General features: G+C 40.8%; 2 protein-coding genes across 2 annotated transcripts; one reads left to right on the top strand and one right to left on the bottom strand.

Moving 5' to 3' along the window:
• Positions 1-9,922: 9,922 nt before the first annotated feature.
• Positions 9,923-14,493, bottom strand: c17h1orf52 (chromosome 17 C1orf52 homolog). Its single transcript, XM_085138876.1, has 3 exons — positions 14,068-14,493; positions 12,291-12,501; positions 9,923-11,629 (listed from the first exon to the last, which is right to left on the bottom strand). The coding sequence occupies exons 1-3, from the start codon at positions 14,362-14,364 to the stop codon at positions 11,475-11,477; spliced, it is 663 nt and encodes a 220-aa protein (XP_084995002.1). The 5' UTR covers positions 14,365-14,493; the 3' UTR covers positions 9,923-11,474.
• Positions 14,494-41,844: 27,351 nt separating this feature from the next.
• Positions 41,845-129,120, top strand: col24a1 (collagen type XXIV alpha 1). The gene is made up of 60 exons (XM_085138859.1): positions 41,845-42,442; positions 49,835-49,902; positions 55,684-57,053; positions 62,940-62,993; positions 66,464-66,517; positions 71,379-71,432; positions 73,667-73,720; positions 76,419-76,463; positions 77,008-77,061; positions 77,236-77,280; positions 80,369-80,422; positions 80,980-81,024; positions 81,852-81,905; positions 82,210-82,254; positions 87,135-87,188; positions 87,300-87,344; positions 87,694-87,747; positions 87,920-87,973; positions 89,037-89,090; positions 91,500-91,553; positions 91,639-91,692; positions 93,135-93,179; positions 93,376-93,429; positions 93,842-93,886; positions 96,967-97,020; positions 98,003-98,056; positions 99,379-99,432; positions 99,946-99,999; positions 101,871-101,924; positions 102,027-102,071; positions 102,776-102,820; positions 105,670-105,723; positions 106,379-106,432; positions 106,547-106,600; positions 106,761-106,814; positions 108,500-108,553; positions 108,927-109,034; positions 109,499-109,552; positions 109,739-109,846; positions 110,309-110,362; positions 110,912-110,965; positions 111,107-111,163; positions 113,509-113,562; positions 114,165-114,218; positions 114,778-114,831; positions 116,003-116,056; positions 116,726-116,833; positions 119,019-119,126; positions 119,257-119,364; positions 121,754-121,807; positions 121,919-121,981; positions 122,226-122,279; positions 122,491-122,526; positions 123,437-123,472; positions 124,716-124,742; positions 125,556-125,621; positions 125,728-125,896; positions 125,977-126,086; positions 127,053-127,283; positions 127,663-129,120. Exons 1-60 carry the CDS (start codon positions 42,390-42,392, stop codon positions 127,807-127,809), a joined length of 5,160 nt encoding a protein of 1,719 aa, XP_084994985.1. The 5' UTR covers positions 41,845-42,389; the 3' UTR covers positions 127,810-129,120.
• The last annotated feature ends 938 nt before the right edge of the window (positions 129,121-130,058 follow it).

Here is a 130,058-nt window from a genome sequence, read left to right as displayed (position 1 = left end):
GGGTAGCAAAAGGCTGGAGAGTAAGAGGTGTTAAAAAGAAACAAATGGAGGAGCATATTGCAGCTATTTAGATTAACAGTCCACAGTTCAGTGACTGGGTATAAAAAGAGCATCTCATAGAGGCAGTTTCTCAGAAGTAAAGATGAGTGGAGGCTCAACAATCTGCAAAAAACTGTTTCTACAAAGAAGAATGTTCTTTAAATTATAATTGCTTGTATCCTGTGTGGAAGAGACAAGGCCAGAAAATCAGTACTGGACTCTGGTGATCTTTGGGCCTTCAGGCGGCATTGCATTCTTGTGGTTCACATTTATTTTTACCGAATAAGGAAATTTATCTACATTTGATATTTCACCTTTGCTATTTTCAGACAAATATACAGGTTTAAATGAGATGTAAATGATTTTACAGTGTTTCAGTTACAGATTTTCTTGTGAGGAAATGCATTTATGTGGAAAAACAATGGTTTTATACAAATGTATACCACTGACATATTACTGATGCAGTCCTGTATGTTCATTGATAAACATGTAGTACAATAATAAGAAAACCAGACAAACTGTAAATCTTGGTGAGAGTTGCCATAAACTAAATGTAGTGAAACAAACAAACTCCTTGGAATGAAGCTGCAAATGTGCTTTGCATCTAAACATGAGTATGGCTCCACACGTCACAGAACTTCTCCGTTTTGGTAAGACATGCGTATAATTGTAGCGTTTTAAGCTTTACGTGCAGAGCCACGGCGCGGGTGATGGGGTGTGAAGCGCAGCTCTCGGGAGCTCCTGCCTCTCTGCTAAAATTCAACACATATTTGTCCCCAAAATGTGAATTAAATTCAGTTGGAGAGCAGTGAGCCAGGACTTCAAATTACCGCCTTCGCTGGGAGCTGTGAAGGCATTTCAGCAAACAGCAGGGAAAACAACAACTTTCATCTCATGGGAAAAATGTGCTTGACACTCTGCGAAGAGAGAGGGAAAAGGGAAAAACACTAAGCTTAAGAAGATGGCGATGAGGTAGCCACACAGTGTTACTCTTTAAAAATGAGCAGGATCGCGTGTGTAATGGGGAATTTGTCTTTTCATTACTTTATCTTTACTTTTACACATACAATCCCTTTTTTTTATCCTCAAAATGATACCAACGTAAATAGCCTGGCCTGCCTGATGATGAATCACTGCCGATTACTGGACTGACACTTTTATCTGAAGTGTATCTTCTGTAATCCTCTCCTCTTTGACCTCGCATCTAACCCCTGTCCCTGCTCGCGGGACAACCCGTGTCTTAACAGCAGCCAAAACAGCAGTGAAAGGAATGAAACATACTTGACTTCAACCTTAAGCCGTTTGTTTGCTGTTGCCTCTACTTGGAATGTGCAAGAGGATGAGCTGCTGAAAAGCTGCAGTGGGTGTATAAGTGCACATGCGCTCTGCATATACCCCTCCCTTTAAGACATGCACATACCCCCTCCTGCACACACACACTGACTGGATCTGAATCCATTGTAAGCCTCTTGGCATCACTGCACCTCTGTTTTCTAAAGTCTACCCATGATTGAGGGCATTTATTGTCAGAGCCATTCATCAGCAGGGCCCCAGCGTCCACACTTTCACGCACCCCTCCACCCACCTCCACTACCCTCACTAAAACATGATAAGCATCTGTTATGGCCCTGCAGGAGCCGCGTAGGCCCTGACGCCTCGGCCTGCCTCCCCGACTGACTGACTAGACCCTGTCTGGGCAGTTATTTACAGGTCAAAACCTGCAGGCTGCATATTGTGTGTTTGTGTTTGAAAGAGAGCTAAAGAGAAAGCAGGAGACAGATGAGGGGGGTGTTAGGGATAAGACGCTAGAAGCACAGCAAAGGATGCAGACCTCTGAACTTTAAAGAAGGGCAGGAGTTATTCAGTGGGCTCACTTCAGGGCATGAGCTATCTCTTCTTTGTGACAAATTAGTGCAATTTTCATATTTAAAATGTCTCGCATTCTTCAAAATGTGCTTTTGATTGCTTTGTACCAGCAGCAGTGGCTGCCCGTAGGCACAGCAGTGTGAGACTGGAATGCAGAAGATGGTTATCTGTTACTCAGTAACTTAATTAATGATTATTTGGGTCATCATTTGATCTGCACTGAGTCAGAAAATAGTGAAAAGTAACTGGCATTATTTGGCATGAGCTAATGTTAAAAAGTTAATTTTACAGAGAAGAAAAAGGGATGGAAATATCAAAGTTTTAGCAGTACTTTTAAAGATTTGTTTCAATTTAGTAATGAATTACTATAATATTGGTTACTGTTTCACCTCTAGTTACCCGTGCATTGAATATAAAACTTGTGAACACACAAATTAGACTAAGAAGATATAGCCTTTTAAAAAATGTAACTAGAAAACATTATATAAATCGATCATACTGGATCTCAACGGTCTGCCTACTGGTCTGGATGTCACACTGCCCACCCCTATGCACTCCCTCTAATAATATGACCATATAATAATAAGTGATGCCTGTTATGATATGTCTCTTCTTGTCTCTGTCTTCTCGTGTTTATACCGCGCTCTCCACTTAATCATTAGTTATTATTAAGCTCTGGCTCTCCTCCACAGTGTGTTGTTTTCCTGAGGTTTCTTCCTGTTAAAAGGGAGTTTTTCCTTACCACTGTTGCCAAGTGCTTGCTCATAGGGGACCGTCTGGAATGAGCAGGGCTATAACGCTCTGCCTGTCTTCACAAACAGTGAAAAAACATACACTGCATTGCATTTTTTGACATAATCAGAAACATAGGCACTGCCATTTAATTAAGGCAATTTCCACCATACAGTTATAAGTACTTACTCTAGCACCAAATCTGTCTTAAATATGAACAGCACCTGCTGTTTCCGTAGCATTTTCTAAATCTACAGCATCCAACTGGTTAAGGAAATGACAGCATTTAGTCTTCCCAGAAAGTAGGGCAGAAAAAAGACAAGCACACTATTGGTTTTTTTTTTCTTCACTCAATTTGATGACACTGCAGATATGTAGAGCCTTATCCCACCACACTGCTTCACACAATGAATTAAAGCAGATTCAAAGGAACCCAAAATAAAGCACGTGTTACGGGTTGCTCAGCGCGCTGACTCGACAGTGCAGGAGGAATGGAGAACGTTTGTTGACCTTTTTCTGTTCTGCCTCCACCAGTTACTTGTGCCTATTGTGAAGGCAGTAGCAGAACATCTGCTTAGCTGGCCTCTTTTCAGAAGGCCTGGCCAGAGAGCGTACCAGGAAGAAAAGTGAATGTGTAACTGTGTGTGTGTGCGGCAGAGTGAGGAAAATAAAAGGATTCAATGTGCATATATGTGTGTATGTGCACGCACATTTGCGCATGCACGCGAGCGTGTGTTGGGATTCAGAGCTTTGCAGCTGTTGGGGCTCTCCTCCTGATGGCTGCCCATTGTTTCCTCTCTCCGTGTCTCTGGCTCTCTCTCGCTCTCTCTGTCCCAGCCTGTTTATGGGCCTTCCCCCTCTTTTTTTTTTCAGTGCACACCGCAGCTAAATTTATGCCCTTGGACAGAAGCCTTTCTCAGGGTATAAATTAGGCTGGATGCTCCCTGTCAGAGTTGCAGTGCCAAGAGGCTGCAGCTTTACGTTTCAGAGAATCACAATATTGTCACAAGCATTCCTTTACAGTTTATTTTACTACTGAGGAGGACCTCTTATGGTGCTTCATTATATCCGCAGCACAGTCTTGTCAAAGTTGTGGGCATATTGCGGCTTTAATCATGTTCGATAAGCAAAACCTTGTGTTCCATAAAACGCAAGTTAATTGTTGTCAGGGTGGAAAATCCATTTATACACTAATTAGATGCTCTTTTATGAGATAATCAAGAGTAAATTAAAAGGGTCATTTTACAGTGGAAACAAATAAATAATTCAACTTCTTTGGCTGGGAAAAAGCGATCTTGGGAAATGCGAAACTGCTTGGTATATACTTTAGTTTATAGAAAGATCAAACAGAAGACCCTTTAATCTTTGGACTGAGCCAGGTTGACTGTCCCCTCTTCTCGCCTGAGTCTTTATGCTAAGCTAAGCTAAGAGCTTCATTGCTACCAGAGAGTCATTAAGCTGGTTTTAAGCTTGAAATGATGAAAACATCCACAGAAGTGATGCATCTGTGCAATCAAGCTGGGGACAATCATTATGAACTATAAACTATTAATTACGCTACAATAAAAGGACAGTATCTGTGAACTGGTTGGTGTAAATATAAGCCTTTAGTATCTCCTGATACTTTCTCTGGAACATAGATAAGTTCTTATCGGACATTAACCTGACTGAAACAGTTGAGATATTGACTGAAATACTATTGGATATATACATATTGAGGAGAGTGACCACACAAGCTGCCTTAAAGATACGATAAACATAATGAAATTGAACTGAATCTAAAAACAAAAACTTTTGCTAACCTGTCATGTAAGTAGAACACAGTGTCACAACAGACCAGCGCTTTGTGGTTAATACATGTGTTTAGACATACTTACACAATATTCACACAGAAAAAAAGCACAATCATGAATGAAGAAAAAAAATGGCTTTGGTCTGATTGGATGAATTAAGGACCAATGGCCAAAATGATAGGATACCCATAGATAGCACCCGTGGGCGATTGTGGCTCAAGACTTGGGAGTTCGCCTTATAATCAGAAGGTTGCCGGTTCGAGCCCCGGCTTGGACAGTCTCGGTCGTTGTGTCCTTGGGCAAGACACTTCACCCGTTGCCTACTGGTGGTGGTCAGAGGGCCCGGTGGCGCCAGTGTCCGGCAGCCTCGCCTCTGTCAGTGCGCCCCAGGGTGGCTGTGGCTACAATGTAGCTTGCCATCACCAGTGTGTGAATGTGTGTGTGAATGGGTGGATGACTGGATATGTAAAGCGCTTTGGGGTCCTTAGGGACTAGTAAAGTGCTATATAAATACAGGCCATAGATAGCACCCCCCAAACACACACACAAACAAATAGAGAGAGACTGGGGAAACTGGGCTGTCTTTGGTGTCTGCTCCGCGTCATTATCAAGAGACAACTTCTGACATTTATCATGACAAGAGCTCAGTCTTCTTATCTCTGCTACTGTTCTCTATCACTGGAGAAGTGTGAAAGTACGTTCCTGTCCCTGACAGCTTCACGGCCGTCTTGTCATGCTCACTCTGTCAGATCCAGCACAGAATCACTGTATATTATCCAAGCTGTATTATCTCTCATTCAAGGTTCTACACTTGAGTTAAGATGGTGCTCAGTGTCTTGGAAGCTAAATATATTTTCAATTTCTTTAGTCAATCCAATGTGTAGCAGAAAAATAATCTTTCTATAAACTTAAATGACAGCTTTGCTTGTGTATTGTAGCAGTTTATTTGTTTGAGTCTCAACCCATAAAACAATCCCACGTCTTTTAGTTTTTCAGATGCCGTTGTTGTCCTTCTTTACTCTGCAGCTGTAACCTTTATTTGTCTGTCTGATGACACGGATCTTCTCTAAAATCCTTCACAGATGTTCTTGGTGGTATAAAGGAATGAAACTTTTTTTTTTCAAGCTTCAAACATCTTTTGGAAATATTCGGCTGCAATCAGTGGTCAGTACCACAATGTTACTGTAAACTGCAATATTATGTTACAGTCTGACCACGCCGTGCTCAGGCTATGAGAAAAGACCCCATGGTTTATAACAGATAAAGCCTGATCAGAGTAAAGCAGTAATTTTGCTCTTTTATAGTTTTCTCTAAAAGTATATATTTTCAACAATTTAATATTAATCATTAATGTGATCCAGATGTACATTAATGTGTAAATGTTTTGAGCCACACCTCTTTTCTTTATACTTTTTTAGGAAATAAGAAATTGCAGGGTTGCAGGGATTCATGGAAATGGGCAACCATCCATGGAAATAAGGCGAAACATCATCTGTACAATTCTAACAAACTTAGGAGTCAATAATTGGTATGGCAACCCTTATTCTTCAGCACAACCTGTCCCACAAAATATTGGAATTTATTTAGTTAGTCCTCAGGAATAGTTTTCATTTTTTTATGTTATTTTAAATGACTTTATAAATCTCTTCTTTGGATATCAGCTGCCTTTTTGCGCTGTTCTTTATAAGGCTGATCCCACATTCCTTTAGTAATGTAGAGGTCTGAGCTCTGGGCATGCCAATCCATGACTGATAGCGTTCCACTGTGTGTTTTTCTATCCAAGTATGTTTTTTCTACACTGGCAGTGGGTTTGGGATCAATGTCATGGTTACAAATGAAGCTGTTGCCAATCAGACCCTTTCCAGATGGTATTCCATGGTGGATCATGGAATACCATCTGGCTGATTCATTCAACCAACCAAGCATCCATCCATTTTTTTATCTGCTGCTTATCTGGGGCTGGATCTCTTCCCTCTCTGGAGGAGGACACCCTCCAGTTCCCTAATATAAAGAACCACCACCCTATTCTACCATACCAGAGGCACCATTCCAGATCTCCATGTGACAAACCCACAAGAGCCTGAAAGAACTGAGGGTGAATCTCATTGTGGAAAGGACCACAATCCAACACAACGTTCTGTGTTTATTTGTCAGTTTTATTTGATCACAACACTGTTTTTGGTTCTTCAGGTTCAGCACCTGAATCCTTCAGCCTTTCAGCTGGACTCCAGCACACACACCTCTCTCTGGACTCCAGCTTCACTATATTATAAGGGAGAAACCTCATTAGTTAATTCTGTGCGCCTGTCCCTCCAACCTCCCTGACACTGCCCCTTGAGCTCACACCACCCCTCCCTAGCAGCTGAGCCAGGGACCACACCTCCGCCACACTCATCCACTCCAGAGACGCTGCCACCAAGGAATTGTTTAACTGCTTTTGTGACCTCCCTCCCAGTGATGGGGCAAGTCATCTCCCTCATTCCTGTTGCTTTCTCTACAGAAGGTAATTAGTGGCATTGAGAAGATCCTTGAAGTATTCCTTCTGTCGTCCATCTGTATCCTCAGCTGAAGTCAACAGGAGACCACTCCCACTGTACACAGTGTGAATAGAGCACTGCTTTCACCTTCCAAGTCACCTGACCATTTGACAGAATCACATCGAGGCCTCATCCAACTCCTCAAACACCTGAGTTTTTGTTTCAGATACTGGCAGAGCTGTACTTAGTACCTGTCAGCTGCCTTGGAGTCCCACAGACTTCTTCAGCTTGATGGTTCCGTCCACCTCCAGTTTCCATCATCTGGTTTGGGGATTACAACCACGACAGACACCAACCATCCTTTAACCATAGCTGTGCACAGCCACCTAAGCAATCAAGGTGTGGAAAATGGCCCATTCAGACTTGGTGTCCCAAACCTCCTTTGGAATGCTTAGAAAGGTCTGCTGGAGGTAGAAGCTGAAAATCTCATGAATTGGAGCCTAGGCCAGATGTTCCCAGTGCACCCTGGCTACATGTTTTGACATGCTGAGCCTGTCATGTATCCTGATCAAACATGTTGCCTCTTCAGATTATGCCCAACCAGCTCCATGGGCTAAGGACTATTCATCAGGTCCTCTGCCTTGTGCTCCCTCCCCAGGCCTTACGCCAGAGTGGAGCAAAGCCTGGACTCTTACATAGGACCAGTTTTCCTTGGAAGACTACGAGGGGGGAAACGTCAATTACATAGCACCTGGGATCACATTGTTACACAAATGGCACCACTATGTCAAGGTGGTGATTCATAGAAGTAATCCTGACCTTCTCCGTACATAGTGATGGTGATTTGAACCAAAATGTAAAATTTAAGATTCATTACTCCATAAGACCTGTTGCCATGATTTCTAGTTCTTTTGTGATCTGGCATACCTCAGCCCTTTTCTCCCCTTCACTAAGAATGGCTTGTTGACAGCCACCCTGTCACTGAGTCCAATTCTGAAGAGTCTTTGGCAAACAGTAGATGAATCAACAGGAGGGCCTTGCTGCATCTGTTGGGTTCTATCTCAGGTGTTTGGTGGATTTTTCCCCTTTCTTGACTTTGACAAACTATTCATGTGCTGTAGATAGATTTTCTTAATGCCTACCACTTCTTCTTCTGTCTTCCACTTCACTTCACTTTAGTTTCCTAATTTTTTAAAGACATACTGCAGACCATGCAGGTTTTTGCCCTTAAAGAAAGGAGGGGTGGCTCACGGTTTTTGCACAGGACTTTACTTCAGATCAAGGTAGAAAATTGTGTTTGTTTCCCAAGACTTAGGAGATTTTCTCTTCTGCTGAACATCTGTTTGACACAATTGGCCACACCAGATTGTTGGTGTGAAAAGCAGCTGTTTGCCTCTAGAAAACATCCAGGGATGAGTGGAGATTTTAGGGACGTTGGTGAGTGTGTTGACCAGCATGGTGTGGAGAGTGTAAATAAAACCATAAAGTCTGCCACTATAGCAGCATGACACCGTGGATGGAAAAGTGAGTCAGTCCACAGCTTTGGTCAACTGTGAAAGATCTCAACAAGTAATGGAAGGATCGCGATAAATTTCTCTAGACATTTACAACTCCTAAAAGGAAATTTACTTTCCCTCTGTTGTCACGAGCAGTCAAAACTAATGGATAAACTATTATAAAATATTTTAGACCATGCAGCTACAATATCAGTTAGCCTGAGATGTCTTTTATTGCGTGTCTGTGTAAAAAAAAGAGAAAAGAAAAGAAAAAGCAACCACCGTGCACCGTGCTATCATGCCAATCATAAGATGATGAACCTGGTATATATATTGTACATGTGAAGTTGCATTTAGCTGCTGTTAGGTGTATTCTTTCTCTCATTGGCTCCAATTTCCCAGCAGCACCAGACAGCAGCCATGGTTACATTTACATACAAGCTGCTACATTGTGCTGACAGTGTGAAAATGTCATAAGTCAGGTAGCAGCAGCTGCTGGGAGCCAGCTTAGTAAAGGCCCCTGAATACTCAGTGGTCATAATGAGGTCTTGACCTTCCAGTAAATGTGTCAAGAGTGATCTAAGGTTAGAGTGACACACACTCCTCAATGAGCAGACTGATCCAGGGAACAGCCGTAACTGGAAATCTCTTGCAATTTAACGTTACATTAGTACTGTTTTATTCCTTCAAATGACCACAAAATGTTATATTCTTAAAATGCAATTTAGATATTGAGAATTTTAAGGGAAGTTTTGCTGCATTCATTCTGTCTTTGTTAAAAGTGTGTAACATAACACTAATATGTTCTCTTTCATTAAAGATAAGAGGATAAGGTTAGCCATGTGTGACTTCTGGCGGGATGAAAAATGCTTTCCTGTGGTAAAATGATCTCTATAAGACAAAGAGGCTCAAGTCAAAGAATGCTGCGGATATCATATCAAAGACAGAAACAATTCAACAGCATCAAAAAAACCTCACAAAAACTAAGCTGGAATTGTCTTTCTAAAGGCAACGCATTGCAAAACATCCATCTCCTGGGAAATTTCCAGCTACTAGACTGACAATGAGATGAATAATTCCTAAACACTGATGGATATGACCTCGCTGGTCTTTGCTCATTCAGTCAGTACAGAGAGGGGTTATTTGTGCGTAAATACAGCTGATAAAAATCAGTTCATCGCTGCTGTTCTGCAGGCCCTGGTACACATTTCAGACAAGGCCAGGCACATACCTGGAGGCTGGAATTTTATCAGAAGCATATTCACCACTATTTCATGTCAACCCATGATGACAGATAGACCAGGAATTCCTCTGATCACTAAACTGTTGCAAAGTGGAAACTTTTTTCCCCCAGTTCTTGGAAAACCATTATATTTACTCCAATGGCCACAGGAACCTAAAAAAATGGATTGTGAGTTTTACAGTCTGTTGCTTTGATAACACAAATCTAAAAAACTTAATGGCTAAAAAATAAACAAATAAGCTATTCAATAAATAAACAGACTTTGCAACTTAAAAGTTAAATGACTCTTTTCAATAAACAATTTTATTGCCTCAATGGTTTATGTTGCCCAGAAAGCTATAAATATACCGTAACTGTTCACACTGAATTCAGAGAATTGCTGGAAGAAATAAAAGATCCACAAAGAAATACTTGTTCCAATACTCGACGTAGTCTAAATAAACATGTAGGAGGTTATTTCCTGTTGTAGTCCCTGGTACATGACACTGAATCAACAGTTTGAATGGAACAAGCACCTCAAGAAAACTGAGACGACACAAACTTCCAAATCAAAGATTACCACTCCCTTTTTGACAGACACGACATATATACACAGCTCCTGATTGTAATTTGAGTAGCCAGCATTTATGCAGTCACACAGCTGACCTCACCATAAACATTGATGGAGTTTCAGTGTAGCCTAAAGGTGACATCTAGTGGCCATAAGCAGGAACAACAGGGGAATGGTGCAATTTCAGATTTCAAAGAACAACACACAATCATATTTTGGTGGTGAATGGGCAGTGAGTATACAACACAAAACAAAGTACAGACCAAGTTACCCACCACAGCCAAACATCACTGTTATTATACTTAATTAAATTTATAAAACAGGAAGTAAACACACTTACAGGTCAACATGTTTTGGCCTTCAGGCCTAATGGCTATGACTAAAAACGATAATTGAAGTCCAGCAGAGTCAAACAAGAACAATCTCACAACGTTAATTGTTTGGAAATGATCACTTTTGTACAGCTGTGATATCCTTTATCATTGTGCCTTTAAAATACCCCCTTAGCTTGTTATTAAGTCCAAAATCACAGCTGTTAGTCTTTAGCCTTTGCAATGGGGCCATCAAATGATGTTTTTTGATATTACATAATATACAGTGCTTAAAAGATTTATTAGACCACTACCCAGTGTAAGGCTTATACCACAGCTCCCCCAAATGAACGATATTGGAATTACCAAAATCATTTTATGTTTCTGTAACAGGTAATCCATCTTTATTCTGAATTATATTTTTAGTGCTAAACACATAACTATTTTTTCCAGCAATTTTCAAACTATTTTACTGAAAAGCAGAAAAAACCCAGTAAATTATTATTTTTGATTAAGATGCCACCTCAAAGTTGCACTCCTGAACAGAAACAATGGTGTCAGAGGTTTATAATTTGGGCCTAGTAGCGGGATCGATCATTTCTGACTTGTCATTGTAGTTCAGTGTGCCGGCTCAGATTTGGGTATAAAAGTGTGAATTCAGTTTGTCATTTGTCTAAAAAAACTACAACAAGTTTGAGCTTTAAACAAGTTTTTGACAGATGTTCTTGTGCTTATGGCAGCTGGTCTGATAAATTTAAGCACTGTTAACAATGTTGCAAACTGAATCAAATTAAAAAATTCTTATGTGCTCACAGTCTTGAAAAAACAAACTACTGCTTCAAATTATAACATGTACACACAGATAAAACAACGCTCTATGATTGCATGCTCTAATGCAGTGAATGCTCCCTGCTGATGGAAAAGATTTAAATTGCAGACAATTTCCTGGGTGCAGAAAGTTTGGTCCTCACTCAATCTTTTGCCTGAGGATCCTTTTCTCTTCTTCAACAAAGTTCTTGTCAGACGTGGCTTGTCCAAAGTCCCTCTTCCTCTTCTCCTTCTGCTGGAAGGTCTCCACTCGCCGTTTCTTGGCAGACAGCCCTGGCTTCTCTGACTCCTCATCTGATCAGCAGATGACGAGTTGGATGGGTTTGGGATTTTGTAGAGGGACGGAGAGTAAAACATAATCTTTATTATTATTTCTCAACAGCACATTGTTTAAATAAACAAATCCAAATTTTTCAAGCAGGTGCAAAGCAGAAAGCAGAGCAAACGGCCTCATTATTTTACTGTAATGCACTCATTCGTTACATATAGTTGGATGGAAATACGTAGGTGGAATGGTGCAGCTGATATTATGCTTCACATCTTTGGGTATTGATTAAAGACACAAAGACTGGCCTGAAACAGATGTTTACATTTATAATCTGATACTTTTATTTAGTTTTTGGTATTATTTATTTCACATTTTTGTGGCAGCAAATCAAATAAATCTTTGTTAACAACTTCCAGCTCTTGAAGTCCAAAAATCCTCACACACAACTTTTTCAACATATTGAAAACGTTAACACAATGTTCACCTCTAGTATCTACTGTATTGCCCTTGTTTCATTTCCATGTAGTTCTTTTGCTTATCACAAGTTCATACTTTCTTGCTAATTTGCCAAATTATCAAATAACATAGGATTAAATACACATCAAAATTTATTGGGATTTTAAAGCCTGTGGGTATTGCACACCGGTATAAAAGAGCTGTGATGAGGAGAATGAAACTGAAACTCACCAGAGTCTGACGGTTGCTCTTCTTCAGGTAGAAAACGAGCTTTGCCTGTATAAGCTTGCGGTGCGTCTTCGCCGTTGTCCTCGTACACATTGGACCACTTTATAGCCATGTCCATTCCAGGGGGAGGTCCTTTCTTCTTCTCTGGCTCTGCAGTGTAACTTTCAGGCGGGGGCACGGCATTTGTCTTCCATGGCTTAAATTCTCTGGCAGCCTTCAAGGGGAAAAAAAAGTGGAAAATTGGTTTAGAGAAAGTCAAACAGCAAAGGTGATCATAGCTAGTCTCCATAAAAGATGCAAGACAGTAAATTCTCTTTAAAATAAACAAGAAATATAACCATTATAATATGTGAATCACTCAATCACTTTATAATGTTCACAGTAGATATATATTGACTTGTTAACACTGAGGTTATGGCTTGTGGTGTTGCTGTACTGCACTACGTTATAATGAAAAGTCTTCCTAACATCGTTTCTATTGGCCTCATTCACTTGCAAACAGAGAAGACAGAAAAACATCTTTCATGCACCAGAATGACATCACACATGTGCAAGACTGTGGAAAAGTCTCAAGCTACACCTCAATTCTTTAGATGTTGCAAAAGATTTACAGCGATTTATTGGAACATGTGCAAACACAAATCAAAATACGGCATGCAAGTCAAAAACGATGCTGAAAAGCATCAATATTAGACAACTTTAGCTTCCTTTTAAATTCTTTAAGTAGCCTAAAAGGATAGTTTTTCAGGTTTCTTGAAGTCCACATCAAAACACGATGGTTATGACTGTAGACAGTCACTATTGTACCTCTCTCCTGACCACCTCCAATTTAAACCAAGATTTTCAAATGTACTTTCATCCCTCCCTGTTTTTCAGTCCAGTTCTTGTGTAATCTGGCAAACCTCAACCTTTTCTCCTCCTTTCCTTCATTAAGAATGGCTTCTTGACAGCAACCCTTCCACCGAGACCATTTCTGACGAGGCTTCGGCAAACAGTAGATGGACCAACTACAGGGCCAGATTTATCTCTCAGGTCTTGTGTCAGGCCCTTGGTGGATTTGTTTTCCTACTTCTTAAGAAAACAATTTTCAGATACAGTTCATCAGCTGTAGATAATGCCTTTCTTTTTTGTTTTGTTAGACTTGCCACTTATTTGAGTGGCCTCAGCTTCCACAGAGTTTTTAACAACACTCTGCACACCATGCCATCACATTTTTAGCTCTTTGGTAATCACCTTATTGGTGCAAAGATACTATTTTATACTGTCAACCTGTGCACTCACCTGGGCATTTTCATAGGGTCATCCGAATAAATTAACAAATAATATGGTTTTTCAACAGGCTGATCGTAAAAAAGTGCCTAAAAAATCTATTTAAAATCGGTTCTTTGCCAAGTTGTCTGTTAACTGTAGACACAAGATTGGTTCATCCGCTTATGACACACCTTGTTTGGAAGAACTATTGCTGAAGACCACTTAGAAAGGCTCTATGGAAGTAAATTATGAGGAAATGAATATGGCTCAATACTTCTGCACAGCCTGTACATATCAATATCGTTACAAAAGTCTGATAACGTCTCTAAACCTCGGCAACCACGGCAGACAGAGCTACACTGTGTGCATCAGCTAGCAAAGAAACAGCGGCCACTACTGGGCAGCCTGAGCTAGCACAGGTCAAGCCGATAATCTGCTAATTGTGGCTTGTACAGTGTTTACACTCATCTAGCACATCAGAGCGTGCTTGCTGTGGTCATATTAACTGCAGTTCAACATGTATTTGTACCTCCTCCGGGGCTTTGACCGTCAGGCTGTCCCAGTCTATTTGCTTATTCAGCGGGTTATAGAGGAAAGTGGGTTTGGACACGGAGCGAAACAGCTCGTCGGGTTTGGGTAACGGAGCTCCGCCGGCATCTCGCTTGGTTCCCGGTAGAGAGGACCGAGCGCTCCCCTCGCCTTCGGTCCCCGCTTTCTTCTTTCGGCTTCCCTCCTGGTCGTCCGAATCGCTGTCGTTGCTGCTGTCGCTCAAATCGTCGTAGCTCGAGAAGAACCCCAAAGAGCCCGTCTTCTTTTCTTCTGTCATTTTTCTGAGGCTACAAATATTCTATTAAGGAACAAGATATTGCTGTAAAACCCACGCGAAAATGACGCTAGATCCGCTGACCCTAACTTCTTCAAGATCTACTCCATTTTGAATGAGCCTCCAAAACAGTTGTAAAGCGAGTAGATGGTGTCGTAAAGCCTGTCGTGAAGCCATTTCCTAGCAGGCTGGTGGTAATTTGCAATTCGACCAAAAGAAAATAATCTTTCCGTCAAAGTCTTTCAGTATTTGGAGTTTATTTTAATGTTAAAATTGTTTCTGTATAATATACTCAGTCACAGTTATTATGTAATTAAATACAATTAATGGGCTGTTGTTTAAGCTCCATTTTTCCTCTTTTTGACAGAGAATTTCTGCCATCTGCTGGAGACATTTGACAACTGCAGCCTCCGTACCGCTTAAAAAAGGGAGGTCTCCAGCTGAGGTGCCAGAAAGTGAACGTGTTCCAAACAGTGAATGTCGATGTTTCTGTTTGGCTTTATTTATTATTATTTATTTATTTAATATAAAAAGGAACAGGATATTCAAAGGGATATACACAAAATTACCTGTTTTGCAAGTATCTTTCTGACTCTGCGTTATTATACCTACTTTGTGTTACAGGGTCAGTGCATTTTAGGCCTCTTAAGATATCTTTATAAAATATGCAATACTTGTGTCAATGTCTTGCATTTTCTGTCGTCTCATCTTGCTTGAAAAAGACACTTCAAATGTAGGTGACACTTTAAAAACATGTTTTTACCTGCATATATAAAAGATACGCAAAAGTCAATTTCTCAAAACTGCAGATTCTAACCCCAGTGTTCTTTATTGAAATGTGTTTGACAGATTATAGGCCAACAACTCATTCACAACGGTTTAAATACAACCAATTTTACATACAATATTCAACTATAACTATAAAGAGTGATTAAATAGACTGAATTCAAGAACACGTAAGTCCATCTATCTGACCATCTTCATCAGTTCTTACAGTACATATCGTGCACCTGAATGTGTCCTCTTGCTCTCTCTATTATTCTTTCCTATACGATAGTTGCCCTGTGTCTCTCTATTTCATCTCCACCTTTCTCCTTCACTTATTCTCTGGGGAATATTAAATTCTGCCGCTTTTCACAGAGTAAACGTCCGTGTCATAGATATATCTGACAGCTCAGGTGGAGCACACGGTCCATCCAGAGGAGGGTAGCTTTATTGCTAAGCATTCAAAAAAAACAAACCCCTGAAATCTGTGTTACAGCTGACCTGCACCGTTTGCAGTAGAACACGAAACATTATTTGCCGTCAGGTCCTGACCCGTCTGTGCATTGTTAAGTTATGCAGTAAACGTGTCATGTGCTTAAATGTGCACATCCAAGTTTCCCCCCCACTACATGCCTTCTAATGCTAGATATCTATTAAAATAACTATATATACTGCAAGATTGATCATAGCATTCTGACTTTACTTGTCAATATATAGCTGTCAGATAGATCAGATTTATGCCTTAAAAAAAAAAAAAAAAAAAAAAAAAAAATATATATATATATATATATATATATATGTGTGTGTGTGTGTGTGTGTGTGTGTATGTGTGTAAAAAATAGCATATGTAAAAAAAAAAAATAATAAGCTCACAACATCGAACCAAACCTCCTGACCCACACTTCAACCACCTAAAAGGTTAAGACCTTCTTGGCCTTTCTTCTGATGTGTTAAGAGCATTTGCAGGCTCTAAAGTCAGCTAGACTTATAGGGGCCAGGCACGACCCCGCTCTGTACAGGTCAAACACCTGCCACACTGCATAAAATAGACAAGGAAACATAAATCTAGCAGATATATTGAGCCAAACCTCCACCAAGGTGGCTCAATCACGGGGAACAGTATTGTATAGAGTAGGTAATGGATAATAGCTATTGATTAGTAAATAACTGGACACTAATAACTTGAACTTTTTAACCCTTAACCTTATTAATTTCAATTCAATTGAATTTAACATCAAATAAAAACAACAGTCAGCCCAATGAATATCATACTTTAAGGCAAACACCTTAAAATAATACAGAGAAAACTGCTTGGTGACAGTGGGAAGGAAAAACTCCCTTTTATCTGGAAGAAACCTCTGGCAGAACCAGGCTCAGCAAGGAGCAAACATCTGCCAGGACCAGCTCAACATGAACATTTTGGGTCAACTTGAAAAAAAGGCAGATGTGAAATGAGGTGAAGACATTTTATTAAAGTTTGACCTTATTTGAACTCAGAGAAGGGGTCAGAGGTCAAAAGTAGCGTTACAATTCCCATATACCAACCCCTATCCCTAGATTGTAAAAATAAATATTGGCGCAAGGAAACACAGCTTTATATAGCATTACTATCACTTTGACCTTCAGATTAATCCACTGACCTTGAAGTAGAGGTCAGAGGTCAAATGTACATCTTTATATAGTACTTTCAATATGTTGCCAATACACACCGTGCTTGTAAGAGTCATATATTCTAAGTTATAAGGCTTTTTGTCCATTTTTGACCAATACATGACGTTAATCTTGAAGACATCAGAACTCTTTGTTTTCTGTCACAAAGATGTTTGGGAAATGTGAGAGAGCCTGGCAGCTGAGGACATTGTGTAAAGTTTGAACCTCCGAGTCCTTTTAGATTGACCTGAAATCTCGGATTTCTCACACAGTCTTCTTTAAAAATCCCAAACAGGTCCGTGAGGCTGTGGATGATATTTGTGGACTCACACTTCCACAAACTGCCTTTTCCTATCAAGTCTCTCTGCTCTGAGACGCTGTAAGAAATGAAATCAATACATGAATAAAAAGCGTTTCTCTTTCTTCAAAACAGAGAAAAGAAAAGAGATCATCCAGCTGTTTTCAGATGAATGTATTTTGTTTCCCCGAGTCTAAACAAGACAGGATGTGAGACATTAAGAATTTGACTTTTTTAAAAACAAGTCATTAATTTTTTCATTGTCAGTTTTTTTTTGCAGAGTGAATGCTTACTGGTTTCCTCTTACATGTTTACAGTTTTTTTCACAGTAACCCCAGTACTGCTCTCCTATGACGTCATTCTTTGGTCTCCCATGAAAACTGAATGCACTTTGGGTTTTCTTGGCTTTCAAAGGACGCAGGTATTCTGAAAGAGAGATGATGAATAATCAGGATGGATACCCTCCTATGGCTTTTGTAACTTACTCTTCTGCGTCTTCTTTTTGTTTTTGCACAGGGTGCCTGACTGTGCTGTGAGGAATTCCGCATGGAGGCGAGAAGCCACACCTCTCCAAGGCACTGTTTAATCTAGCCATTCATAATATCTCACATGTCTTTACTGCATCCAAAGACTCTTCTATGCCAAGGTGGTTTCCTCAGACAGCACCTGGCAGATGTCCTCTCTTGCTCCTTTTTTCAGCTAGCTAATTTGAGCCAGCTAATACTTTCCCCCTTTCATTAATCCACATTAGCTGACCACACAACAGATAGCTCTTACGCAGAAAGACTCTGAATTGTTGCATCAGCTGCATGTGTTTTGGTCTACTCGAATGCACGCCTAATAATTGTGAGCATACTTTGGATCTTAGTTGTAGAAATCCTGTTCTCATTTTGGATAATTAAGCCACAATCACCTTGTTGATGTTACCAAACAACACCTGGAGGAAGAAAAAAATAAATGTGTAGTTAAACTTCTTTACACTGACAGGAAGGAGAATTTCATTTATGATCAAAGTCCTCTGTCCATGGCTCACAGTGAAAAGTGAGTTTAACATCCGTTTTATTTTTGTATCACATAAAAGCATCACTTCTCACTCATGTTATGGAAGCAGCTAGATTGCTAGACTCCTGTCATTTCTTTGTACACGACAGTGCTGGGATTATTTTTCATCACAGTCTGAACAGCAAAGCTGAGGTTTGGATCCTGTAACGTGTTTTCTATTGAAAACAGATTCTACAGCAATAATAAAAAACTGGTGATTGACATGTTCCAAGAAATGCCACTCAGCAGTTGAAATACAAACGAAATAATCACAGCATTTTAATTCAAACTCTACCTTTCTACTATAGAGCAAGACAACAAAAAGGAAAAGCACAAATCTGACAAACTGGGACCTGTAGAAATGAAATATTCATGCTCACCTTATCTTTGAGCATAACTAGATATATCTATCATCATCTCCTGCTCTTATCTTCTTAATCTGGCTTTCCACTTGAATCCAGCCGTGATTCAATTAACTGCAAGGAAGCTGACGTGGAAATAACATGTGGGGTCATGACAGGTCTTTTTTTCCTTTCTCACTTTTTCCTGGGAGAAGAAAAAGAGGTGCATCTGTTTTAGTTGGAAGTCTAGATCAAACATTCTTGTTAAAACATGTTTTTTCTAAATTTATAAACTCTGATTGTGCTCGCGCCGGAAGAGTTTGCATGCACAGACTACCTCTTGAACATCCTGAGTGTATTCTCTGCTCTCCTCACTCTTTGCTTTTATGCCTTTTCTTTATCATACCAAGCAAAAAACAATGACTCACACCTTCCATCATTATGTATTTTCTCTGGTTACATCTTTGCACAGTCGCTGGAGATTTCAAACTTGAGAGGTGGCATTCTCCGACTCATTTCATAAACTCGAAGCTCTGTTAGCAGCGGGGTCCGTAAGGGGCCCGTAAATGGGGTCCGGAACAGGATCCAACTAAACGCGAAGAGAGTGGAGGAAAGTGAGGGAATAAAAGAGAAAGGAAGGGAGAAAATCGTAGGGAGAAGGTGTGGGAGATCTGGGTCAAAAGGACAGTTTGCAGGCGAGTGAGGGTGGGCGCTGGGGTCGATCATCCCCATCACATGTTCTACAGTGTCCTGCAGCGTGGATGGCTGTGGGCTAAACACTCACAGCACACTCGACCTCATGCCCTTCCTGATGGTTTGATTTTCACCGCTCTCCCGCCTCTAAAACCCTAAAACCTCCAGAACATGCCCACACACACAGACACACACCTACACACAGAGGGATGCGCGGACCTACAGACTTTCTCTACTGTACTCTGAGGTGTTTTCACAAGCACAAGTTTACAAGGGACAATTAGTGAGTTCTGTTTTTTTTTCCACTGCTTTACAGCTTAGGTTAGATGTCAGAATGATAAATGTTACCTATGAGGTAACCGCACTGTCAGCTTTTGATTAAAGGGCTTCATTGTTTCTGTGTTTAGCTGCTTCAAACCATGAAGCAAAATGTAGATCTCAACATTTCAGCTGCATTTTTGTTATAAGAGAAATGTTCCCCAAAGTTGTTTTTTTTTCGTGTGTGTGTGTTTTTAAGCTGTGCCTCTTGTCAGTGCAATTCATTCCAGTTTTACATTTACAGAGGATCAGCATGTAAGCTGCAGTGCATCACATTTGCATACTTTGGCTTTTGGCAATTAGTTGTCCAGTTGTGTGGCCTCAATTTTTTTATTTAATTAATTTTTTTTTTTTACAGAAAACATGACCCTGCAGTGAATCGTTTCCTTTTCCAGATGTTAAGTTAAGATATTTTGCTAAAAAACTAAGCTGAATGATAGCCTGGGATTTTTCACTGACATGGATATATTAGCACATCAACAAATACCGGTCAAAACCTAGTTTTTCTGCTCGTAACAGCCAGGAAAGGCCTAGGGTGGAACAAAAATAAACATGCAAGAGTTTTTATTTTTGTTTTTGGGGATGATTTTGTGGAGGAGATTCAAAGCTATCTGCAAAACACATTGACCACTGCATTAAGAGCCCCCCCCCCCCCCTCCTCTGCCTAACCCTGTCTGTATGTTCTGCACATGTCACAGAAGAATGCTTTGAGCTGACGCCAGCAACATTTACTCTTCAAATGCTTAATTCGAATGGCTCCGTTCAGCGCCGTCTGCCAGTCTTGTCTGCAAACAAGAGAGGAGAGGACAGGGTATCAAGAATACTCAGCTAGCGCATAAACACTGCAGCAGTCTCCCCTGCGAGAGCCGTTATGTAGAGCTAAATCAAACCATGTGTCATCTCAGGGCACTTTACATACTAAAACGGAGAGAGAGAAAAGCAACAATACTCTCACCTTGAGAGCTTGGTGACACTGAAAAGACTTGACAGCAAAAAGACACAACAAACCTCAGACATGCTTTGACTTTTGTGTAGGTTTCCCTCAGCTGGGTGGAATTAGGAGGAAAGAGAACAGTCGAGCAGTGAGAAACAGTTAAATAATGAACACTGGACGTGTCGTTGGGACCAATAACATGTCTCAAACACCTGATAGTATCATACTATCCCAACAAGGCACTTTGCTCTCAGACTGCTGGCCTGCTTGTGGTTCTGAAAGTTTCTATAAGGAGAATTGGAGAGCCATCAGCTTTCAGGCGGTGAAACTAGTTCCCAGTTCAGATTTAGGAGACAGGCCTTCTCTCTACTTTTAAGATTTGCCCCCAGACTTTCCTTTTTGATAAATCTTATAGTTAGGCCTCTAATAGATGTTCCTGAATGATCCAGACATGGGCTGATGTCAGCTCAGTCTGCTCCCACCAGCACGTTCCCTTCGTTCAGTTCTTTCTGCATTTATATGCGACAACTGCACATCACTAACTCGTGTCTTCTCTTCCGTATAGTTCGTGTTAGTCTTTGTCTCCCTGTGCGCTCATTTTTCTTCTTTTTCCTCTAATCCCATAAATGGTCTTGGCAGATGGCTGCTCCTCCCTGGTTCGATCTGGAGTGTCTTCCTGTTAAAAGGAAAGTTTTCCCTTCCACCATCGGCTCATTGACCAACGTTATTGATGCACTGATTTGTTTGAGGTTTCTCTCTAATTTTGTAAGTTTTTTTTATGACTTCTTGTGAATTGGTGCTATACACTGGGACTGAATGAAATGGTATAGATCAGAAACATGTGGCTCCACTGCCAAAGAAACAGACTATGCAAAGTTGATGACACACAACTGTAATGTGTGCTTAGTGCATCACAGGACAGATATGAATCACCTGAGGTAGACACAATTACAAGCTTTATCCAAAGTTAAAGTTTTAAACCCGTCCTTAAAAGAGAGCTGGTGTCAGCCCACCAAACCCAAACCAGGAGCTGCTTCCACAGCAGAAGAGCCTGATAGTCAACGACTCGCTGTGCACTGAGAGGGATTTTACAGAGAGCTACTGAAGAGAAGCCAAAATGGGAGATGCATAATTTGCTTCAATTTTGTATTATTTTGGAGGCTTTTCAAAAGAGCTTCTCAGAACTAAAGTATTAAGAGCTAAAGGTAAGACAAAGAGTTTAACTCCTAATAAATACTTTCTGGAAGTTGCTGGATAACTTTGGTACATGTGGAAACAAACTGGAATCCATAAACCATCCCAGCTTGGCTCCAATGAGCCAAGTGACACAATCCAGTCTATGTGATTCATGAAAATGTATTTGTCTTTGACAGCGAACCCATCTAAGAGTAAACACATAACACAAAGAAAAGTTTTATGTTCTGCTGCTGAAAATGTCTACAGTGCTTACAGTCAAAATCCATTTTGATGGTCAATAAAGAACTTTTCAGCTGAAGAAATTTATATATTTATATTTACAGTGTAATAGTAATTATTACATTTGCATACGTATGCATTTCTTTGCTGTTCTTCAGTAGTTTGGACCATATTATAATGTGCATGCAGTACATATAATACATTAAATAAAAACATATATAATATGTATATAAAAAAGTAAATTAATGTAAATGTAAATTAAAATTTAGAAATTTTAAGGGTTAGTGTTAGCATTTCCCAGCTATTCAGTATTAAGTTATATTTAAGTTAAAGGTTTGCTGTTGTCATTGTTAAAGCCTCTCTTCTCAGTACAAGACTTTATAGCTTCTACATTTTGAAATATGAGGCATCAACTTTATTAAAGACTAGAAAACAAAGTTTAACATAACATACGTCAGGCTAGTTATTTTTTCTTTTTGACACGCAAACTGATTTTCCCAACATTCTTTATGTGTAGATATTTATAAGTCCTTGCTTTAATAAGGTAACGGCACATTTTAAAAATAATGGTAAATGGCCTGTATTTGTATAGCGCTTTTTCTAGTCCCTAAGGACCCCAAGGCGCTTTACACAACCTGTTATCCACACATTCACACACAGGTGATGGCAAGCTACATTGTGGCCACAGCTGCCCTGGGGCGCACTGACAGAGGCGAGGCTGCCGGACACTGGCGCCACCGGGCCCTCTGACCACCACCAGTAGGCAATGGGTGAAGTGTCTTGCCCAAGGACACAATGACCGAGACTGTCCAAGCCGGGGCTCGAACCAGCAACCTTCTGATTACAAGGCAAACTATCAACTCTTGAGCCAAGATCGCCTCCCCCCCACGATCTTGTCTTGCTGTTACAACAACTTGTAGAATCCTTTTTAAAAATACATTTATGACTCTGCTCGGATTAGCTGGTTGTTGCAATTGTGTTTTAAACACATTTTAGTGAAAGAGAAGCTAAAGATTGCCCTCTAGTGGACAAACTGTGCCACATCAGCACTCATAACATGGTTGAAGGGTGTTTTCCCACCTTATCCTTCCTTTTATTGTTTTCATTTATTGTCTTTCATAAATATCAAAACATATAAATCAGTAAATAGCTAATAATAGCAAATATATCTGATATGAGCTGGGCTCGAGGTTGTACCTTATCTTATGAACTTGGCTGCCACAAATATTAATCTTACCTAATTTCAAATCATACCACGAGCATCTTACTTGTCAGTAGTTCAAAGAATTCCACAGTTTCAATGATCTGTATGCTGGCACACAATCGCAAGATGGCACGTGCCGCAGTTCAGCTTATTTCTGTTAAATGTTCTCAATGAAAGCTAACATATAGCAAAGATATTTATAGCAAAGCTCTTGGAAACCTCACCCAGGGGGAGAGGCTGATGGTGCCCAACCTTATACATGTAGGAAAGAAATGACCTGTTGATGTTATTTGCCATCTTTGGACTTGGAAACTCTGAGAACTGCTGGGTCATAGCTGGAAGACCGAGCCCTCATCACCAGCAATGAGCCTGCACATGACAGTCAGGTCAGTTTAAAACAATAGTTTAAGTTCTGCTCTCTCTGCAAGTTTGATGTCTATGAAGAAACTGATAAACTGGGCTGGTTCCCTGAACCGTCAATTGGACAGAATCAATCTTGTTATCTAACAGTCTGCAAGAAAGCAAATCAATATCAAAATATGGTTTTGTTAACCAACAGATCTTGTGCTCTTGTGATGGTCAGGCACTGACCTGGCTTTCTGCACTGTGTTTTGCGTGTGATGTCCTGCTGTAGGTCTCCTGTGTGATGGGGCATGTAAGAAAGGGATCGGAGCAAATTTCACACCTTCAGGGCAGCTCGGTGGGGGGTTGGCTACAGCTTGATGAACAGGGTACACCTGGCTGAGAGATGAGGAACCCCCGGCCTCTCTGGTACAGACAGAGTTTACAGATCAAAGCGGTAATCCCCACTTCATCCAGTCACACGCTCCTCCTCCTCTTCTTGCACCTTCTCCCCCTTTAAGTCCTTGTAAGCTGTTCAACTCTCCCATGCAGAGTTCGACAGTCTGCAAAGTGAGCTCTATTTAACACCCCTCATCCTCACTCCTAAGCTTGAGCAACCTGTTTGCTGCTGATGCCCAAGTCAAACCCTAAAGCCCTAGCTGTGGGATTTTCTGACTCATTAGCTCTGCTCAGTCAAGTGGAGGAGCATACGGATTCCTTCCAACCAAGTTCATCAACCCAACCTGCTGCTCTGACTGCGAGGCGATAAGAGAAAGGGGGCTCTGGCCATCGGACCCTGCCGCGACTTTGTTTAGTGTGAAATGAGATGAGGAGGAGGGGGACAAGGAGGACCAGGAGGGTAGACGATGGAAGTGCTAATCAAGTCATGTAGATCATCCTTGATGCAGTTGGGTATGGGTTGTAGGGCAGCACCAGACCCTAATTCAGTGCAGCGTATTTAACACAGTTCAGCAGTGTAGTTACCAGAGTGTTAACGCCTGTCAGTTACACGGCTGCTCGTTTTGGCAGCAGGTGTCTGTATGACCCTGGGTCTCCTGTGGAGATGCTGTCCTGTTGACCTGAACTGTTTGAGGGACCGAAAGAACGTTTTTACCATTAGCTTCATTTTTTAAGATGCATTGTTCCAAAGTGATAAAGACTTTTGGTACAACAAGTTTTAAGTTGTACCAAAATTGCACCCAGTTTTTGTAGTGCACACATGTAAATAAGCATGTGAGTTTCTCTCTGACAGTTGCCTGGCAGATTGTTAAGATAAGATAAGATAAGATAAGATATTTATTAGTCCCACATGTGGGAAATTCTTTTGGTCACTGCAGAAAGTACAAGTTAAGAGCAGTAAAAATGAAGAAAAACACAATAGAATAGGATAAGATAAAATAGAATAACATACTATATAAAATAGAATAAAATGCTTTGTCATGGTAGGAAAAATTGCACTTGGTACTATTGCACATCAGGGAGACAGGGCAAAAGTTACAATTTTGTATTTGATGTGTGTGTGTGTGTCTGTCTGCACGTGTGTGGTCATCTGCAGAGACCATGTTGTGGAGTCTGACAGCAGATGGGAGGAAAGCCCTGCAAAATCTCTCCGTCCCACATTGTGGGTGCTGCAGCCTGTCACTGAAGGAGCTGCTTAGTGCTGTCAGAGTCTCCTGCATGAGGAGGAAGATGTTGTCCAACAGGGAGGACAGCTTAGCCCCCTCACTGGGTCCAGAGGGCATCCTAGAACAGAGCTGGCCCTGCAGGATCAGCTTGCTCTGTTTCTTCCTGTCCCCAATTCAATTCAATTCAATTTTATTTATACAGCGACAAATCACAACAACAGTCGCCTCAAGGCGCTTTATATTGTAAGGTAGATCCTACAATAATACATACAGAGAAAAAACAACAACAATCATATGCCCCCTATGAGCATGCACTTTGGTGACAGTGGGAAGGAAAAACTCCCTTTTGACAGGAAGAAACCTCCGGCAGAACCAGGCTCAGGGAGGGACGGCCATCTGCTGCAACCGGTTGGGCTGAGAGAAAGAAGACAGGATGAAGGACATGCAGTGGAAGAGAGCCAGAGATTAATAACAAGTGTCTTGTTATTATTATGTCTCCCGAATCCAAACTGGAAGCTGGTTCCACAGAAGAGGGGCCTTAGAACTGAAGGCTCTGCCTCCCATTCTACTTTTAAATACTCTACTCCCCAGCAGAGGTGCTACCGCCCCAGCAGACTACACCATACAGGATTGGTTAAGGCCACCATAGAGTCATAGAAGGTCTTCAGGAGTGGGCCCTTCACTCCAAAAGATCTGAGTCTCCACAACAGGTACAGCCTGCCCTTTTCTGTAGAGGGCTTCTGAGTCCAGTCCAGGTTATTGTTCTGATAACCTTGGATGTTTAGTGGTTGCAGTGGAGGATGTTTGTGCCTGCAGAAGTCTACCACCTTGGTTTTACTAGTGTTGATCTGGAGGTAGTTCAGCTGGCACCAGTCCACAAAGTCTTGGGTCAGTTCTCTGTACTCCTTGTCGTCCCCATCAGTGATGAGGCCGACTATTGCAGAGTCACAGTGTTGGGAAGGTTACTTTTAAAATGTATTCCATTACAGAATACAGAATACATGCCCCAAAATGTATTCTGTAACGTATTCCGTTAAGTTACTCAATGAGAGTAACGTATTCTGAATACTTTGGATTACTTAATATATTATCATGCTGTTTACAACTACATGAATGCACTATTGCTGTGATTTATTACTGTTACTGAAGGTCCGCGGCTCCGAACCGTAGTAAAGGGACCTCTGGCTAATACGGTGGGTTCTGTGTTGGGCTCGTAGCCGAAAACTAGCTTTACTTTGTTGTCTGGGTCAACTTTGCTAGCGAGAGACAGAGAGAGGCGTTGAAAGGCTGCTCCAACGGAGCTTATTGTTTTTGGAGGAAAACACGAACACGGTGTACAGTCGAGTCTTAATAGCTTACTTACAACTGGGCTCGTCAGGCACTCTTCTTGGCTGCAGTGGTTATTATTATATTTACATGCTTCCAACTCCCGTTTTTGCTCGATGACATGACAGCTCTTACTTTTCCTTTTTCTCCCTCCCTCGCTCACAGACACATAACGTGTATGGCAGTCCATTCTCCCTGCAGCACGGACTACACTGCCTATGATGCTACATTCTTTAGAGCTATACCGGTAGCATTCTGCCTATTAGCTTAGCACAACAACAACAACAAAAAAGGCCTCTCTCACCCAGGAAACAGGCAGAGAGAGAACGTCACCCTGTAACCATGGCAGCCGTAACGCTGCCGCCTGGAACAACAGAACGTAGCTGTCAAACAAAACCCAAACAGGCCTGACCCGCCACAATATGAAACAGGGAAGTACCGCCGTGTAATCCATTTATTTCAACAAAGTAACTGTATTCTAAATACCACCTTTTTAAACGGTAACTGTAACGGAATACAGTTACTCATATTTTGTATTTTAAATATGTAACGGCGGTACATGTATTCCGTTACTCCCCAACACTGCAGAGTCATCAGAGAACTTCTGCAGGAAGCACTGGGTGGAGTTTTGGGAGAAGTCTGCAGTGTAGATGGTGAAGGAGAACAGAGCCAGAACCGTTGCCTGTGGGGCCCCCGTACTGCAGACGACCCTGTCCGACACACAGCCTTGAGTTCTCACATACTGTGGTCGGTCAGTGAGGTAGTCCAGTATCCATGTGGTGAGATGATGGTCCACTCCTGAGTTCTCCAGCGTATCCTTCAGGAATGTGGGCAGAATGGTGTTGAAGGCACTGGAGAAATCAAAGAACATCATTCTCACAGTGCTCCCAGCGGTCTCCAGGTGAGAGAGGGAACGATGTAGCAGGTGAATGACAGTATCATCCACTCCAGTGCCACGCTGGTAGGCAAACTGAAGTGGGTCCAGTGATGAGCTCATCAGGGGCTGAAGCTGAGCCGGGACGAGCTGCTCCAGGGTCTTTGGAACTCTCCTCAGCCTCAGGTTGAAGATGTGCTCTCTCACGCTATACAATTGATCTGCACAGAACTTGACATCCCTTGAGCTGATGCCTTCATGGCCCTGATGCTCCTCAGTTCCCTCCTAACCTGGATGGTTGAGAGAGACAGGCTGGAGCTGTGTGTTGGTTGTGCAGGATGCAGTGGTTGGGGGTGGGGAGTAGCGAGCAGGGTGTGTGGAGGAGGTGTGAAATGACTGAGGTGTCAGAGGTGGAACAGCAGCAGTGGGGGTGGGTTAGTCTATGCTGAAGACTGCCTCCTGGATAAATCAAACCTGTTAAAGAAATGATTCACTTCATTTGCCCCCCATAAATACAGGGGAATGGGTAAAAGGGTGAATACAGCACATAGTAGAACGTGTTTTGAGCGCACAGACTGATTAAAAAGTGCTTTATAAGTACAGTCCATTTCCATTTCAGGTTCATGGTGAGTCTGGACCCTGTCCCAGCTGTCATATGGTGTGTGAATGACCACGGCAGACCCGATGGCATTTTCATGCTTTGCATCCTTTATTAAGACTTTCACGGTTGCTGTTCACGACACACAGAGCTGCAGCTCTCCCGCTGCCAGCCCAACATAAGAACAACAACAATCACAGGACCCAGTGCAATACTTAAGTCGGCAGGACATGATTGCAGATGCTGTGCAGGTGCATCACCACCACAGGGTGAGAGACCTGGACCTTCTTCCTGTGAGACAACAATGCTAAGTCCTTAAAATGTTTCCCCTTTAGAACGATAAAAACAGCATTAGCATAGAGTTCAGCTTTTAACAAATTTATTTTTAAAAACTTCTTCATACAGTGGACTACACTTTACATATTTTAGTTTTTGTGGAATCCTTTGCAACTGCTGACTCTTTCCTCGACAAGGAATGAAGCTGGAAACTGTTCAGTCCCACCTCTCAAGTCTAAAGGTAGTAAATATTTGAAACTCATGAGATAGCTTTTTAGTGAAAGATTGACGGAGTGCTAAATCTTTGATGCTCTGCTTCTCTATTAAAAATGTTCTAACTTTGAAGGAGTAAAGTCAGAATTTTGACTTTTTTATGCCCCTAATCCTCTTCTGTACATTATGGTCCATGGCATATAAGTGCAAACCAACTCAGCAGTGAGTGTTTAGTTTTAAATTCCAGGCAGCCAGACCCATATTAGCTCACTGTGTCTCTCTAAACAAAGGCAACAAAATACCAAAGCAAATCTTTTTAACAATGCATTTTAAACCCAAAACAGCCCCAAATTAGTCTTTCAGAAATATACAGAGTCCCTCTGTTGGACATTTGCAGGAAGAACACGAGCAGCCTGTCAAAGACTCTGCTCTCATGAAGAACAGACATTGATCAGCACTCACGTTACTGCACAAAACAAATCCTTAAAGCTTCCATACAGCTGGGTGCTGTTATTCAAAAATGAAGCTTGAGCAGCTGAGCGCTCCTTCTTACTCTATAAAATAGTCCTGAAAAGTGCTCCGAGGTGCTGAAAAGATCAGTTACTTTTCCCCTAGTGGGCACACTTAACAGTTTCCTGCCTTTTTTTAACCACTCCTTGGCCTTGGCTTTAATGCCGTTCACAAATCTTTGCCTTATATGTCCGGGCACTCATGCCATTTTAGGATGAGGAAACAACAAAACAACAGGCATGCACAGATATAGCAAAGCGAAAGAGGCAGATCAAGTGTCCATGGCTCTTTTTAGAGCAAGCAGAGTAGCTGAAAATAATAACAGGGTTATTTAATCTTTAACACCTTCAGCAGCATTCAACACGGAGAGGACATTGATGCAAAATAAAAAATATTGCAACTTTTAGTCGCATTTGCATCAGAACTATTTTTAAAGACAGTGTTGTTTTGTATAAGTGCATTCTGCCTTCATTTCCTGTGTTCTCCAGATAAGAGGGCAGCAGGCCCTCAATAAAACAGAGAGGGCACAGATGATAGTGAGGCGGCCACAGGCTGTTCAATTAGGGGAAATGGTTCACAGATCTTAACGTATCTTGCTGTCTTGGTCAACAAAAGAGCTTTTTTAAAATCTTCCCTTTACTTGTAAAGTTTCTCACTGACTTCATGTTATTGTATCCTCAAAACCAGTGTACAATCTAATTATTCCAAATACCAAAGGTTTGTCTGTAAAAACGTATTTACTGACTCCCTGATTGTGTTTGTGTGCATACTTGTCACATCTAAACGTTTCAGATCATCAGTATTAGTAATATTAGACAAATATAACCCGAGTAAATCCTAAATGCAGTTTTTAAAATCATGATTTCATTCATTCAGGGAAAAACGCGATCCAAACCTACCTGGATAAAAGCGGTTTTGGGAAAACCTTCATAGTGTCTCTTAATAGATCTGATTACATAATGTGCCCATATTTGACACAACCACTGGCTTGGCTGGTTAGTGTTTGGGTTTCCATGCTGTCCAGTGTCCAACAGAGCTAGTCAGTTCAAAACAGTCTGGAAGTCATGACGCGGTTGACCCCCGGGTCTTCTTCTGTCTAGACTGCTTAGATAAAACAATTATTTGTTGTTAGGTTTGCAGCAGGATGTGTTCCCAGAAAAATGTTGTTTTAATCATAAATCCTTCTGGAAGACAAAGAAGTAGAACAGATGTACCAAAATAGATGTAGAGGTGTCCTACTGAGCCAAAAGAACAGAGCAGGGATCAACTACAGGAACATCCCAACCATGTGTCGGGATGCCAGTCAAGTGGAATGAGTCATATATTCACATTTTTTGTCAGAGCTTTTAAATTGTATTAAATCATCTGGGTATGATGGTTATTTACAAGCTCTAATTAAGCCTCAAAGGCTTTCCAGAAAAGTCTCAGAAACAAGCATTTGGGAACATTTCAGAACATCATTCCAGTCAATTCAGATAGCTGCAAACAATTTTTTAGCATTATGTGATTTGCTTTCCCTGCCTGCGGCATGTGGCCCCACATCCACATTATCCTCCCAATCATATAAATGCTGAAAAAAAGAGTCCTGAATATATGTTGCATGCTTATTTCAAGACTCATTGATTTGCTGTAACAGTGGAAAACATTTTAGCTGTGTGCTATTGTGTTATTGAGCATGTGGTGTGCCAGTGAAATGTCATGCATGGGAGCAGGCCAGTGGATGTGAGACTGACTTAAACAATAGTGCTGGTGTTTATAATGACGTCATTTCACAATTTAACAATGGAGCTTAATGATGCTTTTGTAATAGCTTTTGGAAACTAACTGAGGTGATTTTCAACAAAGCAGACAATGTGTTGGCACGATCAGTGTATTGATTGGTTGGTCCTTTCAGGGGATTTATTGCTCTTCATATGTGTGGTCACGTTTGTCTTTCACAAATGGATTAATATCAAGGGTTCTCTAAAGTTCTCAAAAATCTTCACATCAATCCAGAGCTATTTATCTGAGAAGATGAATTTGAACCATTTATCTCGTTCGTCCATCAGCAAAAGCTCAGACCTCATTCTAGATCAGGTAAACCCCTGGTGTCTCTGATTAATGGCCACTCAAAAAGTATTTGATTTGAGTCTTTGTAGCCAGTTAACACTGTAGGAAATTCTTATTCTCACATCCTGTTAAATCCAAGAAGTGACCTAAGACTTTGATGTCTTTGTAATGCTGTGTCTGGCAGCCCGGACAGCATGCACATATGAGGTAATGATCATGAAGTCGTATGCTGCGAGGCAGCCACACCAAACCTGGCTGTAACCCTGATAGAAAACACATGAGGTAGCGCTGATTGTCCGTCTGTGTCTGGAGCCTGGCTTTTTAACCTGCACACTGGCTGACAGGTGGCACAGCTTTGCCTCAGTGGACACTGAGCCCACAGGGTAGGAAGTACGAGCTATTTTTTGCACTGGTGACAGACGCCGTTGACACAGGGCAGCTGATGGATGGAGAAATGTCTGAGCTATAGGACTGGACATATAAGGAACCTTGTCATCCAACCTGCGCTGTTGGGATGTAGTGGAAATTTACTGAGAGATATTTGTGTTTTATCACATTTTAGGGGTTGTGTGTTAGCGTATGCTTACTATTTTTGCCTCAGCTTTACTGCTCTGATGACGTCCTTTTAGCTGCATTGCACACTTTTGATGCTTCACATAAAAACTGGTGTTTCTTCACTTTGGTGAAAAGGCAAAACCCCTCAATGGCCAAACAATGTAAATTATTGTCTGGGGCAAGCTTTATAGCAAAATAATTTAGCAAACACCAAGTGCTTGGAACTGTAACTCCTCAAATGGCTACTTGAGGCAGGCACCGAAATTTAATCGGTTCTTAAAGATGTTAAAATGCTGACTATTACTGAAGAAATGGCTTGGGGTGTGACTACTTTCTGGAAAAATTGGATGGTGCCTAGGCTTCCCTGAGCCAGTCCAAGTCTCTGAGCTAGCTCTCTCTTCCCTATTAGTGTCTTTGCAAATAACTGAAGCTATAATGCACTCATCTTGATGAATGAATGAATGTTTTCTGGCTATTTGTACTGTCCAGCATTAACTATGTAGAGCACCTACATAGTTAATAAGCCTCATGCTGACATTCCATCTTTTATATACAGTCTATGGCTATGGTTTCCCTTCTTTTATTTCATCCAGTTGGGGCAGAATATACACTATTGTGAAAAGTATTTGCTCGTCTGCTTCACACATATGAACCTGAGTTCCCATTCTTAATTCATAAGGTTTAATATGTCTATCCGCCCTTTGCAGCTATAATAGTTTCATCTTGTACTGCTTTCCACAAGGTTTAGGAGTGTGTTTATGGGAATATTTGACCATTCTTCCAGAAGCACATTTGTGAGGCCAGACACTAATGTTGTACTAGAAGGCGTGGTTCTAAGTCTCTAATCTAATTCATTCCAAAGGTGTTCTAACGGTCTGAGGTCAGGACTCTGTGAAGCCAGTGTTGATAACAGTCAAGTTCTTTCACACCAAGCTTGCTCATCCACGTCTTTATGGCTTTGTGCACTGGTGCACAGTCATGTTAAAACAGGAAGGAACCCCAAACTCTTTCCTCAAAGTTGGGAGCGTGAAATTGTCCAAAATGCTGAAACATACCAAGACTGGACAAGTGAAAAGGAACTCTTACGAGTTCCTTTCACTGGAGCTAAGGTGCCAAGCCCAACTCCTGAAAAAACAACCTCACCTCTACCAAATTTTACTCTTGGCACAATGCAGCCAGACATGTACCATTCTCCTGGCAACCACCAATCCCAGACTTGTCCATCAGATTGCCAGACAGAGAAGTGTGATTCATCACTTCAGAAAACACGTCTCCACTGAGCCCGCTTGTGGCACGTTTTACACTACTGCATATGACGCTTGTAATGGTGGTGATGCAGCTTGACTTGGATGCAGCTGCTCAGCCACAGAAACCCATTCCACGAAGCTCTCCGCACACTGTTCTTGAGCTAATCTGAAGGCCACATGAAGTTTGCAGGTCTGTAGCGACTGCTGAGAAAGTTGGTGACCTCTGTGCACTATGCACCTCTGTGAATTTCACATGGCTTATCACTATATGGTTGCTTTGCTGTCATTCCCAATCTTTTCTACTTTGTTTTAATACCACTAACAGCTCACTGTGGGATATTTGGTAGCAAGGAAATTTCATTCATCAAGTTCCTGAGAGCAACCCACTCTTTTACTAATCTTTGTAGTAGCAGTCTGCATGTCTAGCTGCTTGATTTTATACACCTGTGGCCATGGATGTGATTGCAACACCTGAATTCAATAATTTGGATGACTGAGTGCCATTATAGTGTCTATCTGTTCTAAAAACAAAATAACAGATTGAATCTGAACATTTTCATATTCACAACAGCACTTCCACAGTATGATATTTAATCTACCTTGCCCTACTTTTGGCTCCAGCGTTGATTCCGGTCTGCTCCTTGTTCATGTCTACTTCTTCTCCTCCTCCCTGGGGATGTTATTGTGGAAACCAGGGACCACAGTGGGTCTTCTTCTCCTGCAGCAGTAAATGTATGTTGTAACCACCCCCCCCCCCCCCCCCCCCCCACACACACACACACACTATCATACATCCCGTCACTGTAACTGGGAACAATTTTCTGTGCAGTTGTTTCTAATCTTTAGCAGAACACATTGTTTTTGTGTGCTTACTCTCCCACGAAATAAACAGTGTGTCTGTTTTTAATTGTTTTTCACTTGAATATTTGAGTGAGTGCGCTTGGGCCTCACAGAGGATCTGAATATCTGCAGTTTCTGGCACAGGTGAGGAGCAAAAACTGAGGACATGAGCTAAAGTTCTCCTCGGGCTGGTCCTCAGTTACAGAAACAGATACATTAATCACCAAGACACTCGTGTAAAAGCAATAAAGCCTGTCACTGGCTAGTTTTGTTCTGTATCTACTTTCTCTGAGTGATCTGTCATTGAAACCTGAGCCAGATAGTATTTTACCACAGTATTTATTTAAATCCATTTAGGGGACCAGATGTTGACTGTATTTCCACCGAAAAATGTTTTTGCTTAAAAACAACTCATACACACATTGTGAATGGATAATTTAAAGTCAAAGAAAATTTATGAAGTCATTGAGGAAGCACTCAAAAAGCCAGGGAGGCCTCGGTTTTCTAAAGCCTGTTCATTTTTATACAACCACTCTGGCCTAGTTTTGTGGCAAGTGTTATGACTCACAAAGCACCTTCTGCTATAGGGCTGGGTTAACCATAGGGCTGGGTTAACATGAAAGGTAAAACAGGCCCGTGGTCGTAGCATCCATCCATCCGCTTCCGAATGGGTCCCGGGAGCCTATCCCAGCTGTCATAGGGCGAGAGGCGGGGTACACCCTGGACAGGTCGCCAGTCTGTCGCAGGGCCAACACACAGAGACAGACAACCATTCACACTCACTCGCACATTCACACCTATGGGCAATTTGGATTATCCAATTAACCTATCTTTCGACGGTGGGAGGAAGCCGGAGTACCCAGAAGGAACCCACGCAAACACGGGGAGAACATGCAAACTCCACACAGAAAGACCTGATGGTGGAATTGAACTCAGCACCTTCTTGCTGTGTGGCAACAGTGCTAACCACCGTACCACCGTGCTGCTTTCATTTTATACAACCACTCTGGCCAAATCTAGTTTTGTGGCAAGTGTTATGACTCACAAAGCACCTTCTGCTAAAAACCATAGGGCTGGGTTAACATGAAAGGTAAAACAGGCCCGTGGTCGTAGCAGACATGTGAAATATTTCAGTACCTCTTAAAGTGCAGGAGAGGCAGCATTGAACTGGTGTGAAGTCTCTTCTGAGTTGGACACTTCCGCCTGTGAGACAGGAGAATGTACTGCTTGACCTGGCTGGTAATACCACCAAGGTCATCTGCTGTCCCCTGTTTTCACTCTAACACAGTTGTGTCAAACCTAAGGCCCTGGGGCCAGAACCAGCCCGTCAAAGACTTGAATCCGGCTAGATGTAAAAAGATGTTTTTCTGTAAGTTTACACATTTATCATGTGATTTCACTGACACGTCCACTTGAGTGTAAAATGAGTTTAACATCCCTGCTACAGTACATGCGGCATCTCCGCTGGTAGGTATTCTGTCTGTCTCTTCAAGTATCTCAGTAAAATTTATTTCCATGTCTGTAAAGTGGACTTCAAATACTTCACAATACTCTAAAGCTGCTCCGCTGAGTGAGCTTTCCCAGAATCATTAAACATGTTTATTTTTTCTCTCTCTTAGCCAAAGCAGTACATGTGGTGTGTTTTTTAAAAAAAAGAAAACAAAAATGAACTTTTAACAGTGAGATGAGAAGATGCACGCTGCACTCTTATCTGTTCAGTAAATTGGAAGCTCCAGCAGCAAAAAGCCAGTGGACTTTGTTTAGACTGGAAAAAGCCATATGGCGCTTCGCAAAAGCGCCATCCTAACGAGCTAGAAAGTTAATATTTGGTATGACCATATTCTTCAACACAGCCTGGTCTCTCTTAGGCATGCTTTCTTATAATTAGCTTGAGGAGTCTTCAGGAATAGTTCTCCAGGCTTCTTGAAGGACATTCAAAGCTCTTCTTTTGATGCTGGCTGCCTCTTTTGTTCCGATCTTTGTCAAGATGATCCCACATAGCTTCAGTAATATTTTTATGTTTTTGATTTTTCTATCCAGGTATGCTTTTGCTGCACTGGCAGTGTGTTTGATGATCATCATGCTGAAAAATGAAGCTGTTGAAATGAAGCTCGGATGCTTTCCAGAGGGTATTGCATGGTGGACCAAAATCACAGGGCTGTGTTCATAATTCAGTCAGTTTAAACAGGATCCCCCACACCATTGGCAAAAATGCAATGCCAAAATCCCAGTTTTAACCAAAGATCTCAAATGTGGATTAATCTGATTGTTAAGACCAATTGTCAGTGATTTTCAGTCCAGTTCATCCTTTTCTTCCTGTTTGCCTTCATTGAGAAGAGCTTTTTAACAGCCAGCTGTTATGATGAGGTTTCAGTGGATCCGCCTGAGGGCCAGATGCATCACTCAGGTCCTGTGTCAGGTCTGTGGATTTTTTTCCTCTCTCTTAAAGACATTGCTTTCAAAAATTGTTCATCTGCTGTAGTTGTATGCTATAGTTTTGTTTAGGCCTGCCACTTCTACTTTTACTTTCCACGTATTCAGTGTCCTCAAGTTTTTTAAGGAGACATTGCACACGTGCAGAGATATGACAGGTTTTTGGCTTCAAACATACTTTGGAAATTACCATGCTGGTGTAAAAATACTATTTTATGCCTGTCAAACTGTGCTTTTCTTTGGGATTTTTAATGGATTCAACAAATTAAATGGAAACAAATCATGTGCTTTTAGTTAAAAAAAAGTGCCAAAAGAAAGAAAAAAGTGTGTTAAAATGTGTTCTTTGCTTAGTTGTCTGTCATGTGTAGATACAACACGGTCCATCTCCTGATTTAAATGCTTTTTATGCTTCAGTGATTCATAGGTCAGTGTTAATTAGCTCAAAAATTGAACAGAAAAAAACACAATTTCTCTGAAAATGGTCTGGTACAGTGTCCAAAAAACTGGAAATGAGACATTGTCCAAAGAAAAATCCTGGAGAACTATCACTCACTTTAAAAATGAAAGAAATTCTGGCTCATTGGATGCAAAATATAAAGTAATGAAGAGTGACTCAAGACGCAAGACTGTATCTCTTAGTGCATAATCCTGCTGGGCTGCTTCTTTATGCGTAGTTTGGATGCTCACAGCAACTTCATACTTTACTTAATCTTTTCATCTAAATCTTGGCGTTAAAGCAAATAGAGGTATTTCCCTAAACGTCAAACACATGAATTATGATGATAGATGAAATGCCAAACAGGATTTGGACACATAACACATGACAGTACTGATGAACCATTAGGCTGAGCAAGATTTCTCTGACTTTCTGAGCCACGATTGTTCAATACATCATCCTTGCATAAAGATTATTATCAACACTGGCTTCACTTCACACAGAAAATCTATATGATCAGGACTAAATTACTGGCAGCCTAATAGTATCACTGGAGATAAGCATGAACATGCCTCTCAAAGCCGTCCTTTCAGCCCTCTTGAGAATTTAAATGGGATTTTACATGAGGAACTTTGCAGTAAGCAAGTATAAAGCCACTCTCTGTTCCACAGCCAGCTCCTTGGAGAATTCACGCCAGACAGAGGATCAGCTCCAGAGATGAAAGTGAGGTCAAGGTGTCTTTTTTTTCTTGCCCCCCCTCTAAATCAGACTTTGTCTCAGGCGGCTCCTCTCCTCTTCCCAAACTGAGAGCACACAGAGCTCTGGAAACAATAAAGGTGATGAAATTCAATTTTAAAAATTCAATTTTATTTATGTAGCACCAAATCACAACAATAGCCGTCAAAAGGGAGAGAAACTGTGACTCTGGACAGAGTTAGATCAGGTTGTCTAAGACATTTAAGTACACACAGTATATTATATTTGTTGAGATTGATCTTCAACTGGAGTAACATTGTCTTCAACATATCTGTCTTTATTTTGCACTGCTCTGTGTTTGTGTGGATATGAAATGGTGTTTACACATGGGGCAGCTCACTGACTGGCTAAGGCCGTCCCTCCAGTAATACATGGAGATGGTAGGATGCAAAGGTGTGGTTCTGCACAGCAGTTAGAAGGGGCCCAGTCAGAATCAAATGGGGAAAGAATGGAACCAAACACAGACAGCTTCTTGAAAACCTGGGCTTCGAGGTTTACCTATCAAATCTAAGATAGTTTGTAGGTCTCTTTTGGTCTGATCATCCTTAAATGGAGCAGGGAAAACCCAGATTTAAACCCTGCAGATCATCAGATGGAAGCACAAAGACACTTCACATTCAATCTGAAAAAGATTGAAAGGATCTGCCACAAATAATAAATAAATAAATGGAATAAACTGCCAAGATCCAGTTGCAGAAAGCCCTTCAAGACTTCCAAGAAGACACGAGCTGTAACGTAGTGTAAATCCAAGCTTAAGGACCCATCCAGTGGGCCCTTTAGATTTTCTCCAGACATCACATTCATTTAATTTGGAGCATATGCATTTCTCCTTTCTCCTCTTCAGCAAGAATGATGGGGAAACCATCACACTTCCTTTGGCTGACACTGGTCAGCAGGTGATTTGAGAGCCGCAGAGGAAAGCGGCTAAACGCTAAAGTGCATCAGGTATTTAGCTTACATGTTTCTTCCTTCCTGTTCTCAGACATTTTTTTTCCTTACCAATAAAAGCATAATTCAAGTATAGACACTGCAGCGGTTTCCTAAGAGCTGTTAATTGACAATGTTAGGAAAACCATAAATTATTTCACATCTGTCTGAAACTCGAGTAATTTATGACGTTGCAATATATGGTTATGGTTGCATGTAAATGCCTGGGGTTTTTAAAAGCTGACAAACACGCTTGTTTTTTGTGGGCTTGGTTGACTTCTGCTCAGCGTCTGCAACACTAATTGCACACAGGCAAACCCATGATGCTGGCACACAATCAGAAATGAGAAACGGCCACTTTCTGGTGTTTTCTTTACATTGAATGGACGAATAAAGTATGTGCACCCTCCATAAATGACTAAAGGCCTCGTGAGTGTTTTGTAAATTAAAAATTATGCCTTCACATAGAGTTCAGATGAACCATCAAGTTGCCAGGCATTGTTTCAAGAGTTTGCACCTTAAAATCTGCCTGTAGTCCCTACATGAGCTTACCACTAAATTAAAAGCTGCACATGACGCTGCACCTCCCTGCGCAGTATGTGTGTATATATGTCTGTGTGTGTGTTCCTTCTTTACCCCACTCGACCCCAACCCAACTTTCACTTTCCCTGCACACTCTTACACTTCCTCCCTGCCCAAACACCCCCTTCACCCTGGACTCCCCTGGCCCCTTTCTCACTGCTTTCCCGTGATCTCTTAAGCACTACAAACCACCTCACTGAATACTCTCTCTCTCACTCACACACACACACACACACACACACACACACACACACACACACACTCGTACACGGAACATTGTTTCCACTATCAACTGCTCTGTATTTCACCATCTGTTACGCACTCCCCCAGCTGTTGCCCACACTCTCCTTGCTTGGCAAAATAACAGCTCTACGAGCCGATGACACGCACACAGGACAGAAATTACAAAGACAGGGCCGTGTCTGCTAATTAGAGACAGAAGCCAGTTTAGCATCTCGTCAGTCTGCAGGTAGAGTCTGCTGTCAGACTGGTCGCCCTCCTCCCAGTTAAATTCACGGCAAACTGATGAGCCCTTTACCTAATGAGGCACACTTAACCAACCGTGTCTGGATCATTATGTTGAGAAGAATGTGCTTACAGTGGCCTCTCAAAAGCACATCTTTATTGAGCCTAATGGCTGCTTACGTTTTTGCTCTACGCTCTACCAAACAACCATGGTTGACTCTGGGCTTAAAATCTCGTGAGGCCGAAGGTTTTTCACGCTCCTCACATTTACAAGCTGGTGTGTTACTATAAAATGTTCAAACCTTAAAGACAATACGCTCTCAGAGCAGCAGAATATGTGATTTGGATCCTGGCCTTCCAAGGGGAAGTTCTGGAAATGAAATCATTGACGAGACATGAGCACGCAGGTAGGGATAGTCCATGCAGCTTCTGGGAGCAGGGCCAGCAACAGTGCTGCGTCCAAAAGACTCCAAACACCATGCTGCCAGCATATGCAAAATGTCTTTTTTTAAATAAAACATGGAAAGCTGCACTTTTTTAACAAGTTCATTTGAATTGACACGTGCAATCTGTGCATTAATACTTGATCATCATCTGTAACCACACACTGCTGTGATGACAATCCAGCCTGGCCTTTTGTGCGCTTCCAAGAAAGTGAAAAGTGTTTCAGAGCACTGGTCTAAACACTAACTGGTCATTTCCTTGGATAAGTTATTAAACTGTAGGAGGGGAACACTTGTTTTGAGGGTGGGGGCAGGGGGACTCCATGTACGCTCGTCTACATCTGCCCGTTCCTCAGGAGAAAGACAAGCGAGTGTGAATCTGACTCATTCGGGCCTAACGCTTTGGTGCTCAGCACACAGTGGATTGATTACTGCACATCTGCACATGTAAAGGGGGAAAAAAAAAGATGAAAATCATCTTTAAAAGTGTGCTGCAAAGCGCTCTGCATGCAAGTGAAGATATTTTATGGTAAATAATTCTGGTATTACAATAAAAGATTTTAAAGGACCGCTGACACTCACAGCAAGGCGGGCTCTAAATCTGTGATTTTATCAAGGTTTTATTTACAACCCATGACAGAGTTTTAACCTTTTCCTGCCAGTCAACAAGCTCAAGCAGTTTATTTCTTCAACATGTTGATTCATAACCTTCTCGGAAAAGCAGCACCTCTGAACCTTTCTCTGGAAGTTGAGAGGAAGTGAAACATCTGGATAGAGCATCGCTACCCAAAGATGCTGAGTAATAGCAATGCCAGAGAGAGACTCCATCCCGTGTGGGCTTCCTCCTCCTCACACTGTCTTTGATGAAGAAGGGGGACAGCGAGTAGACTCACTGCTGCAGGCACACATCCGCAGCACAAAGGGCCTCAGACACCTTGTTTACAGAAATCACAAAATCCTTATGAAAGTCGTCGTTTGGACTGGTTGGTGGGCTCTCTTGGAGTTTTCATGCCACTTTGACCTCTCTTACCTTGCTCCGTGTTTGGGCATTCTAACTGCTCACTGTCACTGCTGTTTTACTGTCTTCAGGTTAAAAAACCCTGTGTTCTCCACCTGGAATTAGAGGCAGGAAAAGCTCGGTGTCTCCCAGGCCCCTAAACTGCAAACCATATGGACTCAATCCCGGTCCAGGCTGATCTGAGGATGCAGACATCTAGAGGAGGATGCCATGGCATGTGGCGGGGAGGGAGTTGTGACAGAGCTCTTCTTGTTCAAGGCTATTGGGTTAGTCTGAGTGGGAAATGGTGGAAGTGAGTTGGAACTCGTTTTGTTTGGAAAAATCGATGGTTGAGATGAGGAAACGGTGTCATTTTCAAGGAGAACTCTGTGCGGCGTTAGGACAGGGAAACCGCAAAACAAAGGAGCATTTTTGGTGCCGAAGCAAATGTGTCATTATAAACACTGCTGGAGTTTATACACCTAATAAATCTGTGCTTGTGTAAATCTCGGGAGAAGGAGCAGATGCAAAATCAAAAGCCCTCAGACTATATGGCATGCTACCTAAGCTCATAAACCACATTCACATCTAAGAGTCTAACTCTCTCGCTGAATCATAGCGTTTTGTTTTGTTTTATGAGAGTGCATTATTCACTACATCAAAATTCTTTTTATTTCATCATTTGTTTAATCCTGTGCTACAGTCACGAGGCAGTCAAGTCTTTATATATACAGCACACTGAGCACGCTACAGCATATCTTCACTTTTCCAGCCAGTGCCCAATTTCAGTTTAACAATCAATGTATAAAAGATAAAGGTTGCTTACTTAAATTAAACTAGTGGATTTAACATTCTGCATGCTATTTGTTTTAGTAGTATTGTGATCATTATTTCATTGATACTGGCTTTCTACTTTGATTGTTGGATGTGTGATGTATGTTCAGAAACAGGCGACCATAATAATCCCATTTTCTGTGATGATTTCCTTATGAATGTGCATCAAGTGCACTTACAACTAACTCAAGCTCACTTATTCTGCCATGTAAAGTGTTAGTGATACTATTAGAGCCCCTTCAAAATTAAGCTCTTTTTAAAACTCATGTCATATATGCCAAGTAAAGTAATTGCATAACATTTTGAACTGATGCCATCTGATGTTTTCTGTTTTACGTCATTATTTTTTGTGTTGGTTTGCGTATGTCTAGGATTTACAATTTTTACGTGCATTTTATAACATTTTATAACTAAACATATTGAAAACGTGCAGGGTAGTGCAGCACTCAAACTCCACTCAAAGAGTGACCGAAGGGCTCAAGCCAAAACTCTGTCCGTGATGTCACGAGTCAGTAACCGGTGAAATCCAACACCACCAGCTGGTAGGATGGGGTTGTGATGGGCTGAGTACGGGTTCCCCTCGCATCAGTGCAAGTCAAGGCACATAGCAGAAGCCACCGCCTGGAGGCAAAGACGCATGGAACTGAATCTGCTGTGTTGGAGACCAAGAAGAAGTCGAGTGCTAATTCTGTGAATCCCTGAGAGCAGTCAAGTTTACACTGGTGCATACCGACTCGCTGCACTGCAAGTCCTTCTCTCCCCCCTATGCAACTGTTGCGCGTCTCCACTTTGGATAGAAATAGCTTGATCACTGCGCGCCGCAGAGCGCAAAGGATCTGAGGCTTTGGTTTTGAAAGAGTTTGGAGAGACTTCTCCTCAGGACTGCAGCAGCTACGATGAGGAAACTCTGAGGTGGCAGTTATCTCCGTCCGCTTTATGCTTCCTTTGGCTCTTACCAAAGGTTAGCCCATGTGCAGGTATCCCCTTGAGTGTGATTCTGTTTTCACCCAGATCTCTGCTGCCTGGACAAATGCATACAAATGCATTTAGGAGCTCAACGGACAAGGAGTGGACACGTTTCCGCGGCAGCAACGTAAGTGGTCATTTGGTTAAGTACTCTGCAGATGTCAGACTATCTATGCGCTGAAGCTGTTTCCGGAACAGGTTTTCGCTTGATATGGCAACTGGGAGACTTATTTCTGTTCAGGTTCTTTGGCGTGTTTCCCTGACAGGGCGCCAGTTGACCAAACAAGTTTCAGCAGCTGAGCTGCACGATTGTGGCACCAAAACGTGGCACAAACTATTCAGAATTTTAGAAAGTTTAAGCACGAGACGACTGAGCTCTGCTGTAGTTTTTCTCTTTTTAGGATGTCTTCAGCTCGATCCGTTCGACCTGTTTGTTCTGCATATTAGCTTCACTCTAGCTGTGCACGGACTGCTGCTGTTAAGCTTTATCATCCCCATCTGTTACCTGTACTTTTCCACACACCCATGCATTTTAGCTTTGGAAGTTGGCTTTGATCCCACCATGTGAACATGCAGTCTAGGATCTGCTACAATATCATCTTTTTATTTGGCACCCACTCACACATCTCCAGTAAGGTGAAGAATAAACGGTAAACCATGGAGAAAGGGGATGAATGAGGCTGTCTTGTAAGTAATAATGCTTATTCTGCAAGTGATAAATTAGAACAAGCACAGAAGCAAATGTCAAGGACCCAAGAGCAGCAAATGTGTCCATCTCTGTAAACGTGTTCAGGCTTTAGATGAACACCCTTAAACCCTAAACATTCCTCATGGGAGTGTGCATTATTGACATCTAGCATGCAGGTCTTGTTGTCCTGCTACATTCAGCTGGGGTCTGTGGAACATCAGAAATGTGCACTCCTTGAAAGAAAGAGTACTTCACAGGAAAAGCATTATCTTCTATCAGAAGTGAGTCCAAGTTGCCTGTACTCTATTATGAATGTCTTCCAGATATGATCTAAAAACAAAATCTGAGACCACAAGACATTCTGTTATTCTCTGCTGATAGCGGTTGCTTGATGTAAAACAAAGTAGAGTTGAAACCCTATAAGAGATCCTTTTTTTTTTGTCCTTGATAGTGAATATGAGAGCCTTATGGGGAAAACTGAGGTGACTGGGGATAAATGTGGCCTCCCTTGAATTCACAGACAGAGTTAGTGTGTATGCATCAGTGGTTAACTGGCTCCTGAGCTCCAGACAATCACCCACTGTTGCAGGCATTGCTGCTCTATTGCTGCCACTGCTGGAGCTATAACACTGCAGAAACACAACCACTCGCATACACTCTGGCTGAGAGTGCATGCTGACTCCTCAGCACAGGTTGGTACCTCCAGATGGTTGATAATGTGAGCACAAGTTTGCTATTGTCAGGTCAATGAGGCAGAAGGACTAAAAAGCAGAGAATATAAAGGGTTTTTCTGCCAGCACATTATTTGTCTTTTTACAGAAGTTTATGGACATTTTTGCAAATGCTACAAATTTCAGTCCATTATTAAGAAATACAGAAAAACATCAGCAAGAATTCATACAGGAAGTGAAGTGCTTTCATTTGAAAACATTAATTGTTCTGTAGTTTTTCCCAGTTATTATGTTTTTCAGTGTACCACATGTCTACTGTGCATCTGAGTGCATGAGGGATACTTCCCTTGTCATTCGCTTTCGAAGTTTTACTGTCACTACATAAAGTACAAACTGTGTAACTCCCTATGAGGCTACCCTAACATTTCATTATTATAATCGCTTTAATATGGCCAACAGCTTTTCTTTGCCATGTATTCTGGGTAAAATCGCACAAACACTTTGTGATGTGTTACATTATAGGGCAATGCTTCTACAGAAAAGCCTTCCTGTATAAGTTGTAGTGGACTGCATGACAGGATAAGTATTTATGCAAGAAAATGTCAAACTTTGCTTTCAATATAACTGGATAACAACAATACCAAAGTCCCCACCATCTAATAGTATTTAGCAGCTACTTGTGTTTATCTGCAATGGGGCTAAGCAGACTCTAATTTGTGGTGCTCAAATCTGAGATAATTTATGAACCCTTATAGACACTGTAACAATTTAACAGCCTGTGATAGACGGGCAACCTGTGCAGGGTGTATGTTGTCTCTCATCCAGTGTCAGCTTAGATGTGATCCAGTCCCAAACCAAGCACAAGAAGTTAGGAAAATGGACAGATTGACAGGAAAGTCTTTGCAAAAACAATGTCCTGGCTCATCTGGGTAATCGGCAGAGCTCACTATAAATGCCTTTAATAAGACTTCCACGTCCCACAGCTCAGGTTACCCTTTTTGAATTATTAACTCACCTTCCCCGAATCACTGGCTGCAGGGATTTTGGCCTGTCGGTGTGAGTGAGTGTATTTAACCCTCCTAACATCTGAAGGTTTCTCTGCAACAGGGATAGGGCAAATAAATAAAAGCCAGTGGAAGTTTACTCACGGGCCTTTGTCTGCTCACTGTTTTGTGAACTCAGTCAATCTTTACACTGGTCTGCCGTGACCTCTTGACTCCGAGTACCATTGGAGTGAGCTGACGAATGTTAGCCATGCTCATTAGAGGAGAGACATGGCACGCTCCTTATAGAAGAGTCAACTTAGATTCATGATGGCTTGGAATCATTGGTGGCTTGGAACAGTTAGGAAATCATTATCATTTCTAGCCTTTGCAAACACTCCACTATTAGACAGTTCAATCCTGGAAACCTGCTGATTTGTTAATCATTTTTGCTGATGGCTATTTGGAGAGAGGACAACAGGCCCGCTTAGTTATACCATAGTGAAGTTATTACGATAAGGGTACAGGTACTGAAGCTGTAACCCAGCCAGCGGGAACACTCTTTGGCAGTAGATCAGTGACTTCATGGTGTCCAGGAATGTTTTTGTTGAGATTGAGGAGCAAAACATGCAGGAACAGAACACCTGATTTGCAAGAAAGTGATGCACTCATTTGGAAACATTTCGACTGGTTTATACTGTAACATGCTGGGTGATGCTGGGTCTTAACAGCTCCTCGGGGCACTGCGTCATTTTATGTGTTATATCTGCTATGACATCCATGGCATTTTTAGACTGGGCTCAGCTAAGTCACACAACAGTAGAGGTTAGGTAAACGCTCCAAGGTCATGCTCTATAAACCTCAATCTTCTGAATGACTCCTCCAAGGAGTGCCAAAAGAGCTTCAGCAAACTTCAGGGGTTATGAAAAGTGGGATGGGTGAGTCAGGGTTAGTCTCATCAGGTTTGTTTAGATTGTCCTATTCAGAGCACCTTTTAAGTCAAACACAGCAGCTTTTGGATTTTTCATACCAACGCAGCTCAACAGCAGTTTTAGTGCTTCCAGTTTCTTGGAGATCCTCTAGAAGTTTCATTTCAGAGCTGTGTGTGTAGATTAACAGCTTTGCATGCTTCGCTGTTACTTACTGATTTGGTAAATTAGACATGCAAACAATGAACCGTGAAAGTCGCTGCTCACCTCCTGACCGACATTAATGATGAATGTTTAAAAAAAAAAGAAAAAAAAGATTCCAGTTCCTTTTGAGACTATAAACAGAAGTGTAATAGGTTTGCTTCTATTTGCCAAGCGTAATTGAGCTTTTTGCCTCTCCATTTGACTCTCAGCCTTCTCTCCAGTTGAATGAACCATTGTTAGGGATCCAAGCTAATTTTGAAGGGGAGAAAGGAAAGATCTGGTACTGCGGGAATGATTCATTGCAGAGTGGAGCTTTAAGTTGTGATTATTTATAGTCTTGACATGACACCCACTCCCCACATAGTGGTATTTCCCTTCGTCAACAGAGCACTGTTTGGGGAGCTTTGTCTTGCTTTCAGGGGTCTTTTCCATTAACTGCTAGGACGGGGAAACGTGCCGTAGTGGTACTGTCACATATAAGGGAATTCACCTCTGATGAAAGATTGGATGTAGTCTGTTTTTCTTATTAGTCTGATCTATCCCTTCCATTCTGTTTGCATGTCACAATAAAGGTTAAAGCACCAAACCAAGGTTCAGCAAGTGGGGAAATGGTCACCAGTTATTTCTAAAAATGTGATGAAGCGATAGCCTGAACGTGCTCAGTGACAGAGCCTTAGAGATGCTTTAAATAGCCACGAACAAGAGACTGTGGGACAGACAGCAGGACAAAAGAAAAATGTCTGAATCAGCGTCACATGGATCCACACACTCTAAAAAGGAACGTTAAGTGATTTATTAGTTTTTTTCCCCTCTATCTTTGGTCTACTGTTAAAAGCTGCCAATGTCTAAACAGAACCAGCTACTCGTTGCCCTTATAAATGTCACTGTAATCCTCTCACAGTAGATGAATGACTGTATTCATATGTCTTCCCCCCAACTTGTTTTTTGTAACTTTTTCCGACTTTGGGAATACGTCTGCGTTACCAGCTGTGGAATGTCGCACCACATTCTCGATGGGGAACAGGTGACACACTCATTCACGGTGTCTCTACTTAAAGGCAGCCCTTTCCTTTTCCATTCTTCCCTTGTTGTCTTTTTAATCTTCCCCCTCTTTTCTGCTTTCGATTATATTTTATTACTCAGTTCTGCAGGGCAGATATGGCTTCCCGTCTGGGGGTTGGTGTGGGGGGGCTCTCTGTCAGAAAGTGACTCACACTGGGTTTATCTCATGCACACAGGCCACCAAAAAGACTTGTATGTAAGGCGCCTGTCATGCTGTTTGAGGCTGTCAGTCCCTGCAGGATTAAGGTGTGACAGCAACCTTTGACTGATGGCGCCCTGCATATTAAAATAGCAGGACTACCGTCTCTTGTACTTTGTACAGCCACCACACTGTGTCAGTGTCAGAGAAAAATATGACACCAGTTGCCAGAACAAGTTGTATAAGCAGCTGTTACTATTTTCGGGGCTGCTGATGTGATTTGGTTTGAATGTCCAGCTTTACTGTAGATCAGTGAAACTGTGAGGAGCAGGGCCAATGCAGGCGGGACGACCAGGTGAAAAATGTTGAATGAATATGACTTCATGAGGGGATAAATAAGCAAACGGTGATATTGTGCTGGAGCTTTATTAAAGTTGGATTCTTGTTTTTATCAATGACCGAAGGAGGGTAATGGTAAATGGTAAATGGCCTGTATTTGTATAGCGCTTTTACTAGTACCGCCTAGGGACCCCAAAGCGCTTTTACACGTCCAGTCATCCACCCATTCACTCACTGGTGGAGGCAAGTTACAGTTGTAGCCACAGCTGCCCTGGGGCAGACTGACAGAAGCGAGGCTGCCATATCGCGCCATCGGCCCTTCTGGCCAACACCAGTAGGCGGTAGGTGAAGTGTCTTGCCCAAGGACACAACGACCGAGACTGTCCGAGCCGGGGCTCGAACCGGCAACCTTCCGATTACAAGGCGAACTCCCAACTCTTGAGCCACGATCGCCCAGTAGTATTCCAGAAAACCTTGATAATGTCCTGTGAAGTATTTTGTTTGCGTTGCCTTTAAATCAAACCTTCACTAAAACTGGAGTTACTGCTTCTTCTTTTCTGTCTTCTTTTTGAGCTGCTTCTTCTTATACTTTTTATACTTTTTGTTCAGCTTTACTGGTGACAGTGTTAGCAAATGTTACCTTACCTTAGATTGTAAGACTTTATAACACATGTTCGACTGCCTGATCTGTAGTTCTGGACATTTCTAGACACATCAATGTATATGCACCCTATCTGTATTTTAGTGGACAATATTACTGGACAATCTATAGTTAACGTGAACAAATTTACCTAATTTGCACGACATTTTTGCACAATTTTGGGTAGGAAGGTTTTACAGTGATGCTGAGGACCGGCTGTTCTGTGTTGTCTGCTGTCCTTCCTCTGTAGCTGTCTGGTGGGGAGTGCCACCTAGAGGTGGGGGTCAGTGAGGGTCAAGAGTGGAGTTATGTGACTCTTGTGCAGCAGAGGGACAACATGCAGTATGATTAATATATAACTTACTGTTTCACAAGCCTGTTATAGAATGGAACATATTTTAGTATTGATAGCTTTTCAGGATATTTGAGGTTTTTGGTAGAGGACATCCAACTTGAAACCCAACTTGAAAAAGATGAAAAGGGAGGACTCCTGTGTGAATGTTGGCTGGGGGATTCGCCTCTTTATGGTCCTTGCTTTGCCATAAAAAGCATTAAATTGTTATTAACCATGTGCCTTGGAGATCAAATCCATCATTGTCTGGAAACGATAAAACACGATGCTCAAATATTCTTTTCATCGCTTTTCACTACGTCTTCAGGCATAAAAATGTCAAAGTGGAACGGCTTTTGAAACCGAGCAGTCACATTGTCTTTTAAGGGGCTCCAGCTTTCGTTTTTACTTGTCTCGACTAGTGATATCTACTCAGTATCAGCTACCACAGGAGAGGATGAATATTTTTTTCTTGTGAATGAATCATTTATCAGATGAATCTCTTGATTGTTTAGTGTAAACGAAAGGATTCATGTAAAAGCAGACCTTATCAGCTAATTACTTGACAAGGACTCATTTTATTCTCCTCATCTGGCTGTCTGTTACCTCTCCAGTAGCACTTTTGCTGTCTCGTTGCTCTCTCCTTCTTCTCTTCTTTCTCAGAAACTGACACTATTTTCAGAACCAAAATGATTATAATGTAACTTCAGCTCTCATTTTTTGATGTGATGATTAGATCATAAGCATGTTATTTATTATTTACATAGCGTTAATTATTATTTGAACTCACCTAGCAGTATCAGATCATGTAAAGTGTTTCTTAAACTGTGGCAGCTCACATACTGGGGTGGTTTGGAAGCTGAGCATTGACTATATTGCTTCAGTGAAGTCCTGCTTTGTGTACTTTTATTATAATTTTAAAGACTACTGCAACATAATAGTATTCAGTTTAATTCTGTTTTAGTTATATAGTACCATACAACAACAACACTCACCTTAAGGTGCTTCATTTTGTAAGGTAATAATACAGAGAAAACCCCAGAAATTAGGTGACCCGCTATGAGCAAACACTTGGTGACAGCGGGAAGGAAAAACTCCCTTTTAGCAGGAAGAACCCTCTGACAGAACCAGGCTCAGGGAGGGGTGTCGATCTGCAGTGACCGGTTGGGGGTGAATGGATGAAGACAAGGCAGAAGACGCATTGTGGAAGAGAGTCAGAGATTAATAATAACTAGCGATTAAATGCAAAGTGCTGTTTAAACACAGAGAGGTGAATTAAGAAGAAACACTCTGTATGATGGTAAGTCCCCAGTAGCCTCGGCCTATTGCAGCATATCTAAGGGAGAGTTCAGGGTCCCTGATCACCTTAACTATAAGCTTTCACAGCCATGCTAATTACAAATGGCCATCCTCCGCTGTTAGCATCAGTTAGTGTATCTTTATTAAATAAAGATGTGACTGTATGTTTAAAAGGTGTCAGAGAGACAAACCCAACAACTAGTCATGAAACTGATCTTTGTTTTGTCCGTCTAGGTGGAACATTCTCCTGCTCCTGTCAGTATGCTCAGCAGCACTCTCTGGAGAAGATTACGTAGCTCAAGGTAAGCAACAGAACACTTATGCATAACTAAAAGTCAGCATTTATTTTTTTTTATATGAAAGCATTAATAGATGCCCCCCCCCTCTTTGTCACTAGGACATGTGACTCACTGACATTTGTCATATAGACAGTATAAAAGCTCCTGTCTGTACCCCACTCAAATCAATAACAGAAAAGTGATGCTATGTAACTCTTGCAGGGGCCCTATTGAAGCCGATCAGGTGTGAGCCAGGTTATTCACATTAAGTGAGTGGCGTGTCTGCTATTTATTGCATTCATGGCTTGTCAGTGACTCTGTTTTAATATTAGCCTCATGTTACCGGACATAAAAACCTCCTGACTGACATTTCAAATAAATTCCATGTTATATGGTGTGGCGATTTTAATTCTTGGGAGAACACTGACATCATATTGGTATTTGGTGATGGCAGGTAGCCGGGTATATTTGGTCCTAAAACTAAAACGTCTGACTGATACATATCAAGACAGCATGCTACATATTGCGTTGTGAGTTTAAAGTCATTAAGTACAAAACAAAACACAACAACTCAAATGTAAACTTGTATTTCAATGTAGGCCAGACACAGAATCAGCAGTGATTAGCACTCGCTAAGCAATTGACATTGCTGGATCCCCCCATTCAGTGCAGCAGCCCCAGTTCCTGATCAACTAGCTGGATAAAGAGTTGTTGAATCTTTTTATGGCTTGCACAGTAATAGTCAAAGAAGATGTCCAGCAGCAGCTGCAGAAATGGGACAAATGGGAAATGGGATAAATGCAGAATATATAAACTGACACACAGTTGTTAAGAAAAAAGATTTTTCTTCCTATAGCCTTGAGGCGACAGTTGTGATGAATTAGTGCTATATAAATAAAATCAATTTGAATTGAACTGTTACTCAGAAAAATGTAAGTATCGTCAATAAATGAGTCATATACAAACCGATATATGATAACCGATATATACATATGCAAACTTTGGCGTCATTCTTCTCCTATTAACATATTTTTAAATGAAAAGGAACACGGTTACGATCAGAACACATAGACTAGGATTACATGCTTTTTTTAAGTAGTGTATCTTTACATTTACCCTGTAAGCATATCTTTCCTGGAAACGTCAGAAGCTAAGATGAAATAAAACCACTGGAAGTGGCTTAAATGCCGATCAAACTACTCATTCTTGTAATGCTTCCAGTAATTACATCAGCTGATGCCACAAACTCTTTAGGGATCCTAAAGAACTCGTTAACTGGGATCCTTCAGAACGGTTCCTACAGAACTCCTCTAATGTTTACGATGCCTTGTTCATAATACAGCTCAACCACATCACACCCCATTTGTGCTTTTATGTTGGAGCACATACAGTACATATAGCAACAGCGAGTGCACACAGGAATTCCTCTTTAGCTGCTCTTCTGATCACTTTTAACCTTCTTCCTTAACATGCCCGCTCTTGCTCTCAGGGCCACGGCATGCATTTAAAAGCAGCATAAATAACCACTGTACCTTTGTTTCCTCCCTCTCTGTTTTTTCCCCTCCTGCTACATTTCTGACTATCAGTGCTCGCATCTCTATGGACCATCAATGAAAATACTAAATACACCCATAATGTAAAGTACATGGCAGAAATGCACATACAATGAGAAGAGGAAATCTTAGCTTGGCATGTTTCGGCAGCTGTGCCTCACCTGGTCAGGTGTTGGGGGTGAAGTGATATTCATCTTTATTTTTAAACAGAGCAACAATGATGAGAAGAATTGAAGGTGAGAAGAGCTGAAGTTAAAAGGTGATCATAGATAGAGTTGTTATTTTTGCTGGGCTCTGCTCTATCAGTGGATCTATATTGATTTGGGATCTTTTAACTATAATCTCCTCTCTCACCCTGAGTCTGACTTTCTTGAAAGAGTAAAGTCTTGTTCAATTAGGCACTACAGCAATAATATAAAAATATATCATATCCTGCGGTCTGTTCCACTATCTCAGTATTGTCTTATCTAAGGCTGACCTCATGATGAGTCCTCACATAGACTATTTATGTGACTTGTCTACTGCCTCTTGCAGTGTCCCTCCCCTTATTCCATCATGCAACGGCATGTCCCCACGTATCACCCGTGATACGTGATGGCCCGCTCCAAGTAGAATCAATCCATCATAATGAGGGGAGGAGGAATGAACAGACAGCGCAAGAGCACCTTATCTTAACGTATGAGACAGATTAATTGGGATCTCGTCTGACGTTACCTCAGGCAGTGAATGTGGAGGACATCACAGTGAGCGCTCGGATTGTCTGCAGACAATGGTAAATGGCCTGCATTTGTATAGCGCTTTTCTAGTCCTTAAGGACCCCAAAGCGCTTTACACTACATTCAGTCATTCACTCATTCACACACGCATTCACACACTGGGGATGGCAAGCTACATTGTAGCCACAGCTGCCCTGGGGCGCACTGACAGAGGCGAGGCTGCCGGACACAGGCGCCACCGGGCCCTCTGACCACCACCACCATTAGGCATATATGGGGTTAGTATCTTGCCCAAGGATATTTGTCATGCAGCCAGGAGGCAGCCTGGGATCGAACCACCGACCTTCTGATTAGTAGCTGACCTGCTCTGCCACCTGATTCAGGAGCTCAGTCTCTCATATCAGTGTGGAGGAACGTTGGCCCAAATTTGTTTACAATGTTGCTTCAGTTCCTTGTTTATTCTCTTTTATGGGCCCATCATAACATTGATTTTTTTCTTTTTCAGCCATTCCGTAGTAGATTTGTTGCTCTGCCTTGGATCATTATTCTGTTGCACGACATAGTGTGAGGCAATATTGGGTTGTTAGGCAGTTGGCCTGCATTCGGCTCTAGAGTTCATGGTTGACTAAAAGAATAAGACAAGAACTTCATGGAAATCGAGGTTCCTGAACGTTCTTGTTTAGTTTTGGTAAATTAACTGTGCGTTAAGGCCAAACGACATTGGTCCAGAAGTCTTGTGTTTTGTTCAGATGAAACTTTGGTTTTTAACAGGAAGATATTTTCTCCTTGAAACCATTCCAAGCGAGCCATATTTCTTCAGTCTTTTTCTAATTGTATTGTCATCAACTTTAAAATTTAACACACTAACCGGGGTCTATATAGTTTCTCTGTGCATTGCACAGACTGACCTCCAGGAGTATTTATCCACTCCTGGGAAGATGGATTCCACACATTTGTTTGAAAATTACCTCAAGACCCTTCCCAGAATGATGCGCAGCAACAATTATTGATATATATTTTTTAAACGTTTGGCTTTTTGCCTCTATTGGATAATAAATACAGATGAACTCAGGAAGAGAGAGAGGGGAAGACATGTGGCAAAGGGCCACGGTCCGACTCAAACCTGCTGCTTTCTGGCCATGCAGCATGTGGATGCTCAGGCACTTAGCTAAACTGGTGCACTGACTGTTGCTCATTTAAGATCTTTTGTGATGTCGTTCCTCCTTGGCAATGTGTTAACACACCTGAATGCTAAAGACCTACAAAGTGCCAAAACATCTGCTTTTCACAGAGGTGCTCACACTTGTTGCTGTTCAGATCATCAACTGCATCTGATTAGCGGCGCCTGGCTGCTATTAACCCTCTCAGTTCCTATGGAAACAGTGTACTTACTTCAGCATGCTGGCTTAGTTTTTGTTACATGAATAATAACGTGGTGTAATATATAATGTTTTATTGCTTTTCCAATACCTGCTAAGAACTGTCAAATTTTTATTATATCTTAAACCTTAGTGTTGAAAGAGGGTGCACTTTTTTTTTAACCTGACTACAACATTATGTTCAAACATTAAAAAAATATTATTTCCTTGCATCTACATATTCACACCTCTAGAGGTCAAATGCTCAGTTCAGGATTTTCGTATTTTTCTAACTCTTCTAACTCTTCACCGAAGTCTTTTTGATAGCAAGAGTATAGAGCATGGAGCTATTAAGGGTATACAGAATGTTCTGAAGGATGCACTTTATGTCTGTGTCTCCAGGCGTGTACTGATCCCACTTTTTCTCTCAGGAAATTGATTCTGATGCCTTTTCTATATGCCAAGTAGCAGCAAGCACAGACCCCACTCTTCAGTTCTCTTTCAGACTAAAAAAAGCTTATAACACTTTAAGAAGACAATACTATAATATTTGGACACTGGTTTAGTTTGTCTTTTGTTTCCACTCACAGTAATACTACATTAACTGGCCCGTCTATCGAGCTGGTATTCCCAAATACGGTGGAGTCGTTTCTTCAGTGGAACGTAGTTTGTCAAACTGCTGCTGAGATCTAAACACTGAACGCTTCTGTGTGACTGCTGTCTTCTTCTGCCAGTGCACTAACAGATACCTCCATGCTTTCTCTTGCATGTACACAAATAAGTGAGGCCATCATTTGTAATTCAGTTGATATTTAAAGTTGAAATCTGTGTGCAGCATCCTTTAATCACAATCATGTACTGACATGTATGATCGCCAGTTTGCTGTTTTCTTGAATGCAAAGCTCGACAGAATGTGCTCTGTATGCAAGTTCAAAAAGGAGGAGGAGTTTCCTGTATTCTTTTAAATGTTTTTTAAAGTTTCCTGTATTCTGCTTACATGCTTATCTTGCCCCTGCTTCTCATCTGGGCTACAGCTGCATTTCTGTTGCTTGAAAAACATGGATTGGATCATTGCTGACATTGTTACATGGCCTTAATAGCTCACTAACTTTTCTTAGTCATTTAACCTCAAAAAGAAAATAACTCTTGTCCGGTCCCAGTTTGGGTTCAGTACAGGCAGTATCTCTAGTTAGGGCTGGATCAAATGACCCCAAAAGCATCTGTTAGTTCCGCTGCTGCAGGCTCTGGATGCTGGGACACTTCCAATGATGTGATAAGCACTTCTTCTCCAGTCCCTTCTTTTCACTCCTGATGCGTTTGTATGCCACTGCTGCAGTCATTAACTTGTGTCTCTCTTGTGTTTTAGCCTGATTATTTGGTCAAAAAAAAAAAACCAAAACAGTTTTGTAACATGTTTAGGCATCTATAGAAGATTTTCATCATTTCATTTTTATTTGTGAATCTGTAAATGCGAATGCCAATATTTTTCTCAGTATTATTAAAAGAGAGAACTATCAAGGTTTGCATTCTTAAATAGTTTTGAAAGGAATAATATATAAAAAAAGAGAGGCTGGCTCATATAGGACTTAAAACTGATACCGATATTTGATGATATAATAAATCAGATTTTTCGATATACTGGCCAATAGCATTTTTTCCCCTTTTTGTACTGACACACAAAGCATGAAAACGTTTTATTAACATTTGTTAAGTTAATTTTTATTTGTGCACGCTCTACCCAACTCTGCTCAGATCAGCTACCAACAGGGACGTTGCAGAGTGCCCTCTGGTGGTCAGATTACACTAAATCAGCACTGATAACATGGTTAAAGACTCATCATCCCGTTTTTTCTTTACTTTTAGCCCGCCATCCAATTTAAGGGTTATGCCACAGCTGCCCTATATTAAAAGTTTTGGTAATTCCTTTATGTTTTTATGTAATAACATAAAGGACTGCAAGCTTGTCTACTGCAAGCTTGAAAATATGTTTTTAATACTAAAATATAATTGTTGTTATCTATGAACTTCCAAATTTACACTTTTACAAAAAAACAGAAAAAAGTACTAAAGCAAAGTGTTACTTTTTGAAACATTTTTGTGATTTGTACATTTTCATAAAATTGTGCAATTCATTCTCAGCATATTAATCTTATGCATATTTCTGTCTCTGTCCTTTAGGAGTGGATATCCTTTATCGATTGGGGCTTACAACTCAAAGCCACACAGACGATACCTACGAAAGGACAAGCTCACAGCCTCCCACTTATGCAAATGTTCCCTCACCTTTCGATGGCCCCTTTTCTGGATATGGGGTGTTGCTCGACTCAAACTCCCTCTATGAGGCGCCAGTGCCCAATCTATTCCCTTCAGAATTTGGCGAAGAGTTCTCCGTTATAGTTAGCCTAAGCTCCTGGCGAGCAAACAATGCATTTCTTTTTAGTATCAAGGACGGGAGGGACCGGTTGCGTTTTGGCATTCAGTTGCTGCCACGCAGAGTGGTGGTTTATACTGCAGAGAAAGCCTCCATCTACTTCAACTACAACTGGCAGGATGGGCGCCTGCACCCTTTTGCTGTTGGGGTTCGTGCACGTTCAGTGTCCTTCTATGCAAATTGTGGAGGGGTGCAGCAGTGGGAGCAAACCCTGGGGAGATCTCAAACACTGGGGGAATCTGGGGGTGTCTTCACTCTGGGAAGGATGAACTCCAAGGCGGCACCATTTAGTGGTCAAGTCTGCCAACTGGATATCTATCCCTCAGCCCAAGCTGCCGCGCACTACTGCAAATATCTTAAAAAACAGTGCCGGCTGGCCGACACTTACCGATTACATTTCCCACATTCTGATTCGGATATTGTGGTGAATGACCCCCCTTCTAGCCATTTGACAAAGTCTCTTCTTGGAGTAGCAGCTACTCAAAATACACCCGTCGGATCTACAGCAGCCATTAAACTATCCCCAGATCGTTTGGTCACGCAATATTCAACTCTGAGCCCACCAATACGACCTCATCTGGGGGACCAAGAAAACATTTCCACATTGAAACCATTATCCCACTCTGCCACATCATCACTCCAGCTTTATAGCCCCACCGTAACTACGCCAAGTAGTCAAGCAGCTCTGGGTTTTGCCTATAGCACAACAACCACCACTACCAAAAATGTGTTGGCTAAAGACACTACACCCCAGGAGGACTCTGAAAACAGCACAGAAGAAGAGAGAAATTCCAGAAAACAGCCAAGTCCGGATGCCACTACAGGTGTTGTTTCCCTGGTCAGACAGAGCCAACTAAAGGAAGAACTCAGGAACAACTCCATCACAAGCTCTAGGGACTCTGGCTCCACAAGCCAAAATTTCCCAGAGACTCATCTGAGAGCCAACAGCACTACTTTGTACAGGGAGAATCAGGTGGACACCTCAGAGCAGCATGATTTGGATGGCAGCTATGATGACGTAGACATGGGAGAGTATGATTATGGATACGAGGAGCCAGAGTTCTTCTATGACTACCAAGATGGTTTACATGGCCCCAAAGGAGAGCCTGGTCCTCCGGTAAGTGACTGAATTTATGAATCACAAGCAGAGAATTAGTGCTTATAGAGAGCACTGATGTGCAAACCAGTGCATTGCTATATACATAGCAATGCACTGGTTTAGGGTAAAATTCAGAGTGAGCCACAATGTGGCTTGATTACACTCAGGAGACATGCAAAATGTTTTGGCTGTGAAATGTAGTGATTTAAAGGTGATTGCATGTCCAAGCAGTGTGCTTTTTTTCCCCTTTGTCAAGTTGTTAAGTACTGCTAGGTATTTTTGCTCTTATGTCAGAGGATAAATCTTTGGAGGACTGGAGCTATACCCCGGGATTTAAAAGAAAAAAAAAGCACTTGATCCAGGCCATGATGTAAGCTAGTGGCTTTGGACACACTTGTAGTTCATGAGTGTGGCTTATGTTTCCATGTGTGAGATGTGTGAGGCATTCTTGGTGCTCGGTATAAACATGTAGTGATGCAGAATGCCTGGATTCATCTTTCCGTACTTGCAGCGCCTGCAGACCTGTAGGGAGAGACACATCTTATCCAGCATCGTTGTTGCAATTTATCTACATGTCCCAGAGCCTAATTGAGCTATACTGCGATATTTTGTCAAAATTACACTCCCATGCTGCTATACTTCATTCTCAATAATGTTTTGAGGGAAACATATTTTGTCCATATCATCTTCGCGCTCTCCTACCCTTGTTTCCTTTCAGGAGACCAAACATTAACCAAATGTTATGACTCTCGTACCCAAGGGAATGGATGAGAATCTTCTAACATGGTTAACATTGTCTCATGACTTGAGATGTGCTTCCAGTGTCCTGTCATGGACAGGCTCTTTTCTTGGAGAGTAACTGAAATTGCCTTAAAACAGAATTAAAGATGGACTTTAGTTCTATGGGAAAATCATTTTTGGAGGCATAATCGAGCATTGTGAACATGACACAGTTTAAGCCACAGGGCTTTTTCCAGCGGATCGTATTTTGGCAAAAATGTTTAATTAGCCACAATGTTTGTCCTTCGGTGCTGTTATCTTTGACAGTTTGTGTGTCTTGGCTACTCTGACCGCTTAGATGCAGGCATGTTTTGAATGCTGGGTCAGCTGAAGGTCAGTGGCTAGCTCTTTGTTTGAACTTGAAGACAAGCTGGCCTGTTTCCTCAAGGGAAGTATTTCACAGTTTTTCAGCCACATAACTGGACGAGTACAGGTGGCCTCCTGCACTCTATTTAATTTGTGCTTTAGCATTTTTGCACTCTTTTTCATTAAGAAAATTCAAAACAAGCAAAGAAGCAGCAGAAAGCGTGTCTTACTTTCCCCTTTGTCTATAATATGATGTATATGATTTCTTTTACTCACAGTGACAAAAAAAAATAAATGACTTACTGCTTCAATATTGGCCCAATTTAATGACACAACATTATGAGTAGGTTGACCCCACTGCAAAAGTCATGCCCAAGCTCTGAGGACTGATTGGAGCTTATCATTTTTAGCGTTCTCTGAAGTTTCAGAAGGAAACCAAGTTTTTCACTGGCAATAAAAGCACTTTGAGAATATTAGGAGTTTGCAGTTATTTCAGTTTGAGTTGTGCAAGTTTGGACTACTCTGCTGTTAGAGGTTATTTGAAAATGAGACTGTGATTGCCAGTCCTCTGTGAAACAATGAGCTAATATAGTAACATGGAACTCCACAGCACGTGTCGGAAGTTAATGTTGTCTTGACTACTATACTTGGACTTTCATCATCTTTACACTTCACTTCTCTGTAGAGCTTGGGTGTCATGAGCACGTAACAAAGGCCCCTGCTTTCTGCAACACGTATGGATGTGGGTTGTTGCGCATGGAGTAGGCTGTGGATTGCATTGTTTTTGTAGCTCATTCTGAATTAGGATGTAGCTTTGTTTAGTTAAGTGGGCCACGGGGTTGGCTGGACTTTGGCTGAGCTAAATCACTGTCAGTTTTGCTACTCCTTTGCCTATGACCTTAAGATGATGTTGCATGAGATAAGCCCTTTTATTCTAGTATTCCCAGAATATTTTACTTCCATACGAACGTCCTTGGTCCAGGCTTTGCTAAAAAACAAAAAAAAATCAACAAAAAACCTTTACTGTATTTTTCGGACTATAAGGCACACTTAAAATCCTTTAATTTTCTCAAAAATCGACAGCGTGCCTTATAATCCGGTATGCCTTATGTATGAATTCTGGTTATGCTTACTGACCCCAAACCAGTCTTATGTGGTACATGGCGCTCAAAAATCTGCCGAAAAATGTTTTAGTATGACTTTGGTAAGCTATGAACCTTGATGGATTGTTGGAGCATTATGGCTACCATAGTCAGGAGCCTCGTGGAGTAACCCGGGTCAAACTCAGGTCCCAAAGTCAAATGAACACTGCGGCATCACTGAGAGTTAAAAACTGTCTAGATTCTTTCATGAAATGAAAACAGAATTGATTAAACTTAACAGAGTTAGGAGTTAGCAGGAAGTTAGCTCGCTAGTTTCCACCTAAACATGACATTGCATGTTCTGACTGAGAGATTTGTGAAAAAATTTTAACGTACAGCTCTGCTATCACTTGAGACATAAATGAAGACAGAAAACTAAACAACAGTGACGTTTGTAGGGTTACTGAAGTTGGACTTACTGGTATATAATGATGAGCTGCTAGCGACACAGCTATGTTAGCATAACATAAACACAGTGAAGCTGGAGGATGAACGCTAACCTTTTTCCACTCGATAAAAATTAACATGAAGGTTCCTGATGGTTAGAGACAAATGCAATCGCATGGCAGGATGCTGTAAACGGACCAAACTTCAGTCAGGAGAACAACTGAGATTATTCATCCACAATACGAGGTTAATCATTAATATACTGCAACAACATGGAATAGAGCAGCTGCGAGAGAATTCAACATTAATGAATCAATGGTGCGGATGTGGAGGAAGCAAGAAGAATGAGTTGAGTAAAGTTTGACTTATCTGACTGTTTTGTTTCGCTTAATGCGCCTTATAATCCAGTGCGCCTACAGTATATGTTTAAATGGCAACGTGCTTTTATAATTTCTTTCTGCTCACATCTCTGGTTTGCTAACTTGGCCTCACATGCTGATCGTCACCGGCTGACCTTTCTAGAAAAACAGCACTCAACAGCACCATCTGGTGGTCTGATAAAATGTACACTTTATATTTGTTGCGCATGTAAGATATTGATATTTGGTGTCTTTATGCTTATACGGTATTGCAATGTAAAACACTGAAATGCTGTTATACTGTTCTGCTTTCATGTGTTTGATTGACCTGAACAGGTCACTGGTTGTGTCCAATGTCTCTTTATACATTTTTTTTTTTTTGCCTCAGCTATTCCATGTGTTAATATTGAAATATATGAAAGTTGAAATCAAAGCTGATGCTTGGTTTTTGTATTTATCAGGTCCAGCTTATCCCAAATAGCTCTAAGAAATTAAAAAAACAATCCCAAAACAAGAACTCAAGTCTCAGGACATTAAAGGAATCTCACCAAATCTTCATTTATTTTATTTATTCATTTATTATAACTTTATTTATTCAGGAAAAATGACTCTTTGAGATTCTAATTTTCTTTTATAAGAGTGTCCTGGCCAAGAAAGACAGCAGTATAAACAAAAGACTTGCATAAACTATAACAAAAACATACACAAATACACAAAAAATTGTTTTCACTGAAATACAGCCAATAAAAAAATAAAATACAGGACTGGAGTGAAATTCACTCATTTATTTCCTCCTTCCCCTTTGAAAGTAAGTTGCTGTGTGTAAACAACGTACATTGGTTTGTGTGAATCAACTCAACTTTATCGCACGCAGTTAAAAAGAGTTCTTCAAAAGAAGATTCATTTTGCCCTTCAACTTTCAAGAAAATTGACCTTTTCACTGGACACAGTGGAATATTTGACCCCTATCTTGGCAGCACAGATGAAGCCTTTGAATACGGTCATTTTAGTCGATCAGTGCCTCCGTTTCTTTAGGCCCTGTTGTTGTGGTGAAGGCGGTGGTGTGCTCACACTTTCCATGTCTCTGTATGTGGGAGTCTGGAAGAACAAACAGCTGTTTCTTTATTTATGTATCCCTCTCTGCCCATCTACTTCTCTGACAAGAGATGCTCCAGAGTGCCCTAAAAACACTGAACAGTAAACAGTCTTATCATCTAGTTTTGGGAATATTAACATTGTTTTGGGGAGTGAAGGAAATGGTGTACAAGTATTTCTTACATGTGACTCTGACCTTTTCCCAAAACATTTAAATCTTTCTACACAGCTAAACGGAGTGAATTTAGTGCATATGTCTGGCACACAGCCCTGTTAAAAACTAAGTACACCCTTATTGCTTCCATAGATGGAAAGTAGCAGCTAGGTGCTGCTAATCAAATGTGCTTGATTGATCGATTATCAGCAAGTGTGTGCATCTTTAGCAGAAAAGCAGAGGTTTTGGCAGTCTGCTGGTCTAGAGCTTTCAAGACTACACAAGACCGCAATTTTCCCCATGTTCCAGCAAATTCACCTCATGGCCAGACCTTGCAATGCTCAGAGAAACTGCAAAAAACCCAAGAGCTACATCTCAGACACCAGAGGTGCCAGTTAGCATGTTAAATTTCATGGTTATAGTATATATCAAAAAGGGCTGAACAAGTACTGCTTGTTTAAGACAAAGTCTCTTATTTCTGAAACGAACATGGCAGCACAGCTGGGGTTTGCAAAGGTGTGTTTGAATAAACCAGAAGAATCCTGGAACAAAGTCCTTTGGACAGAAGAGGCCAAAGTGGAGATGCTTGGCCAAGATTAACCTCTTAAGCCCCAAGACTACCTGATCTCCTGCTTTTTGCCCCCGTATCAGGGGGCGTTGGGGCTTAAGAGGTTAACAGCGCCACATTCGGTGGGAATCAAACACAGCAAATCAGCACAAACATGTTATACAGACTGTCAGCATGGTGGAGGAGACGGTGAATGCTGGGGACCTTGCAGTCAATGATTTGACCTTGAAGGCCTCTGTATGCCAAAGTATTCTAGTCAACTGTCAACTCTGTTTGACAGCTAAAGCCTGAGCCAAACTGGGTCATAACAGGACAATGATGCCAAGCACAGCAGCAAGTCTACAACATAAAGTGAAAAAAAGAATGAAGGTGATTCAATGATCCAGTCAAAGCCCAGATTCAGCCTAAGTTGGCAGGTGATATCATGTGGTCATTTGTCAGGTATAGATTTCCTGGTTTCTACTTAAATTTTCTAAAACTCCACACATTTGGCTTATAATGTGAAGCATTTGATAAACAGGATGTAAGAGAATTTTGAAAGAGCACATTTTTTAAATAAATGAACAAACAAATAAATAAAAAAAAAGAAAAAGCTGGCTCTACATTTGGACTGTATGAGCTCACTAAGTTTCTAACAAAACAAAACCTTGAATAATAAAATATCCGCCCATCATATCCTTAATTACATTTGTTACTTAAACTAGAACTGAATGCACATGCTTATGTTTCCTATTAACTTCTTTAACTTCTTGATTTCTAAGCACAGGCAGGATCTGTTGTTCTGCTTCCATTTTGGCCAATTCAATGCTGTTTAGCCCTGTATACTCTATGCATATACTGGATGGTGATTTGGAATAGTCTAGTTGGAGAACACCGGTGTCTGTCTAATAATGAGAATGTAACTTGCTTTACTTGATCAGGACTTTCTTAATCGGGCTTTTAGAGGCAAACATTCGACTCTTTTCTTTAAACTGTGCAGCTCCTACATAAATATGCCTAAACAGTGAACTACATGTTATTGCTTGCCATTAATGCACTGTCTTTCCCCCCCCTCTTCCCTGTCTCTATCTATGTCTCCTTCCTTTCCACATTTCTGGTTTCTTTCTGGTTTAGGGTCCTCCTGGTCCCCCTGGTTTACCTGGTCCTCCAGGAAAAAGAGGCTCTCGGGTGAGTAATCTCTGCAAAATCACTCCTCATGTGCTTTTCCGCTAGTCACCACCACATCTGCGACCGTCGGGAAAGCAGTGCTGACAGACAGTGTTGTGGTTAGTGTGATTAAATCCACTCTGATCTCAAGAGTACTTTGTATACATCTGCTAAGGCTGATGATGCAACGCTGCAATCACGCCACAGGCTCTGGAGGCATCTTTTAAACAGAACAAGGCGTGTTTTATTTTTAGTGTCGGACGGAAGGTATAAATAAGTCATAAATAAGAATAACTTCTTCTTCCCATCTTTGCTCGACCATGCGGAGACGCGTCATCATGGCTAATTTAACTGATGGAATGGAAATACCAGCTGCACTTAAAGAAAACATTTAGCATAATTAAGTTGATTACTTGTAGATTTCAGCACCTGCTTCTTAACCACATCAAGCATTGACTCCCGAGTGTCAGAGCCAATGCATTGATTATTAATGGGGTAAAACCCTGTTAGTTTATTTAGGCGAGTGGCCCTCTGTGGATATACTTATGTGTACATGATTTCCTGGAGTTTAGCCACAGTTTTTCAGAAAGGCAACATGCAACACTCACATACAGGAGTTTATAGTTCCCCAAGATGTTGAAGCATTAGGTCAGATGGCATGATGTTAGTTGCAGCAAAAGATGAGCAAGGTTCACAACTACAGTGGGGCAAAAAAGTATTTAGTCAGCCACCGATTGTGCAAGTTCCCCCACTTAAAATGATGACAGAGGTCAGTAATTTGCACCAGAGGTACACTTCAACTGTGAGAGACAGAATGTGAAAAAAAAATCCATGAATTCACATGGTAGGATTTGTAAAGAATTTATTCGTAAATCAGGGTGGAAAATAAGTATTTGGTCACCTCAAACAAGGAAAATCCCTGGCTCTCACAGACCTGTAACGTCTTCTGTAAGAAGCTTTTCTGTCCCCCACTCGTTACCTGTATGAATGGCACCTGTTTGACCTCATCATCTGTATAAAAGACACCTGTCCACAGCCTCAACCAGTCAGACTCCAAACTCCGCCATGGCCAAGACCAAAGAGCTTTCGAAGGACACCAGGAAAAGAACTGTAGACCTGCACCAGACTGGGAAGAGTGAATCTACAATAGGCAAGCAGCTTGGTGTGAAAAAATCAACTGTGGGAGCAATCATCAGAAAATGGAAGACATACAAGACCACTGATAATCTCCCTCGATCTGGGGCTCCACGCAAGATCTCATCCCGTGGGGTCAAAATGATCATGAGAACGGTGAGCAAAGATCCCAGAACCACACGGGGGGACCTGGTGAATGACCTGCAGAGAGCTGGGACCAAAGTAACAAAGGTCACCATCAGTAACACACTACAACGGCAGGGAATCAAATCCCGCAGTGCCAGACGTGTTCCGCTGCTGAAGCAAGTGCATGTCCAGGCCCGTCTGAAGTTTGCCAGAGAGCACATGGATGATACAGCAGAGGATTGGGAGAATGTCATGTGGTCAGATGAAACCAAAGTAGAACTTTTTGGTATAAACTCAACTCGTCGTGTTTGGAGGAAGAAGAATACTGAGTTGCATCCCAAGAACACCATACCTCCTGTGAAGCATGGGGGTGGAAACATCATGCTATGGGGCTGTTTTTCTGCCAAGGGGACAGGACGACTGATCCGTGTTAAGGACAGAATGAATGGGGCCAAGTATCGTGAGATTTTGAGCCAAAACCTCCTTCCATCAGTGAGAACTTTGAAGATGAAACGAGGCTGGGTCTTCCAACATGACAATGATCCAAAACACACCGCCCGGGCAACAAAGGAGTGGCTCCGTAAGAAGCATTTGAAAGTCCTGGAGTGGCCTAGCCAGTCTCCAGACCTCAACCCCATAGAAAATCTGTGGCGGGAGTTGAAAGTCCGTGTTGCTCGGCGACAGCCCCAAAACATCACTGCTCTTGAGAAGATCTGCATGGAGGAATGGGCCAAAATACCAGCTACTGTGTGTGCAAACCTGGTAAAGACCTATAGTAAACGTTTGACCTCTGTTATTGCCAACAAAGGTTATGTTACAAAGTATTGAGTTGTATTTTTGTTATTGACCAAATACTTATTTTCCACCCTGATTTACGAATAAATTCTTTACAAATCCTACCATGTGAATTCATGGATTTTTTTTTCACATTCTGTCTCTCACAGTTGAAGTGTACCTCTGGTGCAAATTACTGACCTCTGTCATCATTTTAAGTGGGGGAACTTGCACAATCGGTGGCTGACTAAATACTTTTTTGCCCCACTGTATGTCATAGGACTTGGTGCTGTTTTGCCTGAGCCTCAGTTTTGGCATTGCTGTTACGCCAGATGACTGATTCCACTTGAAGGGAAGGTTTTAACTTAAGTCTACATTTTAACAGCATGAAAAGCATCCTTAAAGAAAGACAGACAGGCTTGTAGACCCTAAGAGGTGGCATTCAGTTAAACACGTATCCTATTACAGGATTGTAAAACACATGGCTGGTACAGAGCATACTTATCACCCTGTAGGCTAAGTCCGAAAGTCCAAACAGGACGAGGCTTTGGACCATTATGTGTTGGAAAGCTGAGGGCAGCGCACTCTAACTGTGTCTCTGCTGTTTCTGCACAGGATAATGGACTTTGCGGTCCAGAACCGTCCCCCGTCACATGAACTCCTTGACATGACAACATGGGATAACGAATTACAGACATTGCTGATGTTGTTGTCAGTGCTGTCAACTAGTGTGAACTATCATGCCTGCAACTGCAAGAGGCAGTTCTGGTGTATATGAGTGCTAATGTCATATTAGCACTCAGATGTGTTTGTGCAGAAAGATGATATTGTATCCTATAACAAAGCTGTACTGGGGGGAAGAGGCGATGATTATCATAGCAGCTTTTGTCTTGCTGAGTTGCAATAAGAGAATCTAATGTTTGTGCCATCAGAGAAATTAATTCCATTTGTTCTTTAAGGTGGACCTTAGTTGACAGTATGCACTTTCATTCAGAAGACATTAGGCACAGCACTGAAAAGCTGGAGCTTCTTTTTTTTTAGCTCTTGTTGTAGTGCAGAAAAGCCTGGGAAGCAGCAGGGGTACAGATGTGGAGGAATGCAGTGCATTTATGGTGGATGTGCGAGTGTGCATTTGAATGTGCACATGTAGTGTCATAAAATAAATATATTGTTAGTGCTTATTTAGTGCTTATTGTTACTGTTATTATTGTTACTATTGTTGTTTTTAATATAGTCTAAAAGGGCCGTCTCTGAGTAGAGTCTGAGCCAAGAGTACTGACAGGAAACTGCATGCGTTTGCAGAGCACAGGAGCTGCAGGCAGAAAGTGAAACTAAGTAGAGTGTTTGATTGAAACTTACATTGCTGTGGAACATGTAACTATTCTGAACTCATCTCAAATTGAGCTGTTGACAGCAATGCACAGCAATTTCACGTTTCTCTCCTGTGTCTGTTCCAGGGTCCCCCTGGTCCACATGGAAAACCAGGACAGCCTGGACCACCTGGACCCAAGGTGAGCGGTATTCTCCAATAGGAGAAGGAGTGGGGTGTATAAACAGCACTCTGTGAGAGTACAGCACACAGAGTTCTGGCTAGTACACTCTCTATGGGTGTGGAGAACGTCTCCTCACAGCCACAAGGGGCACCACTGAACCCAACACACAGGCCAGGGATGTTGTTCGGTTATACTCTGCTTTCACACGCTTTTGTTAAAAAGATCTAGCCATATGCTTTTAGTCACCTTGTTTTGTGAAGAAGTGGAAAACCCATGGCTAAGTGCTGGTTTGTTTGAAAAGGACTTGTCACATTAGTGGGTTTTGATAACCATGTCGTCACTGCTCCAGTAGTTGGGGTGTTCGATCCATTGGCTGTGGCTATGGATAAGGAAATAGTGTGTGATGTAAATTAATCGGAAGCTCAGTGATCGGATTTTGCTGTTTTAGCTGACTTTTCAAAATGTACTTTAGGAAACTACTGAAACGAGGAATTGGCTTTAATGCACCATCAGTGCATGTGGGTTATTGTATAAAATGCATTGAGAAGACAGTTGTACTAAAAAACTGTATAAATACACTCAATCTGCCATGTTTTTTTTTTTTAATTCTTATTGGCAGTAGATCTAATCATGCTATTCATCAGTGCGGCGTCCTGATTTCATGCTGTCTTCTCCTGACAAGGCCACACACAGCGTTTCTTGACATAATGGCTAGTTCAGTTGGAGGCATGTCAAGAGTTTGTTTTTAAAGGATAGTTGTACACAGTTGTTAGAGTCTGCACTTTGCGTCCTTGAACATTAAATCAATCAAGCACATCAGCAGTGATGTCACTAAGTGGCTTAGTTATCTGACAAATCCCGCAAACTTATGGAAATTTACTCTTCTGTCGTTAAAGTTTTTACTATATAGCAAATGGCATCAATTATAGCGACTGACGTGCTGTTCCCTGAAGAGAAGAGAGTGTGTGCAAGAGGAATTAAGCACAGCCAGATGTAGGCAAGCATGATAATAGCAGGCCTGTATATTGACACCGTGCACCAGGAGGAGACAAAGGTGGTTGTTTGTTTAAATGATACCCTTAGCTTAGATCCTTATTACCTTGGCTTTAACCACAGGGCATAATTGTGCCAGTCCTGGCTCATTAACCATAGCACTGATTTCATATAAAAAGGGGGAAAAAATCCAACAGAACGCGTCACTGCTAAGCTTTTTCCCCAGCTTAGGACCAGAAACATCGGTAAGGCTGAGCGAGAATGTGGGCAGCGCCATGCAGATGTTTGTAGTGGCTGTATTCCTTACTATCTACCCACAGAGTGGCTGCCAAGACCAAGCAATCAATCAACAAACACTCCCGCTACAGGAGTCAAGCGAAGCATGAGTGGTTGTCCTACTCTTCCCTCTTCATTGCTGATTGCTAAACTTTCCGACAAGCGAATGCCTCTTCACTTTCTTAGTACACGGAGAGAAGAATTATATTTATGAGACTACCAAATGTTGTTTTTCTTCCTTGATTGTTGAAACAGCACAGAGAGGTGGATTTATTCTGTATCACCTCTGACCTTGCTGAGACGCTGAGATTTGGCTAAATTCCACTGATCAGCTATTATGCAACAGCAGGCCACCTGCCGGCTTTCTGTTCTATCAGCGTTTACTCCCACACTCATGTGGAAAAATAAAAGAGTATCTAATACCATAGTGACCGGTCAGTGAGTAATTCTCAGCCCTGAAACCCTTTGCGGAGGCAGGGAAGCGACTGAGAACCTCTTTGTCTCAGTTTTGGAAAACATCTCTTGTTGAAATGTGTTTTGTTTCTAGGACACTGGGAATATGGTTACTGACGCTGAGCCAATCTTACATTTTTGAAGCCTAATCTGAAATGTTATAAAGATAAGCCCTTAACCTCTTAAGCCCCAAGCCTACCTGATCTCCTGCTTTTTGCCCCCGTATCAGGGGGCGTTGGGGCTTAAGAGGTTAACCTGAAAGAGCCTGTCAGGCTGTCGACTTCATGCTCAGCCGACTGTTTTTTAAACAGGAAGGAACCGGTTTTATGATATGGCAGGATTTCTGTTCTCTTGCCCGCTTAGCCTTTGTATGCCTCATTGGGTGTCAGTCAAAACTATGGAAATATGATGCTTAAAAACACAGGCAGGTAATCTTTATTTGCAGTGAGTGTAGACGGATAAGAAAAATGTAAAATATGGGATTTACCAAAACGTTTAAATCAGGGGTAGGCAACTCCAGGCCTCGAGTGCCGGTGTCCTGCAGGTTTTAGATCGCACCCTGGGTTAACACACCTGAATCAAATGATTAGTTCATTACCAGGCCTCTGGAGAACTTTAGAAATGGTGAGGAGTCATTTAGCCCTTTAAATCAGCTGTGATGGATCATGGACACATCTAAAACCTGCAGGACACCGGCACTCGAGGCCTGGAGTTGCCTACCCCTGGTTTAAATGATCTTCTTTTCCTTCTGAACCAAGTTGCGTTGAGTGGCACAACCATCTTTTATGTGGCACTCAGCAGTCTATTATTAGCAAACAACGAATACCAGTCACATTTAAACAGGTTACTTATGCAAAGAGAAGACTAAAATAAAGATATCATGCGTCCAGAAGGGAATTCACAAACTGATTTAGAAAAGGCAAATGGACAGGTACTTATGCAGTTGTGGTAAAAAGTTTACATAAAACGATCGTGGGAGTGAATGTTGTGGTGATTTGGGGCTTTTAGTGTTTGTTTGTTATTTTTTTTAACCGTTCTTTGTCCAGGGTGGAATGACTACAAAATCTTGAATGTCTGGAAAAAGAAATTGCTGCTAAAGTTTGAATTTATTTTGGATTTCCTGTAAAAAGCATTTAGAGGCACCCCCCACTATTATTGAATTAAATGTGCCTTAGAAAGTTGCAGATCAACCAGATGCTTTTTGTAGCCATTAAGAAGCTCGTGGCATAATCCTGGCTGGATATTTGACCGTGTTTCTTGGCTCGGTAGAGTTTGTTTACAGTAGTTGGTTTTGTGGCACAGACTTGCTTTTAAGCACAGTCCACAAATGTTCAATAAGGCTGAGACCAGGGCTGTAGGAAGGCTGTTCGACTGTGGACAAATCGCTCAAGGTTTGTGTCATTTAACCCTAAAACATTTCTCTGGTTAATATCTAGCTTCTCCATGTGGGCAGCAGCACTGTGGACAGTGACACTGGTGTTCCAGGAGTTTCCAGTTCATGGCAGGGCTTGAGCTACCCTGGGAAGTTTTATTTGTGTACAATTCTTGGAATCTGCAGTTTTTTAGAGATACTGCCAATAAGTTTCTGGATTGGCCTTCCTGACACCCATTTCTGGTTGTTTATGTTTGTAGGTTTCCAGTCATTGGAATAATCACACAATGTAATCAAACAGGTTCAATTCAGAGTCAGTTTTTTTTACATTTAGTTCCTCCTCTTACTCGCCGGTATAGTTCAGTTGTAGAAACATTCCTCAATGTGATCTATGACATAAAAATAAATAATGCAAAGAATGGAAAATTGTGACGTTAGAATGAAGCAACATTCCCTTTGTGTAGTTGGAAGCATTTTTTTGTGCCTGTCTGTTCACCTCCACATTTCAGTACATTTGTCTCTTCCCATGTGTGGAAGATAGAAGAGTGAAAGTGAAAGTAAAAAAGAGGGTCTGTCACGTGTGTTCAGCTCATCATGCATGTAAAACACATTTATTAAACTGTCACAAAATATATTTGACTCACTCGTTTTCTTAGTATCCAAACCCAAATATTTTTTCCAGTGTGCAAAATGTTGTATTGTATTGGCTGTTCCCCCTGCTTTGCAGAAACGGCTAACTGTTCCTCATCAGGACACTTTAGCGTTGACAACAGCAAGTTGGAATGTCAGATTAAGTATTGGCGCTAAAAGTATGTGACAGTCTACTGGCATTGCATCTTTAAGGCTGTCTGCTGTCTGGAGAAAATTATTTTTAGTTGAATCACAACAGAAAAGATGTTCTGACCTCAATCTATTTCATACTGGGGAGGAAAGGCATGAGACCTCTGGCTGTTAAAGAGCAATATTGCTGTTCTCTGGAAATCCCTGCTTTGCTCCAGCTGCGTGTTTGGAGTCAACTGTTTCTTTCACTTTAATAACCAACTAAGTAAAACAGACTAAGAGCTACAGTATGTTTTGTCTTCATTAAACCCATCAAAGACTCACAGGTGATGCTGGTCTATTACACAGATATGTCTGTAAGTTTTTGAAAATTGCCTCTTTACACTGCTGCAGCAGATTATAAATAAAACAATCAAGATGTCAAATTACTTATGAACCCGGCTGAAGGTTAAAGCCTCTGACTGTCATCCTACACCAGATGGCTTTGAATTTGGTATGCTTTGCTTTTTCATACCATACAAAATGCTGCATGCAGACCAATGAAAAAAGGCGGTAATCAGCTCCTTCCTTCCTGCCTTCAGCTGATTTTCAGTTTTTAGGATCTAAAATTACTTCTAAATTTCCCAGAATGTATCTAATGAGTCTTTGTTATAAGCCTTTGCAGATGTCTTTTATGTGAGATGAGCATCAACTTCAGCATCAGACTCACTCCTTTACCCCCATTATTGTTTTTCTGGTTGCCACCACCTAGCCTTTTGCTGACAGCTATCTTAAGGGTTCACATACATTTTTATACACATACAGTGTAAATCAGGTAATCAAGCACTGTAGCCTGCATGTTATGCATGCTTTATTCTGCATACTTATTTTTGGACCTCTCAAAATCAGAATCTTTATGTATACTATTTTTGAGGTGTGGTTGTATCTGGATGTGCGTGTCAGCAATAGATTATAAATGCACTGAGTGCCTGACATTCTGACCTTGTGACCCTCTTTCTGTTCTAGGGTTCAAAGGGAGACCCTGGGCTGTCTCCAGGTCAGGCTCCACCAGGAGAGAAGGTGAGGAATCTGCCACTGGTCTCTGTGTCCGGCTCTCTGTCCCTCTGCTCTTTGCTATGTTTGTCTCATGACCTCACGAGTCGTCACCCCCACCATTTCACTTACTGGCAGCTTTTGGTTTATGATGTGGGATTCATTTTTTTTTCAATGTTGTGAAATGATCCCAAAACGTTGACAGTTCATACAGTAGAGTGAGTACTAAAGATTATTCAGCAAGCCTGTAATACTAAACAGTTTTCATTCATGATGATGAAAAACAGATTTTTCATTTAATTTTACGAGGCGTTTTCAGCATAAATTCGTTTTCAAGTACTGCAACAATGACTTTGAGGGTGCGGTTTTCTTTATCCCAATGAATTCATTCTACATTGACTTTAAAGCTTTTTTTATGCATTTCTGAGTCATTTTATTGTCACGGATTTGTCTGACATCATCACGGCTGGCATTTGCTTAGTCTATCATCACTTCTATCTCATTTTCTTCTTCAAACATGATTACAGTAATGATATTCCGGAGAAGCACTGCTACATTTTTTTGAAGTGATTAAGATCCAAACATATCCGTCTTCCCTCAAGTTTAAGGAGCTTTGCATAGCAAAGTATCATAGCTCTCTTTAAATCCTCGCTGGGGTAAACAGATTAATGTGAAGTTTCAGTTAAGACCAAAACTGTAGGGTTCGTCCAGTATTACTTTGAAGTTCATTCTTTGTGCAGTGCTGTTATCACTCTTGTACCTCCATGAGACTTAAAAGATGTGTGCAGCTGCGAGTGTTGTTTCACACTGTTTAAAATTGAGTCAACAAAAGAAAGGAATGCTGGGAGTATTTAAAACACTGAGGAAACATTTTGGAAATAGCAAGGAAATCTTTTTGTTGCCCAGATGCAAATTTAGGGTTAGCAGCACTGGGGTAGAGTCCATCTATGGGCATCTTGACAGTTTGGTGAACATGAAAGTGAAGAAATGTTGCAACAGGCTAGTCCATTTCGCAGAAACCTCATTGCATCAATTCATAATGATACTCATTAGTCTGTATGGCCTTGGATGCTGGTATTCATGCTCCTAATGACATGATGGATGGTTTCCTGGGGATCTCCTCCCTGATCTAGATGAGGCTGAGCGTTGTTGTGTACCAGGAGGAAACCATGGGACGTCTCCACGCTAGCACAAGGCTAACACAGAGACACAGACAATCATTCACACTCACATTCACACCTACAGTCAGTGTAGGATTGCCTGTTAACATAAACCATGCATGTCTTTGGACCATGAGAAGAAACTAAAGCACCTGAAGAGAAGAAAACATTCAAATTGCGCACAGAAAGGTCACTGCACTACCATGCACTGTGATTATAAAAATCGGGGTGTTATAATGAGAAAAAATGCTGGTTAAAATCTGTTAGCCAAGTTAATTTCTCATATGCACGCTCAACTTACCTTTATTTTGGGGGTTTTTGGGTTTTTAAAATCAAAATAAGAATATTTTGATCTCCTCTATATCATTAAATCTGAATTTTCACTGTGTGGGCTTTTCTTGTAAAAGTGATGGCGAATTAATAAACAGATGCTTCAGTCCTTTACTAATAATGTTTAGCAAGAAACAACTCAGCTGTCCAGATGATGGATCACAGTGTAATTTCCTTGTTTACTTTGCGCTGCTACCTCTTTTTGTGCATGTGTAAGTCAAGTGTGCAGTATCGTAACTGAACTCAAGCAAGTGTAAGCTGAGTCTTCAATGAGTGAGCACAGGATTAAACCAAAAATGCTGCTCCCCTCTAAGATGGCCAAGCTCTTGTCAACAGGACTCAGTCAGATCCATGACAGCGACAGAAATAACAGATTTAACAAGTGGCAGCTGAGGTAGCACACAGCGGGATTAGCCGGCCACAGCCACAACAGGATGGACGCGAACAGGCAATATGAGATCCTTTTTATGAGCCAGAACTCTATTCTGAGATGTGAGGAGAGCGATCATGTTCACGTTGGTGTTAACTGATGCCTAATTTTATATCTAACTGGTCAAGCACTGCCTATTTTGCTTGCTCTGGCCGCCCACATTTCTCATTTTAACCAGAAAAGCTATTTCCTTTTTCAAATATTGCATCACTTTCATGAAATATTCATTGGTGTAATGCTTTTATGAAGCTTTAGTATTGAGTTAAACAATATTTCATTTATGGCATTTAATAATGACGGTGCATGTGTTGTACTGCTTTCTTTTTCCTTTGTTTTATTAGGGTGACAGAGGACCTCCAGGTCGTCCTGGACCCAATGGATTTCCAGGCTTACTGGTAACATTTATTCTATAAAACTGCTTGTGAGATAAGAGCATAAAAGCCTTTCAATCTGTGAAAAAGTACATGTTTGTGTACTGTACAATGTCATTTTGTTGTTTTATAATTCTTTAAAAAAAAAAAAATCACTGGGAGCACAACTTTTATCTTACTTTTACCATTTACTGTTTCCTTTTAATCCTTTGTATTGAGGTGAATCAGTGTGGCCCCTGTCATCGCTGCTTGCCACAGTTCTCCGTTTACAGTCTGTGTGTCTTTATAGTTTCATTATAATCTAACAGAAAGAAATATATGAGTCCATCTTTTCTTGCTTATTTTCCCCTCCTATATCTTTACCTTACCGTGTGAGGTCGATCCTGTTTCTTCCTCTTTGTCTCAGTCAGAGCTTGAAGCTGACTGTTAGGACGTAGTGCTGCTTTGCTCAAAGCTAAACCTGGCTTTTAAGGTTTAAGGTCAGAGGTGATCTGAAAGCGGAAAACCACCTTTCCCTGGACCATGGGATCAATAGCATGGTCAATATTCCATTCTATTCCATTTCAATCAATTCAATTCAGTTGTATTTATACGGCGCCAAATCACAACAACAGTCGCCTCAAGGCGCTTTATATTGTAAGGTAGACCCTACAATAATACATTCAGAGAAAAAAACCCCAACAATGATATGACCCCCTATGAGCAAGCACTTTGGCGACAGTGGGAAGGAAAAACTCCCTTTTAACAGGAAGAAACCTCCAGCAGAACCAGGCTCAGGGAGGGGTGGGGCCATCTGCTGCGACCGGTTGGGGTGAGAGAAGGAAGACAGGATAAAGACATGCTGTGGAAGGGAGACAGAGATTAATAAAAAGTATGATTCAATACAGAGAGGTCTGTTAACACATGTTGAGTGAGAAAGATGACAGAAAAGGAAATGCTCAGTGCATCATCGGAATCCCCCAGTAGTCTACGCCTATTGCAGCATAGCTAAGGGAGGATTCAAGGGCACCTGATCGAGCTCTAACTATACACTTTACCAAAAAGGAAGGTTTGAAGCCTAATCTTAAAAGTAGAGATAGTGTCTGTCTGCCGAATCCAAACTGGAAGCTGGATTCTAGGAACAACAAGTAAGCCTGCAGTGCGAGAGCGAAGTGTTCTAATGGGGGGATATGGTGCTGCCTTGGGTACCAGACATCCACTATCATGCCATGCTTTAAAACAGAGAATTTCATAGATGCAGTGACGGGTAAAATGAAAAGCATTATTGATACATAATTATCAACTGACAGACTTAAATTCTTTTTAGGCTTTATAGTTTTACTCAAAGCCACACATCGCTGCTATTGTGTTTGAGTTTTTCTTGGCATGACCCCATGAACTCAATAGATTTATTCTGTTATAGTGGGTGGTCCTGCTCCTCACAAGGCTGTATCTACAGGTAGCTTCTTGATGAAATTCTGAATCTGGTTTCCACATAGTTGGCCTTAACCTTGAATCCCAAGAGGCCACATCAGTGTTTGCAGTAGCTAAACTTAATACATCCAGCACACCTCCTGTGGCCCATCAGGTATTTTCAGAGGAAATTACTGGCCTACGCTCTTTAGCCCTGCGTGGAACTTTTATTGGGCGTGAAGGTCATATGTCACAACCTGGGAAGTACATGACAGAGACATTGATACTGTTCAAGCCCTCTTTCTTCCCCAAAAAAGACGCTGTCCTGTCCCTGACCTTGTGTTTTGTCGCTGTAAACATCTGTTGTTGATAATCATGTCAAAAGCAAAAATAAAGCGCTTAAGAGGAGAATAGCTCTGATTTACTCAACAATAAATCCTGTTTAGCTTACAAAGAAAACAAGCTTACTTAGCTAAATGTGGGATTTTGCTGTAGCCCAGGGCTGGCTTTGGACCAGAGTCACTAAACTGTTTCCACTTTAATCACTTTCTGCAGAATGAACATTTTTTTTGTGTTTAAATTGTAAATTGTTTTTATAAACTGTCCTGATGTAAAATGGGACACAGACTCGTTAAAACTAGATGGCACAAACTGAAAGAAAACTGTTTAGAGCAAATTTCTCAAACAGAGATGTCACATGTAATAGATTTGTTATATATTGTTTTATCACATGTCCTTTGGCCCACAGACTTTCCCACAGAAACATGAAGCTCAAACCATTATTTTCACTGATACAAAACTGCATAATTTCTCATGTTTACACAGGACATGCAGGACGTGCATAAGGTTACTGACCCAAGTTTAAAACATTATCTATGACTTTGGAAACTTTTAAAGTAGTAACACAAAAACTGCCCACAGGAAATCCATCCCACTGTTTTTTTTTCTTTACTTCATCAAAGTGATTAACTACCCTTCTTTTTTTCTAGTTTTACTGTTGGCTCTTCTTGTTTAGTGCACTGCTTGGGGTTTGTCCAGTGGGGTGGGTGGTTAAACTCTTTGAACTTGACACATAGATTCATGGTTTCCAAGTAGTTGAATCCTACTGAAGCTGGTAATCCCCTGACTTCATCCTCATGTTTTGTTTCAACACTCAACATGATATTTTGATTAGACTGACTGCTCTCTAATAGTTCACATTTGGCGTACATATTCTTAATTTAGCATTTAGTTTTTATGCCTTTTAATGCTGCTAGCAGGGCAGCTTAGTTACTCTTAGTTACCAATTTTGAAATTTACTAAAAGTACTTGTTTCATTCTACTTTCCAAGGGTCCTAAAGGTTATCTGGGTCCACCGGGACCACCAGGAGAACAAGTAAGTAGTTATTTGTGTTCATTATTTGTGTTACAGCATGCATTACTGCCCAACAAAACTAAAAGTGTTAAATTCAAGGTAGCTGGATTCCGGCTAGTACTTTGTCACAAAAGTACAAATAGGAACTGGGCTGGTACACACATGCAAATGAACAAATGCAAAGATGAGTGTGTGACAAGCCAGTTATGGTAGTCCTTCAGTTGTCCCCTATAGTAGCTGTTTCTTTTTATGGCTCTTTTTATCCCTCTTAAAACTCTTCACTTTCTCAAACAACGACAATAACAAGAATGAGTCACATAACAGTGAACAATGAGCTGAAGTAAAAGCCAGAGTGAGATAGTGAGGGATGGGGTGTATTGGAGGGGTGCTGAAAGGTGCAGTTAGTAGACGGAGCTGTTGGGAATGAACAGTGCTTGTTTTATTCCTTAGCTGGCACTGCTACTAGAAGTCTGCGTTTCTCCCCTTTCACTTTATCCGTCCACCTAATCTCCCTATTCACCGTTCATTCTCTCTCTCTCTCCCTTTTCCTCTCTCATCACTTTAGGGCATACCAGGACTTCCTGGGGAAGCTGGAGCTGCAGGTTACCCTGGCAGGCAGGTGCAGTGAAAAACACACAAAAATTGTTTCTCCATCACTCCTTGCAGATTCTTTTATTGCTCTATCAAGAACTTTACTAAGAGAACACAGCCACAATAATGTACACGAATTTCTGCTGACCTATGCACATCGGATGCTTTGTAGTCAACAAAGTTTCCCTGTTTTTCTTTGTAGGGCTTGGCCGGGCCACAAGGTAGCCCTGGCCCTAAAGGTGTTCGTGTAAGTATAAGGTGTTTTCTGCTATTTTTTTTTTCCTTCAGTATTACAACATTGAACTCTTTCATTTCCTGAAAGGATTAGGACCAGAGTTTCAGGCTGGCTCCACAGTGACTGAAATGCCCCAAAATAGGAGAACAGAAGAAAGACAGTGGGTAGAAGAGGAACAGATGAAATCAGAAGGGGCCAAATGAGCTAGCTAGAGAATGGACTTAAGAGGAGCGTTGCGCTCCCAGGAAACAGGATAGCTAGGATCACAGTGTCGGACCGAAGCTGGCAGGGTGAGAAGGAGCCACAGAGGCAGACAATGTGCTGAAAAGAAAGATGTTTGAGCAATGAGAGAGGGTGGAAAGGGATGCAAAAAAAAAAAAGGATGACTCGGAAATACTGATTACGTTGTATGCTAACTGACATACAAACCTGAATGCAGCCAGTCTGAATTGTAGTACAAATACTGAGCAGCTTTAGGGTTTTTTGCTCGTATTTTGACAGTTTGGTTGCAAACATGAGGCTAAAACTAGGGCTGGGTATCGTCACTGATTTCTGGAATCGATTCAATTCCGATTCACAAGGTCCCGAATCGATTCGATCCACGATTCGATTTAATTCGATTCGATTCGATTCACTTCGATTTGAATCTGGGAAATTTTGACAGTCAGAAATATTATAATTCAGATCAGTACATTTACATATTTTTGTATCTATAAAAAGGAAGCTGACACACGTGAGACTTTATCAAAGGTGTGAGCATCACGGCAGATGCCTTTGTGTCAAAGTAGCTGAAGATAAAACACAGAAAAACATGAAGGCGATTTTCCTGGCCTGGGATTTTATAAAAATATTCTGCAGTAGATCAAAAACGAAAGAAAACCATTAATCAACACATGAAAATTACCTGTGAAGTTAAAGCGGTAAGCGTTTTGCATTTTGCATAATTTTAAAAAAGTTTAAATTTGTTCAGTATTGAACGGCAGAAATTAGGTTTTCTTTTCGGAAGTATATAAAACGGGAAAAAAAACATCGGCCGACAGCGCTGTAAACAACGGTAGTCTTGTGCGTAACAAGCAACCGAATAATGCAGAAAACAGTACAGAGAGAGAGAGAGAGAGAGAGCTGTGGTCGAAGCAAAACAGTAAAAGTAAGAGTGAATACATGACGATGTTTATGTGAAGCGTAGTTTGGATCTTCTTTTGCTGCTGGTTCGGTCAATATTGTTTGGAGAGACATCAAACTAACAGCTTCAGAATCAGCGCATTAAGGGCGTGAACACAAAGCGCTGAACCGCCGACAGATCAGAATCAGCGAGCTGTCGGCTTTCAGCCCCGACCGTGAGAAAGGCGACATCTAACTGATTCTGATCCGCGGGTCGCGCTGTGTGTTTAAGTGCAGAATCCGTGTTCCTGCTCTCATTTACTGTCTTAGCTGTTTGGTGGTTGTTGAAATTTTGTGAGATTTCACCAGAGATTCTGGCATTTCGGGCAAAATAAATTTATATTAAAAAATCGATTCAGGATTTTAATGAATCGATTTTACGTTATCCAAGCCAGAATCGATTTTAATCGATAAATCGATTATAAAAACCCACCCCTAGCTAAAACCAACTTTTTAATTTCTTATGGCTCCAACAGATTTGTTTTTGGTGTATGTTAGCTTGTAATGCAGGACCAATTATGATATGAGAACACTGTTCATGATTTAAAATCAGATTAAAGATCCTATTTGTTATTGGTACAAAAATTAAATCGATCATTGGTCTCAGATACTGATCCTGTTTGCATTTTTACTCACTGGAAAACTCCTTGAATTCACACTGTAACACTGATGAGGAATCTTTGTTCAGACTGTTCCTGAACTACATTTACCTTGAACAAAGAAGAGTTTGGCCAGTGAAACCAGTGTAGGGATTAGAGAAATATTTTGCTGCTATTGTTAATGATCATCATCATTACCATTGCATTAATCATACAGTTTACAGTATTGATATTGCATTCAGATGTTTAAACATATTGGTACCCAATTAGCCTTTATTACAGCTAGTGAGGTAAGAGGTGAAACTGAGTGCATTTCATGCTGACACCCACACACACTCACACAGTAGATAGACTCATTTATAGGTGAGAGGTTAGTCATGTTTGCTTGCAACTTCAAAATTGTCTCTGCAAAAAGAGGAACAGTTTCTTGCAGGGTGTGGGTCTGGTGTTCCAGACGAGAAGTGAAAGTCAGAAGGCTGACAGGAAGCATCTGCCGTGGAGACGGAGACAATGTTATTTTTAAACTGTGTTAAAAGTCATTGTGGTTTTGAAACCTATGTATGAACTGTATCTGATTGACGTTGAAGGGACGTCATTAAATTTAAGCCCTGATGGTATATAAAGCATCTGCCTATGCTCTGTAAGTCGGGGATTGGCGCTGTCTGCGTACGGCGGTGGTCTCCCCACGCGTGTCATTAAAAATCATCGTTTGATTCCACCCGGCCGGATCAGTGTTGTTATTTTGAAAGTTGATTACCTCCTCTACCCCTCCTCAACCCCTCCTCAATATTTGAACCCAACACCAGCTGTTTCTCTCGAGTTTCCCACAGGATGCATCAGGGCCACAGATGTTTTTTAAAATCCAGAATTACATTTTAAAAGGATAAAAAAAAAAAAATCCTCTGACTGTGTCATCTATTTTTACCCAATTAGGCACTTTCATGTGGTGGCTCTGTACTCCAGACAAAGATGTTCAAGCTGCGACCGTCCTGATTGTTATGAACTGATTTCAGTGGCAAATCTTTTTTCCTGTGCTGCCATCAGCACAAAATAAGTTATTCATGTTAGCCAAGATGAGCGGACATGACCCACATCTGATACAGAGTGCAAAAAGTCAGATGCAGGAAAAGGAAATCTAGTCAGTTTCCAAAATAAAAGACTATGTGTAGCTCTGTTGCTGAAATATTTTTAGTGCATTTGAAGGCATTTAAGAACAGTGCACCAGACAAGCTACTATTCTTCTGCTGTTGTTATTTTATAATGAAAGTTAATGTAAGCATTGTGCTGTGTTACTGCAGCACAGAATTTTTACTTTGTTGTGATGTTTTTCTCATTTTCAGGGTTTCATTGGACCTCCGGGCGATGCTGGCCCACCCGGGCTGGAAGGGGAGAAAGTGAGTGATGTTTGTTCATTTCCAGTGTGCAATTTGTCAAAGTCTTTATAAACATGACACATTTCCCATCACAAATTTTTTATTAACCTCTAATAAATCCGTGAATATCTTATCTTTCACCTCCATTTATTTACTGTTTATTCAAACTTTTTCCCCCATCATTAGGCTACAGAAAAAAATATTTTCCATTTAGGCAGTCAGTAATTACTGAACACATTGCTTCATTCTTGAGAGGTCAAAATCTAAGAAATCCTGGTGTTTGTAGTTTTGTTGTGGCTTTTTCACATCAGCTTGTTTTATGCCAAGAGAACTTTATTCAACGTGATGAAATGCATTGTTAAATCCTCACCTAAAGTGGGCTGTATTGAGAACCTGTGCGACTTTAATGGATAATTTAAGCATCTTATTTTATGGGCTTATTTTGTTTTACGCATTGCGGGGAAATTAGAAGAGCTGTGGTTGCTTAGGCTCGTATCCTCTCTAATTCTCTTTCCAGTCATTTCAATTTCAATCCTAAACTTGCGTGAGAAATCTAACTGCTTGTTTTTCTTTTCTAGGGCATACCTGGACCTGCTGGAAGACCTGGCCCCAAAGGAAGACATGTAATTATGAATCCATTTTGGTTTTTGCCATACTTAACAGTTCCCTAAATCTATATTTTTTGCCCATCACGTTGAAAAAACTGCTGCTACCCAGCTAATCAGGTATACAGTATGCTAGTATATAGCAGTACTGCATATCCACACAGACCCCAGAAGCATCCAAAAGAGGCGCATTTGTATCCTGCTGCTGTGAATGTGCTAAAGCAGCAGGAGGCGGGTTTGATAGGACATCGAGAGAAAAGAACAAAGAGGACTATTACACATGTACACATACCTACAATACAGTGTTCAAGATATAGCAAATGACATGCATCTTGGCATATTGTCTGCAAGTTTGTTCCAGGGTGGCCTTGAATACAGTTACACTCAGAGACAGATGGAATGTCTAGGTTGGGCCCGCACACTGTGAAAAGTTAATGTTTTAAAAATAAGCCTTCGCTTCTCTTTATTGAAGTTGCCAAGCGGGCAAAAAGCCCAGTGCCTGTTTTATTAATTTCTTTTTTCTTGGAACAGTGATGTCTGGCTAATACGCCGGCTAATCTTGCCTCATTAAAAAGTGTGCGTTTGCACATTATGTCCATGTGAAGTTAATCTTGAATAATTACTTTGGGAAATTGCACGTTAAATGCTACATGTAAAGTCAGTTTATTTAAAAAAGTTTGCTATGCCACGCATGACAGAAAGCACAGAGCCGTTATGGAGAAAGCAGGAGAAAAAACACTACTCTTTTACCGCTATGGAGGTGCTACTCTTTGCAGATTGAGGGTAAAGTTAGAAATGGTAGTCCTGACTTTCTTAAATTAATTGCGGATGTATTTGCCCCGTAGGGTGTCATGGGGGATGCTGGGGAGAGGGGGCCTCCTGGTCCAGATGGAAATGAGGTGAGAACTCGTGCCCGCTTTTTGTTCAGTATGTCCAATACTTACTTCAGTCTTCTGTCTTCATCCTCGAACTCTGGCTTCTTCTGTTTGTGCTGTCTCATTAGAGGCAGCACAGGTGGACAGTGTCTCATAATACTCAGCTGTAAAATGTACAGTTATATGCGTATGAATAATCCTAGCTTTACTGAGAGGTTTTTAGGGGTTTTTGTGATCAGATGACATAAATATGCTTTGTTACTCCTATATATTTTTTTTGAGAGTGAGACAAATGTACTTACGATGTTCCTCTGATGTTCCTCCACAGGGCCCCGTTGGTGGGACTGGCATAAGTGGCTTTCCTGGTCTAAGGGTGAGTCTGTATTTTTTAGCAGCAACATGTTTTGTTTGATTTAGATTTGTGAGTCCGTTCTTAGACCTGTGACTCAAGAGGCTCAGTTTTATCTCAGTCCTATTGTGTCTTATTCAACGTGCCTGTCTTAGTGCTTAGATTGAGATTGGCTCATGAGCCTCACGACTGACAGTAGTTAGGAATTTTCACGTCGCAAGCTAATTCTTGGTTAGATTCACTGTATCGTTTAATACGGGTTTTGTTTTACTGATGGCAGTAGTGTCTTTTCTGTTGTTCTCTTCCATTGTATGTCAAGATATGTGGAGCTGAGGTGAACTGCACAAAAACAATGTAATGAAATAAGATAACATGCCTTTATTTAGGCAGGTATAAAAAGTCCCAAAGTTTAAAAAGTAAATAAAAAAGGACCTACAGAGAAATCAGAGATGCACATCAAGGAAAATGAACGGACATCTTGAGGCAAGTTTACAAATACTCTCAGAAGTGCCGGGGAAGACAGATGGGTGTGGACACAGGTGATGATATCTACCAATAGGTGACAACTAGACAAGGCAAGACAGGAAATAAAAGCAGCACAAGGGAATAAAGGCTGACTTTCAAAGTAAAATAGGAAAAACATGTAAGCAAGAAGACTTCACCCTAACTAAATCAGAGGCAGAAGAGACTGAGGGAGGAATGAGCAGAAAACCACTGAGGGGAATAAAGGCATTCTGATAAACTCAAAACAGAGGCCGAAACCCAAGAAAACACAATTAAAAACTACAACAATACAGGCCCACTGTAATACAATGAAATCAGGAATAGGAACTCAATAATTTCAAACAAGGATTATTCACAGAACCAAGACTGAAGCTTTAAACCTAGAGAAACCCAGAGACACTGTAAATCTACCTCAACTATGGAGGTCATCCGATTGGTTCATTTGATTTATTTGTTTGTCTGCTAGATCACTCAAAGAGGTATTGACATATTTTATACAAAGTGCACCAGAGGTGGGGCTTGGCCCAATTCAGAAGTGATTAACTTCTGGAGATGATAAGTATCTGGATCCAGGAATCTTTGGAAGGATGTTTTACTTTTCTGAGCTCTTCTACATCCAGAAAGTTAATTCATGCCTGATGTGGGGGAAATTTTCAGCTTTGGTGTCTCATCCTGCTCTTGTTGTGTTTAGTAGAGGCCAGGTGACTGTCAGTGGGTTTCTTTTTGTTTATGTATGTACATGCTTTAGCCACTGGTAAGGCCATAAGTAAGGGACTCGTATCAATAGGATGTGAATGTGATGAGATTCAAAAGTAAACATGTTAAAAAGAGCCAGACATTGGAAACCTTAGTGAAAGCAAAACTTACCACATGCAGACAGGGTGTAGAGAATAAAGAGAATATATAACTGCCTGCTTTGTTTTGTTTTTTGTTTAGTCTAATGTCAGGTTGAGTTTAGAGTACTGGAGCTGAGCTTGTTGTTTGCTGTTAAAGGGTAAAGTGAGTTACAATAAAGAGGTTAAAATACATTTAAATTAAGGAAAGACCATCAGAGGCCTAAAAGAGAACAAGCTTTTTTCCATTACTGCAGAATGCAGTATCGTGTGTCTATAGTTACTTTCAGATGTTCACGTCAGCCACCCTGATACAACTGTATACAGCACCTGTCCGGTGCTTTCAAGTGTCGTTTACATTCCTCGTATCTTTGAATTTATTGGGGATTTTTGAGGGGTCACTGAGTGGCGCTAGACACAGCTGGAGGAATGATTTCTCAGCATTCACCTCAGCTACTGGCTGCAAGTCACTGATCCTACTGAAACAGCCAGACAGGAAGTATGCACACACTGTCTTCAAATGCTTTGGTTCAAAAAAAAACCCCAAAACCTAACATCATGCAGAATTTTACATGTGCTATGCAAAAATAAATAGAGTTGCTTTTGATTATATCAGTTCTGCTAGCCATGGCACTTGCTGTGTTTAACTGATGACAGGTCTCATTCAGAAACCGCAGACCACTTGGTGTAAAAAGAAAAGGATGTGACACGGATTTATACACTTGTATGTGTGTGAATGGGCTTTCCTTTCCTTTCCTTTCCTTTCCTTGCCTTGCCTTGCCTTGCCTTGCCTTGCCTTGCCTATTTAAAAGTAGCACAAACGGTAAGGAAATTTGTGTTTTGTTGATCATTCCTTTGTTGCCAACAATGCTTCTTGGCAAGATATAAGGGAAATAAACAGGCATCTCAACAGTATTTATTAACAAAGAAATACCTTTTGAAGTTTGCACGAATTCCTACCAAAGAAAAACAGTAAATTACATTTCTGACCAAATGAAATCAAGGTGCCACCACGTTTTGTTCCTTCACAGTTGTATCTGACGAACTGCGCTTCACTGTGTTCAGTGATGTTGATCATAAGCTCCGATGTGAACGCTTTAACACTTTCAGGTTGTGTGACGGAACAACCCAGAGCAACGTCAAACGCTACTACTCAAATGAAGTCAGTGATAAGATAGTTTTTTGCAATTTATATACTTTTACTTTTACTCAGATGCAAAAAAGGAGGAGGGAACTGACTTATTAATAATTAAAGCTGATGCAGCTCTCAGACAAGTTATGGCCAGTAAGTACTTTTGAGTAATCATACTAGAGAGCCCAAATCCCCGCACCTCTTTAATCCAGCCTTTGATGTAATAAATCATATTTACTCAACTTTCCAGCTGAGTGATTTTGACGCTGGACGAATCTCGCAAAGAACTTTAATTTGACATCTAAATCTCATTTTCACGTCTCACTGTCAGTCACACCGTTGAGGCTCTCGTTGTGCTCACTCATTTATTTAAAAGCCTGTTGCACGTGGTTAGAACCTTTACTCGAGTAATCGCAGAGAGAACATAAACAGCAAGTGTTCATTCTGGTATGCACTTGATGTCTCTGCCAGTGTGTGACTCAGCAAAATGTGATGCAGCCCGACACTTTTTCATAGCCTGAAAGAAAAACAGTAGGACGAGATGGAGACCAGAGTAGTTGTAATAAAACCCTTGTTTTTTTCTTTACAATTCTTCCACCATGTTTTTTGTTGTTGTTTTTATATACTACCTGCATTTTTTTTAGGAATGGCTCTATTTACACTCAAAGTACTTGTGAATGTGTCCATGAAGGTAGCAATCATGATATTGAAGACAGACAGGAAATGATGGGCATTGCAGTTCAGTAGTTTGCACCAAAGTCATTTAGCTACACTGGACTGTGACTGTGTCAGGAACTAGATTAACCTTTTAGATTTCTCATCTATTCTTCTGAAGTTACTTTGAAGCTACAGTGAAATTAGCTATTGGTATATGTCTCAATAGCAAGGAATAACAGCTGTCTACACATAAACTATGTGGTGAAAAAAGGGACCTACACGTTACACCTACAGGAGCTACTTGATCACGGATACTCAAATATCTTTCACATAATTAATCGCTTTAATGGCACATAAGCTACCAGAGGAGGCCCAACCCTTTTTTTGGTATGTAGCCAATCAGATTTGGTGTGTGGCTAACAGAGGTACATGCTGTTTGTGGCCAAGTCTAAATTAAAATGCACTAAATCTTGTCTGGGTCTGAATCGGAGGCACTTGAAGTGGCGCGCTTAAATGGGATTATGATGTCCTGGGTGTAGAAACATTTCTATGTCTAATTGGATTTTCTGAGGCTACAACGGTTGTGTTGAAACATGATGTACAGGAATGCAGCAATCTGGATTTGATCGAGCCTCGAACCAATTGTCTTCCCCGCGTGGCGAGCAGATAGCGGTTTGGATGATGTTTAACCACCTGGCAGACAGGCTTCATCTTGACAGCAGTTTGAGGAAAGGCTCTGTGTGGGATGTTGATGTACCCTGTCGTTTCAGCTGGGCCAGTGGACTCTGGAGCTTTTGGGTGGGGGCAATGGGGGAGCATTTTCTATCTGTGCTTTTCCCCTTCTTTCAGTGCATCATTTTTCATGTGTTCACTGTTGAAAGCCTCTTTTGATGGAAGGCATGTGATTTGTGTGTGATTTGTGTGTGTCCTCCTGCGGTACCACAGCGGAGCCTCAGCATCAAACACTGACCTTAAGGGGTCCAGATGGACTTATAGTTTAAGCCACATGTCTTTGATGATGCAACATGGACAGTATTCTGTAATACTTATTACTGATTTTGTGCATATATATGCATATGACACATTGATTGTTTTTAGTGGTTGTTTCTTTAATTCTTTTAGGGTTTTTTTTCAGTAACATTATTACTCTCAGGCCTTTTCTGCAGATGAGTGGTGCAAAATTCTGGATTTTATTTTGGTTTTGTATCCATCTGTATTCACTATGCTTTTGTTGGTTGCATCGGACATTGCTGCTACAGAGCAAATATGGTATTGCTTCCACTATCTTTAGGCATAGAGGGGGAAAAAACCCCGAGTAACTTGTAACTGCTGTGTCTGTGGGAATAGTATAGCATGTATGCTCTCACGCATACTTGGGCATATACAAATTGTTGTCATCGCATCAGTGCTTCTGACTATTACTGCAGACAGGGTGAAAGCTACCTGAGCAGCCTGTCTGCTGTTTGGTCCAGCCACACTTTCTGGCCAGTCTCCCCTCACCTCTGTCAATTAGAGTGGATTGACTGTTGGGGTCTGGCAACCCAAACCGCTGCAAAACAACTGGATACTCTGCCAACACTGCTTATGTTTCTCATAGGGTTGTGGCAAACAGGAATGTGCTGCATGTCAAAACAATGTCAACAATGGATCAGAAATATTTTGTGCAAAAATGCCATTCACTATCAGACAACAACAATGGACTCGTATTACAAGTACTACGTGTGTGTATTTGTGATACATATTTGTGATACATAAATTCCACTGTGTCCTCTTCGCAGGGAGACCCAGGGCCCGAGGGACCACGAGGACTGCCTGGTATGGTGGGACCTCAGGTGGGCCTGATATTTGCTTCTACCATTTTATTTTTTTTTACATCGTAGGAGAATCCTAAGTGATTGAATGTTAAACTTTTCCTTCCCTTTGTTCTGCTCCCTCTGCGACAGGGCCCAACAGGACGAGCCGGCCTGCCTGGATTGAAAGGTGATAAGGTGATCTAAATATTTATATTATTGCAGTGCATCTGTGTGTAATGTGTGACTTGGACGTACTATATGAGATCCTTGTGACATTTTGCTAACAAATCCAGCAAACTCAGTCCTGTGTGTTAATGTTTAATCATTTTTTCATGTTAAACGCTGATATTGCTCCAGTGGTTCTTTACGGACTCTTCATTTGCTTTCACGACATTGAACTCAACCTATCAAACTGAATTTTGATAGTGCTGGTGCATTAAACAGCCTCTGTATAGTGTGTGCCATTTTTTTGTTTGTGGTTTCTTCAGATTATTGCGGCAGTGCAGTGTTGTGTTATATCTCTGTTTGATACTATGAAATCTAGGGTGAAACCGGACAAAGGGGCGAGCCAGGAGAGATGGGGTACCAGGGGGATAAGGTAAGCGTCCTTACAAAAGCATAGCACGCCATGTGACCGTGCAATGTGTGTATCTGCTATAGATTCTACCTGTGTTTGCTCCATTACGGTACATTGATTGATTAAAAAACAAGAAAAGTCAACCACAGACTTTGTGAAATCAACTCAAAAATGGTGTGTGTTCGTCTTTCAGGGTGCTGCTGGTGTACCTGGTCTTCCTGGGCCCAGAGGGAAACCAGGGCCACCGGTATGTCTGTGTGAGTGTGTCTGAGTGGGCAAAGTTACTCATGCTTGGAACATGTATTTGCATGTTCGTGGATGTTTTGCCATGCTTTTTGGATTCAGTTTATTTAGTCATACTCAGAAAACATTACCTTTATCTTAGATTTTCTGGGAGGGGAGATTCAGCGATAGGAGATAAATGTGAAATTAATGTCTTTAAACAGCTCTGGGTTTGCTTATCACCACAAGCAACCATTAGAGCAAATTAATCTCTTTTAAGTTAAAACATTACAAATTCCCTGCAGGATGATATCTGAACAAGTCACGTAATGAGAATAATGACATTGTTAGCCCAGTGTAAAGAGGAAAGAAAAGACAAAAAGCTAACATGTAGTTAGCAGTCTACATGATTAAAGGGTTTTTGTTATTTCCTGTCATATGTATACTGTTACAGTGCTGGATAATTATATTAAACACAGCCAGTGCTAAATAAAGAGGTTAGCATGTGTAAACGTAATCCCTGTGGCTCAATCTTTGGTTTCAGGTGGGTTTTTTCTGCTCTTGTCTCTTGCCAGCCAATCAGAGATAAGTTGTGGTTTCAGCAAACTGCTGCATCTTTGACTTACTAAGAACTGTTACTGAAGCGCTTAGAGCGATTATTCCACACCAAACCCAGACTGGTGCCCAGCTGTCTGTAATATTAGCGTGTTAACATAATGGCAGGAAAGTTGCACAAGTTAAACGGCTATCTGTAGTGAATCAAAGCAAAGAAACATTTAAGATGGAGTGACAGAAACTGCTTGGAAAATCTTTTGTCAACCACAGATTAGCAAATATGAAGTAACATTATTAGTCTTTATTGGCTTATTTTTTACTTATTTCTGATCTTTCTTTTTTTATACCCTGTCCTGTCTGACAGTTATAGCAAGCAGAATCATGATCTGAGTGCTTTAGACTCTCTGTAGGATCCCCTTGGTGATCTAACATTTGAATACATCATCAAAGTGTTGCCAGCGACTTATTTCGGGATTATATCCGCACAACACAAGAGGAGCAAATTGTTCATGTCTTTCTTCTCTTTTCGTCAGGGTAAAATTGGAGAAATGGGTGTGACTGGACCACCTGGGCCTCCAGGACCAGAGGTAAGGCATACATGGTTGTGCATTTTTTCATCACAATTTTCTAACGGATACTTACGAATGCATATTAACAAATATATTTTCTCATATGTGGAGTCCCCCAGCACTTAATCTTGGACCAATTTTGTTTTCTTTATACATGTTACTTAATAGTTTCAAAGGAATCTCTTACCATTGCTATACAGATGGCACACAGTTGTACATTTCTGTTAAGCCCTAAAACCTTAACAGCATCTCCCATCTCAGTGAATGCTTCTCTGCCATTTCTAAGTGGATGTATTCAAATTTCGTTCATCTCATCATGCTGGCACATCATCTTTGAACGACGTCTGAGTTTTGCATCTTGCATCCCAAAACTCATCCAGTCATGTTTCTTTCATTTAAGAAATGTTGCAAAAATCAAACTTACTGTAATTCATTCTTTTATCTGGAGCTTTTAAAATACACTTTAATTTTCTCCCACCTATTACTGTCAGTCACTTGCATCTCTCAGTCCTCCATAGCTCCTCTCCAGATGGTGCAGAACATAGCAGCAAGGCTGCTAACAAAAGCTGGCTGACGCTCACCAATCACAGCTATTATTGCTTCCGTTTGCTGGGTCCAAGTGAAATTCAGAATCCACCTTAACATCAAATCATTAACATATAAAGCTCTACATTGACTGGCTCTTGCTTATATCAGAGCGACTGACTTCTTATTTTTACAGGTTAGCTTTCCATTCATATTTACCCATTTATGTATCTGTATGTTGGAACATGTATACTTATGGTTAGCTTTTATTCAAACTGTGACACACTTAGTAACTCTGTGTTTTGAAAATTATTGTACAAATAACTTATTATTATTATTAATATTTGTTCCGCTTGCATGAAATAAAGGGGAGTCAGAGGCAGCTACTGTTAAAAACATGATCTTCACTGAGGCCAGTATTCAGCAGTCCAGTATAAAGTATGAGAAGGTCAGAGTAAAATGTTTCAGCATTTGTCTTCTTAAAATATTGACTGTAGTGTCTGACAGCATTTCTTTTTTGCTGTATTTTGGCTCAGTGGAGTATGCTGACTAAAGTAAAGACAGATTGAGGTACAGCTACTTTCCTAATAGAGTGTGTAATGCAATGGACACGTTGCCAAGAGAGTGCTTCTTTTATGGCTGCTCCAAGTCAAACTTATGATAATGCAAAGATAAAGACAGCGTAGGGGGATAAAGTAGCAGGTAGCAGGATTTAAGCTGAACCCATGTGGCTGTAAAATAAGTATTTTCATTCACGGTGCACATACTGCAAATGCTAGCTCACCTTAGATTCAATTGTTATGGTTGTTATTCCGTTTGCTTTCACACCAAATTATCTACCAATTTAGAAGATAATGAACAGCTTAATATAAATCTTAAAACAGAAACTGATGACTTCACAGAGTCTTATACTGCTGAGTGTGTCCGTGTGGGCAAAGTCGCTCATATTAGGTACATGTATTTGCATATTCGTGGATGTTTTGTCATTCTTTTGTTCCTTTTTTGGGCTCAGTTTATTTATTCATACTCAGAAAACATTACCTTTGTCATTCATAATCCCTGTGATTGCTAAAAATTGTAATTTGATGTTGATTTGAATTATTAAAATTAGCTATAGATGCTCTGACAAATAGAGACTGAATTGGGTTTTTTTTGTCATGGAAGAGACAAGTAATTATTTTACATTCTTTAATTTTTTAAGTCAGTAATCGACTTGCTTTGCTTAAAACGTTGTTTTTGGGGTTTTTCTTGATAAATGTATTAGTAGTAGTCCCATTAAAAGCCTAAAAACGAGCGTTTTACTAGAGAGAAAGAGCAACAGCGTGGGATTGTTGTTGGAGCTTTTTGCAGGCATCAACTCATCTGACTACAGTTTTCTGGTTAAATTTAAAAACTCCTGAATACATACTTGAAAAATCTTCTCTATGCTATGCTAGCTCTCCCACTAGCAACAACATAGCACTGAACTGAATGTAGCACATTATCTTGCTAGCCACAAGCGTTTCTAAGTCAAAGCTATTACATTTCCACAATGTTAATATGTCCTTGAATTTTTCCTGCTCCGTCATGGTCTGCCAGCACTCTGTTATGCAGAATATCTCACCTTCTGTTAAAGTGTTTGTTAATACTGCACAGTATGTGAAACACATCGACAATGTCAAAGTCAAGCTGCCTAGGAGTGCTACGTCATCAAAGGTCACAAAGGCCGCAGCTCGCAAGCACATTTTTTGAGATGAGTGATTGTGTCATGGCAGGCTTGCCTGAGGGAGAACATTAGCTCAGCAGCAATCCATCATTATTTTTATACAGTTCTGTCTTATACAGGTTAATGCAGAGGAATCAAAACATTTGGCTTAATAATAATGTAATATAACAATATTCTTTCTCTCCTGAATTTGCAAGGGGTTTCCTGGGGACATTGGAGCGCCGGGCCCGAACGGACCACCTGGTCCAAAGGTACAACGGCATCTCTTTTTCCACTCTCTCGATCCATCCATTCATTCATTAATTTCATCCAGTCATACATTCACTTGTGTTTCAGGGTTTGCAGGGTGAGAGAGGACCCCAGGGTCCGCCAGGGCCTAAAGGAATACAGGTGAGACAATTTGACACCTAAGTTATCTTTCCAGGTTCTCGATTCACTCAGAGAAGAGAAGTGGAAACTATAGCTCACTGTGGAATTTCCATTTGATCAGGCAAGATGAATTAACACACTCCCTCTCATTCAACATCTATTCATATTTTACAGGTATAGCTCAGATCTCAGATTTTTTTCCCCTGCCATATCTCTCAGGGCATGTTCCACCAGGTGAAGTCATGATTCACCAACAGGTGCTTATGAAAACAAGGCTGAAATTTTTCCAGCCCTGTAAAAAGAAACAGAATCCACTGGAAAGTGTAGAGCAACACACAGTTTTCTATTGTGCTTAATGTTGGAATATTGATCTGGCCTCCATGCACAACCGTGTAGAGTTGGCTAATGTATTCTTCTGTCACACACGGCAGAGTACGCAGACAAAGGTTGTTACCCAAAACAATGATGTTGAGAAATAACAAGATATATTAATTTTGTCTCTTTATTTGAGTAAAATTTAAACATTTTTATATCCAGTTTGCAAGACCTTGTAAGAAACTAAGATGGACACTTTATTAGGTACACCTCTTCAGCCTCTTATTGAAGTAAATATCTAATTAGCATGCCACACAATGCTTTTAGAAATGTAGGCACAGTAAAAACAAAAAACCACTGAAGCTCAAACTGAGCATCAGAATGAGGTAGAAGAGAGGTTTAAGGCCAGATGAGCTGGTCTAAGTATTTCGGAAACTGCTGGAATTTAATAATCAGATTTTCTGTAGGTGGTATGACCGGGAGTTTTGATGAAAGTCTGAGGTGTACAGAGTAAACAGGAATTGAGTAAGCACAGCCCCCTGTGGAGTTCCTGTACTGCAGACAAGGGAATGTGCCAACATCACCGATTCAGACAGAATTGCCTTCATCTGTTAGCGATAATGGATGCTCAGAGGGCAAATGTTGCATGCAACAAAAAAACATGGATAGGAGTAACACGGTGCTACAAGATGACCCCAGAGTTGCTGGCACAATGCTACAGTGGAAATCACTGCACAGGGACGTTTGATCATTAATATGGGTTTTCCACTTTTTAATGGTTTGATGGCTCACTTTTGATTGAACCTATGTTTAAAATGACTATTAGTCATTAATCATGATAATAATAATGTTAATAATTAATAAAAAGAAGCCCATCATGGAGCTGAAATCATTTACCAGTAAGAATGGATAAAACTTCCCCAATTGTTATCCTTGCACATGCTTTCTAAATTTTGTTAAAAGAAGAAGTGATACATCAGTGTGCTAGACTTCCTGGTATTATGTAATATAATAAAAATATAAGTTCTAACATCTGTTTTTGAAGAGAAATAAATACTTTATACAATTTTCAAATCAGTGTTTTTATTTACAGCTTTTCAGAAACATGCCTTTGGAAACTTTTGATTGAACAAACTTTGTTTCTGCAGGGCGACGAAGGACCACTCGGCCCACCTGGCGGCCCAGGCCCTACTGTAAGAACTCCCAAATTCATACACTGAATTTGCACTCAGCCGCACACTTAACTCATGCTAAGCCTTTCGTAGGTGGTTTGAATGAAACGATTCATAAAGATGAATCACCTCCAACTGGATGGAATAAAATAAGCTTTGCCATCATTCGATCAGCATTTATACTTACATTCACGTGTATGTGTCTGTCGACCTTTAGGGGAGACCTGGAAGGAAAGGCCACATAGGTGAACCTGGCTCCGAGGGTTTACAGGTGAGGTCCCATCACTTAATCACCGTATACGTAAGTGCATATGTTTGTGGCAATTTCAAATTTAGATTTGTATATGCCTTACAAGTTATGTGAAGTCATGACTTCATCATCTCACTGAAAAATCGTAATAGTGTTGTAAAAAAGGCGTTACATTGTAATATAGTCAACTGTAGACTTTTTCCCTACTCTTTTATTTTTTATTGGCTGTAATGTGGTATAATAAATTTAGTATTATGTACATTGAGATTTTATTGGTCTCATGCTTTCCTCCCCTTGCGAGGTGCTTATTGCCTAGACTTATAATGCTGTAAACATGCCCTTAATTATGAGAGAGCTGCAGTTTAACCAAATCAGTGACCTGTTTAACTACAGGAAGCTAACCAGCACATTCTCTGATGTTTACTGCTTGCAGGGAGAGAAAGGGGACATGGGAAATATTGGAAAAGTTGGACCACAAGTAAGTTCCTTTCACACCTCTAAGGACATTAGCTAGCAGACGGTGTACTGTGGATTAGTAGTTTTCCATTGGATCCCTTTATAGAGAGTGCAGGGCTGTGGTATAGCTTTTATTAGATTTATACTGATGAAGTGCTTCCAGTAAATTAACTGTTCTCTGTGGCAACTGTGGAAGTGGTTACAGGAACACATTCTCATGCATCACATTTTACTGACCTACTTTTGAGGCTAAGAAATTTTGGATCTCTCTTCTTGCGATCCAAATACCGTACTGTCTTTAAATCAGAATTGGTGGAACTTCTCAGTAGAACAGATATCCTCTGTGGAAGTGATCTCATTTGTGTTGTCCATTTTTTTTATGGCTCAAAGCCTGTAAAAGCCTTTTTGACATGCTGTTGTGCATGAATCATACTTACAGAGAAATTGTTAACACAAAAATGTTGGACTGTTTAACATCGATTACCCAAAAACATCTGTGTCAGGACTGGTTGTAAAGAAATCAACTAACTGCAAAAATCACACTTTCGTGCGTCTGTCTTTGGGTTTTATACTTGCCACAGATACTGTAGAGAAATGCCGGGACATAATTGTAAGATTCTCGTACGCACGCAACTGTTCTGACCATTCAAAGTATGCTGGTCTTTCCTGGAGGCCCCTTAATGCTAATATTTGCATTCTGTGCATAGTGGAGGCAACCAAGTGGGACTGCTGGACTTTGTTGCAGCACTGCACATATGAGAGCAGTTACTGAGTAGAAGAGCCTTTGAAGCCAAACAGGAACCATGGGGCTATGCAGAGTGGAAAAAAACCCCTCTAAAACATATGGAGGGTCTAATGAATGCCATTACATCACTTTCCAGATAAATTAGATATCTAAGATGCTTAAAAAAAAGAAAACTTCCAAGCCCTGAGTTGATCCAAAGGGGTTTCAGTCAATCTGTCTTCACTGAGTGCATCTATATCACCCTAAGACAGTGGTGTCAAACATAAGGCCCGGGAGCCAGAATTGGCCTGGCAAACACTCCAATCCGGCCCACTGGATGGATGTCTTTGGAAAATGGGAAGGAAGGCTTTTAAACGTATTTTCATAAATTTTACAGCCTGTCCTATTGATAAAGAACTCCTCCACAGTCATTCATAGTACAGTAATGAAGTAACAGACAAAATGACAGTTCCTGTTTTTTTAGTATCTACTGCAGAAATGCGGGGTTTTATTTTTTAATTTTTATTACTTTCTATCCAAAGTAAAATAAATCAATAAAATAGAACATTTTCTATAAATTAAATAAAAAAGCTGCCAGAACTTTTCTGTAACTTTGCACATTAATTTCTTACAATTTAAGCCCAAATATTGAGCTAGCTCAAGGATTACATGTGCAGTTAGACTATTTTACACTGTCAAAAAGAAGTCTTAATTTTGAGTTTTTAAGATCCTAGTTTGGCTGATTTGAGGTTATCTGCTGATTGTTCTGTTTTCATCTCAGCCTCCACTTCACAACTAGCTTCACCTATGTTTTGTGTGTGTGCGCGTGTGTGTGTCACTGACTCAGAGTGTACTCACATTCATTTAAATTTAATTAAAAATAATTTCTTATTAAAATCTTTGGCTGTATTTCCTCCTTGACTGTAAGGTCTTATTAATACTGTGGCTCAGAGACCAAATGGCCTTAAAAACATTACCGTTAAAGCTCTCCTGTCAAAGCCTCACACGGAAAAACTTTTAAAGCCACGTCTTTCTGTTAAGTGATACAGGGCACCACAATATCCTGCTTCACGTCCCAATTAAGAGATTTGAGGTCAATTTAAAGGCCCCCCAGCCCCCACCCCAAGGTCATAATACGAACTTTCAGGCTGTCACCCCTTTAGGCCCAGACAAATGGAAAAAAAAACATTTACAAAAAAGTGTCTGTCGTCGTGGTCTGTTTCTTGTCTGCCACTTTGGTCTCAGCCTCGGACTCTCTCTTCCTCTACATATAGAGGCATATATATATGTGTCTGTACGGTGAAAGTAAGAACAGCACTCCCAAAGAGTCTGTGTCAGTGTGTTAACTGTGTCAGTCATGGGAACCACACAACAGCCACAGCAGCAGACTGACCACAATGGCTTTAGTGGTTGGCCGGCGTGTTCTGCTGTCGGGCAATCGTTTGAATTATTACACAGAAATCTGGTGTTGCAATACATGCACTCTTAATCCTGAGGCTTCAGTCTCATTTGTGATAATTGCACGTCTCACATCGTTCCTTCCTGTTTATTCTCACTTTACATACTTGCATATTTAGAAACACGAGGACAAACTTTTTTTTTTTTTTTAACTGCGCTTTTCTGCCAGAATGTCAAATCAGCCACTGAGACATTTTGCCATTTTCCTCCAGATTATCCAGTGAAGCAGCTGGCACCGCTTCAAACTATAGCACCCCCACCCCCCACTCTCCCGTCCCAGCATGACTAAACTGGAAATGGTTAAGCTCTTCTGATAACTTCCATACTTACATTTTCTGGTGGTTCCCCCACAAGGAGTTGTTTGCAAAATAGCTTTTCTTGATTTCTGAGTGCAGTGTGAACGTAGTACGTGAACCACTGCAATTGTGCGATTAAAAAATGTGTTATTTGTTACTTTTTTTTCTTTTCTTTTTTTTGCCAGACAACAGTTTAGTTTCAGCAGTCACAACAAGGTTGCAGCCATTTGTTCTGGCTTTGTTGAATAACAGCCCAGTATCAATACCACATGGGTTGTGCAGTGGATTTGGAATTAATATTGTTATAGCATGGTTACTGGCACATATTGATGTGTTTACTTTTCCTTTGTTTCTCTCAGTGTTTTTAGTTAAGCGCTATTTCTAGGAAAAACTCGTGAAAGTCGAGATAGTAAAAAATGATCTTCACCCCTTCAGGTTTCTCTTCATCTTTGCAGCGCCTACATTTTTGCTTATGTAAGCATTTGATTGTAATCTATGACCTCTCACATTCCAGGTGTCATGACTAGTCGGGAAGTAACCCTTAGATGAATGAAGATTGGGTCTTTGCGCAGATATAACCTCTCGTGATGTGTTTCTGTTTAACGCTATCCCTCTCCTCTCCAGGGTCCAGCAGGCCTGATTGGGATAGCTGGGGTGATAGGGGTTCCTGGTGAAAAGGTAAGGTGTGTGTTTCTCTGTCATTAGGCTGTCAGACAGCATGAGCTGCCTGCCTGTCAGTGGCAGACCTATATAATAAGGCCAATGTTAAGCAGCCGTGGCTTGAAGCCCACGAGCCCCAGAACACGTGCTTGTATAAACACTCAACACTCTCACATCCTCATCCATAACAATATTGTCAAATCCACATCACCACTATTGCCTTTAAACCCTCCTGCACTCTGCTGAACGTCAAGCTATAATGAAAGGGAACATTTGATTACAATACTCTTTAGACAAATTTGCTTGTCTACGGATGTTAGAAACTCTCAAAATGTAATTGTTTCTGACACAGTGCTTTTTTTAAAAGTTCTTTTTCCACCTCAGCTTATGCCGAGTAAACGTGCACAGCATTACACACCTTTTTAATCTCTGTACAGTCATTGTTCCCTCCCTCTATCTCAACCTGCAGCCCCTTTTCCTTCCTATCCAGAAGGCCCGTTTGTCAGAACATGTTCTTGTGGTGGGAAGCCATCTGCTTGTCAGATTCTTGCTTGTCCTCCTACTCCTCTTACACAAAAATCCTCCTCCCGGTTCAATCTGTCAGCACCAGCCGTACCCTGACAGCCTAAAAATTCTATTCACATTATAGATATATGGATAATATTTGTTTAATACTGCCCTAAGTATTTCCAAAACAGCTCCATAAGAATAGTCTGATCCCTGTGTGAGACAAGGTGGAATAACAAGTTATTGTTAAAAAAAAAGCCCTTGGAAGCTTTACTGATCAGCTGGGCTTACCTTTGGCTTTTATTATACTGTGCAGAGGGCCAAAGACAGTATATATATTAGTATCTGCTATTTGTACACCACATCACATTTACCTTCTACACTTAAAGAAGCTCCTCTCCACTTTCATGGCTTTTATTAAGTAGAATTGTATGTGAATGTGTGTTGAGGTTTTAGGTCATGGTTTAATGATCAACTCTTCCTTTTCCTCCAGGGTGACCGGGGACCACCAGGTCCAACAGGTCCAGCCGGAGAGAAGGGGCCCAGGGTAAGTGCAGTCACTCAGGATATTCTGCAGCTCTCCGTTTCTTGTCTGACAGCTCACAAACCTAGGGTAAAAGGGTTAATAGACTAAAATGGTAAACTAATGGCTAAAGATGATGAGTTAAATTCGAACCACTAAGCGATGCTGGCTGTAAGCTTTGGCAGATGTTACATGTTTTAGTTCCTGGAAATGAAGGCAGACCCTCTAGAGACCCGAGTTCCAGATTACTCAGTGTTGCAACTTCTGAAGGTACAAATGTTTACAAAATAGATCTTTCCACTGTGTTGTTGTTGAAGGTGTTTGCATAGTGAAACCTTTCACTGTAAATTTGCAGTAATATACTGACAGCAGCACAATATAGAGTGTTGCTGCAAATAAACGTGCAGGTACTGTATTCTTGGAGATTACAAGAATCTTTTAGATCTTTTAGACACCTATCTAATCTCTAGATAGGTAATATTATCGAATGTACTGAAGGATTAGTTAGAGCTACCACAGGCATGGAGAATCTGACCAGTGTAGCAGACCACTAACAGTCATTCACAGTTTGTACCTCATTGTAACACTAAAGAGAGCCAAAGCCTAACCTAGCTGTGTATAAGCTGAGTGAACATAGTGCCCATTGATTGTGGGTTACTGAGACTGAGTAAAAACAGTGTCCAGTGCAGCAGTGTTTTTTATATGTGCTGTAATGTTGCATGAATCTTCAGGAGAAGCTGGCCTGCATCCCTCACTGTCCAGGGGCCTTGGACTGACTCCATGTCTGTGGCTTTGGGCCTGACCTAACTAATCTGGTGGCAGTCAAAAGGCTAGCGTGCACGTTTGGCTAAGAAGGAGAGAGATGTTTGTGAGCTACGAGAGGGATTGCAGTGATTTGTGTGAACCAGTTGGTGGTGTAATGTAGCCACATTAACGAGGAGTAGAGGTTGAGTTTAGAGGCTTGTGCTGTGTAATCATCACAGATTACAATGATCATATCCAGAAATTCTGTTTCTGTTCAAAGACAATTTGCAGGATTAGCATTTTCTGGAAAGTGTTCTAGTCTTTAGTGACTTTCTTTGACTTTTGGGTGTTATTCCCTCATAGATAATTATAGGAAAATACTGTAAAATGTGGCACCGAACAGCCTGGAGCCCATTCTAAGACAACATAATATGAAACACAGTTCTGTTCACTGCTGCCCCAGATTAGCCGCTGATCCCAAAGCATAGTGCAGATAAGTCTGGATATCTTATGTCGTGTTAACCGCTTTTACTTTTTAAAAATGATTTTGTAGGCGATATCAATAAAGAGTGACATGCTTTCCCCTTTCTTTTTGGTGTCAGGGTTATCCAGGGTTGCCAGGGAGCCCAGGGGACATCGGCATGCAAGGTGCACCTGTAAGTGGAGCAACAAAAACATGCAGGATTTTAACCTCGTGCATACTTCCCTATATGTGTATTTTTTGTCATCAATTTCCTTTGCTGAGTACTTTTTGCTCCCTGTGTGTTAATGAATCTCATCTAAATACCTAAATTGCAAGATTTTCTTGTGCCCTTAAACTGTGCTGAAGGATCACGCTCGTCTTTGTAAACACCCAAAGTTTGAGGGCTATTTGATACATCAGTTTCCCCCATTCTCACAATTTAGCGTGGAGCAGTAAACGGTGCGTCTAACTGGCTGATGATCATTTCCACCGAGGTCTTTGTGCAGCATGCCGTAGGTTCACAGCATTAGTGATGATGTGGTTAGAAGATGCATAGTTATGTTATCTAAATATTAGAACCATAACTCCACCAAATATTATGAAAACCTTCAAACCTTATTCTTATTTTTTCCCTTCTTCTTATAATTTCCTGGTCTACGTTCTCACTAATTTCACTTCTATATCCACACTGTTTTTTTTCTGACAGGGTCCACCGGGACAGAGTGGTAGTCCAGGGATTGCTGGGCCAAAGGGTAGAAGGGTAAGAGGAGACTGTAACATTTGGGCACAAGCTGCATCAGTCCCTTAAAAAAAAACTTCCCTCATCAGACCTTTGGTTTGTCTGTTTCACATCACATCTTCTTTCCTATAAACCAGAGCTTGAAGCAATTAAAAGACATGTGGATGTCGTTCCACATGGCCCAAGCTTCTTTATAGGTGCAATTACAACTGTTTCACGAGCCCCATGGATCTAGTGTTAGAAGAAATCATTGTAAGGTCAAACCAGTGAGGTGATTTAATGCTGGTGGGACATCGTGTGGCAGAGAGGAGAACAACACCTACAGGTGGCACAAGAACAGTTTCTGGTTTCTGTGCTTGTGATTTTCTAAGAATTTAAATTCTGCTGCAGCAGAAATTAAGGAAGAAGCAAATTTCAAATCCTGAACCAACTTGGCAGATATACATGCCACGGCATGTCCTGTTATCTTTTAATAAGGTTACTGCAGTCCTGTGGTATTAACAGAAATCTGTTTGCCCTCAAAAAGACTTTGGATTTTTTATTTGATTGGAAACAAACTCTTTTGTTTTGTATCTTGACATTTAGAAAAGTCCCCGAAGAATCGTTTAATTGTTAACACATAAGCAGCTTTTCCAAATTTCTTTTACTAGCAAGGTAGTTAAAAGTTTGGTGCTTTCTTGTAAAATGCTGGGCTAACGTAAGCAAGCAGAAGCTCATTTTGGACTTTTCAAACTTTTATTTTTGCAAAAATCGCCCCTTTAAATTGATAGTTTGCATCCGCTTACAGTAGCTTCTGCACCAAACAGCAGCTTTCTGTGAGGAAAAATAATTGTAATAAGTTACTACCACATTACTTTAGTTCTCATCTGAGATCGTCTTCTTTAATTCTCAGAATGTTTTCTTCCTTCTGCATATTTTGCCCAGAAAGACATACGACACTTGCAACTTGAGTTGTTTAACATAATCCACACATGTGTCAGTTCTGTCTTTGTTGAGGTCAAATACATCAGTCATTGTAAATGCATGTGATTTATTGTAGGCCAAAGAAAACCGACTAAAGTGAATTATTAAAAAACAGCTGTTATTGAAACAACTAAATAACTGCTTTGCCTATTTTCCCACCAAAAAAACATGAATAAATATGAATCTCAGTCAACATCTGGTTAGTTGTGAGACAGACAGCCAAGCTGACCAAACTGACCTTTAAAATGACAGCAAACCTTATGGCAACTCAGTGTTGTCATAATTTTACTGCTCCATGACCTCAGTGCCACACTGCAGGGGTGAATGTACGTCACCTGCCTTCAGTCAGTGTCCGTGCCACTAAGAAAAGTTGTTTTCCAGCCTATTACCAGATTAAACAGATAAATGAACATAGCATCCATTATAACATGAAAGTTTAGGCAAAAGTAAATGACTCAATGGTGTTTAAATCAAGACGGAGGTTGGAGAGGTGAACTAAAGGAAAAAGAATATAATGATAAATCCTACAAGGAAGATAAAAGAGCAGAGTGACACGAGAGGCTCAAGCAAAATAGCAGCAGATTTGTCCTCAAAGGAAGAGATATAAAAGGAAGACTCAATGGAGAGATAAGCTATAAGGTCTAAAAGCATGGACAGGAGCAAAAAAAAGAGGGTGTCGGTGTTATAGATCGTTGTCTCTGTATGGTGGCGCTACAATGCTGTGAAACCCCTGAATGTCTGTGGGGGTGGGAGGCTGCCACATCAGGCTGGAACACCTCCCCAAATAGACAAACAATACAGACTAATTACTTTGCTGGTGGTGCTGTTTCATTACCCATAGTTAGCATGTGAGAGCTTAGATGCTCAACGTACTGTTCTTTCTTTGTTGAGTGATGTTCAGTGGTGTGGCTCGTCTTGTTTTTGCACAGGGACCCCGAGGTCCAGATGGCCCATCGGGAGAACTGGGCCCTGAGGGCATCAAGGTAACATCATGGTATAAATATAGTCGGAAATTGACACTAATTCCTGTGTGTTAGCTGAGGCTTTATCCTAAATCTCGTTCCAAACGGTGGTATGTTTTTCAGGGTGAGAAGGGGGAGATCGGACCTAAAGGAGAGCCAAGCTTCATAGTAAGTAGTCTTTAGGTCAACGTGTTTTCACATCTGTATAAGAGAGAAACAGGGAATGCTGTGTGTTTTACATATACTTGAAGGCTTCTGAGTACATTTACATGTAGCTTCATCTGTCTGAAGCCAAGAATAATAAAAAAAGTCATAAAATATGCGTCATCCAGCTTCATCGGACAAGCCAACAAGCACGCCCCCCTTTTGAAGATGCACATTCACTTCATGGAAAGGTCACGAGTGCGTCTGATTTCAAACAGCATCAAGAACAACAAGCTCCATCAGACTTTAAGCAGTTTTTATCTTCAGAGGGAGGCTTTGGTCTAGGTTTAGACGCAAATGTAATTCGCCTGTGCTGTTGGCGGTCTGTAGTAAAAGAAACCTGATCTCAATAAGCTGAGGAGTAGCAGGATGAAAGTAAACATTTGGGCTGTTTTGCGCCGAAACCATCAAGCAGTTGAAGATAAATGAGCAACACATTTATTTATTCCCCCTGTGAAACACTCACATTTTTGTCTTCATCTGAGAGAAATTCCCTAAAACTCGATGTTTGAGCCGTCAGTGTCAAACATGCCTGCTCCCTCTTTCTGCTGTGCGGTAGTAGCTGGAACTGTATCACCATCAGACATGGTATAATGGGTTTGATTTGAGTTAACCTAACGCATTTCAATACACGTTAATCATTCATATGTATATTTCTCGTCTTGAAGGGCAAGGCTGGAAATCCAGGAGAGAGAGGCCCTCCTGGGAAGCCCGTGAGTAATATTTCTTTCCTTTTGTCTCTTAAAGCTTTAAAAATTTTTTGAGAAGCAACAGTGTAGAATACTACTTTAAAGCTATCATGACGAATCATTTTATTTGCACTAACAATACAAACATGTGATGATGTGCTCCTTGCTGCTCGTCTGGCATGGGTGCAAGGTTTTGCACGTTGCACGGTACTAAAATTATTATGTCTCAGTTGCTAACACAATTTCCTTCTTTTATATTTAAGAAATAAGGAGTAAATCTTCACTACTTTAAGCCCGTTGTGATTCATTTCATTTGATCACAGCCATCCATTTTCTTAACTGTTTATCCAGTCCGTGGTTGCAGATTAGATAAGGGTTTATTAAGAGAAATGGAATGCACCTTTCTACTCTGTTTCATCACTCAAAGTGCTTTGTATAACATTGCTCAGTCGCCCATTCATTCCAGCACTTTTTTCTATGTCTGAGTGCTTGCTATATCTAACATTCACACGTTCACACTCCAGTGAAAGCATGGAGGGCAACTCAGGCTTCAGTATCTCACCAAGGATACTTAAGCATGCAGAGTGGAGCAACCACGTCTCAAACCCTCCGACTCTTGATGTTGTGCCATTTAAATACTTTTACATGACGGCGTCACAGATACTGGCTTTTTGAGTTTTAGTGTATCGGGAGAGTTTAAAAAAACATGAGAAAATTAACAAGTTTTTACAATTATACTTCAGTCTTTTTGATCGAAGAGCCGTGACCACAGTAAATACTCAGTGGGATATTTGAACAAATAGATGCAGCAGGTCACGCCACAGTCAGACTTTTGGCAGATTTTAGGAGCCTCCTGGCAGCAAACCCTAGGTTGTTTTTTTTTCCTTCCCTTTTTTGGTCTTTACAATTAATTATTGATCAAATGATGAATTGCAGTTTTGATGCATTGCTAAAGGCTGCAATAATTGATCAACAGATGGCAAAAGCATGTAAACAGCAGAGATCAGAGGGACAATCAAAAACGGCTCCATGTGGGCTGGTTAATTATGGAGTGATGATCTTCACAGCAGTCATATATGTCTAGCTCGCTACTCTCTCTCTCTAATATGTATGTATGTGTGTATATGTAGATAGATATAGATATATATGCTGTTTATCACCTTCATTTCTTTCCGTGCTGTTGTTTGGCTCATCTTCATTTTGTCATCACTGACAAATGAGCTTCTTTACTTGCCCACAAATCATGTCTTGGCTGAACATTTGACAATTTGGGATTGTTGGTAATCATTCTTATGAGACAAACAGCTACAAAGATGCGTCTGGGCCTGCATTCTCTCTCTCAGTCAGCCATCGGTACAGTGAAACACTCGTTCAGTACATTCGTGCCATCCTTTGGACGGGACATCAAGCACAAACTTGGGACTTGTTTCAACCTGTGTGTTTTCCAAACACAGCTTACATCCTCACCTTACAGCGAGGAGTTTCTGCTGACAGTAGCCTTTGTCCCACTGTTGCTGCTACTGCACTCTTTTAAAGGAACTTTCTCTACCTTTCCTTGCAGCTGCCAAAGATGCAGCATTGTTTCCATTTTTCCAACTCTGACGCCTTAGCGCCATCTTGTGTCCAATAAAATATCTCTCAAAACTTGTAACTCATTCTAATTCCTATTTTCTCTGTGCAAAAAAAGAGAAAAAAGAACCAATTGAGTCATAGTGAGAAAACAATGCTATCTGTGATGTCATGTCCCATGAAGCTCACAGTCGAAGGCAGTTCTGTTAAGTTAAAGCAGCTGACAGTGGTTGTGAGTGACTGCTGTTCATAAATCTTTTTGTGGTCCACACTCTTTTTTTTTTTTTTTTTAGCCCATTACTCTGACTGGCTCTTGTTTTTAAACAGTAAGTGAACTTTAAAAATTGTCATTGGCTTTTGTGTTTTTTGTACTTCTCCCCTTAGTTCATTTCACTCACCTCGTGTACAGTTTGAAAACATATTTATCCCCTTGTGTCTAACCTTTTCAGTAGACAGAAGCAAAATTTGAATAATAATTGCTACCACACTCAGTGTAAGAGGTATGCTACAGAAGCCCTAAATTAACAGCACTGGGAATTAACAAAATCATTTTTTTATGTTTCTGTAATGGTTAAACCACCATTGTTCACAAGCTATTTAATCAAAATGATAGTAAATGGTAAATGATGTTATTATTTCTGGATTAAGATGCCAAATTACAGTTATGTTTCCATTCAGGAATGCCAGTAAATGATTTTTAGCGGTTGAATGTCCTTTTGACTGGGACTATTGGACTTTAACCAGCTATGCTGCTCTAAATTAATATCCAAAGGACTTAACTTGTTGAATTAAATAGTAAATTGACTTGTTTGTATAAAGCACTTTATACCTCATGTCTCATCACATACGCACTTTTTTTTGTGTCTACATACTTTCTTCGATAAGTGCACGAGAAGTAACTCAGGGTCAGTGTCTTGCCCAAGAATACTTTGCCAGGGATTAAACCACCAACCTTTAAATTAGCAGATGACCTGCTCTGCTTCATGAGCCACAAAACTTCTAATGTTGCAAATTTAGCTCACAGGCATAAAAACAAATGCCATTGGTCACATAATTGGAGTGTCTTGGCTATACAATGTTTGGACTACGACAAACAGAATCTCATCCTGGAGTTTCTGTGTTGTGTCTGTAGCTGTCAGGCAACCTTGAAATATTAAACTCAGTCATCGCGTGTGTGTGGCCACACTGGAAATTGTGGTGATAATGATGGTGGTGTTGGTAATGACGAGAAGCCGTGCATGACTTCTGTTAACTACACAGGATGCTTGAGTGAATCACCGCTGAGCTCATGATTATGTTTCCAGGGAAAACCAGGTATTCCAGGCAGCACCGGGGAGAGGGGAGCCCAAGGTGAACCAGTAAGTATGCGCTTTTTTTCTGCTGCATTGATGTGGTTGTTACAGGAAACTGTAAACAAACCGCATGCTGTGAAAAACACCTTCAGCAGAACATGTAATGACAGCGGGGAGAACGTGCGGGTTTCGCGAGGGAGAAGCTGTTACGGTTTAAATCACACGAGAAGCTCTGATCTTAGCAGAAAGAGAATCATTTCGGGGGAGGGAGAATATATTTGATATTCTTTGTTTTCTTCCCTCTTCTGCTTTCCCCACACCTGAATGCTCCCCACCTTGTGCCTCCCTTTTTGGCTTAGTCTTCAAATTCTCAATTTCCCTGGAACTCCTTCAGTCCCCACAGGGGCAGGAGGAATGTCAAACAATCCGATACAGATATTCATAAGGGTGAGAGCTTTCTGTAATGCTAGAGGCTCGGTTTATGTAATAGGTCTCATCTTGTGTGTTTGGCTGGTTTTCAGTCTTTTTATTCCAGACAATCTCATCTCTCAGTTCTTTTTCTAGACTAGACATATAATTAAAAGTTGGGGCATTACATGCTAGAGTTTTGCATTATATCTATTTTGTTCTATTTTGTTTTAAGTTCCTGATATAGAAGTTAATGAGATTCCTGAATCATTGTGTTTGTGTGCTTTAGCCATGGTGGTTCTTTTTCTTTCAGGGACCCAGAGGACCTCCTGGAGAGGCTGGACCTGATGGAGAACAAGGACCTGAAGTACTTTACATTAAATGCTCATGATGCTTTATTGATTATGAGTATTATTTGACAATCCTATCCAAATGTATACAAATGAAATATTGCCTATGGTTGTTTTTCCCATCATTGTAGGGTTTACCAGGCTTAGAGGGAGAACCAGGTGCCATTGGAGAGCCAGGGGCAAAGGTTTGTACTGTCTTGTTATAATTCTTGAACCTTTGCCTTCTTCCCGCTCCACCAATGTGCAAATCAATGGGCACGCTCATTGAAAGTGAAACAGCGGGTGATGCAAATATGTGTGTTCTGACCTCCAGCCAGCTTCTTGGTGTCTTTTGTCTCCCTGTAGGGTGATGTTGGGCCTCCAGGAGCTGAAGGGGAGCAGGGACAGGAGGGAATGAGAGTGAGTGACTGCAGTTTGCTAATCCCTTCCTTCCCTGTGTTCGGGTAACCCTAACCCAGTTGTGTATTTACTCACCCCCTCATTCTGACAGAGATGTTTTATCCTCTTGCCAGAAGAAAGTAGAAACACAAAAGTGTTTGTGTGATGTATAAACTATATATATATATGTAGATGGAACAGACTGCTTTAGTTTCGTCTTCCTGTGTTGTCCACAGAATTAGGCAGAGCTTTGCATGGCTGCCTGTCAGTGGGCAGATTTTTTTAACATGACAGGGCTTAACTGTGCAAGATCCATTCAAAAACATTGTGTGTTAGATAAGTGTTTCATTAAGTTGAGGCTTATTGCATAGAAAGGCACGATGCAGCCCATGAGTACTGAATATAAGCTGTCAGCAGCAGAGGGGCCAAGCGGCTTCTGTCAAACATGCACGCACTTTATGCCCCAGTCTCTACCTTCCTTTCATCATTTCATGTATTTTAAGTTCCTCATATGTACATAAAACTATTTTGATTATGTAAAATGTCTGAGAGGAAGCGAGCTAAATCTGCAATCCTTTTGGAAACCCCTTTGATGTGAAAAATCTAGGTAATTTAGAATAGGCTAATAGGGAAAAGAAGCCCCCCAAAAAACAAAAATCAACACCACTCCTTACATAACTTAATGACTTCAGCAAACCATTGAGTTTATGGTCACAGTCACTAGTTTTATATCTTATTTTATTCCACACTTTGTTGATTTTTCTAAATTATTGTCCCATTTACAGTAAAATAGACTATAAAGCCGGATGTGTATTAGTGGTTACATTGTAATTGACTTGCTTCCATTCAAAGTGCAACATCCCTCAGTTGATGGCTTCATCCAGCTTTCAAATACAGTCTTTGCTTTAAAACATATGTGTGACCTAAAAACTCACTGGTATTGGATCGGGTGTGATCCCATTGTTTAATTGCATTATGTGAATGGATGGAATTTTCAAAAATCAATGAAAGTTATCCGATTATCAAATACTTGGATGGAAAACAAAAACCTGGATCATATGTGACATGTGGCAGTATGGTTGTTTCCATGGAGATCTTACCAGTGCAGATGTTCTATGAGGTCTAGGTTTTATAGTTTAAATGATTATATTGAGGATTTCACCATAATTTGAATTTTTCATGAATCTATTTTGATTTAAGAAAGTGCTGCATGATTTTTGCCTTTTGCTTATGCAAAAATAATTATCTCTTAATGTATTTTAGTTTTAAACAAACACATTATAAATACAAGAGTAAGTAAATACCCACTCTAGTTCTCATCACATTGAGGTGATGTGCAAGTATATTTGAGGATGCATGCATGCAGTAGGTTGGATTAGGTCGAGCTGGGAGCTTTTTTATCACACGTAACCACAGGTTACACAAATTATTAAACAATCTTGTGTTTATTATTAAATTATTAAACAATCTCTTCCAAGTGATATGAAGTTGTGCAGAGTATTATTTAAACTTGCCGAGGATTTCCAGAAGCAGCATGCCTGTTACTAAGAATCAATGTCTATTTCATAAACGGCTCCAATTAAAACTGAGTATAAAGTAAACTACACATTGTAGTTTTCTTGGCACTTGAGTTGAGATGTAATAGGAACTGCTGATTTGCTAACTTTTTACAGCAGATGTATTTAAAACTGTTTTTATGTTTTAAGGGTCCTCCCGGTCCCCCTGGTGAAGACGGACCTCAGGGAAAAGATGGAGCCAAGGTTTGTTGACTTTTGTGCTCTTGATTATTTCTGATCAAATGAACCAGGGAGCCAAAAGATTTATTTTAGCAGGACTGACCCTATGACAGTAAATCAAAATGTTAGAACATCCGCAGATTAGCTCAGGATTCCAAAATAAGGTCATCCCAGTGGTACATTGAATCTCATTGCATTACTTAGTATATCCACTTAATTTCATGCTGGATTTGAGTATGATATTAAAATATACGGAAGGGGGTCATGTTAGTTTGCCCCAAATCTTCCATATTTCTAGTGGTAATATAATAAAAGCTTATTCTAATGTTGCTGAATTGTCTTTACTTTTACTCTTTTCTTGTGTGCCTGTTTTCTTCTTTCTATGTCAAATTGCCAGGGTGAACCTGGAGAGCGTGGGCCTTTTGGGGAGCCAGGGGAGAAAGGGACAGAAGGGGATCCTGGACCCCCGGGGCCACCCGGAGAGCCTGGGAAACAGGGCTTCCGTGTAAGTTAATATTGGTCCCAAAGTTTAACTTTCAGATAATACAGCAAACTTCATGTAAATGAGGGAAATCTAGAGACACATTTCTGTAAATAATGCCTTTGATTCCCAGTAGGGGTCACTCTGCTCTTCAATAAAAACGTTTTGCTACTGGGTTAATAAATTTACCTTGTCAGAGATTTTGGATGTGTAGCATGGTCTGATAGCTGCAGATCTTAGGTTCTTGGTGTTTGGAGATCCAGATCCAAGTCTAGCCATGGGTGACAAGGAGCAAGAAGCTCATTGTTATCTGGAGGGAAGGACGCAGATTCAGAGTGTATCTAGTGTATCAGTATCTGCTGGTTAGTGTTTAATCTGAACATCGGGCAATAAAGTGAGACAGAATCCAGAATATGACTGTTCTGGGATTCACCATTAAGTAATTTAAAATGTATTTTAAGCAATATTTACTGGCAATCACTTTACAGGGTCCAGAAGGAAAAGCGGGTCCCCCAGGAAACAGAGGACGGCACGGAAAGAAAGTAAATATCCTGTTCAACACCATATGTTTCCCAGCCAAGTTCCATTTAACACAAAGGGCACATTTAACACAGAGAGCCACTGAGGCATCTAGTCTTATAGTTTATTTTTAAAGTAACCTGCTTACAATAAAACGGAAACAGCAAGATTTTTTTTCGTCTTTTAATTATATTTACAATCTTTTACAGGGAGAGAAGGGTCCTCCTGGTCTTGCTGGGGAGATTGGCGCTCGGGGAGACATCGGCCAGCCGGGCGAGCCAGGACTGAAAGGTGCAAGGGGAACTCGAGGCACACTTGTAAGTTCCCATTTCTTCTTCTATTACTGTAGGTGTTGAAGACGGCAAGCCACAGTTTATATTGAAGGTGTGGCCTGCAGTCTATGATGTTTGTTAATTGAATCTGTGGAATTGTATCAGCTGAACCTTTAGCTATAATGGGCTAGAGAGGCGAAAAAAGACACATCTTGTGTATAATTAATTCTTTATACTGCTGAAGTCAATCAAACTCAGAATTTTAAAACCAAAGCAAACTGTTCAAACCAAAACAAGAAGATGCGAGAGATGGCAAGCTAGGAGGATGCCAGACATTTTTTTCAGCTCCCCTTTCAGTAGAACCACTGAGACTACTTTGATATAGCTGTGGATCAACGATTTATAAGCCTGCCAAATATATATTAATCTGGAGAAGACCTAAAAAGCAAAGCAGAAGCACCATGACTGATTCAAGGCCTTATTTCGCATTTTCTGCATTGTTTCCAGGGTCAGCCTGGAGTCATGGGGATAGACGGGCAACCAGGACTTCCAGGATACCCAGTAAGTTTTTCTTTTCTAAACTTGGTTTCATGAAAACAGTCTTTTTGTCTTCACTCGTGTATACATGAATGTGTATTGTATAAACCATGTGGGATAAACACACACACACGAAAACTTAACAACCATATGTACACATGCTCAGAAACGCACAAAACCCCATGAGTACAGTGCCCTGAGATTTTCATGCCAGAACACTTTACTCACAGTTATTGAACAAAGAAGGATGACTGACACATCAGTCATCCTTCTTTGCCTTTCTCGGTGGCCTGAGATATCCTCAAAAACACTAGATATCAGAAAATACCTTTACAAATTACAAATATACACAAATAGAGCCTAATGCTTGTTGCTAATGGTTTTTTTTTTAATCTGCGTGTGCATGTGTGCTTTTAGAGTCCTTCAGACTTGATTGAATCTGACATAATATAAGGAATCTGACAAAATATAAGGAATTTTGTCTATCCCTAAAAAACAGTTCTGATTAAAAGCTAGCGTAAGTGTGGCAGCTCCATTACGTACAATAATCAGGTTTTCTTTTTTTCCTTTTAGGGGCACCTTGGAAAGCCTGGGCCCGTTGGTCCGCCAGGACCCAAAGGTGAAAAGGTAATTTGATACCTGAATTTGTGACTTATGTCCTTAACTGGATTTCTTAGGTTATTCAGAGTTCTTTAAAGTACTAAATTATCTGCCTGCAATCTACATCCATTCATCTATGATTGTATGTTTGCATTTGCTGCGTCCCAGGGTTACCCAGGCGAGGACAACAGGACCCCAGGACTGCCAGGGCCCTTAGGTGAACCAGTAGGTCTTGCTTTCCTTTAAACTCTCCTTTCTGAACTCTCCTTGCTCTGCTTATCCAAAGCAATTTAAATACCAGATTGAGACTGGATGTAAAAGTTAATCCTGATCAGCTCCTGATTTTAGCACCAAATGCACTCATTGATAAAAAAATGATTGTTAAAGTTTCTTATCCTAAATCTGTCATGTGCATGAAGCGATTATCAACCTTCTGTGTCTTAATTACTGACTGAGTAGTTAGAGACAAAACAGCTACCTCACACACAGGGCACAGCTAAAGTTTTCTTCCTAATACCTAAGTCACCACAAGAATTCAGCATATTTCACAGTGACTCATTCTTAGACTAATATCAAAGGAGGATCAGCATAAAGCGGCTTTGGAAACCCCGGAGTCATGCAGTCATACAACAGTTGTGTTCTCTAAGATGCATTTCCCCTGCAATAGACGTGACTACTGAAAGAGGCTACACTGCATGAACAATTGGAGGTATTGGCTGTCTGCACGTCAGTAGTATTGAATTTTCAAGTTGGCACAGAATTGCCGTGTATAGTATAAGCAATACAATGCCAGCCTCTGCTTTATTGTACCCTGTAATCACGTTCAGAGAGATTCATGTGTTTGATATGTGGGGAGTGAGTCTGAGTAGGTGCCCAGCTCACCTGAAGCTGTGCAGGTAAAAGACAGGCCTGTACGTACAGTGGGGCAAAAAAGTATTTAGTCAGCCACCGATTGTGCAAGTTCCCCCACTTAAAATGATGACAGAGGTCAGTAATTTGCACCAGAGGTACACTTCAACTGTGAGAGACAGAATGTGAAAAAAAAAATCCATGAATTCACATGGTAGGATTTGTAAAGAATTTATTCGTAAATCAGGGTGGAAAATAAGTATTTGGTCAATAACAAAAATACAACTCAATACTTTGTAACATAACCTTTGTTGGCAATAACAGAGGTCAAACGTTTACTATAGGTCTTTACCAGGTTTGCACACACAGTAGCTGGTATTTTGGCCCATTCCTCCATGCAGATCTTCTCAAGAGCAGTGATGTTTTGGGGCTGTCGCCGAGCAACACGGACTTTCAACTCCCGCCACAGATTTTCTATGGGGTTGAGGTCTGGAGACTGGTTAGGCCACTCCAGGACTTTCAAATGCTTCTTACGGAGCCACTCCTTTGTTGCCCGGGCGTTGTGTTTTGGATCATTGTCATGTTGGAAGACCCAGCCTCGTTTCATCTTCAAAGTTCTCACTGATGGAAGGAGGTTTTGGCTCAAAATCTCACGATACTTGGCCCCATTCATTCTGTCCTTAACACGGATCAGTCGTCCTGTCCCCTTGGCAGAAAAACAGCCCCATAGCATGATGTTTCCACCCCCATGCTTCACAGTAGGTATGGTGTTCTTGGGATGCAACTCAGTATTCTTCTTCCTCCAAACACGACGAGTTGAGTTTATACCAAAAAGTTCTACTTTGGTTTCATCTGACCACATGACATTCTCCCAATCCTCTGCTGTATCATCCATGTGCTCTCTGGCAAACTTCAGACGGGCCTGGACATGCACTGGCTTCAGCAGCGGAACATGTCTGGCACTGCGGGATTTGATTCCCTGCCGTTGTAGTGTGTTACTGATGGTGACCTTTGTTACTTTGGTCCCAGCTCTCTGCAGGTCATTCACCAGGTCCCCCCGTGTGGTTCTGGGATCTTTGCTCACCGTTCTCATGATCATTTTGACCCCACGGGATGAGATCTTGCGTGGAGCCCCAGATCGAGGGAGATTATCAGTGGTCTTGTATGTCTTCCATTTTCTGATGATTGCTCCCACAGTTGATTTTTTCACACCAAGCTGCTTGCCTATTGTAGATTCACTCTTCCCAGTCTGGTGCAGGTCTACAATTCTTTTCCTGGTGTCCTTCGAAAGCTCTTTGGTCTTGGCCATGGCGGAGTTTGGAGTCTGACTGGTTGAGGCTGTGGACAGGTGTCTTTTATACAGATGATGAGGTCAAACAGGTGCCATTCATACAGGTAACGAGTGGGGGACAGAAAAGCTTCTTACAGAAGACGTTACAGGTCTGTGAGAGCCAGGGATTTTCCTTGTTTGAGGTGACCAAATACTTATTTTCCACCCTGATTTACGAATAAATTCTTTACAAATCCTACCATGTGAATTCATGGATTTTTTTTTCACATTCTGTCTCTCACAGTTGAAGTGTACCTCTGGTGCAAATTACTGACCTCTGTCATCATTTTAAGTGGGGGAACTTGCACAATCGGTGGCTGACTAAATACTTTTTTGCCCCACTGTATATGCAGTATGCACATTCATGTGTGTGCATTCATTGTCTACACAGGGGCCTCCAGGGGAACGAGGAGAGCGTGGAGAGTCGGGGGATGAAGGCTATCAGGTAGAAACGAACCATTAAACGTCAGACACACGGCACTCCGCTCAGTCTGCTTGATTGTTGTTTATACTCCACGCTGCCCCTTTCGCATGAAGAGCAGACCACACATGTTGGAGAGGATTACCAAAATCCGAGCAATAAGGCTGAGAAAATCTGCTGCTTTTTCCCAAGAAGTACACACACTTGAGCACAAGTTCACGGTGATGGCAACGTATTAACTGGGGGGGGGGGGTTGTGCTAGTCTGTGAACTCGTCTCCAAATTCAAAAATCATTGTCGTTAACATATAAAACATTTTGGTTTTTAGATACATTTGTCTTTGTTGTATTATTCTGTAGTTTCCTTAGACAGTACAAAAGATACAGACTGGTTAGTTAAGTAAATGGATGAAATAGTTTAACTCGGTGCAATTATAGATAATATAAACAAATCCTAGTTTTGATACTATGGAACCTCTGAGTTTTTACTGCAGGTGGAAAAGAGGCCTTTGGGTATAGACATTAATTATGCTTTTGGGCTCCCTCTTTAGTAAAGAACATGAGAATGACGTGTATGTATTATTCACAAATAAAAAGTTACTCATCAAATCTGAAAATTATGTTTCAGGGCTACATCGGTACCCCTGGACCTCGTGGGGCTTCTGGACCACAAGGCCCACCGGTAAGTCAGTAAACAGCTGCCTAAAAATTTACAAAGAACTAAAGCGAAGTTTTAGACTGAAGAAGACTCGTGGATGAGAGCTAAAGAAGACTTAAAGAAGTCTGGTTGCCTTTCAAGCTTAAGACTACCATAACCTAATGGCAGAGAAGCCACACAGCCGTAGCAACACTATTTAATCTGTTGTTTTTTTACATTTACCCACAGTTAAATATCTCTACTGTGTGCTGGCCTTATTGTGGTGATGATAAATATATGAAATATCTAAATGTGTTCTTTCAAAGGGTGACAGATAAGTACGTCTTTAAATCAAAACTTTTTATTCAGTTTGAGCGTGTGATTGTTCTAACAGGAAAATGCCTATTAGATTAGGATCTATACTGTGGGATATACTGTACATGCTGTGGAGTGTTCAAAGTGACACGATTAAGAAGTAGGGTAAACAAGGATATTCCTTAAAATCATAATCTTGCATGTCATTTTTATATAGATCTACACAGCTTGATAATATTTTGCGTGTTTATATTCTACTTACTTTATAGTGTATTCTTCCTTCGCACAGGGATCTCCAGGCTCCCCCGGAGAACCAGGCGCAAAAGGAGAAAAAGGAGCTCCGGTGAGACTTGACACCATTCACATACAGCATAATACAGCTTTTCAATAATGGGAATAGTTTAGGAAATCACTAAATTTGGTCTCTTCTCTGCGTGGAATGATGGATTTACACCTGACAGTAGAAAATGTACAAAACCAGATGCAAACAGATTTAACCAACATCCCCAATTTGTCATTTTTTAGCTGTCACCACAGGAGCATGCTGGTACAGATGTTTAAGCTGCTTGTCACGCTAGATAATTTTAGCTCAGCTTCTGCTTCTGTTCTGCTTACTTCATCGAGATAGAAAGCAGGCGGTTGAAGAAAAAAAAAGGCTTGGAGCAATGAAATTTGGACAGCAACCAGGGAACTGCAGCTTTTCCTCACACCCTGAATGCACCATTAAACTTCTCTAATATTTTATCTGATGTTTATTAATGGCTCGTTGCTTTTTGTTCTCTGATACTTAAATTGCAGATACGTTTTACTAACATGTGCTACCTTGAACTAACAGGTTTGCTTGCTTAGTCTCATGTTCTTTAGAGCCCTCAGTCTTCACAGGCTTTCTAATTGCATAACTATGCATAACTATGATTTCCCTGTGCAACAGCTTTGACGCTCCTTGATCTGGTTCCATACGGCCTTTTGTAATCTTGAAGTGTCACAGGTGTACAGACATGACTGACTCACCACCACATGTGAAACAGCTTGTATAGAAGAGTGATTATATAAGCAGTTCACATACTGTCCAAGCATTTCAGTGGATTTTGCCAAACTTGAGTTCAAATGAAGTTTGTGCAATACCTTAACATGCAACTTGTATTTCCATATGCTTAGAAGCACTGAGAACTTAGCAGCCTGCCAGGAAACACTGGAAACTTTGAGGATCTTCTGTATGCCTGTTTTAGATTAACAGCTTTGATAAAGCATTTCTTAAACAATATCTCTCTGGGACTATGAATAAATCACTGTCACTGGGTTTATGTTTTTAGCTGTTATGGTTTTAAAGTATCCATAAAGGTTTTGAACTGGACATTTCTTGCAACAGTATTCAGTGATTTTCACTCAAATCTGAAACATTTCTCTGTGAAGTATAGTAAAAATCACATTTTACTGTGTAGAGAGTGATATACTAAAACATTTGTGTTTTCTTTTTAATGCACATGTTATTTTTCATGTTTATGTTTTTCTAGGGTTTGGCTGGAAAGAAAGGAGCAAGAGGTCTGGTTGGAGCTCCCGGCATTGAAGTAAGCATCATATTAGCTCAATTAAGTGAATGGCCTAAAGAGAAGCAGCCGCCCCTTTACATTAGCTGAGAACCTTCTGCATTATCAAATTATTGCATATGTCTACACGGTTCTCATTCCTGTAAAAGAAAAAAAATCACAAGATCAACAGTGATCATTGAGAAAATAAACAGATGTGAGCTTTAATTTAAAAAAAACTTGATAAGCCAAAACCCAACATGAAAATCAAACTATGAGGAAGGCACTAAAGACAAAAGTAGGACATCTGGGAGCAGATGATTACACAAAGAGAAAGACAAGACTAGACATACAGTCTTAGGGATGACTGACAATGAGACACAGTTGGAAATAAACAGGCAGGAAAGGAACAAAGACGGGAGACAGAACCCAGAGCAAGACACACAAGAAAACCAACCTTCAAAATAAAACGAAGTAACTGAAAGACAAAGTAACTGAGAAATATGAAGACAGAGAAGACCAGGATGAATATTTTATTGTAATTTCTAACGATCCAGCTGGTGGACTTCAGTGCTTCAGGCTAAGCATCAGAGGAAGAATCACAGGTGTAAATATAGTCACGAGATTATTGACGGAAAGTGATGTTTTACGAAAAGATTGATGGCATTTTTAAATGCCCCTCAAGCTGAAACTGACACTGTCATTTAACAGGGGCCGACTGGTTTACCTGGGCTCACAGGAATGAAGGGTTATCCAGGCCCTGATGGCCCCCCGGGACCAACTGGCTTAGCAGGACTTCCAGGAAAGCAAGGTCGACAGGTAATCGGTGACATATAGACAGCAGCGTTTCCTTGGTGTTGGGATTAACATTATAGCAAAAGCTAACTACGGTAGTCTTAAGTAATTGATTAGCTTTCTATTTTAGGCAATTCAATAGACTCACATTAATGAAATATATTTAACAAGCAGAGTTCAGTTGGATGTTTTTTCACCATGAGCACTGTTAATGTCGGTCGCAGAAGGAGTCGAAAGACGTAGTTGCACAGCTAAACTGTCAACAGGGGAGTTCCTTTACTGGAGACTTGTGGTGTGCTTTGGAAAGATACCACTGCAGCACCACAAAAATCAACAAATGGGACTCGTGGAATTGCAAGTGACCAAAGGTTTACTCCAGCTCCTTCCATCTGTTATTGCATGAGTGGGACTGGAGACTTGGACTGATCATTCAATGTCTTGTTTGATTTGATTGGCCTCTTCATTTTGGGCCTCTCCAAATATGTATGCAGCCAAAGTGGACTGGGATTACATGCGTGCAAAAGTCCTTTTAGCCAAGTTGGAAAGCCGAGTCCTACTGGTCTGGCTTTCATTTAGATAATGTTGTATGAAAGTCTAGTGAGGCTAATTTTAGCCATTGATGCTTTTCAGATGAACTAAAACTATACAGTTTCTTATTGGTAACACCCCCAACTGCACTTGTGTTGAAAGAATGTGAATAATCCCTTAAAATTATATCTGTCTAATTTAAATATAGTAACATGTCTTACATTGCTGTGTAAAAAGTGATGCAATGATTTGACATTGCATCACTTTTCACTTTCAGCTCCACAAGAAGGCAAATTTTCAGGTCTGCTGCAGTAGAGGGCCGTTGTTGTTTTACTTGATAAAGGACGTTCTTCGCTCCTTAACTTCAAGTCTTTAAATCAAACTGCTGCTTAAAAGCGGTTGATTCTGAGTCTTGGAGAAACCCTTTCAAATAATTTTCAGCTTTTCTGTGAATCAGTTTCAGTTTTTCACTCAAGCTGCCAAGAAAAAACTGTCAGGTTTCATAAATCCTTTTGTCGTTATCGTCTTTGCCCTTTGTGCCTAAGTTGGCACAAAATTCACTGTGACATCATAAATGACATTTTTGGAAATAACTTAACAATTCATGCTCATATTAAAAAAAATCACGACATTAATTTCTAATATGACAAAATGATGAACCGATTATGCATCACATGCCGAGTACCAGATGTCCATGGATGTTGTTATCTAGGTTTAATCTGGTCTGCCATTTGTGACATTTACAGACCCTCTCGTGTGCAAATTAGTTGAAAAGTTAAAATCCGTCTCTTTCGGGCTCAAATTCAACAAATTTATGTTTACCCTCCAAGTCATTTTCTTTTGATTAGAAGTTAAAATGATTTCTAAATGGCACATAGCCCCTTTTACCCACATTCCTGTATGCGGGGAAAGGTGAAGGGTAAATTGTTCAGACCTTGGTTTATCTAAGGGTCTGCCAACACCTGCATACTGTGGGTTTCATCCAGTAAACCACTGGTGGTGTAATTCCACCGAAATTCCTAAAGTATCCTGTCTCTTCACTGTCAGCCACATGTGAGGCAACAACTCGCTGAGTGTGTTATTCTAAAATCTCAGGCTCCCTGCTGCCTCACCTACACTGCTGATGGAGCAGGAAACCACTGTGGTCTACAAAGTAAAAAAACAACTCACTAACAGGTTTTCTGGACAGCCTTTAGACATACGGTGTTGAGAACCCGTGTTCTAAAATTGCTTCAACACAACAATTTTAGAATTTTGTTTATATAATGAAACACTGGAAATAGTGGTCATTGTACTCAATAGCAACTAATTGTAGTAGATGTCAATATTTACCTTCAGTAAATAACCCTCTGCACTAACACTCAAGTTCCAAATGATTTTTCCAACATGCATTTATACACTTGTGTTTAGTTTTTGCAGAGGACTATGCTTGTGGTTTTGTCTGCTTTGTCAGAAGTTTGAGTGTCATTTGTTTAATAGCAACATTTAAACAGAAGAGGCACCGATAAGATAGACCTCAAATTTGTCACTATATATGTCATTTACTATTGTAGAGTAGTGTTTTAAACAGTGGCATAATGTTTTGCGGATTTTGTGTTGTGCCTTTTGAGGAAGCACACTAACTTTAGTACCTTTTTAACTTTGGCAAAGATTTGTTCAATCACCTCTTGTGTGTATGTAGGGTCAGAGGGGCTCAGTGGGACTGGAAGGGCCTGCTGGACGGCCAGGTCCAATGGGAGAACTTGGACTTCCTGGACATTCTGGAGAAAGGGGACCGCCAGGTCACAAGGTGGAAATGTTAATCATTATAAAGACCCATTTTATTTGCAGAGTTTTGATAGATGAAAGTCATCTCCAGTGAGATGAAATGCTACTGTGACATGCACCTAAACTGTTTAATTGACCTTTTATTGGATCAGGGAGAACCTGGCCTACCAGGAGACAGGGGGGGCCCTGGACTCAAGGGCATGAAGGGAGCTGCAGGTGACCAGGGAAAGAAAGGAGACCCAGGACCCAAAGGGTTGTCTGTGAGTACAGTATTTTAAGTCCTAAAATAGAAGTCAATCTTTAATAGTACTTGAGAACGTTTGTTGTAAACTGTGTGGTAGTTCTGTGATTTATTATCAAAGTTTTTACATACAATTAGGCCTATATATAAAAACAGCTGTAATTCCTTAACAGTTAATTTAAAAACTTTAGTTAAACTCTTTTTAAGATAATTTAAAGCTAAAATTTGCATTTCAATCACATCTTGTTTGTTTGATTTAAAATCTACTGCGGTGGTGCACAGAAACAGTCTCAGTGTGCAAAACATTTGGCTCTAACTGTTTGTTTGAGGATCAGTTCTGTTCATCATGGACAGTGTTTAGAAGACAGGATTATGACTCTGATGCAGGACAGGACTTAAACTTAAAACAGTGTTTATTGCTGGTGTTTCATGGGTAAAACAAAACAATAACAGAGGCATTAGGGGGCTCATTGCATTACACAGCAGGTAATTAGGGAGACTGGAAACACTGGAGAACACAGCTGAAACTCCTTTGGGAAAGCAAGACAAGGGAAACAAAACTACACACAGTGACCAAGAGACGAGGGACTATCAAAGTAGGACAGGAAGTAATCAAAAGATGAGAATATCAAATTCTAAGACTTCACAACGAGGCACAGGGGAGGCAAGAAGTGTGATAACGGATGGGAAGCACAGACACATAAAGTAACTAAATGCAGAATACTCGACACAAGAGGACAAACACAGAGGGAGGAATAAACAGCCAGGAACAAGGAATACAACAAAATACACTAAATAAATGAACTGTAACCCCTAAACAAACCAAAAACCAAAACTTCAAGCTCCATCAAACTCACAATGCTGGGGCCCAGGACCAGGATGCTGTTAGCTGAATTCACATTTAGAGACAGTGCTACAAAATCAAATTAACTAGCTCCATCGCATAATATTAAATCAAGATACAATACAGATTTTTTAAAAATTCTATGCCTGACACATTTTTGTAACTCTTTAATCTTCACATTTGTACAGTTTTTATTTCAGACTGTGTGTTTTTCACAGATACTTGTCATGTCTTTTTTTCATGTACCCGGTAGAGTACATACATTACTTTCCACTGGAATGCACTTGTTGAAATATGGCTTCATAAGCTAATATACATTCTTTAATACCTCTCTAAATATAGCTTCAGGGACATATGAAGCCAATCTTTGGTGAGGTTTCAATGTGTGCCTGACACTTTTCCAACCTGAGTAGAGTAACAAATTATCTGGGCGAGACTAGGAATGGAAACATTCCGCCTCGTGAGGCCAAGTTATGTAAGATCCTCACACTCCAGGGACCTGAAAAAGAGGTGCTCCGCTTTACTTATGTAACTCCCCGAAGAAGAAAAAAGAAACAGCATTTAATCCCTTGCTCTCCCCTCCCATAGTTATCTCCACTGATGCTCCTGAAACTGAGAGGAGACTCAGACCCTTGGGTCAGATCCCTTTACACATTTTAGTCAATAGAGTCTCTGGGCCAGAGTCACCGGTTTCAAAGTGGAGCTGTCTAAAGAATGTGGAAGACTGGCTGTACAAACACTGTCTGCCACCCTGGAAGGCATGTGTCTAGATCATGTGAGTGTGTGCACTGAGACTGCCACAGATTGACAGAAAGTCTTGTGTGTGTGTTCTTTTGAAAAAGAAAAGAAGGGTCTTTATAAGGCTTGCCTAGTGTCCCTGTTGTGTCTGGTATTAAAACTGGGTGAAAAATCAAGTAAAACAACCCCACCTCCACACACACACACACACACACACACACACACACACACACACACACACACTTGCCTTTTATATCTTAGTAAGGACATCTAATTGACATAATGCTTTCCCTAGCCACTTACTGTTACCCTAACCATCAAAAATGCCTAACCCTTAGCCTAAACCTAACCATAACCTAACTGAAGCCCTGACACTAAAACCACATTTTGTGCCTCAAAAATGCCTTCAGACTTATGGGGCCCAGAATTTGGGCCCCATAAGGGACTGTTGGTCCCCACAAGTATTTTTGGTCCTCAAAAGATGTATAAGTGTGAACACACATGCACAAACATGCTATATGTCTTTACCTATTGTATGTTCAGTATATTAAATAACAAATATCAAGTTCCTTTCTTCTCCATTGGAGAAGAAAGAAATAAACAACTTATTTTCTATTGTCCATTATCTCCAATAATAAGTGTTGGCTTTATGTTTTGCATGTGTCTTAAGACCTATTTGTCTTAGGCACCCACCTTTATGAGTAAATCTCCGTAATTCTACTGAGGATATTGTTGAGAGATTTGCTGTCAGCCCCGATTACATCACATAACAGATTTTTTTTAAAAAGAGCCATCTTTTGCATATTGTGTTTTTTGTTTTTTATAGGGGGAAACTGGAGATTTGGGCATGATTGGTTTACAGGGCTTACCAGGACCTAAGGTCAGTGACTGAGTGGCCAACATGTATTAAGAGCGTATAGAAAAACGATAAAAAAATAACAGGAGAGTAGGTTAGAATAAGAAATAACAAATATCTTTTTCCTTGAAACAGGGGCCAACTGGTGATTTAGGACTGAGAGGTTTCCCTGGTCCTAAAGGTCCTATGGGTACTTTGGTGAGTTTAATAGAAACTGAAATAGGACCAGGTAGGCACACAATGGTGCTTTCTTCAGAAGTACTGCTTTAAATCAAATCCCACCCAGGAAATAACTTTCAGAAATATAAATACATTTTTGTTTTGTTCCCTGTTGTCAAAGTGTTTATGAAGAGAACATGAATGTAGACACATGTGCAGTACACCTTGAAGGCTTTATAGATGTTTTTTACTGCCTTTTCAGCAATGTCACTGTTTGTTCCAGGGCTTCACTGGACCTCTAGGCCCTGAAGGAAAAATGGGTCCAATGGGAAAACCTGTAGGTTTTTTTTTCTCATTTTGTGTATGTGTGTGTGTGTGTAAGACTTGTACAAAGAAAAAGGAATTATTACACGCTGACATTCAGACTTTCACTGTATGTATTCTTTAATTTCCAATAAAGGCAGTTAATTTCTGGCCATGTTGATTGATAATACAGATTGGAATACAGTGCTGTATGTGTCTTTATGCTATGTTATCCTTTTTTGCAGGGGCCAAGGGGTCCAAAAGGAAACAGTGGTGAAATGGTGAGATGCAATCAAACCCTTTAATCAAAACCTGGAAAGTCTTCTGTATTATTATGTCATGATTGCACTCTGCCAAAGTGTCAAACATTCCTGACTGAGAAACACTCGGTTGTCTTAGCGGCCACCTCAAAGCAGTTTGTGCGTGTAAAAACAGAGCTGTAGATGATGAAAGTTACATGAATGTGAGCTAGGGTGTAGTGGTAGTTTTGTTTATACGGCTTTCTTAAAGTGTCGGTGCTGTATGACACTTTAGGCTAAGGCTATGGCTGAGTCATAATGAGCATGCTCTCCCGGAGCGCAGTGTGGGGCCCTCTTGTGTAAACAATGCTGAGGAAGTGCCTTGACAAAATGTTAGCAGGGAAAGCCACAGTGTAATCCACACAGTCACTTCTCGGTTGTGGTAGTTAGATTGTCAGTTCTTTGCGAATCCCTCTGCATTTCACCCTACCACACGCAAACACACTGTACTCGATGGGCCTCTAATCTTAGGCTATACTCGGATGCTGTTAAAATGTGCTCACAATATGGTATGGATATAAAGTGCTTGAGATTCCACTTACAGACATCATGAAGTTCAGCTGCACCAATGTTTTGTCCCTAGTCCACCAGAGGGGGCAGTATGTGTGTAATACTACTGTCGCTCTACAGAGCATCTCAGAGAAGGATTCGATTCGATTCAATTCAGTCCAATTCAATTTTATTTATACAGCGCTAAATCGCAACAACAGTCGCTTCAAGGCGCTTGAAGGAAGATGAATCACAAATCTGTTCCATTCTGTTCACTGTGAGGCTGCACTTATTTAATCTATTTTATTTTTCGTCGTGTGTGTTATTTATGTAGAAGTTCTGTGTGTATCGTAATCATTTTAGCCATTTTAACGCTTATTTTCTATGTGCCTGACTCTTTCAGGGGCCTCAGGGACCACAGGGAAGCCCTGGACCCAGAGTAAGTGCTAACTACACTATCACTTTACAGAATGATTCCTACTGTATACACAGAACTACTGTATATACTTCACTGTTATTTTGGATTATGAACAATTATGAATGAGAGTTTTCACAGGTCAAATATACAGAAGTGCAAATGTTTTGAGTCACCTCTCATTCCTTTATATTTTATTAGAAAATAAGAAATAGATGCGAGGATTTATGGAAATGTGCAAACATGCATGGAAATATAGTATGAAAGGCAAAAACTCAGTTTGTGTGCTTTATTCTTCAGCACACTTTGAACTTCATAAAGCTTCTTGAAGAACATCCAAAGCTCTTCTTTGGATGTTGGCTGCCTTTCTTTCTGTTCTCTGTTGAGATGATCCAACACTGCCTCAATAATGTCGAGGTCTCTGGGGAGACCAGTCCATGTGTGATTGACATCATTGTGTCATGTTGGCAGCATGTTTGGGATCATTTCCATGCTGAATAAGGTCAAAAAGCTTTAGATAATCAGATGCTTTCCAAATGGTACTGCATGGTAGATCAAAATATCTGCCTCCACCATGTTTTACAGTTTGCTGTAGACGCTCCCTGTGGTACCTCTCTCCTGACTTTCTCCCCCTACATATTGATAATGATTTAGATTCAAATTTGGTGTTGCCATTGATTTACTGTCACAGGTCTTTGTTGGATTTTGTCCGGTTTCTTAAGGGCATAAGTTTCAGATACTATGTTAAATTAATTTCTTCTTGTTCTTCTTCTTCTTGTTCTTCTTCTTCTTGTTCTTCTTCAAAACAAATTGTCTTTTGGGGACGGCAACAATTTAAAATTGGTCTATACATAACACTAGATGCTTCTTTGATGCTTTAATGATTCAACAAACAGACAAAAAATAACGTCAACAAAGCATTCCTCCAAAAATGTTCAAGTGCAAGAATTAGACTAAAAATAAGTGAACAAGCAGCCAGTGTCGAAAGAAAACTTCTGAAAGATTTACAGAAAGCCTGGAGTCCAAATCTGTCTCCTTGGAAGCAAAATGTAAAGAAGTGAGAAGTGACTTCAGAGAATCACATGGCGAGCTGGGGTTAGGGCAGTTCTGTGGTTGTACACTCTACCATTTTCCTGCAGTGTACATTTTCTTCACAGAGTCCATTGGCACATACATGACAAACCAAAAAGTGAAATGATGGCAACCACAATGAGATCATTTCTGTGTGTGTGTTACTCATTTTGTCCTTTTCTTTCTACCACCCCAGGGACCCCCTGGAGCTCCTGGTCCAACAGTAAGTATTTTGTGTAATGCAGACAAGATTGCCTAGACAGCAGGAGTCTTGCTTTAATGTAAAATTCAGATGTTGTAATGATGTACAGTTCTTGAATATATATTACCTAGCCTGTAGGTATTTATATCTCATTGTGGTTGGGGGGGTAAATGAGTTACATCTCTCTCTCTTTCTTCTCTTCTTTCCTGAAACCTAAGATGTGTGCTTTTTCAAGCTTAAATAAACGTTTTAGTAAAAAAGAAGTAATACAAGCCATTTTTTTCTGAGTGGCAGGGTATGAATGAACCAGGACAAGCACCTGTTTCCTGTCTTACTCTAGATGAGCCAACAAATGGTGTATGTCAATAATAACTAAGATCCCTGTGATTGTTTTTTCAGTAGCACTGACAAAGCCTTTTCTGGCATGGCTACTCTTGTTTGTCCCAGATATCATGCAGCTTTCTGCTCTCTACATGACCTTTTCCTGTTCAAACAGTTCCAAGAACCCCCTAAACAAACGACTCAGCTGCCTTTTTTGTGTACACACATTCAGTGATCGCTGTGGTGTTTATACTAAGGGGAATTTGTTAATTTTCCTGCAGCCAAAATCAAGAATTTGGCTGTTTATTGATCCAAGACTTATTTTTCTGCCCTTGTGTGGTGTTAAAGTGTACACTGACGCTGTTAAAGTTTTCTCACTAAACTGGACATGTTTTTCTGCTGCCATATTTACTTTAATCAATGAGCGAGCTGACAGATTAAAATCTTTCAGTTTAATAATGAAGGCACTGAATTGTTTTCATTGAACTGAATATGTTGATTCTTAATCCACAGAGGGTGTTATATGACGACTTAGCAGTCTACAGTCCATCCGCTTCCAATGATGCCCTGAGGACTGAGGTGAAGCACTTTATAAGGATGGATAGAGAAGTTATGGATTAGTAGATTTGTGAAGTCAGGTTAAAACTTGAGAGTTCACAGTGTTATCATCCTCGTACTTAACTAGAGTTTCCAGAATATGGAGATGAGCATGCCAGACCAGAATACGGAAGTACTTAAGACTCTACAGTATTTGAGCAGTGTGATCGAGAGCATCAAACAGCCTCTCGGGACAAAGGAGAACCCAGCTCGTGTCTGTAAAGACCTGCTGGACTGCCAGCACAAGTTAAAAGACGGTGAGTGTCTTCACCCATACATGGAAGACACTATTTTGCACAGGTAGCAGGTCTTAATATTAATATTCTTCTCTTTTCAGGTTGGTTCTGGGTTGATCCAAACCTGGGCTGTACGTCTGATGCCTTCCAGGTGTTCTGCAACTTTACAGCAGGGGGACAGAGTTGTTTACATCCAGTGTCAACTGATAAGGTAACACTGAACGAGTGGAAAAAAAGGACACTTTTACTCTTACTTTAGACCAGGGGTGGGCGACTCCAGGCCTTGAGTGCTGGTATCCTGCAGGTTTCAGATATCATCCTGGGTCAACACACCTCGATCAAATGATTAGTTCATTACCAGGCTTCTGGAGAACTTCAGGACATGTTGAGGAGGTAATTTAGACATTTGAATCAGCTGTGTTGGATCAAGGACACATCTAAAACCTGCAGGACACCGGCACTCAAGGCCTGGAGTTGCCAACCCCTGATTTAGACTATAGTATTTAACATTGACAGTACAAGAAAAGTTTCAATTTGATTCATTTAGAGTTAGTTTTAGTTTGCTTTACTGCATTATGCTTATATTATTTTACTTTGCACACTGAAACAAAATTATTCACAAAATTATAAAACTATGACAGAGGGTTGTACTTCCTTGTACTCTCTTTAGCCAAGGAGTTCTAGTTTTGTCTCAGCTGAGCAAAGAACACCTTTCTAGGCTGCTTAATCTTTCTCCAGGTTGTCTTTCACATACTTCATTCTAGCTTGAAGGTGTCTCTTCTGAAGAAGTGCAGTGTTTCTTGGTCTCCAACCTCTTAGTCCATTCCTGTGCAGGGTTCTAGTTACTGTCTCCTTAAATACTACTTCTTGACTTGGCTAAGTAACTCACTGCTGTCTTGGCAGTTGCTCTGGGGTCTTTAGACACATTTCTCACTGGCTTTCTTTCCAGATTCTTTGAAAATGTTCACTTCCTTCCTTTGGACAGGGTTGTTCTGTACTGTGTGGCTGTCTCCAAGTTTCTTGATGATACTTCTCACTCCAGTTCTTTGCATATCCATCTCTTGCTTTCTGAGCATCAACAGTTCTTTTTCCAAGTCTAAACTGGTTTGTTTTCCCTTTGACATGATGCTATGGTGTTCACAATCTACACCTTCTGTGCACTTTCTCTCTCCGACAGATGGTATTTGACATAGGAAATGTCCAGATGAAGTTTCTCCATTTACTGAGCAGTGAGGCTAGCCAAAGCATCACGTTTCACTGCCTGAGTTATCAACCCTCCAGCACCGCAGACAGCTTCAGCTCCAGTGGACACAAAGAGAACACCAGGCTTCGGTTTCGTGGCTGGAACAAACAGATGTTTGAGAAAGACACACTACTTGAACCACATGTGCTACAAGATGAGTGCAAGGTAATGTGGTGTTTAAAAAAACGTGCCTTTGTTTTCGTCGTTAGGGCAGTTTGATTTAGTCGTGAGCATTTTCTGTGGTTATTCTTACAGAAACCCGCACATAATTCTGCATATCAATAGGACTGTCTCGTGAAATTGTGACTTGCTGGGACTGAATGTGAATGTGAATTTGAAAATGTAAACTGATATCCTGATGATATGCTCTGATATATTCTTTATGCTGGTGATAAATTGTTGGTTGTAATTAAATAGGTGACAGCAGAATTTTAAAGAACTTCCTAAAGATATATATATATTTTTGTATTTACTAAAAGTCATTACCACAAATAAATAGAATCACAATCCTTTCCGCTCCCCTCCCCCATTTGTCCTGTTCCAGATCCAAGATGGCAGCTGGCACCAATCACGATTCCTCTTCCATACTCAGGACAGTGGTCAGCTACCACTTGTAGACATAGAGGAATTTCCCACTTCACAAATCAGCAGTCAGCGAAACGTAGAAATCGGTCCAGTCTGCTTCCTCTGATACCAACATCCCTATCATCGAAGCCACTTTTATAAACCACTTAAATCCGCAGACTTTTAAAATTTCCTACCAAAGAGATGCCGGCACAGCAAGGCAGACTGTATCCCTGAGAGCTTATTGCATTTGCTTTAACAGGACTTACTGTGAGACTAACAAAAACCCAACATCGAACGGCAGGCAACTCTACCTGGGAGAAATCAGTCTCTGTGGAACACCCGTGCCAAAGAGGACAGTGTATACTGATATTTATCTAATCAATGTGTAAAGTATTTGTTTAGTTTTCATTCAAAAGGTGCATAGGGCCACTGCATATGGACCCATTTTACTTCCTGATCACGGGGGTAGGGCCTCACATTGCAGCAGCCTGTCCAAAACCCAAAACTCAAACCTGCCATTCACTCATGTTCCACCCCTTCAACTCCCAAACACACCATCCTTGGAAGGGGTCGAATCCAAAGGATCATGCCAGGCCTCTGCAGAGGGCACTGTCTAACTAAAGGTGCAATAGCATATGGAAAATGTGTGTGCTTTAAATATTTCATTGTCCAATCAGAGGCTATATTTGATATTGTTTTTCATTATGTTTTTGTCTTCGGTCCCATCCAGTCGGACCTGTACATCTTGACAGATGGTACTCTACCTCTACCTGCTTTCAAAAATAGTCAAATTAGTCATTTTTACCTTTTGTTTTGTATGTACCGGTTACATCAGAATTTGTTATGTTGTTTGAATGCTTATGTTGATTTGGTCACTTCTAATTTATGAACCATTTTTTGATACACAACATATTTTCATAGCTTTTCCTACTATGTGGTAGTTTCCTCAGGGGAAACCTATCATTGGTGCTGCAACGTTTCCTGTGTATATATTGACAGCATACTTCAATGTTTATTTATAACCTGTTTTTTTCCTTTTTTTGGTTTGTTTTTAGATTTGTTATTATTTTTGGTCACATTACTGTACCACAGTAAGTTATACTCTCAGAGAACTTGCTTACTTGGTCAACCACAGCTCGGTCTAGAGGAGTATTTATGTTTGAAAAGTGTGTATGTGTGCATGCACACCTGTGACTGTGTGTTCATCATACTGCTTTATAAATTCATTCAGAAGTCAAATGCAGCTACGGGAGGACAAAATCAAAAAACCCAGAAAACAGTCATCATACTCCTAAGTTATGTTACCATTAATTAAGTGTAATTATATAAAGTTTGTGGAGGACAAAGTTGGATGCAAATGTGTAAATAAAAAATAATTTTAGAAACAAATAAATGGGACATTTTATCCACATGTGGTTTTGTTACCTTTTTTTTTTTTTTGAATGAAGGACATGCTTGTTGTAAAGAGTGGTGGAGTAATACCTCATTACCAGTGTCAGATGTGCACAATAACAGGTTGAGATCTGCACCCAGAGTGTTACTTAAGTGAAAAATTTCCCCCTAATGGTGCAACCATAAAAATACACTGCTAAAAAATATTAAAGGAACACTTTTTAATCAGCATCAAATCTGGGATATTAATCTGGTCAGGTAAGTAGCAGAGGGGGTTTCAGCTGCTTTGGTGTTAATGAAATTAACAACAGGCACACTAGCGGGGCAACAATAAGATGAGCTGCACAAGAGGAATGGTTTTTATAAGTGGAGGCCACAGGTGATTTCTTTTCCTCATCGTCTCTTATTTTTTCACAAGTATTGCATTTGGCAAGGTCGGTGTCACTGCTGGTTACATGAGGTCATACCTGGACCCTACAGAGGTTGCACAGGTAGTTCAACTCCAGGATGGCACATCGATATGTCCAATGCCAGAAGGTTTTCTGTGTCTCCCAGCAGTCATAAGAGATAAGGAGGAGATTCCACGAGACAGACCGTTTCTCTAAGAAAGATGAAATGGTTGTAGAGGCCCTTAACCCAATAGCAGGACCTGTATCTGCTCCTTTGTGCAAGAAGGAATAGGATGAGCACTGCCAGAGCTACAAAATGACCTCCAGCAGGCCACTGCTGTGAATGTCTCCGGCCAAATTAACAGAAACAGATTTCATGAGGGTGGCGTGTGGCCTGACATCTTGCCGTGGGCTCTGTGCTCACTGCCCAACACTGTAGAGCCCTAATTGCATTTGCCATAGAAAACCAGAATTGGCACTTAATGTTTTTTACAGTTGAGAGTAGGTTTACCCTGGGCACGTCTGCCAGACGTAAAAGGGTCTGGAGAAACTGTAAAGAGTGTTAGGCTGCCTGTAACATCATCTGGCATCT

Source organism: Neolamprologus multifasciatus, chromosome 17 (assembly GCF_963576455.1).
Source record: "Neolamprologus multifasciatus chromosome 17, fNeoMul1.2, whole genome shotgun sequence".
Classification (NCBI taxonomy): domain Eukaryota; kingdom Metazoa; phylum Chordata; class Actinopteri; order Cichliformes; family Cichlidae; genus Neolamprologus; species Neolamprologus multifasciatus.
Note: the sequence above shows the minus strand (reverse complement) of the source record. Positions and strands in the feature narration are given on the sequence as shown.

Bases quoted from the DNA above. Each gene is read 5' to 3' on its own strand.
- c17h1orf52 (XM_085138876.1), bottom strand. From the start codon at position 14,364: ATGACAGAAGAAAAGAAGACGGGCTCTTTGGGGTTCTTCTCGAGCTAC. The intron at 12,502-14,067 runs GTACAAATACAT...TTCCCCTTGAAG, and splicing joins CGGTCAAAGCCCCGGAGGAG to GCTGCCAGAGAATTTAAGCC. The intron at 11,630-12,290 runs GTGAGTTTCAGT...TCTGCTGATCAG, and splicing joins AGAGCAACCGTCAGACTCTG to ATGAGGAGTCAGAGAAGCCA.
- col24a1 (XM_085138859.1), top strand. From the start codon at position 42,390: ATGCATTTAGGAGCTCAACGGACAAGGAGTGGACACGTTTCCGCGGCA. The intron at 121,982-122,225 runs GTGAGTTTAATA...TGTTTGTTCCAG, and splicing joins AAGGTCCTATGGGTACTTTG to GGCTTCACTGGACCTCTAGG. The intron at 126,087-127,052 runs GTAACACTGAAC...TCTCTCCGACAG, and splicing joins ATCCAGTGTCAACTGATAAG to ATGGTATTTGACATAGGAAA.